Here is a 144,179-nt window from a genome sequence, read left to right on the forward strand (position 1 = left end):
GTACCAAGGGAAATTGTCTCAGACCAGGGACCTCAATTTACTTCAACATTGATAAAAGCTTTGGTCAATGAATACAATATAAGGCACAAAAAATCTACTCCATATCATCCACAGGCTAATGGACAAGTAGAAGTTACAAATAGAGAGCTTGAGGCTATTCTTACAAAAACAATGTCTATTCACAAGAAAGATTGGTTTCACCGGCTTTCAGAAGCAATTTGGGCACATAGAACAACTTGGAAAACACCAATTGGTTTCACACCTTTTGAGATGGTTTATGGCAAAACAACAATGATGCCTATTGAATTTGAGCATAAAACCCTAAGGACAACTTTGCAATTAAATATGACATTGTCTGAAGCACAAAAAGAACGCATTCAACAATTAAATGCTCTAGATAAATGGAGAAAGATAGCTGTTCAACAAACATAATTGATTCAAAATCAAAAAGCAAAATGGCATGATAAATATATTAGGGAAAAGAAATTCAAAGTTGGTGACTGGGCACTACTGTATGATTCCAGATATAAAGATGCTATGGGAAAGCTTCAAACCAGGTGGTTAGGTCCATATGAGATAGAAGAAGTTTTCCAGAATGGAGTTGTTCGTTTGTCCATAATTGATACTGTTCGATTTAAACTCTTAGTAAATGGTCACCGACTACGTCTATATCATAAGCCAACTACTAAAGAAGAGTTCCTGCAACAGTTTACTCCACAAAGTGACATAGAGGTTCCTACAGCAACTGACAAGGTTCTTGCAGCAATTGACAATGAGCCTGCAACAACTCATGAGCTTCTTATTGCACTTGAGAAAGGTAGTAACGGTAAAGTTCCTGCAGCCTCTGCAATGAACATATTTGCCACTTCATAATACAATATTTCCATATTATATGGGAATATTCTTCTCCGTACGTAAAATCCCATCCATGACATTCCATCCCACGTTCTTACCTATCATTTCATTTCATTTTGCCATCATTTTCGTATAATTGTAGGTACGTGTATATTGTGTTTTATTTTAATTATGCATTTATAAATTCATTATGATTATATCTTGTTTAAATCCACTCCACTACCCAAAATATTGTTAGCTTGTGCGGACACGTGCTAGGTTAAGTTGGGGGGGGTGCTTTATGGTTCGGTTTCCAAAGTGATTAATTATCAGTCCTTTTTGGTACCCTGAATTGATTTTTTTCCCCATCATTGCTTATTATGTTATTATTTCACGCAAGTGAATAATAAACTCTGCCGCCAGAATTGAGATATGTAAGGGAATTTCAATTTAGCAAGACTGTCAGATATTTTGGTTCAGCTGCAGAGATAGAAAAATAGCAGAGTAAGAGATGGGTGGTGATCCAATTCATCATGAGCCGATGGTTCATGAAGTGTTGCTGCAGGATGCTCTTTGTGAGCATTATTTCAGACACCACGGCTGGTTGGATTACTTCTTGAAAATCAGAGATTATAACAAAGAAATTGCTACAGAATTTATGCATTCCTTTAATGAAGGAGAGGCTATAGTTAAATGTTTGAGGGTTTTGCTACGGAGCAATGAATAGAAGAAGTAATGAGGTTGCCGCAGGAAGGAGAATTCTTTCCAGAATCAAAAGATGCAAGGAGTGTTAGGGCAAAGTTCACAATTCCCACGGATGAACCCTTAATGGTGGACAAACAAGGAACTAGAAGGGTTTCTCTACCAACACATTGGCCTCAAGTAGCTTTGTATGTTATGAAATACATTACATGTGAAGGGCGATATTCAAATCTGCATTCACCGCATTTTAAATTACTTAGTCATCTGTGGCATGGTCAGCGAGTGAATATTCCTAATTTCTTATACCACCTCATTTCTACAAGTGCTAAGGAGACGCGGAAAAATGGAAATCGCTCCGTTAGCCATCATGGATTGGTTAAGCTACTTGTACAATGGTCCCTGAGAGATGTTTCACAAATGGAATGGGGTGTATTTGAGGATATACGACAATTTAGGGTTGAAGATGCCCTTGTTGCAGATAACCCGCCAGTTGAGGAAGAAAATGTTGCAGAACCCTCTTCCCCTGTAGTTGCTATAGATGAGGATTTGCTTGTTGCTGAAGAAGTCACGGTTATTATGGAAGAAAAGACAACAAAATCAAGTGAAGAACAACCCTCTACTTCTCTTCGAAGAGATTTTCCAGTTCTGCAAAGGAAAGGAAAAGAGTTGGAAAGGGATGAAACATATGAAGAACTTATGACCCAACCGTAGGTAACTCAAATTCCTCCTGCAACCAAGAGGCGTAGGACAAAAATAAAAACTCCTGCAGCAACTGAAGCAACTCCTATAGCCATTCCAAAAGTTTATGTAAGAAGAACACATAACAAGACACAGAAGATTCATCCTGGGGGTAATCCGACAGAGGTTATTATAGTGGAAACTTTAGAAGAAGGAAGCCCTGCAGAGGATGAAATCCAAGAAAATGTTGCTGAGGATAAACTAGCAAATCTTACTTCTGTGGCACAACAATTTGAAGAAACTATTGAAGATATTCTACAACAGCCTGATGAAAATATTGGAGAGATGCCAGCTCAGATTGAGGAGTTTATTGAGGAAATCTCGCGGTCTAAGGTAGTACTTATTAGACCTCCTTCATCCCTAAGTAGTTTATCTATTGCTTTAACATTTTATAGACAATGGGAAATAGAGAAGGCTAGGTTGCAGGGGATTATTGATAAACATCAAAAATAAATTGAAAAGAGAGATAACATAATTGAGGAATTAGAGGCTAAGGTAGAAATAATTTATGGCATGGTTCCTGAGTTGATGCAGTGTAGGGCACCTCCGAGAGTTTATGAAGTACATTTGAAAGAGTGGTATCTAAACTTCAAACTAAACCGCATTGTTAGGGACCTTAACCCCTCTTTGGAAACACCTGAAGAATTCTTTTATGCTTACCAAACCTCTCCACCTACTGTGAAGAATTTGCTATGTGAATTATACTTACATAACTATGTTGTACCCTCAGACAGCGAGTGGAACCCTTTATTGTATATTGGGGATATCCATATCAAAGCTTTAATGTCATGGATCCAAAATGAGATTATCATGGGGGCACAAGCTAAGGAGTATGAAAAATTAGAGCTTGACTGTCCATTACCATTAAGAAGGGAATTAGAAGCACCGAGAGTTCTTTATTATGATTAGCAGAAGTTACTGGTAAGAGATGATGTTAGAAAATTAGTGCTTCCAATGAGAGAAGAAGTCTATCAAGCATATGAGTATTTGATTCAGACTGACAGGACAACTACAATATAAGGGTTAACTCAGCGCTGGAATAATCTACCGGAATAGTTAAAACAGGGAGAACCTTATTCACTACAAAATTTTCATGCAGCCATGTAAAGAGCCCCCAGATACATACAGTTAGGCAGGGAGAAAGTCAACAACTGGCTACCATTGATCTTTCAACCCCCAATCCTTATGTGGCCGCTTTCGGCATGTCAGCCTACAGAGCAGAACTATAATGCAGTCACAAAAGAAACAACTAGATGGTCTAGGCTAGAAAAAATGAAAGGATTTTATTGGAACTTGGCTTCAGGGGGGACAGGTCAGGGCACCGTTAGTGATTTAAGAGTTATAGCAAGAGTCAGAAATTTTCCTTTTGTTGTAGGATCAACAAACTCTTAAAGTTGGGGGGCATGATAAGTTGAAACTTTGTCATATTTTTATCATCAAAACCCTTAGGTTTTTGACATCTTTTGGTTTGCATAGTAGTAGTGAAGTATTGTAAATTGACTATATGTATTCCATGTGTTAAACTTGAACTTATGAAATCATGTTTGAACTTTGTCGGTCTATTCCTACAGCCATGCCATTTATTTCTGCAGCCAAGTGATTTGTTCCTGTTGCTATGAGGATTATTTAGGGTAATATCATATGTGAATTAATGAATGTATTAATTAAATAAAATATGTATGCATGTCCTTGTATGCTATTTTTGTTGTAGTGCAGATAATAAATGATGCTGCAGTGGATATTCTCCTTTCTCGTCTGAAGAAGGAAGAATCACATAAGAAATAACTAGAGATCAAACTGAAGAGGAGTCGAGCGAGCGCAAGGTATGACATGAGCAGAGCAGCTAGGTAGCACTACGAAAGTTTAACTCTAGTGGGCATTGAATTCGCAAAATATCGCTACGACATGCAAAGACTGTGGTTCGGTCTAGATCCACGTTTCCTGCAACCAAGCTTTAGTTATCTTCTTCATCAGTCAATCATCTGCCTCTTCTTCTGGGCGTGATTTGAGTTATGCATTGTAGTTGATCTTTGCTTTTTAATAAGCTCTTCCTTTTTTCTTAGAGGTTAGACAGAATAGAAAGGAATAGAGCAAAGAATTTTGATAAGCATTTCTAGAGTTTTTCTTTTAAAACATGTAATCATTTTCAGGAAGCAATGAATAAAAGATATGTTGTTCTGATCTACTAAAAGTATTTTTCTAGAAGCTTGATATCACTCATCCAAGGGGGCCCACTTGGTAAGTGATCCTATGTTTATGCTCATTGAAATTAGTTCTTCTTTAGTTGCAATAGAAGTTCATGCCTTGACTGTTCCTGCAGCCATTGGAAATAGATCCACTGACTGTTCCTGCAGCCAAGCCAGAACATAGTGATTTTATTTATTTATATTAGATCATTCCAACATCATTTTTATAAGTTTTCTTGTAGCCTTCTATAATTTCCATTCTTTCCTTTCCTTTCCACATAATGTTAGTTACTGCAGCAATGCAAAATAGCCATTGAAGGAGCTTAGTGCATATATAGTGCAGACCCATTTCAAGTTTTGCGTCCCTGGGTTGATAACTAAATGAACACTAGCCATGAAAATAGTAACTTTACCAGATGAATGTCCAAACTTCGGGTTGCGATTTCAATTAGAGTTATTATTATTATAGTTGGAGTAGACAGCATGGTGGACCCAAAATAAGTTTGGTACCTATCTAGGTTATGGACCGGTATCATGTTAACGTGTTCTCTACACGTTACCGAGATGTTTTATGGATTGGTTAAAGTTGTTTTGGTCTAAGCCGACATGGCATATCATTGTAATATGGATGTATGTAATGATATTATTGTAATATCTTTTAGATGGATGACCTAATTGGTTTAGGCCTTAGAGTTTGTATAAATGATGTAAGATCTCATTATAGATTGTATGCAAGGATATGGAATGAAATGCAATATCATATGCAAAGGAGTTTTGGTCGAATATAGGTGATCAAATTGGGTTTAAGGAAGAGGTCAAAGGCCTCTGATATTGAGCTTAACCAGGATTGTAATCAGTCATGGTAGATGTTATCTCTAGTAGTTCACTTTACTAGATTGTTGTCCAAGTATCTTGAGGTGGTTATAACCTCTCTTAAGTCAGTGAGACTCTTTTGTTATGAGTAGTACGCTCTAAGCAGTGTGCCTTCCTGCATGTGGAGGCTCCTTATTGTATCACATACTTTATGCAAAAGTATCATTTGACTGTGGGTAGGCTTCCCACCATGGTTTTTCCCTTTACTGGGTTTTCCACATACAAATCATGGTGTTATGTGGTATGTTTGCATTGCGTTAGTTCTTTGTTTTATTCTTTAGTTTTATTTCTTACTGGTATTTGTTTTTGCTATTCTAGTACTTAATATTTATGTGCACCGGTTTGAGGTTGTGAAGTGGATTAATTGATATAATCTGTCAACAATGGATTCACCACCCCCCCCCCCCCCCCCCCTCTCAGTTGTTCATCATTTATCCTAACATGTTTGATTATGGATGATGAGTAAGATTTTAAGATCAGATTGCATAGATTAAGACTAATTATATTGGATTTGGGATTTTTGGATTTGAGGGGTGAAGGGTTTGGATAGGATGGGATTCGATGGTGGATTATGGAGGATAAAGGGATTAAATATGATAGGATTGCATGGAGTATAAATGTATTGAATAGGATAGGATGGAAGGAGGATAAGTGAATTGGATAGGATTGGATTGGATGGTGGATAAAGGATAAATGGATTGGGACCAATGAAAAGGGAGAACCAAGGCTTGGTAAAAGGATGGATCGATGGAGAGATTGAGGGGATGGGTAGTTATAGGATATGGAGGGCTAAAGGATGGGAGATAGGTGGATGAGGATACAAGGACTATGTTGCAAAGGAGAGAAATGCCCCACTAAAGGAAGTGTAAAAAAGGATGGAAGGATTGTGGATAAAGGTCTATGAGATGGAAGGATAGTGAATAAGTGATATAAATGGAGAATAAATTGAGGCTTGTATTTTCCAAAGCATGCATATAATTTTTTTTCTATTTTTTCATTAAGTTCAAAGATAGGAAGAAAGGATGGGTTTGGATAGGGTAAGGAATATGAGATGGAGAATATATATAGTATAGTCAAGATCAAAGATGAGAAAGGAGAATGGACTTAGATAGGATGATGGATAGAGGATAAGGGATATGGATGAGGTAGCATACCATGGATGAATCTTTCCCCCAAATGTAGAGTGCAATGAGATGGTGGATTACACATAAAACTTGTTTACCAAGTTTTCATCATGGTACTTACCCAGGGTGGCACAAGAAGTGGTTTTCACTGTTGGATGGATTTCTTTTCTTTTCTTTTCTTTTCCATTTTTTCATTTTTTTGGGGAATAGTTTGGATTAATAGCAACGAGGATAAGTGGATGCATATAAGTGGATTTGGAGGATGCTAGATGTGTGAAAGGAATATGGAGGAAAGACTCAAGCATCTAGTTTCATGGATAGTATCCCTTGAGATTGTGTTATAATGAACCCATAACACATAGAAGTATGCTCATAGAACATGGTAGAAGTGGATGGAGAGATGGAATGGATGGGAAAATGAATGAGGACAAGGATTTATACAAAAGTTTGGATGAAAGGGATGGTATTATGGATAATGGATGTTTGATAATGGATGGGGTTTTTAAAGACTTGTGGGTAAGTGGATGGGGGTATTGGCAAGCTCAAATTGGCACACACCTTGAAGGGTGGTGGAGTTGTGGAGGTGAGGACTTTAAATTAGATGAAGAATCAAGTGTGGATTTTGGGACATGAGGACCCAAAATAGATAAAGGAGATGATGAGCTTAGGATAGTGGAATTTGGGACATAAGGGCCCATAATAGATTTGGAAGGTGAGATACTTTTAGATAGAGGCTTGGAGGACTTATCAGTGGATGAAGCTTTTGCATTAGAAATTTTGGATGCCAATTTGAATTTCATTTTGAGGTACATTGCTTCTATGAGTAGTTTGGGTATCCACATGGTTTTTTATTTTTTCTTTTTGGACCTTTGTGGCCTTTGGAATTTTGCTTGCTTTTGGATCACATTTTTCTTTTCTTTAGCATTTCTTTTTTATGAGACATGTTGATCCTTGGATTTTTGTGGATTTTTGGTTTTATGCATTTTAGATTTGGCATCCAAATTGCTTCCACTAGCAATGATATGGGTGCATGAGAATGTATGACTTGGATATTTTATGGATGGGATGATGGGGGGAGAATGTTGGAAGGAATTCAAGGATGTGTGACTTATTTTATCTTCCTTGGGATTTGAGGTGATGGGGTGGTGGATGGAGGGATGTAAGGACCCAAGATGGATGGAAGAGATCGAGAAGGATCTAAAATAGATGAAGATGAGGAAGGAATAAGCCTTTGGACACAAGGATCTAAAATGGATTTTGAATATGGGAGATGATGGGATTTGGATTTAGATGGAGGGATTCTAAATTTAAAAGAGATGGGAGTACCAACATATTAAGCATGAGATTGGCATCCAAGACCATATGAACTTTGATTTGCTTTGACTGGAAAGGGTTCCAATATGCCTTGTTCATGGAGGCTTGCCTTGATATTTCATGTTTTTACAAATCGTTTTTCTAATAGGATACCTAATTTTTTGAAAACAAGATGTGAGTATCTCTTGAGGGGATTAGGAGGTGGAAGGAATAGTAAGTTCTTGGTGGAAAATATAGTGGATGAAGGTGGAAGAGACAAGTTGATAGTTATGGGATTCATGGGTAGCTTGGATGGGGGGGATGGGATCTTGTGGAAGATTAAGATCATGTGGGGGATTAAGAAGAATATTAGGATCTTGAGATGGATTGGGATCATGAGATGGAGATGAAGGAATAGGTTGTAGGACATAATAACCCAACCAAAATAACTCTGGACAGAATAACCTAGTCATAATAACCCAAGGACAAAATAACCTAGGGTCATAATAACCCAAGCCAAAATAACCCATGGACATAATATCCTTGTAAGAAAATAGAGAAAGGAAAATAAAATTTATAAATTAGATGTATGTTGCCAAGAAATTTATTATTCAAATTTTCAATTAAAGTGTCAAATTATGAGTGACGCCTCTTATATAATCTAAAATGTTATGGTTGTCATAACCATCAACCAGTCTTTTTAGTCTTTCTTTGAGTTCACGATATTTTTTATTGCTTGGTTGCCCAGTGTATCCAACTATATATTTCTCTATTTTATTCTCTTGGAGACCCTGTTCTTTTTTCACTACTTTGATGAATTTCTAGACTTAGTTGTGCAATGCTTGAAGAAATTCACTAAATCTTCTATGCCATCCCTCAATAGTATTATTGGTTTTGGGAAGACCATCTTGAATAGTTGAATAGCAATTCCACATTGTGATTGGAAACTTGGGTGATCGTCTATTGCCTCTTTTGGTTAATCTGTCAATCCATGTGTCTTCAAAATAATCAATTATGGGTTGCAGAGTCTCCTCATGTTCTATATAATAAGGAGATTGTAGAAGTGTTTCAAATGCATCAATTACATCTATCTGAGGCACACAAACTAATGCAATAAGTTTCTTGATCACAAATACAAATACTTCATTGGCACTATAACATGTTTGTAGACCTTCTTCTTGAACTTTCCTCCACAAGCATTGAGAGAAATGGAAAAAACATCCTCGAATAGTGACATTTGGAAAATTTTCAGAAATAGTTGCTATGAAACCTAATTCAAAATCAAAAAGTATATTTTTGGGGTTTAGACCAGGTTGAAGTTGTTTTAATTATGCAATTACTTATGTATAAGTGGTTCTTGTTTTGTTGGTCATAAGAATATAAATGAGTGAAAATATTTTCAAGTCATGAATCATGTACAACCGTTGAAAAATACTTGGAACTATTTTAAATGTACTGTCACTAAACCAATTTTAAGATTCTTTCAGTAATTGCAAATTTTGTGTGGTGGTGAATATTAAAATATGATTCTCATCATTATTGTCATGAAAAATAAATGTTTCCCCTCTATTGGTAATTGTATATTCAACTGGTAAGATAAGATTTGTTGATGTCTAAGGATTTGGTGACAACGCTTCAAATCTTAGTCTTTTTCTTTCGAATCATTTTGAATAATGCATTGGTTGATGGTATTGCTCCTACTACAGGTAATGAAATATTAGAACGTGAAGAAACAATGATATTTCTTGTAGAATCTTGAGTCGAGCATGCCTTCATTCACTTTGCATTTGACAGTGATCATCTTAGGTTTCAGAGCATGATTATATTTTGTACTTCTAATCACATCACCAGATTTTGTTTGTGTTGTAGTATAGCATCAACTTGAACATTTATTTGTAAAATATTCTTGGCAATGCCAGATCATTTTATTGATGCCTTGTCAATGAAACAAAAATGTGTAACCATTTAAAATAAGTAATTTCTTGTTTTTTTGACTTGTTAAAAACTAAAGAGGCATTGCATATATTAAAAATTATGAAGAATGTGTTGGTTCCCTAAAAGCATATTGATTTTTGTATACTCTTTTAGAAAACCCTAGGAAATTTTTAAATAATGTTAAAAAAAATATATTACAAAATGTCTTCTCTTATGAATTTGGATTTCTCCTCTTCTTATCACTCTACACACTCTTACTTCTTCTCCCCTTCTTCCTTTCTTTACTTCTCTTAATTCTACCACTTTGTGTATCTTCTTAAAGCCTCTTCATAATGCCTTTCCACTTATTTGTTTTCATAATAACTCTTAATTAGCTTATTCCCACGAAATTGCCTTTATTTTTGTAATTATTTACCATTTTACAGGTTATTTAATCATATTAAAGGTGTTTTAAGGCTATTTTAGGGGTATATAATGAATATATGGTCTAAAAATGACCTAAATAGCCTCTATGATGCCGCACAATCCCTTTTTTAATCTCAAAGATTAATGTTACTTAATCTTTTGTCATTCGTGTTTATGTTCCTTGTAATCATATTTATAATTTAGTTTAATAAATAGTTTTTGTGACTATCTATGGTCATTTGGGCACATGAACAGATAGCCGTACAAGTTGGAGCAAAAATTTGGCATAAGAATTGGAAAAATATCCACACTTCAAATATTGGGGATGCAATCATTCACAGTACTCCCTTCTAGATAGAACCATATGCATGATATGCATGCTAGCTTTTAATATTGTTTCACTTTTGCAGTTTCCATGGCCTCCATTTAAAATATTCTCTCAACTTGGTTTAATTCCTTCTACATGATCTAAATTCTAATGTTCTAATTGATTTTATGTCATTTCTAGTTTACTAGCTTGATCTAAAATGACCATAGGTTATTCCATCCATGGATTATTTTGACCATGGGTTGTTCTGTCCATGGGTTATTATGACCCTAGGTTATTTTGTCCTTGGGTTATGATGATGGGGTTATTTTGTCCTTGGGTTATGATGACGGGGTTATTGTGTCCAGGGTTATTTTGGTCGAGTTATTATGTCCGGATACCGAATACTTTGATATTGACTTGGGAGGGGGTAGTGTGAGGTATTAGGGTGGATTCCTTGGCCTTGATTAGGAATAATATCATTGGATGGAGGGATGTTTTGTTCTTGAGATGGAGTGGAGGGTGTAGACACTAAAAACGTCTTTTTTATCATCACTAATTATTCATCCTAATTAATTAAGTAATTCTTTAATTATTTAATTAAGCTAATTATTCTTCTAAACCAACTCAATCATCACCCTTCAACATTACTAATTAATCTATTTCTATTCTTTAATTAATTAATTAATTAACCCTTTCTTACATATTAATTATTTAATTAATTACAATTATTTTTATAATTAAATAATCTTTAATATTTAATTAAATCCATTTCTAATGTTTAAATAATTTTATTTAAATTAATTAACTTATTCCTCCAAATCCCCAAATTCGAATTTCAAACAATTCCATCTAATTTCATTTCTCTCAAATTCACAATTCCCCAAATGTGGATTTCAATTAATTTCATCTAATTTCAAGTTATCAAATTCACATTTCACCAAATTTGAATTTCAATTAATTTCATGTGCATTTTAGCATTCGAAAAACCAAATTCAAATCCAAATTGAAAATGAAAGTCAAATTCAACTTCAAAATCCTACATCACATGTTGAAAATCTTAACTGATTGATAAAATCAATTAACTCAGTTAACTCTTCAATCACCCCTTTTCACTCTCAATCACCTTTTCTGACTGATCAATCAATCCACTTATCTCTCTAATCCATTCAGTCATCTCTTCAATCAATTTAGTCAACTGACTAATCTATTCAGTCCATTATTCAATCTATCTAGTTGACTACTCAATCAATATAAGTTAACAAATCAATCAACTCTGTTAATGATCAATCTAAATTAGTTCACTCCCAATCAGGACTTGAGTTCAAAATCTCTCTCCATCTCTCATGAAAATCTATATAAACAACACCAATTTCTCAAATCAAGCTAGATCACACTCTTCAAAACAATTGCCATCTTATGCAAGAATTTTCAATGCAATACTTGAGAGCCACCTATTGGAACCCTAAATTTGGCAAAATTTAGGGTCCCCTCAATGAGAAAATTCAATGGACACCCCTAAAAATGCACTCATAGATCTTGATCTTGGTAAGAAATTTGACTTTGCAGTTAGGTTTACCACTTATCAATAAACATGATTATCCATATCGAGCTCCCCACTATCAAATTTAATACCTCTCTCAAACAACAAAAATTATGGTTCACACCAGTTGGAGTCACACAACCCTTCTGAGTAGCCATTTTCAAGGATTAATATCTTTCATGAGTCTTCATACTAATATGTTTGTCCCAATCAATTCCCCTATCAAAAAAGTATTCATATACAAATTTGCAGATCCTCACTACCTAATTTACTATTTTTCCTACACCCATATCATTTGCAATTTATTTCATTTCTCATTAAAAACAATTACAAGTGGCTCTTTGTTTGAGTCCATATTTTGCAGCCTGGCGATCCCAATATCGAACCAGTTGTTCCCTGCAATTCTCCATACCATTATGAACCCCTGTGCAAGTTTTGGGAGTCCTAACAATCCATTTGATTTTTTTTCTAAGCTTAAACCAAATGCAATTTATGCAAATATGATACTTGTACAAAGTGAAAATTAATTGCGGAGCCTACTTTTGAAATTAATATCTTTCACCTTAGAAGGAATTTATCAGAGTTGTCAGTTGCATTTCAATCTCTGCCTAAATGTCTACATGATTGCCAACTTTTGTGATCTCATGATATGATTTGGATAGTTTTGAACATTGATTCTGGATGCAAAAATCATGATTGGACACTTTTTACAAAATGTTAGAGTGCACAATTTGATAATGTTTAATCAGTTCATGACCACAAATTTACTCTGAATTGTTCTTGTCACTTGTTCAAATGAATTATTTGGAAAAATAAGTCAGAGCAAGGTATGGTGCGTTGGTTCGAGAAGAATGGTTTATTTGATCATCAGATAAGGTGAGTATTGTTACAAGTTCATTAATGAAAGACATCTTCTTTATGAAAGTTGATAATTCAAATTAATATATTTGATATTATTGAAACCAAATGTTTACTATATGTGGGGATAAATGCGGCTCCCATAAGGGTAGAGCCCAACATATAGTTTTAAAAGGGGATCGACTTTCATCTATGCAAACCCATAATAGCTTGTTATTCGAATTCCAATAATAATATTTCAAATGGCCACATTATATTTTTGAAGAGGAATAACACTCAAGAGAAATCAAAATTTAAATCAATAAAAAATGATTTAAATTAATCATTATGGAGCATTATAAGAAATGATCTTATATATATAAACTATATATGTGATGGTAAAATGAAAACCATTAAGTTGGTTAATATGAGCCAAAGTGGTGCACCCAACAAAGAGAAGAGTTTGCTCAATTGTGTTATCTGCATAACAAAAAATAGCTTCTCTGAAATGGTATGTTACAACGAAATAATGTTGCAAATTTAAAAAAAAAACATAACATAGAAACCCATCATATTGTGATCAAATCTGTTCATTCATGAAGATAAATTTGTCAAAATGGTTTTCTCGGTTAGTCGCTCCTTGGCACTAGCTTTCTAGAACATTTTGAAATTCTTAATTTCGTTAAGAAATGAAAAAGTTATGGACATTTTATCAAAACTAGTTTTCAGCAGAAAAAATTATTAAATAATAATTTGATAAAACCTCTTAATTGAAGATGGACAAAAATATTAAAGATGGAAGAGGTAATAGTTTTCAAATATTTGAGAAGGATAGAATTATTCTACCCAAGGTATTTGCTTCAACATTTTACAAGACTTGAAGGGAAATAATAATGAATCATCTTTAATTAGTTTGACAAGTTAAGTAAAAACTGAATATGGGAAGGTGAAATCTTCACGAGAAATTACCCTAACGAAATAAGAATTATGTTCTCCTAGGTAAAGATGTCTTTGGAATATTTGGGAGAATTAACCTCTAAATTGGTGAGATGATTCAATGAGATTATGAAGGCCAACATTAAGTAAAAGCATTATTTTTAAGGAATAAAAAATGTGGCGAGTGAAATAAGTTCATAATTACAAATGAAAGAATATGAGGGAAATATTTTACCAAAGGGTCTTGTTTCACTTATAAGAGTAAAATGCAAAGTTAAAGGGGATTTTATTTTTACTTGTACTCTTCCACAAAAGGAATGGATGGTAGAAAGTTTTATTCATAGGTGAGGAAATTTTACATAAATGCCATATGAGTAAATATAAGAATACAAATGTGAAGATGTTTTGCCGAAGAGGAGTGATAGTCATTACCAAAGATTAATGTATTATGAAATACTTTAGTCATGAAGTATTATTCACAAAAAATATGAATTAAAGAGTGCTTAAAGAAGTATCCAAATCTTGGAGCCAATCTCCCTAAAAAATACAAACACGAAGATTGCTAGTGCAGGAAGAGTGTTGTTATTTTGAAGTGTGAAGATTAAAGTGATTAAAATTAAATATTTTAATCATAGTTAATTAAATGTAAAGTTGCACTGAACAAATTGAAGGGTTACAACCCTAAAATGTAATATATATATGTAACATTAGAGAGGAGAAATATTCAAGAAATAGATGTACAATATGCTCGGGCAGTTTTTTGTAACTTTCAAAACTATATCAATATAATCACTTGTCTTTTCCTTTACATATGTGCTCTGAGTTGTTTATTTCAATTGGCATTTGTTATGTGATATTGTCTCATAGAAGATAAGGTTGGTTGTATCTTCCCAGTGAAGTTTTATTTTTGCTGCTATTAATTTGAATAAAAGGCCTACTTGTGGATTGTAATTGTTGCTTGTAAGTCTTACTTGAATGGTCTCTTAAAGTAAGGGTTAAATTCATTCGAGCAAATTATAGCATAAGACTATTAAAACATATCTTTTTGAGGAAAGGTCACTGACAGATCTACTTGGGGGGTGATTTAAAAATTCTCTCATAGAAGCATACATTAAGTCATGTTGAAGTAATGGAGTATGTGGCCCAAACAAGAGGAAAGACACTGATCATTCATAAACAACAAATTTTTGCCATATCAATTACCTTTACTTTAAAGCAATAGGAATAGTTGAGTAGGATATATAAAATCAATTAGCAATAGTTCATACATATAAATTTCAAGCACAAAGATCTAATTGCTTTCACAACAACAATCTTGAACTCGTCTAAAAAGCCACCTATCCTAGGAACATATGTCATTCTGAGATAGGGAAATATTTTCATCAAGACACTCAATTTGCTATAAAAAGCATTAGTCATTAGAAGCGACTAGTGAATAGGTATACCCGCCTAGGTCTTGCAAAGTCTAGAGTGAGGGAGTTAGTAACCAAATAGGTTCACTCTATAAGTTGGCCAAGTCAATTGGAGGGTTTGATCATAGGAGTTGGCATCTCCTTAGAACCTATCCAATCTATTGATTTGAGATCCAACAGCACCTACACCAACAATTTGGAGAAGAACAATGGAAGCACAAAGCTTTCAATTCTAGCATTTATTCTATTGCTTTGTGTTTTAAATCATGCTAGATTAGTTAAGGATCTGTGATTGTCCTTATTCCCTAATTATCTATTTAATAATTTAAATGATTTCAAGCATGGAAACAATGGTGAACCTAAGGTTGCTGTCCTTTTCTCTGCTGCTAGTTTTTTTGTTGGTCTTTTGTAGCTATCTTGTTTTGTTTCCTTCTTGAATATCTTTTGAATGTAATCGGGTTTCGGGTCCCTTAAAACCTATTTTTACTTAATAAAAAACAATGGTGAACCTAACGTTAACCTACAACAATTGATTTATCTTTTCTAGTTTTTGTGATTTGCAGGGCCATACATAACAAAAAAAATGGAATGTGCAATTGCCTACATAGAAATTCGCAATTGCACATATTAATGCGCAATTTATGTTATATTGATTCACATTTTTAGTTAGATTAATTCACAATTGCTTTAACTAATGCGCACTTGTAGGCTCAACCCATAATTTTATTTTTTATTGTCACTTTGCCTTTAAATATATTTGCGAGATTAACCCATCAAGCTTGTTCAATTATGGAAAAGTTGATTTTTTGTGCATGAAATGTCTCTAATACCATGGAAGGCAAGGTAACGTTTAAGATTTTAGGTGATAAAAGGAGGAAACAACATAGAAGACAACTAAAAACCTATCAAAGACTTGTAAAATCAGAAAAAAACAACTTGGAGAATTTGAAGAGAAAGAGGATATGGCTTTATACCATCAAATTGTAAACAAAATCCTAGACAAATTCAACATTTACGATAATGTTGAAGTAATGGGTAGCCTTATCTGGAATGAGTTCATTGAAAGAGAAAACTTCTCCCTTCCATCTTTTTCTATTGTTTAATAATTTTTCAAAGTTACAAGTTTAAGTGATGCACAATTGATTTGATAGTAATTCACAATTGCTCATACAATAATTCACAATTGTTGTTGCAATAATTCACATTTGATCATATGTTAATTCGCAATTGCCAGAGTAGATTAAATTGATTTTGTTTCTATTTTTCTGTCATTTTTGTCAAGCTTCCATTATGTTTCTACAAACAAAAAGTTGTAACCGAGAAGAAAGTTAGGTTGGAGAGCTCACCATGTGTCACCTAACTTTTTCTGATGTTCTTGTCAGGGTAGCTTACAAACTTTCAATTTGGTGCATTTAAAATAAACCACAAACAATTTGCTTTTTGCTTCAGAATTGCTATGAAGGATACAAAGAATACCATGTTTTCATGGAGCAACATCTCCATTTAGACTAGAAAAATTTGCAATTGAGGTTAAAAATAATATTATTTTGCGTGTTTGTGAGGTGATAGGCATATTCTCTCCCCTTAACTGGGTGACCAAAAAGGCAGACCCATCTCTTTCACGTTTTTAGTCAATTTCATGCAAATAGGACAACATCTTTAGCAAGCCTGCCCTCCTAAGAAGTCCATAAGGTCGGTGAGAAGGGAATGACCTAAGTGGCAATGACTAACTCCAAGTAATCCAAGCCACTCTAAATAAATATGTATTTGATGAAAATCATATGCGACGAGTGTTACATGCTATCACAACGATGTTATGCCTCCCTCAATGTCTATACAATATGTTAAAATATGTAGACCGTAACCTCTACAGACTGGGAGACCTCCTTTAATGAAGTGTAAAACACTGCTGATTGTGACCACTCAAACGAAACCCTTTCTAAATACCTTGGAAATTAGAAGCCCGACTGAGTCAGTAGCCAAACACTTTTATTATCATAGTGCAAGGGTGGGGAAGAATCTACCCCCAAGACACTCACCATATATCTCCCAGGATAACGAGCCAATTGAGGAGTGATCTTCTTTAGTTTAAATTCCAGACAAAGGCAAAATAACGAGCGCACCTTAGGGTGTGATAGGACTATTTGAGCTAACAGAGTATCAAGATGTGGGTTGTGGTAATATTTGTGACCTTTTGACCTTAGGAGAGTCTGCTTGATATGCTATCGAATAACCAAAAAAAATTCGAAAACAAAATGGGGTCTTGAAAAAGATTCCAACATTCATGGAAATTTGAAAAAGCTCCTTAGAAGTGTTCTTTCTATGTCATTTTGTTTCTTGATGTGTCTGCTATGTCTTCACTACATGATCAAACATTTCAAAGTGGAATATCAACCAAGTTTTTCAAATAAAAAATCAACCAAAGTTTCTCAACTCAACAATCAAGAACCAAAAATTCAAGAGAACACCCAAGTGTTTATATCCAACAAGTTCAACAAATTTTTCCAACATTCAAGAGTATGGAAGAAAATGGTACTTCATGTGATCATAGGTCTTCACACACATATAGGGGATACATAATCTAAGTCTTTCATCCACATCTTGCATAAGTCTTCACAATTAGGAGAGGAAAGTTTGTCATTTGTATTCAATTTAGGATAGAGTCCACCATTCACACTCCTCATAAAATAGAGTCCTTACTTTGAGCATCTCATCTTAATACCCAAATCATCTTTGTATAGTCTTAATTAACATTCATCATAGTCCTTTTCATTATAGAGGTCTTAATAGCATATCCTTTGCATGGGTCTAAAAGGAGATGGTGAATTTCCATTTGAACAACCCAATCTTGGACCAAACAATGATCAATTAGAAATATTTGATGGTTTGGACAATCTTGCTTGGGAAGTAAGAATTGATCTTCCACAATATGAGGAATTTGAGACTGTCATAGATAATGAAATTCAAAAATCTGTCTGTCTTGATACAAAACTAGTAAAATAAATCAAGGAGTGAAGAGAACAAGAAGAATTTTGATAATTTGTCCAAAAACTTATGGCAGATAGTCCAATTTCTCATCAGAAACCTTAGTAAAGTGTTTCCATTCATAGATTTCATACATACATAGTTAGTCATTAGCATAAATCTTGCATCCATCTTAATCTTCCATTTTCATTTAGAAGGTCATAGTGAGTCATAGAGTGTCAAGATCACATGACAATAACAAGGTCACAAAAGGCAAAAAATCAGATGGATCCGAATAGTGACCCATACTATAACCCAACTTGGAACATGAACACAATCGGAAGCCCAAGCTCTCAAACAAGAAATAGAGCTTTGATACCAATATATTCCAATAGATTGCCAATAACAGAGGAGATGCAAACAATGTTAAGACAAGAGGAAATATAGGCAACTCAACAAGACCCTCAAGTCTTAATGGTAATCAATGCCCTTATCAACAACAATAAAGACAATTATTTGTCTCTCTTGATTCAAAATGGAGCAAAGCTACCTCCTAATTTCGACATCTCCACAATAACACCACCAAGAGTGACATTGAATCTAAATGCAGCACAGATGCCCAATGCATCTACAATAATAACTCCTACACTAAGTTTTTCTCCAAGCACACAAACGGTTCCAACTCAGTTAAACACAATGCAAGCAACTATAAATTCCGCATAAATGTCAGGGGATACTTCTTCGACAAGGTTCCAATCAATGCCCATGTTTAACTCACAAACTATTAATACTCCACAAGTAACTACAACAATATCACTTGGATTTGCAACTAGTAGCCAAGGGATACAACATGGACATACCAATCCCTTTGGGTTTACTCAAGCTAACACAATGCCTTAGTTTACGTACTTCACAAAACCTAGTGGTGGTTTCAATATAATGCAAAGTCAAGCATCTTCAACAACATCAGTATACACCACCACTTCACCATATGTTGCAAACATGTATGCATCAGGCATACCTTTGACAATAACAAAAGTTTTGACTCGGCAAGTCCAAAACTTATAAAAGCAAATGGTGAGCATGCAAGCAAGAAAGGACAAGAAAAGCTACACAATAGAATATCTCAGACCTTATCCCTATGATAGGTCTCTATAAATGTCACCCTTTCCTCCATACTTTAAGACACCTAAGTTTGATAAATACAAAGGAAATGGTGATCCAAGGGATCATATAAGGGAGTTTTTCACTTCTTGCATAGAAGTGGCACATGAAGACACTTATCTACTACGACTATTTCCCAAAAGTCTTGGAGGGCCCGCATTAGAATGGTTCTCACATCTACCTCCTAAAATTACTTCATGGGGAGAGTTAGGAGAGTTGTTTATCTCAAACTTCTCTCATAATATAGAAAATCCAGTGAGCCTGATAGATTTGTGTACCACAAAGCAGAAATAAACAGAGACCTTTGGTACATTTTTTCAAAGATGATGGTCATTGTATAGAAGGTATCCAAGCAATATACCAGAGGTAGAACAAGTGGACATATTCAATGAAAATCTCATTCCACCAGTCAAATATCCTTTGCAAATGCAATGTTTAAATACATTCAAGGATATCACATAAAAAAGGTCTCAAATGTGAGAAGGGATTGTTGGAGCAAGGTGTCATTAAAAAAAGAAAAGATTCAGGAGCACCCAACAATACAAATACAGATAAACCCAAGTTTTGGTCAAGGAAAAAGAATGTTACAAATGATGGAGTGGTTGATGCAAGAGTGGTCAATATAGGTCATCTCGTAATATCATGACAAGTACAAAACCATTTTCCTACAACAAATGTGAATCAATCACAAGCAAATAATGCAACTTCGGCCAACACCAATGCAGTCCAATCTAATGCAGTTAGACCTCTAAGAAATATAGCACCAAAAAGAAATTTCACGCCTTTGGGGGGAACCTATTGATTATGCTTTAAATAAGTTGATACAAACAAACATGATCACCTTGCCAAATTCAAGACCATATGAACCAGGCCCATTCAAATTGTCTTGATGGAATGACAATGATTTTGTGACTATCATCGTTCCAAAGGACACAAAACATCTAGTTGTTACAAACTTAAGAATCCCATCCAGGACCTCATAGATCAAGGTGATGTAACAGTAGATACAGATAAAGGATCAACAAACCAGACACATGTCATATACAAATATCATTTTGTGAAGCATAATCAAGGACAAGCCTCTACATCAAAAGGACAGGACAATACGAACAACTACACCAAGGTTGCATACGATTATACAATCAATACAATTAGTGAAGGGGACGCAATGGTAGCAACCATCTCCATCAACCCTAGAAACAAAGATTATGCAGTGGTAACCTGCAGATCCAAAGACACATTGCAAGGAGTACCTCCTTAGGCACCTCATCAAGCAAGCAACTTTAATGTTGTGGATCAGCTGAAGAAGACTCCCACTCAAATCTCACTCTTTGAGTCACTCACAATTTCATTGACTCATAGAGAAATTCTGGACAAAGCATTGCAAGATTTAATTTTATCCAGAGACATGGATGAAAGTGTATTACAAGCAATGGTGGGTACTATAACCGCTTCATCCAGGGTGGCCTTCATAGAGAAAGACACACCCATAGATAGGATCAGGCACAATTATCCTTTACATCTAGAAGCCTATTTTCATAACAAGAGAATAAGAAGAGTGCTTATAGATGGAGGAGCATGAGTGAATATCGATACCCTTAAGATGATCAAGGAATTAGGTTACTCCCAATTTCACATAGACTTAACCAAGAAAATCAACATCAAGGCCTACGATGATGAGGAATGTCCTTCCGAAGGATTGGTCACATTACTAGTACAAATTGGACCAGTTACTATAGATATCAAATTCCAAGTGTTGGACAAATAATTGGGATACAACATGCTATTAGGACACCCATGGATACATGCCATGCAGTCAGTGCCTTCTACTTTTCATCAATGCATCAAATTCCCAATCAATGGAGTAGAAACAATTGTGCATGGGGATTCTAACCCCTTTCAACATTACAATACTTTAAGAGAAAGCATAGACAATCAAGTTTCAATTAATCAAGGAGCACTGCTTACCACACAAATGGACTCATTAACAATTACAGAAGCACAAAAAGATACACCTGTGACACCTTCTTTACAAATTAAAGATGTTGGGTGTGGGGAATATTCTATCTCCGGTACATCAAATATCAAACAATTATCTCTTTCTCCTAGATATTTTGGGAAGCCTTAGACTACTTCAATAAAACAAGACAAAGGAAAGGAGATAGGAAAATACTCATATTCATGCTCATTCATTAGATGGGGAGACTTACATGAAGAATCCCTAGAGGGAGATGTCAATCACTGGTTATATAAAGAAGAAGATGACATGGCAATAGCCCGATTATCCTTAGATTATTATGACAATGGTTTCAAAATGCTACAGAAACATGGGTATGATGGTACCACAAGCTTGGGACTACAACAACAGGGAATAATAGAACCTGTTTTACCTCAGGAGAACCCAAAGAATCAAGGGTTTGGGTATAAACATGCCACAAAGATAACAAAGGCAAGACAATGGACACTGGACATATTGAATAAGCCAAGACTAGCATCAGAGTATATACCTCAGAATCAGTTATCAACACGTGTATTTGCTCCTTCATCTCATAGAAGAAATGAAGCAACAACATACCCTAGTACAAAATTAGATGGTGAAGATCTCAGACATCTTTTATAAGAAACTAATGTGACATCACCTAATAGTATGGTACCTGAAACAATTTCATAAGCAAATGTGGTAACACAAACTGGATCACCACCTGCAAATGAGCCTAATCCTTGGATTTTGTCAATACTTTTACCAAGGGAAACAAAGTTAGCTTTACCAAATGAGTTAGGTGAAGAAAGACTGCAACGTCTTATATTAAGCTTGAGAAGGGTCTCCACCACACAAAGGAGATCCACAAGTTAGGAACAAATTATGTTACAAGAACAAGATGAGATAAGTGACATAGCCTCAGACAGTGGAACATATATAGAAAGTGTGATAGATTCTCACAACTATGAATTTCTATCTATTCAAGATAGTAGCCCACAAACAATAGACATGATATATGACAATCAACCACTCATTTATGATGAAATTGTCTACAAATATGTTCAAAATAACTAGGTTTGCATGATGTCGAACACTTCTCCAGCAGATGGAAGCAAAGATCTACCCCTTATACATCCACATCTAATTGACTGGGGGCAAGAGGACTCACCAAATTTGGACTGGTTTGAGAATGATGAAGCTATTGTAGATTTCCTTGGTGTCAGAGAAGGGTTTCCCTATGGTGATCATTTCCTTGGTGTTTATCAAGGGCTAGGCTACATGCATCAATAAATGGTAACAAAAGTCAGACAACAAACTTTGGATATTTTGAATAAGTCCACACCCAAGTTTGAATCTAGATTTCAGAGTGACTCGTCAACAAGAGAATTGACATCATCAACTCAAATAATTAAACCATGTGGACAAGAACTCCAACTCCTTTTCCAAGGAGATATTGAAGAACCAACACATGATGATATGATGATAGAACAAGATCTCGCAACAAAAGAAAATCCAAGTGCTAAGAGAGTAAAAATCCCCAATCCAGATATGAGAGGATGTGTCATTACAGAACATTACCATAATCAAGTATGTATGATGCAAGAAACTCTTCACCCAAAGCAAATTGATTAGCATCCAATTGACTGGGAATCACAAGTGCTACCACAACTAGAATGGACCAATAATGACAATAGCATAGTAGAATTTTTGGGTGAGGAGGTTGAACTTCCCCATAATATCTATACAGTGGGATTCACTCTAGAGTTGGATAAGATAACATCTATTGAAGAAAGAAGCACAAAATATCAACATGTTTAGGAAACATTTCTCCAAGACATGATACCTAATAATGAGGAAGATTATGTGGACAACATAAAGCAATGGGAAGAAGAGGTAAGTTCAAAAAAATCTATGCTTGGTGACATAACTCAACAACTTTCACTCTCTAGTGCTAAGATCAATGTTGCAGAGACAAACGACATCTGCAAAATACTATTACCAACTACACCTCAACGGTTGGAAAATATGTGAGGGGAACTACCATTTGCAAAATATTGCAAAATCAAGAAGGAGATCAACTCCCAGATCCCATGAACAACATGCACCTAAAAAATATTACATCTAAGGGCTGAGTTAATTAAGCATTTACTTTTCGCATTTGTATGTCATTTTCCTTAAACACATAGTATCTCATTTAGTTTCATTCCTAAATGCATTGCATTCACAATATTCATAGCATATAATCTTTTATTGCACATATAGTTGCATCAATAAAATAACGAGACTGTCTAAGTCATTCACCTGTTTGCACTAAAGGGAGAGAAGGTGGTCTCATTTCCTAGATACTAATTCATGAAGTCTTTAGGAGGTCTTTAATCATTTATCTTCAATGTCACATTGTGATTGTGCTTTATCCATGGTTGTGTAGAGGTTTCACTATTGAGCCTTGTTACCCAAAGTCTATCAATTGCTATATCTCACACATTAATCACATGCTCTAAGTTATTACAAATACCTAGTTGGTCATGTGGCTAGTGAAAAATCCAAAATTCTACTTCAGCACCCCTGTAATTGTCATACCCAAGTAGGTTTCATTACTTACAAGTCAATGCAAGAAAATAAAAGAAGAAATGTTATGCCAATATCCATCTCAAGGCAAAATAAAATAGATATATCACTGAAATATCATGCAAAAATGTGCAATTAAAGATTGACTACAGGAACATGAGAATAACTCTATCGGGGCCTATGGATGCCTGCTGGCAATAGAACAATATTCGAGAGATTATAGTATATAACCTCGTCGGAGCCCTTAAAGCTTACTGGCAGTGAGGCTCTATCCAGGTTGCTTTTGAAGTTAGAATAACTCATGTAGCTAGCCACATAGGATTCCAAGGGTCTATAATGATTATAAGGGTAGGAATAAATTCAATTGCATGCACATGGGAAAATGGAGATCAAAGTTTCAAGAATTGATGGAGAAGTTTTTCGTGCCTCCATTCATAAATCTTGGTTACATAGTGTGTTAGGTTGGATGGTCTAAGGTCTTCTGAGAACATATTGGACTCCTATCTCTGAAACATTTCACACCTTTAACCAAATTAGTGCATTTCAGAATGAAAGATGCACACAATCGTCCTTGTTCGAATAAGAATTGCATCTTCATCTTGCATATTGCATTACCATAGGTCATGTCTAGATTCATTGTTACCACATGCATCGCCTAGATCATCACATCATAAAGGTCTATACACTGGGGGCAATGTTGAAAAAATCCTAAAAAATTAGATAAAGTCATTAAAAAATCTTAAAAATCAGGTAAAGTCATGAAAAAATCTTAAAAATCAGATAAAGTCATGAAAAAAATCCTAAAAAATTAGATAAAGTCGTGAAAAAATCCTAAAAATCAGATAAAGTCATGAAAAAAATCCTAAAAATCAGATAAAGTAATGAAAAAATCCTAAAAATCAAATAGTCATGAAAAAATCCTAAAAATCTGAAAAAGATCCTGAGCAAATACCAAAAACAATCGAAAAGCAACAAAATCAACCAAAAACATTAAAAAATGATGCACAAAACCCTAAACATAGAAAAACTCAAAAACAAACTCAAAATTGAAAACAATAAAAAACTTGCAATAAAATGTCTCGTGAGAAACAAATACCCTAGCAGATATCCATCAAACATTTCGCACGAAGTTAAACAAAGGATATAACTATCTTATCAGAAATCTGCAACCAAACTGATCAAGTCTTATCAATCGTCGATATCCACATCAATGTGATCATTATCATGTCTTAGACATAATTGGATACACTCGAAACCAGACATATCAGTTTTAAATAGGGTCCAAAACTTTTGAAACCAAACATTATCAACCATCACATCAAACAAATCAAAGCAAAGGCATAGTCAGTCTAGCTGTTGAGTTTTATCTAATTTGGTTTTTATCTTTTATCAATTGGTGAAGATCATGTTTTTATGCTACTCAAGGATGTCCAAAAGTGACTAGAGGAGCCATGATGGGCATGATCCTTTACTTTGTTTGTTGTTTTGTGGTGTGAACCAATGAATAGCTGGGTCAATCGCTCTAGTGGGTGTCTGTGATAGGAGCATTCAGCTTGTGAATACCACACATACCTCAACTCCTAGCATAATTCCCAGAATAGAGGGTTCATTCCTTGTCTGCTACATGTTTGTTTCTTGTAGTGAAATATCTATACATCCTAGTTCCTTATACCCTGGTGCACTAAGCTTCATTGTTACATAATAAGGCTCAATGATGATAATGTATTGCACTATGAATAAAGGCAAAGAAGAGTACCCATCACTATCATATCATATCAATTTTTCTATCAAGTTAACACAATTGATTCTTCATTGTTAACCTATCTCTTCATCATCTTTTCCAAATCTATCTTTATTACTAACACTTCTTCTAATTGAAGAGGGACAATCAACAATGTATTCAGGCATTACAAAAACACTCACATAAGTTTCATTCATTTTAAGTACATTTTATGTTAGTTAGATTACATTATCACTTAATTACATGTTACTTAGATTCACTTCCATTATTACTTAGCTTAAGTGCATCTTCATGTAGATTTAATTGCATTAGATTCATATCATGTAAAATTTATTTTAGATTCATTATCACATTAATCTGTGTCAAAGGCATTAGTTGCACAACCATATCATCACATTACATAAAATAGAATGCACATAAAATCATAGAATGCATCACATAAAACATCAAATAGACACATCACATAGAATCATACATCATAGAAATAACATAAGGCATGTAAGACGCTGCCAAAATGCATATCATATATATCTCAAAAAGAGTTAGAATACATCAAATCAAGTACAACATAGAGTGTCTCAACTAGCACTACCCATATCTCCAGGTGATCCTACCCCAAGATACTCCGATGATGCCCTAGGTGGACCCATGATCCTAGTTGTACTAGTTGACTAGTAGACCTACCAGAGCTCCTATCTGAGATATATCTCCTATAACTTGGAGCTCGTTGTCCCTCCGACATGACATCCTCATACTTGCGACACTAGTTCTCACACTCCTAAGCTATCTGAATCAGTATGTCATCTCTTGACCCTGTAGCAGGATCAAGGTACTGCTCATGTGCATCCTGGATCAATCTAGACCTTTGCATGGGTGCATCTCTCTCCTGCTAGAGATGACCCCTCTCCTCCTAAAGATGATCCCTCTCTCCCACAATCTGATCTCTCTCTGCCTCCAAGGCACCATATGCTATGCGGAAGTGCTCCTATCATCCATCTACCATTGTCTCAAAGTGACAGCTAGATCCTCCAAACTCCTAATCCGAGCTCTCAAAACTTGCTCATCCTCACCCTCCTCGTCGCCACCTTCCTTTGTGGCTGGCACATCTCCAACCTGGGGCATCTCAATGTCCCACCTGCCACCATCCCCACCATCACTCCCTCCACTGCTAGATGATCCTGTCCTAAAATCATCACTCTCATCCCGATCAGCGCTGCTCATAGACTCAGTTTCTCCACCAATGTCTACATCCTCCTCATTATCTTCCTTCTCTACCTCTGTTATCGCTGCTACTGCAATCAATCCAATTTGACCACCATCTCGACCTCCACCATCCCACCCTCCGCCATCTCTCCCTCTACCTCTCCCTCTCCCTCTCCACACCCTCCTATGCTGGATATGTTGAGGAGAAATAGGAATCATAGGATCAATCAATGGTACTGGTATATGATGCACCCACCACGCATCATATTGAGGTGTAGCACTATGATCTGCAACCCTAGTGGACCAACCCCACTGTAACGACCGAAGATAATCAAACTTTGTAATAGCAACATGAGGTTGTACACAAGCCCCCCAATCCCCGAGTTCTCATGTAATCTGAGCAAAATAAGTTGTTACATTTGGCACACCCTGTACCTCCCCAAACTGATGAAGTACCCGACCAAGAAGATGGACGTCAATAACCCTCTACCTGCCAACATCTCGACCAATAAGATATCATTGTTGTCTGCAATAAGGTAAATGTTGCACATCATCAGCCCAACCGTGGCAATCAAGATACAATCTCCAAGATAAATACTGTAATATATCAATATGATGTCTCCTGTAAAGGGTGTTCCATGACGCCCTATGTCTAATGCCAGATGTGTATCTATAGGCATATGGCTGCTCATCAATAGGATCAACATGAATCATCGACCGAAAGATAGCCATATGCTCCCAAGCCCACACCTGAATCAAAGTGATGCCACAACCAATAGATTTTTGCTCTAAGTATACAATGTCATGCATCCAATGATATAAAGTAGATAATGAGCATGAACCCCACACAAAAACACGTCTGTCAATAGTCATGTCTCGGATGACTCTACCCCATCCGATAGGGAACCCATGTGTCTATCTATCAGGAATCAGTAGGCCAACAAAAAAAAAGCATAGAATGACAGTTTGGTCATCATAATAAAGATCATCCCATGGGATCTCATATCGACCTCGTATAGGTAATTCCTCCTTTGAGTGTTAGGATTCCCACAGATACTGGGAGTGGGGGGGGGGGTGAATTAGTATCTAACTGGTTATTAGCTTTTCTTAACTTAAAACATGTAGAACATATTAATATTGAATACCGGTAAACCAGAAATAATGCAATAAACAAAGATAACAACAACCACATGAAAAACACACCATAACATAGTAGTTTAACGAGGAAACTCGATGTGGGAAAAATCTCGGTGGGATTTGTGACCCACAATATTCACTTACTAGCCAATAAGAGAATATTACTGCTACAAGAGGGGCCTGCACATGCAGGAAGGCAAGTGCCTAGAGCTCACTACTCAATTACAAAATGGGAAGTCTCACTGACTTACAAAATGAATTATATAAATCCAATGACTTGTACTGCTTCAAAATAGCATCTACTATGCCAAATCCAGTACCGGTTTATAGCTCTGCTTCATACATAAACCCTTAACCTATAATTCGCATAATAGGTCTGCCTTATTTCGCCTATATATTTTCTTTCTTATATTTACAAAATGTTCTACAATGATCTCTTATATATATGAGTCATTTTACAACTTGCCAAGTCGTCTTACAATGATTATACAATAATAAACAAAATATGTTACAAACAAAATTCTTGTCGGCTTTTGTGCCAGTATGCTTCCTTTTGCTGTCGGTGGTCTCTGTGCTGGTGTAGAGTCTGTCTTTGCCGGTGCCGGTGAATTGTCTTTGCCAGTGTCATAGGATTGTAAGGTTGCCATCAATGACAAAACCTTCAATCACCTACAATGTCTCATTGGAGTGTGCATTTGCCAACAATCTCCCCCTTTGGCATTGATGGCAACACTCATGAGAAAAATTCAAAAGTGTATCCAAGAATTGTTACCAAAAATGTGTGCTCCCCCTGAGCAGATGACCCCTAAGTTATTGGATTTTTCTCATACCACTACTCCCCCTTTGGCATTAATGACAAAGGTTGTCAAAGTGTCAATAGAGTGTGGTTTCCTACTTCATCCTTGTAACCGGTTGGTTACAATCTGAAAAAGATCTGCCAAAACCAGATTCAAGCTCTCAATGAACTTTTTGCTGTCTTTTATTGCGGCTTCTGTCCTCTGAACTATACCGGTGAGGTGTTGCATTTGCTCTGTCGGCGTTTTCTATCCTTGAACCAAGGCATCAGATATTTCTTTCCTTAAGGAGGCGAGATAGTCCAAGTTTGGACTAAGTCTCCATTTAAGATCTTTAGCCTTTCCTTTTATTCTTTCTTTGTCTCTTTCCAACTTTAGTAGTTCTTCCTCAAAACCTGTTATTTTCTGCTAAAAAACTGATAATGAATCAGATGAATTGATGAAATTTTCAGCTAGTTGATTTATTTCTTCCTGTATCTTGCTAATTTTCTTGTCTATATCAACTGTTAGAAAGTTAGCTTTACATGTATCCCTGTACAAAGTTTTGAATTCCTTCAATGTGCTACATAGTTCTGGTAGAAGTGTGTCAAATTTCCTTGTACACTTCTTTATTTCTTCCTCAAAGAATTTGTGTTTTTCCTTCTCTAACCTCTCCTTGAATGCTTCCTCTTTTATTTGTTCAACTGTCATAGTGTTTTTAGTAATATACTTAGACAAAGTGTCAAGTTGACTCAAAGAATCTTTATTATCTACATTACATTTTGGTGCTGTAATTTTCAAAATTGGAATGGTGTCATCTATTGCCTTGTAAGCCTGTGAGCTACAATCTGTTGTCTTCTTTATGGAATCCAAAAGAACTTCTGTTACATTAGTTGGTTTGAATTCTGTACTTGAAGAGCCAACACTTTGTATTCCACCAATGGGAGCAATATCCTTGCTTGTGGTGACCTCTGGTACGTCAGTTTGTGTTTCCATTTCTTTAAGCAAAGGTTTGGTTTGGTCAACTAATGCCGGTGGCACTGTCTCTGTATGAACCTGTTGCGGTGATGGAGCTTATTGCTCTGTGTTATCATCTGTAGGTTTACCTTATGTACCATCAGTTACCGGTTGCTCATTAGCCATATTTGTCTTCTTAGTTGTATCCTTGTCTACCACAATATTGACCTTTTGAGTATCAATGTCCACTGTGTATAATACCTCAGAGTTAGGATCGGTGTCCTCTTGTGGTATGTCCATGCTCTCACTATCCGGTTGATTATCAGTAGTCACTATCGGTGGAGTATTCAGAGGCGATGGGGATAAGTTATCTTTTATTTTGATGCTAGGTGGTCCACCAACCTTGCCTTTTCCCTTATCCTTATCCTTCTAATATACTTTGATGGGTTTGGGGTTTCTATATTCTTCCTACTTTTCCTTCTCTACAAGGAATATGTCCCATGCATTGGCAGTTTCCTCTGCAACCTCATTTACTCTACCAACCATAAGGCTACATGTCGGTGTGTAGTTGAAAATACTGACCAGTTAGCCTCAAAGATCAGATCATCTATCTCTTTTGGTGAGTTGACAGGATAAACAACAAGTAGTTTTTCAATTTTCATTTTCTTATCAAGTTCTACAACAACTTGCCTTCTAGCTTCAAGTCTTTTAAACAGTTCTGCTGGTAATTCATCTACAACTTGCATTAGAAATTTCTTGTAAATGTCCAAGTGTAGAATTACACTATTTTCAACTTTCTCCTTGTCATCAACTGATAATGAATCATATAATTTATTGATGTTTTTTAGCTGTCCATCCTTTGTTATTTCATCTAGTAGTTTGTCAATTGGAGCAATGTTTTGTTGAGTCTTCTTTTTGGGTGTTAACTTCTTCTTCTTAGGAGTTATCTTCTTAGCCAGGGGCCTTACTGCCTATTGTTTCTGTCTAGTTCTTCTAGGAGAAGGTGTAGATATTAGTGAAGGTTCTCTTTTCCTCACAACTCTTTTAAATGCAGCTGGCATGTCACTTTCTGAAGAAGTTGCTATCGGTGAAAGGTGACTTTTTGGCTATAGTGTTTCTAACTCATCTTCAGTGATACTGATTTGTTTAAGTACATCTTCTTTGATAGCCTTTGCTTGCCTAGATCCTCTTCTTACTGTTGCTTCTACCTTCTTTACCCTTTTCTTAGATTGAATTTGATTCTCAATAGTCTCAACACTGCCAAATACCTCTTCTTTAGGTTCCTTGGGTGCTTCTAGAAGGGCTTTTGCATATGTTTCAATTATGTTGTCATCAGTTTCATAACCCATTTCAGTAACCCAAATGGTTCTTGGGACAACTGCCTCCATCCAAATCTCATCTTTCTTAACAACAAAGCATATTTCATCCTTATACTTATTTACAATTGCTTGTGAAAGTCTGACTCTAGTATTCAACCGGGCCTTCAATGCCTGAAAGTACTCATTTATATTCTTTTCTCTATTTTCACCCATGTTATTTAGTAAATCAAACAATTGTTTGCCTACCGGTATATCAAAACCAATATTCTTATTACCGATACCGGGCACCTGTTTTGTTATATGTAGCATTAAACAGACAAGTAGGTTTCCAAATCTAAATGTCCCCTTTTTGTCTTTCTTAATTTTTCCAAGATTATCAATAAGCTCATCTTTCAACCATTCACACACATCTATTTTTGCATTATCCTTGATCATATCATAGGCACTCTTTATGCATAGGCTAGAGACTGAGTTTAACCTATTTGCATGTGTGGTTTTGTAGCCTAAAATCATGCTAATGAATCTGACATTTATGTCGGTTACATCATTTACTCTTAAAGATTTCTTGTTAGATGTTGCACCTGTTAGGTTAGTCACTGGGTCATTTGAGACCTTCTTTGTTTTATCAGGCCTGTTACCAGTGGAGGGTAACCCTGTCACAGACTTTACTGCCTCTTTAGTAATTTTGTGAACTGAGTCTAACCAGAAGAATTCACCATGAACCCTGCTTAAAACTATCCTTATAACATCCTTAGGAAAATCCGAAATACTGAGAATTTCAGTGAATCCTAGGGTTTCAACTATTTTGTGTCCAGGTTTCACATTACCAGAATCATCACAAATTACAGTCTTATACACGCTCTTGATTTCCTCATCACCTAATTCTAGGGTCTTTTGCAAAAACTACTTCTTTGGAGATTTGTGAAAATGCACCAACATTATCATCCTTCTTAGCGATTTCAGGAACTCACTAAAATACGAGTCTAGGGTGTTTAATCACTTTGACTACAGTAGGGTTTGCTATGAATTCAGGAACAAATGAAGAAGCCATGGATATAAATACCTTTATCTGCCTTAGGAAAGATTGCTTGCTGAATTGCTTTGCTTCTTTACTCAAAATGTCTTTGCTCAGGAATTTTCACGCTCTTTGATTGTTTGAATGCTTGGTGAAATGAAATTGGAGCCAAAAACACTGATTTATAATGTTATTTTTGCCAACTACCACATTTAATGCTTGCCAGTTAAGTAATGACTTAACTTATTTGCTAGTATAGAAGTAATTTTAACTTCTCACCATCAACCGAGGGAATAATAACATGTTTCACATTGATTGCTAAACCCTCAAGGAAATTTCTTCAGTTAGATGAAGAGTCTCTTGCCGGTGGAGTGTTACTCTCATCTGTCGATGGAGTGTTACTCTATTCTGCCGGTGGAGGAGTATTCCTATCAACATTTAGTTCTGATTTCCTAATCCATTGTTTTGAGAATTCCTGCTTTACTTCTTCAACTTTTTCTTTGCCTTTCAAACTAGGACCTTTGTTATTTACTGGTGACGACTTGCTTCTACAAAATTTTGCAATATGTCCAATCTTGTTACAGGCATAACAAGTCACATTATTTTTCTGAATAGCTTTTCCATATCCTATGCCAGTTTGTGTTTTGCATTGATTAGATAAGTGTAGAAATCTTCCACAAACATAACATCTTACATTCATTTTGCAATTCTCAGAGTTATGACCAACTTTGTTGCATTTTGAACATTGACTGGTGGGTGTATTGGTATTCTGATAATTTCTAGATCTACATTGATTTTCTCTATGACCATACTTGTTACAGTTAAAGCATTTGCCATTAAATTTATAAGCAGTAGGTTGTCTTACCAGTTTGCCATGATCCTGTGTGTTTGCAGTACCAGAGCTTTCACTAGCTTCAAAGCCAAGACCATTAGTGTCACCATTAGGTTTCTGATTCTTCAACAAGTCACCAAGTTCTTCTGAGCTTTTCTTGAATTTTTCTTTATGTTGATTTGTAGCAGCCAGTTCTCCTTCCAAGATACCTTTTTGTCTCATGAGTTCATTTGAGTCATTCTGTGCATGCATCAGATCTATCTTCAACATATCATTTTCATAACTAAGTCTTGTGTTTTCATTTGCAACATCATTTAGTCTTCTAGTCAAGTCTTCTTCATTCTTCTTTCTATCTTCAATTTCTTTACAAAATCTCATAGTCATATCTTGCATCTCATTCTTTGTTGTCATGTTTTCTTGTTTCAGCTTATTCATCAGATCACTAAGAGTTTCCTTTTCATCATTCTCATTTTGCATCTTTTCACAAATTTCTCTTCTCTTGTTTCTTGAAATGGTAAGATTTTCTTGAAGTGCTTGAATAATATCCTGTGCAGCTTTTAGATCATCTTCAAGTTTGATATTTTTCAATTTTTCTGCATCATAGTCTGAGAGAGCTGCTTCTAATTGCTTCATCAAGTTTTCCATCTCTACCGGTGTCAAGATCTTCCTCAAGCTGTTAGGCTTCTGAAAATAGAGGACCAAGCTCTGATACCAGTTGTTAGGATTCCCATAGATACTGAGAGGGGGGGGGGGGGGTGAATAAGTATCTAATCGGTTATTAGCTTTTCTTAACTTAAAACATGTAGAACATATTAATACTGAATACCGGTAAACTAGAAATAATGCAATAAACAAAGATAACAAAAACCACATGAAAAACACACCATAACACAGTAGTTTAACAAGGAAAATCAGTGTGGGAAAAACCTCGGTGGGATTTGTGACCCACAATATTCACTTACTGGCCAATAAGAGAATATTACTGCTACAAGAGGGGCCTACACATGCAGGAAGGCCAAGTGCCTAGAGCTCACTGCTCAATTACAAAATGAGAAGTCTCACTGACTTACAAAATGGATTATATAAATCCAATGTCTTGTACTGCTTCAAAATAACATCTACTATGCCAGATCCAGTACTGGTTTACAGCTCTGCTTCATACATAAACCCTTAACCTATAATTTGCATAATAGGTCTGCCTTATTTCACCTATATATTTTCTTTCTTATATTTACAAATGTTCTACAATGATCTCTTATATATATGAGTTATTTTACAACTTGCCAAGTCGGCTTACAATGATTTTATAATAATAAACAAAATATGTTACAAACAAAATTCCTGTCGGCTTCTGTGCTGATATGCTTCCTTTTGTTGTCAGTGGTCTCTGTGCCGATGTAGAGTCTGTCTTTGCCTGTGCTAGTGAATTGTCTTTTCCGGTGTCATAGGATTGTAAGGTTGCCATCAATGACAAAACCTTCAATCACCTACAATGTCTCATTGGAGTGTGCATTTGCCAACACTGAGCACTCAAACAAATCACATAGTCCAATAACACAATCATCACGATCGAATGTAACTTGATCACCATGAATGAGAATATGCAGAATGCATCACACATCTTCCAGTGTGACTGATGCCTCACCAGTAGGTAAATGGAATGAACAAGTCTCGGAATGCCACTGCTCGACTAAAGTAGTGATCATGGCCCTGTTGGTTGTAACCTCTGGCAAGTGCAATATGTGATACAAGCCCAAATGTCTAATCAAAGTAGTCTCCTCATCAAGAAGTTCATAACAATGCTCGAGACCATTTGGCCTTGTCTGCCTACCAACCAGGAAAGGGTAATGTGCCTACAAGATGAAATACATAAAAATATCAGATACTATATTCGCATGACAAAAATCAACTCATATATTTTGGAAAAATCACAAAAACAACAAGGACGAATCAAAAGAAATGGAGACAATCAAGTGCGAATTAGTTAAATCAAATGAGCATCACTAAAGTCAATTGCACATCATTAAATCATTTGCGCACTACTTAAAGCAAATGTGAATTAATAATATCAATTGCACATCACTCAACTCAATTGTGCACTATATAAATCAATTGCGAATTAATAAAAGCAATTGCACACAAATATAATCAATTGTGAACAGATCGAAAGGCAATTGTGCATTAATTAAAAAAATTGGCTCCAACATCAATGTGATTTTTTTTGGAAAAACAAGCAAAAATTAGCAAAGTTTTTGGAAAACTTACCAGGCCTCCAGTGTCGAGCGGTCTCTGGTATGAACACACTTGATCAGACAGGTGCAATCTCACTTCGTGGCCCACCATAACGCTCCAAAGTCGTAGGAAAGCACTAAAATCAAGAAGAGCTTCACAAAATCAAATGAATGCAAATAACCAAATGAAAGAGCTAATTCACTATTTAAAGCTCAAAATTAAGGTTTTTACCACTGCGACGGTCGTGGTCCCCCTGAACTTCAACACACTTGTAGCATAGTCAAATGGACTCAAAATCGCACGAAACTTCACACGGTTGCTCACTAGCATGGTATCGAAAAAATGGTCTCAATTTCAAAAATTCGACCACTTTTTCCGAGGGGGCATATTTACACTATAAGCATCACTGGGACCTAATTTTTTTTGTTTTCTTTGAAACAACATTGTCTAGACATTTTGTCAAAGAGGGGCAAATGTAGACACTGAAAAATATCTTTTTCATCATCACTAATTATTTGCCCTATTAGTTAAGGAATTATTTAATTATTTAATTAAGCTAATTATTCTTCTAAACTAACTCAATCATCACCCTTCAACATTACTAATCAGTCTATTTCTATTCTTTAATTAATTAATCAACTAACTCTTTCTTAAATATTAATTATTTAATTAATTACAATTATTTCCATAATTAAATATTTTTTTATTATTTAATTAAATCCATTTCTAATGTTTAAATAATTTCATTTAAATTAATTAACTTATTCCTCCAAATCCCCAAATTCGAATTTTAAATAATTCCATCTAATTTCATTTCTCTCAAATTCACAATTCCCCAAATATGGATTTCAATTAATTTCATCTAATTCCAAGTCATCAAATTCACATTTCACCAAATCTGAATTTCAGTTAATTTCATGTGCATTTCAACATCCGAAAACCCAAATTGAAAATGAAAGTCAAATTCATCTTCAAAATCATACAACACATGTTGAAAATCTTAATTGATTGATCAAATCAGTTAACTAATCAATTAACTCGGTTAACTCTTCAATCACCCATTTTCACTCTCAATCACCTTTTCTGACTGATCAATCAATCCTCTTATCTCTCTAATCCATTCAATCATCTCTTTAATCAATTCAGTCAACTGGATAATCTATTCAGTCCACTATTCAATCTATCTAGTTGACTACTCAATCAATCTAAGTTAACAAATCAATCAACTTTGTTAATTGATCAATCTAAATCAGTTCACTCCCAATCAGGACTTGAGTTCAAAATCCCTCTCCATCTCTCATGAAAATCTATATATAAACAACACCAATTTATCAAATCAAGCTACATCACACTCTTCAAAACAATTGTCATCTTATGCAGGAATTTTTCAGTGCAATACCTGAGAGCCACCTACACCAGCAATTTGGAGAAGAACAATGGAAGCACAAATCTAGAATAGGGAGTTTGAATTTGTTTAAAGCTTTCAATTCTAGAATTTATTCTATTGCTTTGTGTTTTAAATAATACTATATAGTTAAAGCTCTGTGATCATCTTTATTCCCTAATTAGCTAATTAATAATTTAAATGATTTCAAGCATGGAAACAGAGGGGATATGATCATGATATGGAAGGGGATCTTGTGAAGGATTAGGAGGGATAGTTGGATCTTGATATGGAAGGGGATCATAAGATGGATTATAGGGGATGCTTTGATACTTATTTGGGAGGGGATGAGTAAGGATGTCTTGAGCTTGATTAGGGAGGGGACCATGAGGGAGATTAGGAGGAATATTTGGATCTTAAGATGGATGGGGATAATTGGATGGAGTGGAGGGTAGACTTGGATTTTCAGATGGAGAGGTGTCATGAGATGAGGGGATGCTTTGATCTTGAGATTGAAGTTGAGAGGAATATATGATAGTATGCTTTGGAACAATCACTTGGCATGTTTGGATTGGTGAGGATAGTGTGATGGAGGATGAGATGGTTTCTTCAAGTTGGGTGGATGAAGGGAGGGGAGTTTCATGAAGCTTAGAGGATTAAGATTTTTCTTGATTTAGAGAGGATGAAGGTGGATGTATGACTTAGGGAGATTACACAACTTTGTTTAGGGGTAGGGATTTAGTCTTCTTTTTTAATAGTCCTTAGATAATAGCATCCATAATAGGTGTGGAGGATGGAGATGATGTGGATTTCGATGCTGTGATTTATGATTCATTAGGATTCAGACTATATGGATAATTAGGATTAGATGGAAGATTAGTATTAAAAAATGGAAGAATAAGTGGAGGATTAGGGCAATGAGGGGGATTTGGTTTAAATGGAGGATAAGGATTATAGTATATAGGAATTCTATTATGAGTGAAGGTGATGAAGGGGTTATACAAATATGGGGATTGGGATGTGGATGGGTGAGAAGATGGAGGTATAGATGTTGGATGGGAGGTATATGCAAGTGAGGGATAATATGGATACATGGATGAGGAATCATTTGAATTTCCCTTATCAAAGGTGGAGGAAGGATAAGGAATGGGAGACGGATTGGGATTAGATATAATGTGTTGAGGTGGAATGAATGGATAAATGGTATATTTATGTGAGGCTATGGGATCAAATTGGTAAGTGGGTTGGGATGGGAGATATGAATAGGTGTAGATTGGATAGCTTCAAGGTATGGATAAGTTGGATGGGTATGATTGATAGGTTGGTTGGATTGGAGGTCTAGTTTGAGGAATTGGGTTTGACATAGATCATTGAACTTCCATAACTATTTTTTCAAACCAACCCATGATGTTTGGATGTGAGTTTTGGATTTGTAATAGATGATGTTTTGGATTAGGATTGAGATTATAAGTTCATATTAAATGGAGAAAAGGTTGGTAGGAGAGTTGGATTTTAATTTAGAGGATGGATGAGGTTTGGAAGATGAAAGATTAATTTTTTTAAATTATGGATTGAGAATTGGAGGCTCGATTGAGATAAATGAATGACTAATGGATGATTAATTTTGGATGGATGGATAGATGAATTAGACTTGGATTTGGTTGGAATGGTATTAACTTGACAAGGGGATTGGATTAAGATGATTTTTAATAATGGGGATTATGGATGATAATGATTAAAATATTATTAGGGAAAACTTAAATCATGGGATTGGATTAAGAGAATTGGATTTTGATATGGATTATGGAGGATTATTAGGATAATAATTATGAAATTGATTGGATTAAGAAAATTTATGAGGATTAGGTTCCCAATGGATGGATTATGAATAGATTAAGGATGATTATGATAGGAGGAATGATTAGGAAGATGGTTAGGAGATGATGATTGAGATTATTAGGGATTATTAAAATTTGATGGGTGATTAGGATGACTAAGGAGGTGATTAGGATGAGAGAATTAAGATGAGAGATTATGATGAGAGGTATGATTAAGAGGAGGTTGATTTATGGAATATTTGAATTGAGATGATGTAGAAAGCTTGACTTATAAGACACATAGACTTGAAGAAAGGATTTGTTTATTTTGAAATGTTTTTTATTTTTTTGAAATTTTGAGTTTTATGATTTTTTTGGATTTTTGTTAATTTAAGATGAAAACACACAATGAAATGATGCAAAATACAAAATCCTATGGCTTTATTTATATGAGTGTGTCCCCTTTTGGTTTCAAGTGGGGAGGGTAATCTAAACATTCAAACACATAAGACACACCAACAAGATTATTAAAGTGGGATAAAATCTTTGTATGCACAAGGCACCAAAAGAAAAGATGGAAAAAAGGTCTTAACTAGGCTTCACAAGGTCAACTAGGGGTGTCCTCTAAATACGCAAGGTATGTGAGGCCCAAATTCATAGATGAAAGAGAATAATGCCAAATATTTAGGAGGAGACAGTAACCCAATCTCCAACTGTACTTCCCAAAGGTATAAAGTTCTTTGGGGCTTAGCCAAGATATACAATATTCTACTTCCAAGAAGGGTGTCTTTCAATTCACCGCCCACTCTCTATAGCCCACTGAAACATAGGAGTTGAGGTCATCCCTTGGGGTGATCAAATATGCAAGTAGACCTCCTCAAAAAGAAAACAAGACTACTTGTAGACATCTAAAAATGGTCAACGCTTGCGGAGTCATACTTTAACATTTGCGCATTGCCTTATTTTAGGGTTTTTGGATCGCATTAACATTTCTTCTATGTTTCACACTTGGTCTTTATCATTTGTGAGCATCGAGTCCTTCTTCTGCATTCCTCATTTTTCTCACTTTCAAATTTGGTCTTGTCGATAACAATCTTCAGTTATGATTTTGGTCGATCTTATCCTGTCGCATCAATGTGTGTGCTCATTTATCATCATTTTGGACATTGTCAATCCTAATCGATGATAGAATTAGGGTTTTGTCCTCTTGTCAATCTTGTCATTTTGCGATCGATTCGTCATCGATCCTCATTCTTGTCAATCTTGTCATTTTGCGATCGATTCATCATTGATCCTCGTCCTTGTCAATCTTGTCATCTTGCGATTGATTCATCATCGATCCTTGTCCTCTTGTCAATCTTGTCATTTTGTGATCAATTTGTCATCGATCCTTGTCCTTTTCAATCATGTCAGTTTGGATCAATTAGTCATTTTTCCTTGTCAATTGGCACCTATCAATTTGATCTCCTTGTCAATCTTGGTCAATTTGTCATTGATTTTTATCAATCAATCTTAATCAGTTATCAGCATTGGTCCTTTGTCAATCAAAATTAGAATCATGATCGACCCTACATCAATTATCTTTTGTCAAGACCTAATTGTCGTCCTTGCATTTCTAATTTATCTTCTAGGGTTTTATGATTTATTCATTTAATCTTGTTTGTCATTTTCCCTCTAGGTTAAATAATTTATTTATTTATCCTAAGTCTTCTTGTCACAATTAAATATTTATTTAATTGGCTAATTAATTCCCCCTCTTTTTGTGAATTAATTAATGAATGAAAAATTATTAATTAATTTACCTGATTTTCTAATTTCTAATTTCCTAATTTCCAATTCATCATTTCTAACCTAATTTTCTATTTTCTCCTATTTTTCTAATATTTCCCCTAATTTCATGGGAATGGCATTTCAATCTTGTCATAATTTGTCAATCAATCAATTTTGCATAGCAATCTTGTCAATTTGGTCATAATTTGTCAATCAATCAATTTTGCATAGCAATCTTGTCATAATTTGTCATATTTGTCATTCTTGATTTAAAATTTCCTTTCAAATCTTTTCATGCCAATCTTGTCATCTCTCCAATTTGTCTATAAATTGGATGAGTTTCTTCAATCAAAGGATCAATTAATCACTTTATCGAATCTAATCACATTTTCAGAGAAATCAATCACGCTTCTAGTATCCTTACGCTGCCACTTCATCTTGACAATCTTGCTTTAATGCTATGCCTTTGCATTTGTAGGTGAGATCCACAAACAAAGAAATTTGAAGGAGAAAGAAGGACAATGGAGAATTATGGAGGAGATATTCGCGTTTGTAATGGTTTGCATTTGGTTTGATTATCTTGTCTTCATATCTCTTTTGGATGTTTTTAGGATTTCTTATCATTGCAATCTAGTTTTTGTGATTGAGCTAGTCTAATTTTCTATTTGCTTTGATGAATTCCAAATTCCTATCTACATTTCTTGGTGAACCTGACGTGAACTAACCATTTAACCATGTTTTGAGTGCCTTTTGAGCTGTTTGCAGGTGAAAAACTCAAGAAACAGGGCAACTCAGGGCTTTTTGGACACTTTTGTGCCTGTGTAGGAGGGATCTGTGCCTGTGTTAAGGAGATATGCACCTATGTAAAAGAGATCTGCGCCTGTGTCAAGGCATTTTATGCCTGTGTTGAGACATTCTGCGCCTGTGTAATGCCAGAAACAGAGGTGAAACCAATGTTTTTACTTGTAAATTACTTTGTTTTCATTCTGTTCTTATATTCTGCTTTTCTTTGGCACTGATTCTCTATGCAACACCTTGGCGTTACGTGTGACGAAGAGAAAAAAAAATGAAACTACTAACAAATCTTATGCAGGATGCGGTCAAAGACTTTTATTAAAACATCTTGCATGTGATTTTTAGAGTAGTTGCACATTTAGTTTCTTAAAGGTTAATGAACACCATGCATGATTTGTTTGCTTTTAGTTTGATTGCATGCTTTGACCATTAGAATTGGGCCTACCTCCTGATTTTCTTGGCACTTCACACAAGCATTGGTGAGAGAGAACGACCCTAAGTGGTGACGGGCTGAAGCCAAGCTCTTTCGAACCACTCTAAATAACTGTGGATGCAACGAAAGTTGTAGACAACGGGTGCTGGAATGGTATTGCGATGATTTATTCACCAGATCAATACCCACCTGAATGGATGCCCTTACTAGACTCTCTTGTTTTTAGAGGCCGAAGTCCTTCTATCTGTTGGCTCAGGCATTGTGATACGTGCATGCCGAAGACACCTCTCATGTACTCCTTAGTTAGAGATAGCAAGTTCTTGGGAAGTGATGCCCCTTGAACTCGAAGCTTGGTATGCCCGAGAAGTGAGTGCACTGTAAGGGGGAGCCAGTGCTACCAAGCGTCTAGCTATCCGGCTAAGTGTTGTATTTTATGGTTAGAGGATTCAACAGATATTGCCCTTGCCAACCATAGGATTTGTTGTAAATGTGCTTGATTGTCTTGAGTCAAAGTCAAAAAAACATTTTGTCTTCTGTGATTGTCAAAGGTTAAATTAAAAACAAACTTTCAAAAAGTGCTCATAATCAACTTGGATTTTCAAAATCAACATTCAACTCAAAACACAATCCAAACAAAAGTCCAAATTTGTCCAAGTATTCATCCAACATTTGAACATGGCTTGTCAAAACATTGAATGTCTTTGTTTCAAAATTCATGTCACTTTAGGCTAGGTTTTGTGTAGTCCAACTTAGGTCCTAGGACATATTGTCATCTCCCTTCATTTTAGTCCTTTTCATTGCAAGCGTCCTCATTTTGCACTTAGGTTCAAAAATCATTTCCCTAGGTTTTCATTTCATTGTCATACCCAAGCTAGATTTCCATTTTGTTTTGATAATCATTGCCTTCTTGCATTTAGTCTCAAAATTTGTTTTGTCAAACTTGGAAAATCAAAACTTTGGATAATACCCTAAGTTGTTGTTAGGGAGTCTTGACCTGGTCTAAAAAATTTGTCCTTTTATTAATATCATTTTTGTCAAACCTAGCTTAGTATCCAAGCATATAGGTGAGACATTGTCATTTTGTCCTATTGTCCTTTGGTCTTTTGTCCTTTAAGGTCTTGGATTCATTTCAACTTCCCAAGGTTGAGTCTTTAGGTTTGCATTTCAAAAAGTTTGTCCAAATCTTGAAAAACAACAAAAACATAGGTTGCATTCTTGCCATAGATTGCATTTTTGTCTATTTAGGTTGCATTTAGTTGCATATCATACATCATCCTTCTAAAATAAAAAAATTCCAAAAAATATTGCATTTGCATAGGGACATGCCTGTTGAAACAAGGTCAAAATCTAAGAAGATGGGCGAACCAACATATCAACCCATTGACAATGTATCAAACTCATAGTTTCAATCTAGTCAATCATTACAAATTGAAGGTTCGTCAAACACATCATTACCACCATATGGAATGGTTCAACTTGGACCACCTCCATTATATGAACCAGTGCTTGTACCCATGAAACCAAGATATGGGAGTGTTCCACCAACACCAAGAGAAAATGCACCTTTCGACTGGAATCAACCAAACCTGCAACATGAAATTCAAACATTACATGAGGAACAAACTCTTTCACAAGGATTTGGTTCAGATCAAGGTGTTCAACAAGAAATAAATCCAAATGTTTTACCAAATTCTTCATCAGATTTCGATGCTTCCGATGATGTTGATATGTTCCTTAAAGATCCGAAGTTGACAAAAAAGATGGATAAATTCTTGAACAAGGTCTTTAAGATGTTCCCACAAAAATATCTTGACATGATGAGTAATGTGACCTCCTCAAGTGAGCAAATTAATGTGCAAAAACAACAAGGTGGTGAGCTGTTAAGTTTCTCTCCACATCCAAATGAAGAAAATGTGCAACAAGAAACTCAACACACCTTGACGAGTAAACGTGCTTCAAAAACATTGACAGTGACTATTCCTCAAAAGTCATCATTTGAAACAATAAACAATCTGTTATTTAATACAACACCTTTAACACAAGATCAAATGAGGGCCACACAAATATTGACAGCTGTCCCTCAACAAGAAATGATTCCTTGAATAATTACAAATGGATCAAAATCTAAGATGCAAGAAAGCTTTACGACTGGAATGCCTGATCTTACCAATGTCCAAAACAATTCCACAATGCAACAAAGTTCCTATGTCCCATTAAGTTCAATATATTTGCCAAATACTCAAGTACCTGTTATGCAAAATATTGTGACAGATCCTTTGATAATGGCAACACAAAGAGCCACAAATAGTGGTTTGCACCAACCCCAAATGTTACAACAATTGAGGAATGCACAAAAGGCACAATCGAATGTGCAAACAAGCAATGCACAACAACAACAATATCGCATTCAACAACATGTTGCAGTGTCTTCCGCACCATTACAAGTCAATTCAAACTTGCAACCACCATGAGGGATTGGACAAACAACACAGCAAGTCAATGCAAGTGCCATACCCCATCTCAAGGAGAAACAACAAAAACCTCCCAAACAAAGTTTTTTGCAAATGATGGGATTTACATCAAGACAACAACAATCTGCACAAAGTCAGCAAATTCTAATTCGTCGGCATCAACAACAACATGTGCCTCAATATGTGCCAAGACAAACAAATTATCATACTTCACAACCACAACTGATGTCCATGCAATATCAACAACACCCTCAAGAGCAATTTACACCATTGCCTCCAAATGATGTATCAAATAATGCATCCTCCCAAGGATTGTTTGCCATAGAAATATATGCTAATCAATTCATTTATACAAATCCCTTGTACTATTTGGAAATGCAAGATTTAATGCCATCAAATGCTTCTCATTTAGAGAGTCCCATTCAAATTCCATCCCCTTCGTGCCAAATCATTGATTCCTTGTCAGAATCCTCCATGCATATCCAAAGTCCAACCCCATGTCAAGAGGATAATTTAGAGCATGAAGAAACGTGTCTTGAAATAGATGAAGATGAAGATCCTGAAACCTTATCATCCCATCCAATTGTAGACCAGGACCCCATCTTCCCAGACACTCATGATGATTCCCCTATTCTTGTCCATCCTATCCAAAGTCCTATTGGCACTCCATTCCTTGAGCAAGATCAAGATATCCCAGTCCATCCAATCCCAAATGATCCCCTTCCATTTCATGAAAACAATATCCTTTCAAATCCCATTGACATTCCACTTCCTAAGAAAGATCAAGATATCCCTTCCATCCTTTCCGATGATCCCATTAAAAGTCAAGAGCAAAGCACCTTTAAAGAGGATTCCAATGATCTTCCTCCTTGTCAAGATCAAATTATTCCTTTAAATCCTCCACAAGATCTTTTTGTTCCTCCATCTCCTTGTCTTAATGCTCCATATACACTCCAAGATCGCATTTCTTTTGATGATCGCATTATTTCTCCCATTCCATCTCTTGAAGAGCCTGTCATTGAACCATGTCCACCACACAATCCTAGTTTCCCTCATGATCCTGATCCCCCTAGTGATCCTGATTCCCTTCATGATTCTAATGTGTCAGTTCAAGATGTTCATGAACCCTTGACATGCATAATGGGTTCTTCCACTTTGGTGCAATCCGATCCACTTCAAGATCTCATTATTTCTCTCATATCATATCCACCTCATAATGGACTCGCGTCTTCTTCCCAAAGAAAAGAGTATCCTACAAGTCAAGATATTCATAAAGGCAAAGGAGTAGACCTCCATAAGCAAGAATCCCTTCATGTTAAATAAAATATTAAGGGTCATGGCCTCAGTGAAATTCCTCAAGACGTTGATATCCCTCCATCAAAATCAAAATGTATACCTTCCCTATCATACTTTCCATCCATCTTAGGTCCTTATATCCCTTCGTCCTCTATGCAAGGTCAGCAAAGGCACACATCTTTGAGAACCTTCTAGTTATCCAAAAGAACTCCACTTCATTCTTATCCATCCATGCATTCCTTTCCCCCTCCAAACAATTTGGATGCCAAGCATAAAAGTCATAAGTCTAGAAATCCACATGTATTCAAGGATCAACATGTCCAGTATAATCGACATGTCAAAACAAAGAACAATATGATCTATAAAGAAAAAGAAATATCCAAAAGGCCACAAAGGCCCACTGATCAAAATAAAGCAAAGTCAAAATATATATGGGTTCCTATATCCCTTGTACAAGCAATGCACTCCAAGGAACCACAAAAGCATGAAAAATCAAAAACCATGTGGATCCCTAAGCGGCTCCTTGAAGCACAAAAGCTTAAAGAAACATCAAAATTGGCATCTAAAATTGCTATTCCTCCATCCAAACCTTCCAAGTCTATTCCTCCATCACCTTCTTCATCCATTTTGGGCCCTTATGCCCCAAAATCCCTAGCTCTTCCTTCATCAAAATCTCCATATCCAAAACCCACTCTTCCTCCATCAGTCCATCACCCCTCAAGGTGTGTGCCAATGTTGATCTTGCCTTCATTCTATCCACTGAAGCCCAATTCTTCCAATACCCTATCCATTATCCAATGCATATTTTCCATCCTTCCATCCCTCTGGTCCCATCCTTTGCATAAATCCTTGCCTTAGTTTCATCTTATTTTCCATGTCCTTATCCTACCAACGTCTTTGAGCATACTTTTAAAGGTCATGGTCCATTTTTTTTCAAGGCTACTATCCAAACAAAAAGATGCTTGAGTCCTTCTTCCATCCCCTATCATGTGTCCATCTTCTATTGAAAAAGTAAAAAATACAAAAAAATCAAAAAAGTAAAAAAAAAAAAAAAGACAAAAGAAAAAAGTAAAGCAAAAATAATTCATCCACTGGTGAAAACCTGGCAAACAGGCACCTTGGGCAAGTACCGTGATGAAAACTTAGCAAACAGGCATCATGCGTAATCTATGAACTTCTTGCATACCATACTTGGGGACAGGTTTTATCTGATCATATCCTTTTGTCCTTCATTGTTCCATTATCCTATCGAACCCCTGTCATTACCCTTCATATCCTATTGTCCCTCATGTCCATTTCCTCTTTCCACCTTTGATCTTGACAAGGTTGAGGGTCGTCATGAGCATCATGCATCTTGTTTGCAGCTTTTAGTCTATCATAGCTTTTGGTATTTATCCATTTGATTATTACAACCTTTCATCCATATTCCCTATCTTATTGCAACTTTCTGCCACTATCCCTTAGCCAATCTCGACCTTCAGTCCATGTCCCTTATCCATTCTTGGTCTTGCTTATCATATCCATATCTTATCACTATCCATACACTCTTTTTCATTCCTTGATCTTGATCTGACATAAGGACACAAAATTTAAACATGGTTTCAAAAATCTCTTGACATGTCCCTCATGCCATGTCACTGCTTTACATTGTCATATCCAGTCTCTTGTCCCATCATGCAATAGCCCTTGAAAATTGCATTCATATTGTCTCCATGATAAAAGGCCTTTGTCTTCCCTCTATCCACCATCATTTCAAAAAGCCTATTTATTCACCTATCATATTTCTTGCCTTGCTAGACACTGGGGGCAAAATCATAAAAAATCCCTAAAAATAAAAAAAATGTCCTGAAATAATCAAAAAAATAAAATCAAATAATGTCCTAAAATAATCCAAAAAAAATCAAATAGTGTTCTGAAAGAATCCAAAAAAATCAAATAATGTCCTGAAAATATCCCTAAAAATCAAATAATGTCCTGAAAAAATCCCTAAAAAATCAAATAAAGTCCTAAAAAACGAACAATTTTTTTTTCAAAACATCAAAAATCCAAAAACAATTCCTTTGGCATTTTTGCATTCTGTCAATAAATGGTACCCTCTGTGCATAGACTGATTGCTGAGCATACATCCAATGACAATTGATCAAACATTTGTGTAGACAACAAACAAATAACATGTTACAACACTACGCTTTATTGAAATCATGCATTAACAGATGAACTTTTCAATCAAACCAGACATTCAAACTGATCAAAATTGTCATATCAATCAATCAACATCAATCTCATTTATCCTTGTCATTATTATCATGGGTCTTATATAGGGTGTGGTATACTCGAAACCAGACTGTGTCCTATCTTAGACGGGGTATCGCATTCCCTGGAACCAAACAACATGATCATTCTTGTGTTCCACTTTTGACATGACGATCAGACTGTTTGTTTGACTTGGTTGCATTTGTGAGTCTTATATTTTTACTGATTTATCTTTGGCTTCACTCATGTTCCTATGTTGCTCGATGATGTCACTGAGTGATTTAGAGTGACCGGGATGGTTCATGGTCCCTTTTTCTTTTCTTTGTTGTGTTTGCTGTTTGTCGAATGTTTGTCACAAACTGGGGCAACTATATCATTGGGTGTCTGTGATAAGTACGTTCACTTTGTGAATGCCTCACATACCTCGACCCTTGATGTATACACCCTAGGATGCTTCACTCATTCCTTGTGTGCGATGTGTCTGTCTTTTGCAAGAGGGGTTGCGTTTCAGCTCTGGCCTTCAATGCCATGATGCTCTGCATCCGCTTTGCTACATTAAATAAAATTTCTCACCTACTTCTGTGCATTGGTGAAAGCAAGTTTTTTCTTCATCTCTAACCGTCCTCTATCTAATTTCTTCTTACTAACATTTCTTCCGTCAGTTTGGGTAGTCAGTTCAGTCTAGTTCTCCGATCTCCAACATACATAAGCTACATCCTGCATTCATTGATTAGTACATTTGCATTATATCAAGTCCATACAAAAGAATTTTATCCATTTCATCTTATAAATGCATCCAAAAACATAAACATCATTAGTACAAACACAATGCATAAGCCATCCATACATGGAAAGTAAACATAAGCCATAACACATTGCATCCCATCATATAGATGCATATCATATCATATATCAAAACAATATCGGAGTAAAAAATTGGACTATCTGTCCTAAGTATGGCCTGCAGGCTGAATACATAATGTCACACTATATATGTCTCTATCATAAGGAGCACATGCCTCTGTCACTGGGTGCTCCCTCTGTCCTCCTCATCCCTGCCATGTCTCAAGGATGATGTCCCTCCTACCCTGGGTCCTGGCTGTGGTGGTCTCCTAGGTCCACTCACCCCCATGCTACTCGCTGACCTCCACGAATGTGGCCTACTCTCTGTCCTTGACCATGATTGATATGTCATTGCCCTCTGCTCTGGTGGAACTGCACTCTCATATAGTATCCTCCAATGGCGTATCTCATCTCCGGTCTCTACCAACATCTATGCCATCTCATGTGCACTGGCATCCCTAATTGATCCAATATACTCGGTCACTCTCTGCTCTGCTTGCTATGCCTACGCTATCGCTGTATCTCGAGCCGCTGTAAGTCTGGCTATCTCTGCTTTGAATTGATCCTGCTCTATCCTCAAGATCACGTTCTATCTCTCTAATGTCGCAATGTGATCATGCTGACTCACTATGGTGGCCTTACATATCTCCATCTCCTCTATGCTAGCTGTCTCCGACTCTATGGGTATATCCTGCAATGACTCTTGATCAGCTGGATCTGGCCCATCCTCCTCATCCTCATCATCCCCTCCGTCCTCATCATCCCCTCCATCCTTGTCATCCTCCTCATCCTCATCATCTCCATCCTCCTCATCACCTCTGTCCTCGTCATCCTCGTCATCCTCATCATCTCCCTCCTCCTCTCCAGCGAGTGGGAAGTCCTCCTGTCTCCTAGGTACCAGAATATCAGGATCTGTCAATGGCACAGGCCGTCGTCATGCAAACCATCGCTCATACTCCTCTGTCATCCCGACCTTCACCACATCTAATCTCCAATCCCACTATCTCTGCTGTAGCTGTGTGAAGTTGGTATATGCTATGTGTGGCTGAATCATCCTCCTCCACTGACTCGTCTCTCTGTGAGATCGGGCAAAGTGTGCAGTCCCTCTTGGTACATCCCGCCTCTCTCCAAATTGTCACCTGACTCTCTCTGGTAGATACATCTCAATCACTCTCTGGCGATTCACTAGTCGCCCAATCAAGTATCTCTCTTGTTTGCAATACGGTAGCTCCTCACTATCATTTGACCATCCAGGGCAATCAAGATATGGCCTCCATGTGAACTCTCTCAATCTGTCTAGCTCATGTCACCAATACAATATGTATCCAAATGGACCCTGTCTCAGTGCTCCCCCATAGCAATACACATATGGTCGATGTGGTACTACCTGTCCCTCTGCAATCGGTCGACATATGGCTATGTGCTCAAATGCCCATACCTGTAATAGTGTGACCCCATAGCTCAAAGTCTGCACCCTCTGATATGCTATCTGATGCAGCTGAAAATATAGCATAGCAAGCACACATGGTCCACATGCGTATACAGTCCCCTTTGTCGCCATCTGCTCTAGCACTCTTCCCCATCCAATAGGGAATCCATGTCCTCGTCTGTCCCCTGCTAATAGGCATGCTATAACCACTGCTATCACCACATATCGCGGATCATACTCTGTTGCCATGGTCTCCCAATGGATCTCCCTCTCTACGATATCCAGATCATCTGCATCACACTCAAATAATCTGCACAAAGCATCTCTCCCTGTCGCTAGGTCATATACTATCATCTCCCCATGAATTAGAATGCGGAGGATACGCCACACATCCTCTAGTGTCACCGTCACCTCTCCAGTCGGTAGATGGAACGAGGAAGTCTCTGAATGCCATCGCTCTCCCAATGCGGTAAGCAGTCTTGTGTTTTTCCTAATCTCAGGCATGAATGTAATATAGTATAATCCAAGTCCTACTAATGTATCTTTGTCCGTGCTCTTGAGTCTATGTCGCAACATGAAGCAGTCGGGTCTGTTCTCCCGCGTAATCAATGGATACTGTCGACTCTGCATCACAATTGGGGCACACTTTGTCAGTTTTAGGGTTTTCTCCTAAGGGCTTCATTTCATTATTTCATGCACAAATCAGGGTGTTTCTTATCTATTTTGACCTATCCTACCCTTATCCCCCTTTTCGGGATCATCCGCGCGCTATTTTCGGTCAAATTAGGGTCCTAAGTGCACAACTGTGCCTGTGTACCCTATCTTGCACTTGTGCAGCATCAAGCTATGCCTGTGTACCCTACATAGGCACAAAACATCCTCACACAAGCATAGAATGCACCCACACAGGCACAGGTGTCCATTTTTCCATTCCCTGTGGGCCCTGCAATGTTCCACAATCAAGCAAAATTCATGAAATTGACAATATGGGTTTTTGAGATACATATCGCTGCTCCCGCGTCATCTGGTCATCTGTAGGTGTGTACATGTTCCCCGAGGTGATCTGCCATTGGAATGTTCGCCATCTCTATACAAGGGTCCTTTTCCAGAGCAACAATTCCTCCACTTTGGCTAGTGCAAATGAGCTCTTTTCATTCTCTTTGTCTCCTATATAGCTCTTTGTCAGTACCTAGATGGATGTGCATCCTCTCCATCTTATGCTGGTCATGGTCTTTTGCGCCTTCTATTGCTTGTAATTCGTGCATCCGACCTTCAATTCTTGATTTGTTCAAACCTATCATTTTCTATTATTCTTATCGATCAATTGACCTCTTTTCTGGATGTTTCTGGCCAATTCCTCGAGGTGGCATGCATATGTCATTGTCATTGTTTGGGGCATTTTCATTATTGTTCTTTGAAACAACGCTTAAAATCGCATTGTCTCAAAGAGGGGCAAAATGTAGACATTTAAAAATGGTCAACGCTTGTGGAGTCATACTTTAACATTTGCGCATTGCCTTATTTTAGGGTTTTTGCGTCGCATTAACATTTCTTCTATGTTGCACACTTGGTCTTTATCATTTGCAAGCATCGAGTCCTTCTTCTACATTCCTCATTTTTCTTGCTTTCAAATTTGGTCTTGTCGATAACAATCTTTAGTTATGATTTTGGTCGATCTTATCCTGTCGCATCAATGTGCGTGCTCATTTATCATCATTTTGGACATTGTCAATCCTAATCAATGATTGAATTAGGGTTTTGACCTCTTGTCAATCTTGTCATTTTGCGATCGATTCATCATTGATCCTCAATCTTGTCAATCTTGTCATTTTGCGATCGATTCGTCATTGATCCTCATCCTTGTCAATCTTGTCATCTTGCGATCAATTCATCATCGATCATTGTCCTCTTGTCAATCTTGTCATTTTGCGATCGATTTGTCATCAATCATTGTCCTTTTCAGTTGTGTCAGTTTGGATCAATTAGTCATTGTTCCTCGTCAATTGGCGCCTATCAATTTGATCTCCTTGTCAATCTTGGTCAATTTGTCATTGATTTTTATCAATCAATCTCAATCATTTATCAGCATTGGTCCTTTGTCAATCAAAATTAGAATCATGATCGACCCTACATCAATTATCTTTTGTCAAGACCTAATTGTCATCCTTGCATTTCTAATTCATCTTCTAGGGTTTTATGATTTATTCATTTAATCTTGTTTGTCATTTTCCCTCTAGGTTAAATAATTTATTTATTTATCCTAAGTCTTCTTGTCACAATTAAATATTTATTTAATTGGCTAATTAATTCCCCCTCTTTTTGTGAATTAATTAATGAATGAAAAATTATTAATTAATTTACCTGATTTTCTAATTTCTAATTTCCTAATTTCCAATTCATCATTTCTAACCTAATTTTCTATTTTCTCCTATTTTTCTAATATTTCCCCTAATTTCATGGGAATGACATTTCAATCTTGTCATAATTTGTCATAATTTTTCAATCAATCAATTTTGCATAGCAATCTTGTCAATTTGGTCATAATTTGCAATCAATCAATTTTGCATAGCAATCTTGTCATAATTTGTCATATTTGTCATTCTTGATTTGAAATTTCCTTTCAAATCTCTTCATGCTAATCTTGTCATCTCTCCAATTTGTCTATAAATTGGATGAGTTTCTTCAATCAAAGGATCAATTAATCACATTATCGAATCTAATCACATTTTCAGAGAAATCAATCACGCTTCTAGTATCCTTACACTACCATTTCATCTTGACAATCTTGCTTTCATGCTATGCCTTTGCATTTGTAGGTGAGATCCACAAACAAAGAAATTTGAAGGAGAAAGAAGGACAATGGAGAATTATGGAGGAGATATTCGTGTTTGTAATGGTTTGCATTTGGTTTGATTATCTTGTCTTCATATCTCTTTTGGATGTTTTTAGGATTTCTTATCATTGCAATCTAGTTTTTGTGATTGAGCTAGTCTAATTTGCTATTTGCTTTGATGAATTCCAAATTCCTATCTACACTACTTATTTTTGGTGCACTCAATGTCACACTAAGGTGTGACAAGAGAGCATATGTAAGTGGGTCTTGGGTTAAAATACACTTGTTTGTTTTAGATCGAAATCCAAACACGAGTGGTTAATTTTAAGCCTAATTTTTAAATTCAAGGAGAAAATGCCAAAAATATTGTGTAAAGAAAAAACTAATTGCAAAAATTGATTTCTTATGTCTTTCTAATAAGTTTAAAAAGAAAGTTTACAAAAAATGATCGCATATGACAAAGTTATGTGCATTTTAAGATTGTAAAAAAAGGGTTAACATTGAATGCATTCACCTTATTTTTCAAGAAAGATATGGGAAAATGGCTTAAAATCCACCGTATCCCTCTTATTCCTCTTTGCAACACATTTTAAATTTTAAAAATTTGACAACCTAGCGAAAAGTTATGCTTGTTTCTATAAAATTTCTTTTTTAAGAAGTGCAAGCATAGATTTACAAGCACATGTGTCGAAAAGTGCATGCGCTGATCCATATTCAGTTGTCAATTTCTATAATATAACTTGTTATTTTGATCAAATATCAAGTTATATGCACAAAAAATAGGCAAACATTCAACAAAGTTAGTCCTACAAGTTGATTAGATACCAAAATATCAAAAAATCTTGCAACAAAAAATGTTCAAATTCAATTAAAGAGGAGGCATTGATCCACTTCGTGGAATGTGAAATCTTCACAAAATCTCAAATTCAAGACTATATTCAAAGGGACATGTGTCTAATTGGGCATGCTAAAATGAAGAGGATGAAAATATGATCGATAAATTCATAAAAGAATAAGATCTAAAGCACAATAACCATTATACCTTCTCCTCTTACTTGTGCCAAAGTAGAGGCAACCTCTCCACTTAATTTTCTCTATTGATATTGATGGGAGGAATATGGTTGTTCAAACCAAAATAATGATAGTATGATAAGGGTGATTGAGTGATTAAATGGACAACATAAGGATAGCATATGAAGAGATGGCTAAAATGAGAGAAGAGGCCTCAACTTATAGAATTTTTATGAGGAAGACCAATGGCCAAGAGTCAATGTTAAATGGATGGTTACGATTGGATGGGAGTGTGGTCTTATATTTGGAAGCTTATCCATGTGATGAGTGTCATAAGGATAAGTGATGTGTAAGGGCTAAGTATGCTCACACATGTGTGAGCACATATTGGGAAGACAATGAAAGAGATATGTCTATGGCATGTGTAACAAATAGATTGACTTGTGAAAGTGACATGTGTAAGAGGTAGGAATATTGGGAAAGTGACATGTCTATGACATGTGTAAAAGGTAGGGTAGTTATGTGTTGGAATCCAAGAACATTGAGAGGGGAGGGTGAACCAGTGTTCTCCCGGTATGACTAATTTAAAACTTATTAGCACAACAACTTAGTAACTGGTATGCATAAAAGCTAATAACAAGAAGTAATAATGAAACTAAAAAGATAAACACCATAACACATAGATTTATACGTAGGAAAACTCAAAGAGGAAAAAATACGGTGGGATTAGTGACCCATAATATCTATCCACTGATTAGATGAATAAATATTACATATAAGGGGCTTGCACATGCAAGAAGGCACACCGCCTAGAGCGCACTTCTCATTACAAAAGGAGCCTCACTGACTACAATAAATCTTCAGACTACAATCCATAAAGAAGATTGAACTGCAAGAATAGTATCTCTTATGCCTAAGTACAGTTCTGATTAAGCTCAATACTAGAGGTCTTAAACCTCTTACACAAACCCCATTCAATCACCTATGATCGACCAAATCCTCTACATATGATTACAAATTTATTCACACATAGATAATCCCATAACCATAACCATCCTATTATCTAGAAAGAGATCTTACATCATATATATACAAGCCCTAAACCTAAACAATTAGGTCGGCCACCTAAAAGATAATACAATAAATCCATTACATAAATCCGCAACCCAAGTCGGCCTAAGGCCGAAACAACATTATCCAATCAATAAATCCAATTAGTAATGCATCGAGAGCATCCACCAACACGTTACACAAACTGGTCCATAACCTAGAAGTCAATAACACATAATAGCACTGGACCTAAAATAGGTCGCCATAAGCAAAATGAAACACCACCGATCAACTGGAACATGAACAAGATAACCATTAACAACATGGAGAACCTTCTAGAAGTCGCACCAACACTACTTATTGAATCCATCATAATATTTTCAATGAAGCTCTACTGATAAAACCCTTACTGGTAATCAAGAGGCTTACTAGAGTATATGATAGCTTCTAGATCACCAAATCCTAAACCAAGTGAATGTGACACGCATCTGAACCACATGAATGATAGAACCAAACCAATACCACCAATAAAAACATACCGAAGATGGTCTCCAGATCAACATCACAATCCAACCACCCTACTAGAACCCAATAGACAACCAAACAAGCTAGTGTTGACATCAATGACAAACATCAATGCAACACATAATCAATTCCTCCATATTGCCAACAATCTCCTCCTTTGGCATTGATGACAACACTAGATGTGAAAAACATCCAAATACCAAGAAATGCCAAACAAGTCTCCCCCAATGGAAGACATCCAACAATCTCACACAAATGATATATCAATGAAGCTTTGAACCAATTATCCATCCATAGACCTGAACCAAACTCCCCCCTTTGACCGATATCTCTGTTAAACTATGTTTTTCACATGTATATCTCTCCCCCTTTGATATCAGTGCCACAAATCTGACATAAACATAAAAGAAAAACCATAAATCCTCTGAACCACACAGCTGACTACTCCCCTAGAGTAGGAGAACCATCTCATCAATCTAGAATGAATAATAGCTCTGATAATGCATACCGGGCTGATGCCAATCAACATCACTTAAGTCTCTATCGGAGGGGTAGAGACCCCTAATCTATCTCTAAAGTACTCAAATGATTCCCTAGGCAAAGGTTTAGTGAAGATGCCTACAATTTGCTCTTTAGTGTTCACATAAACCAATCTGACTTCATTTGCTTCCACCTTTTCCTTCAAAAAGTTATACTTGGCTGATATGTGCTTTGTCTTAGAATGAAATACCGGATTCTTTGATATGTTAATAGCAATAGAGTTATCTCAATGAATAACTATTGGTTCATCACAGTCTACCCTTATATCTTCCAACATTTACTTCATCCATAGAATTTGTGTACAATTAGTAGAAGCAACAACATACTCAACTTCAATAGTAGATAAAGAAGTACATTATTGTTTCTTGTTGATCCATGAAACAAGTTTCTTTCCAAGAAAGAAAAATCCACTAGATGTGCTTTTCCAGTCATCTATATCTCCAATCGAATCTGCATCTATATATGCACATGGTGTAAAGTCATCATCTTTAGGATACCATGAACCATATTCAATTGTTCCTTGTAAATATTTGAAAATCCTAGCTATCGGAGAAATGTTTTTCATCATAATCAATTCCTTCCTTATGAGAATATCCTTTGAAGACCAATCTAGCCTTGTTTCTCACAACTTATCCATCTTCATTCAATTTATTCCTAAAAACCCATTTAGTTCCAATAACATCTTATTTTTAGGCCAGGGAACTAAAGTCTATGTGTTGTTCTTTTCTATCTGATCCAATTTCTCTTTCATAGCTTTCATCCAACATTCATCCTTACATGCCTCAACTACTGATGTCGGTTCAATTAGAGAAATTAAGCATACCTCTTTAGTTGCCAACCTTCTTCTTGTCATCACTCCTTTGCTCTTGTCTCCAATGATATGATCTTATTAATGATTCAACCTTACATACCTGGGAGTCTCCTAACTTTCTGTGTCTCTGCTATGATCTTTAGTTACTTGATGGATTTTCTTATATTGCCCAGGTAACTCGTTCAACATTCTATTCTAGTGCAGGCACTATCGGACTAGTTATGATCATTTCCACTTTTGGTTCTCTTTCATAAGTTCTGATTTGACCTCTGTACTACTCATCCACCTTGACATTAGCGATTTCCATAATTCTCTTCAATATTTTATTATAACATCTATATGCTTTTCTTTCAGTTGAATAACTAAGAAATATCCATTCATCACATCTAGGATCAAACTTTTCAATTCACTACCAAAGTTTTTGAAATACTTAACTGTAGGTGTATGACCAAACCATAACTCATAAGGTGTCTTACTAGTAAACCAAACTGGATCCAAGATCTAACAAATCTTTGTCGGTTAACCTTCAAACAAACTTTTCCAATTTCTAAAACAGGTTTTCAGACCACTACCAGGGGTAATGCAAGATTTGTCATCAATTTGCCTCCCCCTAAGGCTAATGCCTTAGTTACCTGATGAGTTTCCTGCTAGTGTAGGAACATTCTGTTCTACCGGTTGAGTAACTAGAGTATTTTCATCTGTCGGTTGATCCTCAGACTTTCTAATCCACTTCTTCTCATGCTCCTTCAGAATATCATCAACTTTATGCTTTCCCTTTTGATTGGATTTGTCATTTCCTCTTGGTAGGTTCTTGCTTTTGCAAAATTTAGCAATGTGTCCTACTTTGTTGCATGCATAACAAGTGACATTGTTCTTTTGAATTGCATTGTTGTAACCTTGATCATTTCTTGACCTACATTGATTAGCCATATGTCCAAACTTTCTACATGCATGACATTTTACATTCATTTTACAATCTATTCTCCTATGACCATACTTCTTGCAATTGAAACAATGACTGGTAAATGAATTATTGTTTTGATTGACTCTATTTCTGCATTGAATTGCCATATGACCAAACTTATTGCAAACAAAGCATCTACCATTAAATTTATGTGCATTGAGTTGTCTTATCGGTGACCTCTGATTTCGATTGACTAGTGGATTCTCCTAATTGTTCTTTTGACCGGATGCATCACCCTGATTTGCAATACCAGAGCTTTCTCCATGCTCAAATCCAAGACCTATAGTGTCTCCACTGTCCCTTTGATTCTTCAATAACTCATCAAGTTTTGCAGAACTGGCCTTGAACTTGTCTTTGTACTCATTTGTAGTATCTAGATCACTTCTTAGGACTGCCATCATTCTTTCCAACTCTTGCTCATTGTTTTGAGTTTGCACCAATTCAGTTTTCAACATATCATCCTCATGTGCCAACCTAATGCATTCTTCAGATTTGTCTTTAAGAGATTTGGCAATATTTTCTTCATTCTTCTTTCGGTCTTCAATCTCCTTGGACATCCTCATGGTTAGGGTTTGCATTTCATTCTTCATCACACCATTTTCCTGACTCAACTTCTGGCATAGTTCCTTAAGAGAATTCTTTTCTTCATCATCCTGATTTTGTAATTGATCACAAAGTTCTTTCCTTTTGGCTTGAGCAGATGACAACCTCTCTTGCAGAGTAAGGATGAATTCCTTTGCAGATCTCAACTCATCTTTTGTAGAATACAACCCATCTTGTAGCTTCATGTTTTTAAATCTTTCAACATCAAAGTCTTCAAGTGCTAATTTAAGTTCTTTCCTCAAACTCATCTCCATGGATTCTAGATTCAGGATCTTCCTCAAGTTGTTAGACTTATTTTGAGGCACCAGGCTCTGATATCAATTGTTGGAATCCAATAACATTGAGAGAGGGGGGGGGGGGTGAATCAATGTTCTCCTGGTATGATTAATTTTAACCTTATTAGCACAACAACTTAGTAAACAGTATGCATAAAATCTAATAACAACAATTAATAATGCAACTACAAAGATTAACACCATAACATAGAGATTTATACGTGGAAAACCTCAAAGAGGAAAAACTATGGTGGGATTGGTGACCCACAATATCTATCCACTGATCAGATGAATAAATATTACATATAAGGGGCCTAAACATGCAGAAAGACACACTGCTCATCCCAAAAGGAGCCTCATTGACTACAATAAATATTCAGACTACAATCCAGAAAGAAGATTGAACTACAAGAATAACATCTCTTATGCCTAAGTACAGTTCCAATTAAGCTCAATATCGGAGGTCTTAAACCTCTTACACAAACCCAATTCGATCACCTATGATTGACCAAATCCTCTACATATGATTACAACTTTATTCACACACAGATAGTCCCATAACCATAATCATCCTATGATCTAGAAAGAGATCTTACATCATATATATACAAACCCTGGACCTAAACAATTAGGTCGGCCACCTAAAAGATAATACAATAAATCTATTACATAAATCTGCAACCCAAGTCGACCTAAGGTCGAAACAACATTATCCAATTAATAAATCCAACTGGTAATGCGTCAGGAGCATTCACCAACACGTTACACAAACCATTCCATAACCTAGAAGTCAAAAACACAGAATAGCACTAGACCTAAAATAGGTCGCCATAAGCCAAATGCAACACCATCGATCAACTAGAACATGAACAAGATAACCATCAACATCCTGAGAACCTTTTAGAATCCACACCAACACCACTTATCGAATCCATCAAAAGATCTTCAACGAAGCTCTGTCTGTAAAACCCTTACCGATAACCAAGAGGCTTACTAAAATATATGATAGCTTTTAGATCACCAAATCCTGAACCAACAATATGTGACACGCATCTGAACCACATGAATGACCAAACCAAGCCAATACCACAAATTGGAACATACTGGAGATGGTCTCTAGATCAACATCACAATCCAACCACTCTACCAGAACCTGGTAGACAACCAAACACGCTAGTGTTGACATCAATGACAAACATCAATGCAACACATAATCAATTCCTCCATATTGCCAGCACTATGATGTGACATTACATGCTCACACATGTGTGAGAAAGAGGAGGGTAGGGAAACTTGTCACATGATGACAAGTTTAGATCTTGATCCATGTATATAGATTCAAGGGCTAGGATTGAGTGGACAAGGATTGAGGTGAGGTGGAATTTAATAATATAAAAAATAGTAGTGAGGTTTAGTTGGCTCAAATCAATTAATTGAGTATGAATTAATTAATTGATTTAGTGGGATAAGGTTAGATACAATTAAATAAATATAAATTTATTTAATTAATGGTGAAGGATGAAGATAAAGGTTAAAATTAATTAAATAAATTTGGCGAGGGATAAAGCTAATAGATTAATTATTAAATAAATAATGTTTAATTAATTGGCTAGAAAGGGACAAGGTCAAGTCTGGTTAAGTATGGACAAATTTAGGTGTCTACAATATCACTTCATAATTTAGACATAAAAACCTATTGGATATTATTTTATGTGATAGAAGTTTTGAGCTTTCAATAAGTATTAAGTGCTTATTGTAGACACCTAAAATTGTCCTGTTTAATTAATAAATATTTTTATTTATTTAGTTACTTTATCCTAAGTCATCTATTAATTAAATAAATCTTTATTTATTTAATTAATTCATTTATCCTCTTCTATCCCTTTTCTCATTTAAATAAATATTTTTATTTATTTAAATTATCTTTCTCCCTAAATCAAATAAATATTTTTATTTATTTAATTCGTCCCACTTACTCTATTAATTAAATAAATCTTTATTTATTTAATTAATTCATTAGCTTTTTCCTCTATGACACATGTCATTTATCTCTTAATCCTCCTTTACCTCCCCCTTCATTACTTTATTATTTCTTCTACCTATCTTTTAATCCTAGCCGACCATTTATCTTTTCACATCTTAATCTTATCCCTCCATTTTCTAGAGCATCTTCTGTATAAGAGGACACTCTCATCATTATCAACCCTAATGCACCTAATCAATCCTTCAAGCGTAATCAATACTTATGCAATCAAGCCTTCTTGTGATCAAGTGACTTCACAACCACAATGCATTCTTTGTTGAGCTCTTGTGCATATACAAAATCTGAGAGCAAATATATCAAACAAGATCAATGGAGATAAGAGACGATGGAGATTGAAACCCTACTTGGCATGTGAATGGTAATATTGTTTCATTTGTCGATTTGAATGTTCTTAGGTATCTTCATTGGTGTATGGTGGATGTTTGGTTGTAGAACTAGGGTTTGTTGTGGTTGGATCTCTGTGGTTTTACAATAGTTTATCATCATTGTTTTTCACTGTATACACTTATAATTCTTGTATAAATGTTTTTGTATGTAAAATGATTATTTATGTGAATTATTCATTATTTCAATATGCATTTTAATAATGTATAACATAAATGCTACTAAAGTGTATTTAAGTTTATGATGTCTTGTGTATAGGTTAAATGGGAAGTTGGAAATAGGTTTGAATTATGATATGGACAAACATTATCCTAATTATGAAGTAATGCCTTTTTCTTTTAATTAATTATAATAAGCCACACCTTTTATGCTTAGGGACATGATATTATAATGTATTTAGGTGGGAGATTCATGCACCCCTTAAATTAGTTGTATTGGTTCCATGTGGACAATTAGGTGTAATTAATTATATTAGGTAATGAGTAGGCCTACATTGGATTTAATGGTTTAATTCTCTTTTATCAATTAGGTATATATCTATTTATAGAAAGTTGATATTATTATAAGGATATGTGAACAATATGTTGTGCAATTTGGGATCTATTAGAGATATAGTGTTCCATGGCTTCTTCCATAATGAGTATTATATAGTGTTTTCCCATCTTAAGGGTTTATTCTATTTATAAATATATAGCATCTTGGTCCATGAAGATATTGCATGTTTTATGTGATATATCTTCTACATTGTCTTTTTGTGAATATTATACGTGTAAATCTTATTAAGTGCTATCAGAGCTATGATTTGGGAAATGTAAGGATGAAACTCTATTTTTTAAAGATTCACGTATATCCTCCAACTAATTGTGGATTTTTTTACCTTTTTTTTATTGAAGTTGGACGATTATCCAAGGAGGAAACAATTACAAAAATTCCTTTGATCATCAACGTTGAGTGAATTATTATCATTTTAGATTTGTTCATATTTCACTCTATGAGCTATAAATTGGAACTTTTTTTAAAAAATATATTTACCTTTCAAGAAAGCTCACCAAAAATTATTTTGTGTCTATTAATTATATTTTTAGTTTTAAGTTCAAATACATTATGAAATGAGCTGATTAAAGTTAGGACAATAGTATGGATAAAAAATGATGTATTTCCATAAAAATCATAATTTTAATAAAGCTTCCTAGGTATGATGGAGGTGGAGATGCATTAAAATGGTGGTAACAATATAAAAGAGCTTATGGTAAAAACATAGCATGTAAATAATAGATTTCTACATACTTAGAATATGAAGCTAAAATTGGTTTATGCCATTGTAGAAAGGCATTAATCCATTGAATGATTAGGAACAAGTTTTCTCAGATAGATAGGCATAAAAATAAATAACAGGATTAGAGACGGATGAGAGAATGATGAACATAAGACAATGGATAAAATCACATGCATTTTAGCTTCAATTTCATGGTTGTATTCAAAAGGAAAAGGTTATCATTTCTATAAACCCTAGCGACAAGTATACTTTCATCAACATGAAATTTGCCACGAAACTATAGATAAAAGAAAAAAAAATTAAGGAAATAAAAATTGTGGATAAGGATTCTCAATTTTTTAAAGATTAAAGCTCTCCATTGATAAATATGTTTTGTATTCAAACTTTAATACCTTGGATATTTTTCTTGGCTATAATATTTGAGAATAGTAAAATTTAATGTGTAGAAGAAGTTCATGAAGTTTTGGTGTAGGAGGGAAAAATTTACATTACATTATACCAAACACGATGAATACAAAAGAGAAGTCAAGTTAGAGCAAGTTAAACAAGCTATTGTAGATTGCACCGAATAATTAAAGGGAAAAAAAGAGAAGCAAGATATAGAGAAAAAAGAGGAAAATATCATTTCTCTTCATAAGCCAATGAAACAAGTGCTAATAAATGTTGAAGAACAAAAGAATTTCCATAGATAGAAAAGTGTGAAATACATAAGCATCCACATCATTGTGAGAGACAAGAATCATGGAGGAAACCATAATAAAGATATGATACAACATGTTGTCCTCATTTTTTGTTATGTCAAAAAAAAATTGACCCCTACAAATTTTTGTCCAAATTTGTAATCTACCTCTCTAAGCTCATTTTTCGATGCAAATTTTCGCTTCCTTATTCTATTCTAGGATTCCTCTCAATCCTAGTTTAAGTAATTAATTTGCAAAATTAACAAAAAATCTTCTTTTGAAGAGTTTTATAAATCTGGTGCAAAATCAGAGTTTAAATCCAATTCTACACTTGTTTAATGTTTCTAGGTGCAATTCGGACATAACTCTGAATTACACCTGTAGACACATAAAATTGATTAAATTAATATTTAATTAATTTTACCTTTATTCCTTGATTAATTTAATTAATCATATTAACCTATTATTCCCCTAAATTAATTAAAGCACATTTAATTGGTTTTCCCCTTCCACATATATAATTATTTAATTAATTAATTATACATGTCTCTTTTATCCTAAAGTTGATTTATTTCAATAAATCAAGCCCACCTTTAAGGAATATTCCAACTTTATTCCTAATCCTAATAAGCTAAATTAATTCATAATTAATTAAGCTAATTTTGTAATTCCTACAAACCCACATCTTAATCCCCCATTAAATTAATTAACCCAAATCCTAATCCATGTTAGTATTTATTCTAATTTAAAATACTACACACCTGTTGGGTATTGGTTGATGTGTTGTCATTGGTGTTGTTGGTTCCCAAAACCACAGATTGGAAATCAAAGGGACTTGCCAAATCCCTAACTGATCCAATCAGCCTAGGCCAATGAATAGGAATGGTCAAAGACCAACTTCCTCTACACTTTAGGCTCCACTAGACCTAGGCGGGTACACCTCAATCTCCAAAGCATAGAGAGAATTATTTATAGTGAATTTAAACTTACCCGATTAGCTGTTTACAAAAATGGCAAAATGTTTCCTGCAACTATGCTTTATTATGTGCTTTTAACTTGCTTTGATCTAAAAGCCTGAATATGATTGATAATGAATAAAAGCTTATAAAAGAATATTGTTGGAAACTTGAGTGAGTATGGAAGAAAAATACTAGTAGAAGTATGAAGTGTCTCTCTAGTGAGGACCTTGTGCACACCAAATTTACTCATGAAAAACTAATAAAAGACCAGTGCCTTATCTGACAATTTACATATTACTTTAATGGACATGTATTTGTAATCTCTGGAGATAGTTTGAAAAAACTCACAAGTATGTAAGACTATCACTACAATGGTTTCAATGTATGTCACTAGAACAACATAAACAATTCTATTTCCTACATAACAACAAGTGATGGCACACTGCAACAAACCTTATTTAGATTTATCCAAAGAACTTTAAGTCATCAACATCATATAACATAAAATGATCTAAAGATAAAGACAACAAATCTTGTATATTAATTTTTGGAATAAAGGGTATACAAAAGCTTCAGACTCACAGGTACTTTATGATATACTTGCCTGCACAAAATGACTTTTCATTTCTACAGACTTGTTTTACATAACACTACTAGTCCCAACAAACAATCTGAAAGATAACAATTTTTTCTATATTATTATTTTGTCTCTTCCTCTTTAGAATACAAAGTGACTCAAAAGACACAAATGGAAGGACACAACCTTTCATTAGTACGAACTAAAACTAACAAAAACCTAACTAATCCCCCTAATTGCTATAACCAAATCACATTACAATGACATAAACTAATTCTTCCCATCCAGCCTTTGACCACAGTTCTAGATGTGCCAAAGATATCCTTCATCTTTATATGTGCAGGCATTGAAGATGATGTCTCTGACTGCTACTTCCGCTGTAACAAAATTCTCAACCTGTTCCCCTATTTCATCACATCCAAAGTATCCGCACGGGCAATGCTAAGGGATGAACTGAGTAGTGATCTACAATCGGAAATCCACTGGTCTTTATCCTTTATTACCCCTATATCATCCACCACACTTGGGAATCCATGATTAACAATCTCTCGACACTCCTCATATTCAATCTTCAACTCTGTTGTGAATTTCTCATGAGTATCAATCAGTTTTTTGATCTTGTTGATCTTTTTGTCACTCTGTGTCTTGTCCTGAAGTAACATATTTAGCCGATCAAAAATCCTCTAGTGTGATACTATATTATCCATGTTTCTCTGGTAGACAGTCTAGAATTCCTCTAGTATTTTCTGCAGATTCTTAAATCTTTTAGATAGTAAGACACATGATTTGTCTTTCCTTATGTTCTGCATTCTCTCCTTCAACTTCTTGTTTTCTTTGTGCAATTCTTCGCATGTCTTTTTCAGTTTTGATTCATCTACTATCCGAGGTACAGGCTGGCCCCTGCTTCTTAAGAGTTCCTCATACAATAATTTATATTTTCCTATTTCTCTTACCAACATCTTCATCTATGATTTATTTAATTTTGAAATATCAATTCCCATATCTGTTGTGACCATGGGATCCACTTCACTGACCTTTAACTTCATCATGTGATTGAAAGCCTTATCCACATCTATAATCTTCAACCTCTTATTTGGAGGATAAAGGGCCCATAAAAGCATCCCCTCATCATCTAGATCATATCTTGATCCAATAAAAATGTCATTTACACCTTGAATATCTAACTTGAAATCCTTTTTATCTAAATGTAATAGGCTATTAAAAATGAAAGACGCACTAAGGTCCCGGCCTAGGAAAATAATTATTCCTACCTTTATAAGAAGTTGCCTTCCCCTTTGAGGGGTCATGCCTTCTAACTCTGAATTGATACCAGCCTTCAGTTTTTGAAGCATCTCTACCTCATTTTCTGGTGTTACATCAGGCATTGCTTCTCTTAGCCTCTTTCCTTTGAAATGATACAAGAAGGACTTAAACTCCTTCGATTTAATGAATTGATCATCAAACACAAAAGAAGTATTCTCTTCTAACCTAACATCCACATCAAAATTCATCCTCACAATAATTTGGTCTTTTACTTCAGGTTCCTCCTCCCTTTCAGGCATTCTGAATCTCGTGACAACCTCATTCTCACCCGATTCACTTTCAGCTTCTTCTTCTTCTTCCATCTCCTACAGTCTTTGTCTCTTTTCTTCCAATCTCTGGTTCAAATCCCGAAAGATTTGCATAGCTTCTTCAAAATCCTTATTTCTGAAGATGTCCAAGGCTTCAACATGCTCATGAAAATAGTCACCCAGATTCTGCCCTTTTCTGCTTTGGTGTATGTAGCTCTCCAGGTCATAATTTTTTGGCTTGTGTGCTCATAGAGGTTATAATCTTCTATTAACCTCCTGTCAATAATTTCATACGCCTTTGTGGATACAATGGTGAAGTCACCAAAATGTAGAGTCTCGGGTAGAAAAACTTGCTTGTGGGTACCCCCAAAATGTTGTGCATTAGAGACATTCATTTGTCTCACAATCTCCAGGTAAGCAATTCTATCAGGTGCAGGCTTTGGTAGCACATAAGGAGCACCTTTGAATCCAAAAACTCTAACATATGTGAAGTCCCGATATATATACCAATCACCCCAATTATGATTGACCTTGGTATCCCCATGCTCATGGGGTCTAAGAAATATTTTGATTTCTTCTAAAAATGATCCATCAAAAGAAACCCCAAAAACTCTGTATAATGGTTGTACAAAAAAATCTTCAAATTTGACATAATGAGATCTCATGAACCGAGAATCCCATAGTGATACCCACAATTGAACTGGCTTCTCCTGCCCATCTTTACCATGAACATTTAATTTCAAATCTTTAGGCCACAACCCCCCGTGTCGTCCATAAAACATGATAATATGCATTAACAATGAATAAAACTTACAAGATTTGTCGAGGTTATTATGAAGACTTAAGAAACCCTCATGCATCTTCTCGACAATGTAAGCAACATAATCAAATTGTCTCGGCTCATGCATTTGTGTGTCTGCAACAAGTACCAATGGTCCTATTCAAGCCACATCTGGAACCTCAACTCCTCCCACTTGTCCACATGCCATATACGTATATTGCAGATACTATTTGAAAATGTTGATATCAAATGGGGGCCCGTCTTCATTTGTCAACTTTCATTTCTTAGCCTTATGTATGGCCAAATTCCACCCATTTTATATAGTGTCCATCTTCGTATATTCTTCTTGTAGTTTCTCAAAAGACAGAGGCACATCAGATTCAAAACCAAGACCAAAAAACTCATGAATGCTGGCCACTGAGAGATGGATGAATGCATCACCATTTGGTAATTGGATACATCTTTTCATGGCGTTATAAGCCCTAGCTAGTGTTTTCGTCAATTGAATATTTACGAAGACATTAGGGACCACAAGTTTACCCAATCCAGTTGTCCATGGGTTTGAGATTGGGGTCGGCTTGCTCCTTCGTGAATAATGATACAAGAACAATTTGTGGTCTCTAACCCTGGTCTAGACATCCCCAATATCCTTAAAATCATCTTCTAGCTGGTCATGGATAAGCAAATTAGCCTTAGATCTTCGAGACTTGGCTCTTGGTGATCTCATTTGGTCAATCATATCTTGATTTAACTTTCACCTCTGTGTAACTTCTCCACCCTTAGACTTCTTTGAGGTGCTCTCAGAAACTTTAGTGACCTTCCTCTTGACTTTGGAACTAGAACCCTCCATATTTGAATCCTTCAAGCTTTCTGAAATTCCAATTTTTGTAGTTTAGTTCCGCTTCAATCTCTTTGTTTGCTTTAGTCTTCTATGCAAATTCCTTATACCAGCTTCTATATATATAGATTTAATACATCAGGAGCATTTACTCAATTGAAATGGTGTTGTGATTTGTCTCATGTAAGCACAAACTTGTCCATTGCTTGTGTTTAATAATGGCAGGTGGATTTTTTAAGATCAGATTTTGCAATGGTTGGTCATCATAACTCCCCTCGATAATTCAATTAGTTGGCACCACCCATCCTTATGATCAGCATAGGTTTCCCCGATCACTACATCGAGCATCGACGTAGCTCAATTGCTCTCATTCCGATGGTTATAACTTCCCCAATGGCTCCGCCTTCTAGCTAGGCTTTACTTTTACCTTTATATCACATCGACATAGGTTATTCTGATGTACCTTTCTTCTATTCTTCCATGGCATTCTGCCCATCGAGTATCACCATAACTCTAAACATGCTTCACCGATGGTTTAAGCTACCCCGATGACAATATTTTTGTTTTTTTGGTATTGCCTCATCGGATTATGTTGTGCCGATAACACCGCCCTCGCCACCTATCCCATCGAGTATCGGGGTAGCATAAGATGACACTTTTTGATGACCCGATGACAGTGCCAATGTCTACTTCACATTATCTTTCTTCGTTGTAGGTTATACCGATAGCCTCATCGGCTATCGACACAATAATTTTCTCATGCCCTCGATAGTGAATGTTATGCTAATGAAACCCTCCTTTTGAACTTCCCTTTGGTTCTCCTTCAAAGTGGTCGATCTGGGTCATGCCAATAGGTTCTATCATTGTTTTAGCTAGTCGGTCTTGTTAGGGTAACTTATGCCGATAGATCAAATTTGATAATTATGCTAGTTAAGCTTCTCTTCATATATTGTTTACACTTCCAGCCTTCCATGGAAACTTCATATGTGCTAATAAGTGACAGAGTCTATCACATAGGCCCAAAGAATGTCCTTATAAAGATCCCAATACTGTCATGATGAAATATCCTTATGTAGTCCCTATTCAGTGCCAACCCTTAACATGCCCCAACGGTACTTGTCCAATTTGAAAACAGGTTTCAGTAGGATCTTTTTGATGTTGCAACATATCTCCTGCACATGCAATCTAGCAATAAATGCTCTTATGATGAAAATATACATATAAAACATCAAACAAATAGCACAAAATATATTGCAAAAATATGTGCTAATAGGTGTGTTGTCATTGATGCCAACATATTCCTCTGTGTATTCCGGTGTTGCAGTTTGGTTGGATGAGTTGGTTTAGCCTGTTTGTGTTATAGATGAGGTGGTGCAGATTAAAGGGTTTCTGGTATGTTGTCTATAGATCGTTCATTCCCATTTTCAGAGGTCTGCATGATGTTTTGATCGAGTTTTGAGATCTGGTATCGAGGATGTTATTCAGTTGTTCATGTTATTCGGTATTCTGGTTTATGCTCCATATTGTTCTGGAATTGCTATATCTTTTGTTGTGGATGTATGGAATGTATTATGGACATTTATGTGTGTCCTCAGTTTGATTGGTTCATGATTTGGATATCCACAAGCAAATATTTCAAGTTGACAGTTAGTTATGATGGTATTCTTGAGCTCCAATAGAGAGATAATGTTGATTCTTGTAAGCCAATTCATGTTTCTTATGAATGTCTCTAGATCGTTTTCTATGCGTATTGATGGTCCGCATTGATTTTTGTGTGCAAAATTAAAGATTTTCTTTGTTCGGTAGTGTTCTTCATGTTATGCAACATTCTTGGTGGTTGTAGTGTGTTGTAGAAGATTGAGGCGTAATTGTTGGAGCTGTTGTGTGTTTGCGATATTGATTTGTGTCCAAACTATGTCTTAGCCAACATCATTTTGGTCTGCATATATTGTTGTATCATATGAGGTTATTATTTTGTAATTTATATTGAGGGTTTAGATGACCTATATTTCAGAGGTTGAGAGTTTGTATAAATAAATGTAATAATGACGTAAGATGTATATTTGTGTTGTATCTGCGAGTGTGTGATCAAGTAGTGTGCAAACAAGTGATTTGATCTTTTAGAAGTGTGAAGGAGAAGAGAAGTGTGTTGTAGAGCAGATTGGGAACTATACTTAGGCATATGGAGATATTATTTTCACAGTTCATATAATCTGGATTGTTGTCCAAATGTTTTTGTAAGTCAATGAGACTTCCTATAAGGTAGTGAGCCTTCCCTTAAGGTTTTAGCCTTTTTGTGTTTCTTATTTTGAGTAGTGATCTCTAGGTAGTGTGCCTAAATGCATGTGCATTCCCCATTGTAATATTACATTTACTCCTAACAGGGTATTATCTCATTGTGAGTAGGTTCCCACTATGGTTTTTCCCTTAATAGAGATTTCCACGTCAAAAATCTTGGTGTTATGTGTGTTGTTGTTGTGGAGTTGTTTCAAACTTTAACTGTTAATTATCAGATATGTTTTGTGGTCTAAGTTGCAGTAAGTTTTTTTGTGCAAACTAATTCACTCCCCCCCTCTCAGTTTGTTGCATTGTCACCAACAACACCTACCCATATCATCTCACCCATCCACATCATCTTTGACCAAAGGGTGCTCACACATGTGTTAAAACTGCTCCTCCCCATGGAGCCACCCTACACTTTCCCCTTTTGGCATGTATGTCATAAACCCCCTTTTTTGAAGTCCCTACTCCTTTCCACAAGTATTTCACTTGTCAACTCTTTGGACTTCCCATGGTTGCTCACACATTTGTGAGCACACCTTCCCATTTTACCTAGGATAGTTGGACTTCCCAAGGTTGCTCACACATGTGTGAGCACATCTTCCCCTTTTCCCTATGACAATTGCTCTTCCCAAGATGTGCTCACACATGTGTGAGCACACTTACCCTTCCCCACCTCTTCCCCTTGTGACACTTGTCACAAGGCTACACCTTCCAATATGGGACCACATTCCATTTCAATATGAGCCCTTCATCCCACTTTTGATCTTGACCATCAATTTCTAAACCCCAAACTTGATAAATTGAGCCCTTATCTCTCACCAAATAATCCACTTTCATAACATCATTATGCTGGCCATTTATCCACTCATGTTTGCATTATCATGATGCCATTTTACTCTAAATCATTATCATTAGCAAGTTTATAATCTTAAGTTTTCTATCCCATCTATTACCCACACATCCACACAAAATTTTTGTGTAAGTGTGAGCAATCCACACTCAACTCCACCTATCTCTCCTACTCCCCATTAGTCAAATTTGGAGCTAGCAAAGTTTGTGGAGACGAGGAGGAAAAGAAAGAGCTATGATAAATGGGTGCTTCATGAGTATATTTCATTTATGTTGTTTTGTTTTCATAATTCTCTTGTTTAATATTTCTTGATATCTCGTTAAAATGGTTGTGATTATGTTTATTGCTAATCCTACTAACTGTTTTATGTGAGACTCAACACCTCTTTTAGGTTCTAGGTGCAAATCACACTTGTAAGTCTGAATTGCACCTATTTTTGGAGTTGGCACAAGATGTGCATTTCAGAATTGTAAACTCAAAATACACATCTTAGTGCATTTCAGGTTTACAACTCCAAAATGCACTATTTATTTTGCACGATTTTATATTTATTGCTAAGTGTTTGAAACCTTTTCGGTTTCTTCTTTCCTTTTTATTTTATTTTTGTTATGTTGTATTTTTTATCCCTTATTGTGTGTATCTCCCAAACACCCTATCCTTTCCGTTTCAAGCTTTCATCCGAGTTTATTGAGAAGATTTGGAAGCCGGATCTTCAACTTCTACCATTTTCGTGGTAAGTTTTTCTTTTATTTTTTCTTTGTTTTCACTTTTGAGTTTTGTTCTTTTCTATTGGGGTTTTGCTTTAAGTGTTGTTCATATTTATATGCCCAAAAAATATCAGGTTTCATTCCACCATAAACTTTGAACAAATGCTCATTGAAAGATGTTGTTCAGACTCATGAACCCGAACAACATGATTTTAAACCTACATTGTATCGGTGTATGTCGAGGTTGCAACCTCAAATTAAACTAGGTTACTTCTTTTGTGGTGTAATCCAAGGTTACAAACTCGACATACACAAAGATCAACCAAAATCAAACATTGTTCATATTAGTGTAAAACGGGGTTACAACCCCTACTTACAACAGGCTATTCCCTTTTGGTGTAAGTCGAGGTTGCAACCCCGACTTACATTGCACACACATCACGTCCTTTGTGATCTTCCTTCATTTGGTGTGTTTCAGGTTTATATCTCCAAATGATTCCAAACTATCATGACAATGGTGTGGTTCAATGATATAACTCCAAATCACACCCAAGATTGTTGTCTTCCCAATACATGTTGTAGATCAGGTTTGTAAACTTGAACTACACCACATTTTGTATGTAACTCCCAGGTGTAGTTCAGGTTTACAAACTTGATTTACACCATTTTGATATGTCAAACCTAGCTAAATGTAAATTAGACTTGTAAGTTTGAAATGCACTTTATAAGACACATGCTTGTGTTAAGTGTAAATCAGGTTTGTAAACTCGATTTACACCAAATTCACACACATGTAAATCGGGGTTACAAACCGGATTTACACCCAAAGGAAACTTTGTACTACCAAATGAATTAGAGTTTTTGAAACCCTAATGATGTGAATCTAACATGTTGTTCAATGATCTTCCTTATAATCAAGTACATGGTGATGATCGTTTTTCCAATGTTGTAGTTTTAGTTATAGAGAAATGACAGAGCCATCTCCAAGTAAAAGAACTATAACTTTTAAGAAGTAGGACCCTTATCTGGTCTTTCCACCTTCTTTGGTGTCATCTAATATTGACAACATGATAGACACATAAATTAGTCATGTGGATTTAGAAGAATTTATTAAGAGGGTCAAATAGACGTTTGAATATTACAAGATTGAGGCAATTATCAATAGTAGCATTCACTTAATCTCATCTTTCCAAATGTCTACACAAAAGCCCGAATTTGTGTTAGTATTAGCTAAAAAGTTTAGTCCAGTGAGAAGTACTATCAAGGATGCAGATGGAAAGAAAACTATCATAAAATTGGATGAAGATTTCTTTGATACAATTTTCAAGTGCCCAAATATTGATCAATATGTTAATATAAATACATGTAGCTAGTTCAAATATATTATAACAATAATTCAAACAAGTGCAAAAGGAACATCAATGACAATTGGTTAAAGTCTCCAAGTCACACTATTGCAATATGGCTCAAGACCATTCACCGTAGTGATTTTATTGAGGAGGTAAATGATCTAATTACTCTTCTCAGTAGACTAAAAGGGCTTCCTATTTCAGACACCTATCATGAATGGATGTATAAGTACATCCATATCATTTGGAAAAATAAGAAAATGATCTATTGGGGGAAGTAGATAAGTGATGCCTTGTGTGATCAACTTACCAAGGTACTTATATGACTTTGTATCTAGTATAGGCAACAACCTCAATGAGACACTTCCCAGGGTTGTCCACAATAGGGGACAAAAGTCAAATTCCAGTGTATTAGTATTACTTCCAATTGTTTCTAAGGAACAATTTACATAATTTTAGGAGGTAAATTATGCTTTCTTCTATCACTATATGTGCATGTTTGACAAGGATATACAAAAGAAGAGGGTGTTAGATGAAACCTAGAATATAGTGAATCAATATGGATGCATGTTCTTACAATTCCCTATCTTCACTTACCTTAGAGTAGGATGCTATGATGATGATCCTTTTATGCTCCTAAGGTACTCATTATATAAGATTGTTCTCATGGAGTTGGCTCATTAGATGGTCGCAGTGCATGAGTGTCAATCAGGTTCACATAAGCCTGGATTCAAGTTTTTTCTCTCCATTAGGAGATAATCAATTCTATTTACAGGGATAGAGAAATAGATGAAGAAATGAGGAGTGTTACAGTGAAACTTTTAAAGGCTAGAAAACATTTTGACTATAGGGGCATGAAGAGAAAATTAAAGAAAAGATACACTCATGTTCATCGCGTAGAAGACATCTGGATAGATTGTAGAATGAAAGAGGATATTAGAAAGCTTTATTATTATCATCTCATTATTGAACAAATTGAAAACCTAAATCTTGCTGATATTCCCGAGGATCTTGAAGAAGATGGAAATATCCTAGATCTAGTGTACATGGAGAATAAGATTGTAGATACACCACTTCCTCTCATCTAGTGGTCACATAAGGAAATGACTTCAATAAGGTTTGTGTTCTAGAGTATTCTCACAAATATTAATTTACACAAAAAGATTCAATTGAAGCTATTCCAAATTGAATTAGAAGATGATACTATAGGACCTAGTGGAAAGACTTTTGAGTTGAGGACCAAGAACAAGCAAGATTCAGTGGCTCAAAAGGCTTCCAAATTCAAGTTTACTGTTGGGAAAGGAAAAGAAAGGAGTCAAGGGGATTCATCAGCTCAAGATACTCAAACAAAAGAAGAAGTTTAAGATGAGTTGGTTGAGGAGGAGCTGCAACAACAAGAAGAACAACTAGAGAAAGAACTTCCCAGTCCGAAAAGGGCATAAGAATTCATTCCTCATACATTTGATAATGCTCCAGGTACAACTCCTCTGAAAGTTTCTATTTCTAATCCTATTCCTTTTGGTTCTACTATTTCCTATACTTCATATGTTCCCCATGTAGTGATCCACTCTATTCCCTCCACAACAACCAATGAGTCAGCCCTAGATACTCCATAGGACAATAGTGAAAATGTGTTTCTCCCAAATTTGTCTGAAGTGCCTTCTTCTATGCTGGAATATTTTGATAAATTCTTTTCAGAGATTGAACTTGCACTGAAAATGTTAGTCATAGATAGTCCACCTATGATTGTGACTTCCACTCCTCCCATTGTGACCACTAATGCACAAGAGAAAGAACCTTCATCTTAGATATTGGCCACAGGAGTTGAAGATGACACACCTCTACCACCTTCATTGGTCTCTAATGCTCCTAAGAGGAAGAAACAAGCCATCTCCCCAGATGACTTTGACTTCAGCCAACTAGTTCCTGTTAAGCCATAGGTTACAAAGAAGGCTAAGAATTTGTCTAGAGTCAAGGTGGATAAGTCAAAGAACACGTATGGCGAACATGCAGTGCCTCCTCTAGATACAAACATTGATAAAATACAACCTACAAACTATGTTATTAATAGGATTAGGATTTCATTGTCTAAGTCTGATGGCAAAGAAAGACCAAGATTACAAGTCAATAAGATAATACCAAAGGACTTTATATTTGTTATATATGTTAGAGTAAACATGGATGCACATTGAATTCAGTTGTCATTGGGTCATTAGCTATCTTTCCCGCCCCTAGTGTTTGTTAAATGCACATCATTATTAGTGTATAGTAGTGAGTGGTTGTAAGAGGAACATACCATACTACTAAATCCACTTCCGCCCTAGACTGGATCAACTCAATTAGCATCTGGGTCAACCTGTGCCTTTGGGTCGTAAGCTTGGTCAACTGAAACTCTTCTATTGGCCTTTATCTATCACTGCCTCACCTAGCACCCCTTCCACCACTTCGAGAGCCTATAGACCCAATAGAGCTAGTAATAGAGGTAGCAGAAGCATTGCAAGAGAATTAAAAAATCCCCTGAGGAAAGAGAATTAAAAAATCCTTCTCATGCATGAAAATTTTCCCAAATGTTGAAGAAATTTCAAGGTGGTGACAAAATTGGATAGGGAAGAGAATTTTCTCTCTCTTGGACCCAAGAGCTCAAATAAGAAAAATTCCTAAAAAGTAGGAAATGTGACAAATTGATGAAAAATCTTCATGCATGAAGGAGCTATGGAAGATGCTCAAACATCTTTTGATAATCTTGTGGCAAGATACAATAAAGAAAAGGTCAAGAAAGATAAGATTAAGAAACAAGTGGAACAACTCACCACTGTGTTGATTAAGATAACACTATCTTTAGAGGTAATTGAGCCGATGACTTTGTTAGTTGATGAGAAATTCATAAAATAGGCTTAGCAAGTCACCTCACGTGGATGGTTAGTGGATGAATGGATAGATAGAATGTTAAGTCAAGTAGGACATCTTCAGAGCTTTGCAGTTACATTGATCAACAATTTGGAAAGTGTTAGGTTTGAAGTAGATAAAACACTAAACCTACTTTCATAGGAGCTGGAAATACAAGAGAAAGACTTCAACTCTTGGTTAAAGTTAGAAGATTTTGAATTAGATGTTCTTATTGATAATGGAGTACTTTATTTAAGATACATGTATATTGAACAAAGGGAAGCATTAGAACATTAGATGAACACTCTAGAGATGCTCATCAAAGACATGCAAAAGGAACAAAAAGAATGTATTGGTAAAAGAAAGGAAATCATTGAAAAGATATAAAAAATTCCTTGTACATTCCTTGATGAGAACCAAATAATTTATCTTGCTAATAGGAGAAGAGGTTGATAAAGAAGTTTTCCTAATATCTTCAATTGACAAGTTGATAGATATTCAGGTTAATTTGGACAACTTGGCCTCCCTTTTGAAGAAGCACAAGAGATGTTATGTTGGCCTAGGAGATTCTATCACTTGGATCAAGGTTGTCATGAGTCATACTCAAGGCCCCGATGAAGTCCAAATGAAGATTGTTCTACAAAAGTTTGAAGAATTCATGAAACAAGATCATAATAGAGTGTTTAGTGACACTAGTTTTATTTTTTTAAGTTATAGGTGCATTTTTGTAGTAAGCATTCAACACTTCAAGTGCCATTTTTTACATATGTTTTCGCATCTAGAATATGCACAGGTTAAGTCAAGTACGACTCAATTTTGAGTTAGTCATAGTTAGTTGTAACTTTTCCTAGATTTACTCATAGGCTCTCCTCTATATATATGAGGGAGATATTTGTAATGAGGAATTTCAATTTTTTTATGCATCGAAACTCTACCAAAGTGAAACTTTGAGTTCATATTGTTATTTTGAATACTTGATCAAACAAGAGAACATCTTTGGCATTCAGAATTTGTGTTGAATTCATTATGTCTATGGTGAGAGTGTTCTTACATCATTCTTATTGTAGAATCTTGTTTTGATTAAGCAAAAGAATTATGAAGAAGTGTTGTTAAAGAGTAGAGAGAACATTGAGCTTTACTTTTTTTTTGTTAGTGAAAGTTTATGAATTTGTATGTGGATATCAATACAGAGATTTTAAGCTTTGTCTTGTTATCTTGGAGAAATTTCATTTTAGGCTATAGAAGTTATTGGTTAAAGGTTGATAGGATTATAGTGTTTTTAAGACTTTGAGCTTCAATGCCATTTTCTCATCCCGAGGAAGCAACAAAAGACTTTGCACTTTCATGGAAACTTTGCTTCTTGTTATTTGTATATTTCATTTGTACTCTTTTAGGTTGTTAATATTGCTCTCAATTGTAATATCCTTTATGAAAAGAGAAAAGGATAAATGTCCATTCTGAAGAAAGAGAAAGAGATGAAGTGACACCCAAGCTTAAAATAAGATTAATAATTAGAATTTTGGTTTAAGAAAGTTGGAGTAATAACAATAGGGGGAGCCTTCCCTTATAATTAGGATATATTCAATCTCATGTTTTGTGGCTAAAACCATCATTTTGTAAACCTCACAAGTTTACAATTTTTTAACCAACACAAGAACAAGATAGTCACTATGTATCTACATGGAATAAAAGAAGAAATTATAATAATTATTGGTATAATGCAAGTAATGGTTGTGCATAGTTAACATAGAGGAATTACTATGATAGGGAGTGAAATAAAAATGTAAAAAAATATGGATTAAGGATGGGATCTAGGTATTATCAATCTAAAACCACTATAGGTATCATGTGGATGATTGGATGATAGGACATGGTATCATATTTTTAATTACTTTCAATAGTCTTGTTCCTTGGATTCTTCTCATGTTTCAAGAATGAAACATGTCAAGGAGGGAGAACATGTTGTGTTCCTAGGGACATGATATTATAATGCATTTATAATGAGAAACATGCTAACATGTGGCACATGTCCATCTATTTATTTATATTAGGTCATGTGGAAAACTCAAGTGTAATTAATTATATAAGGTAGTGAGCAAGTCTACATTGGATTTTAATGGTTTAACCCTCCATTGCATAATTAAGAGGGGATTTATATAAAAAAGGTGAATATAATTTTAAGGATGTGTAAGAAGTGTGTGATATGATTTTGGATCTTGTATCAATATACCAGGGTGCAACTTCTTCCATAAGGAGTATTGTATGGTAATACTCTACCTTAAACGGTTTATTCAATTTTCACCTATATATCGAATATTAGGGCATCTTGGCCCACAAACATCTCTTGTGTTGTGTGTGAGCTATCTTCTACATTATCTAATTTGGATTATTGTATGTGAGTATATTATCAAATTAGAATAATAAATATTAAAATATAATATCTTGTTAGTGATGAATCTCATGTTAAACTTACAAGAGTTCTACAAAATGAGGCAAAATCAAGTCCTCCTTTAAAGGTGGTTGTCAAAATTAATTTTGATAAAGTTTCAAGAGGTTCCCTTGGGAGATTAGAACCATAATATGTTGTTACAAATAATATCAAGAATCCCATCATCACTACCTCAAATAAGTTCACTATTAGAACTAATAATGAAGTTGAGGCTAAAGTGGTTGTCACAAGCCTTCAAATAATTGGAAAAAAAAGGGATCTATCAAATTTTGTAGAAAAGGGATTCATTGATCATCATAAATGTCATCATAAGTAGTATTATTCTAACTAAAATATCAATAATATTCTCAAACAATACTAAAGTGTTTTGGATTGGATGGAAGAACTTTTAACTTGGTGTGCATATTAAGAAGTGAAATTTGTTATCATTTTTATTGCTTACTTTGGAGTTAGTTTAAATGGGAAATTGATTATCGGGGAATCTTGGAGTATTAGGGATTGTCTTTGATTCATGTGGAAAATGGAATATCCTAAAAAATGTTAAAAATTGCTAATAATCTAAAAACATGTCTCCTCATGCCCATTTGAGCGATTGAATCATAATCACGATTCCTTCAAAGCTTACTTTTTAAAACCCTTTAATATCTATCTATGTCATTGTATTGTTATTTAGGGATGGTTGGAGGGTCACAAAGCCTTGTGTGTTGTTTAGACTTTCATTCACCATGCCCTTTTGGGGAGTTGGTTTTTATTTTCTCTTGGCCTAAGCTTTAAGTTCTGCATCCTTGCATCTTACACGTGGCAACATGACTCACGTTGTTCGAGCTTCTCTTTTCCCTTAGTCAGGAAGCCGCGAGAGGTTGACGCATGGAAGGTTGCCTTTTCGCTCTCTTTTGATGGGTCTGCATTTTAAAAGTGTTTTTAGCTTGTGCTGTGTGATGGTTCCTCGCGAGGCACCTTGTGCAGTTTTGTTAAGTTCCCATGCCACTCTGTTCTGCTGCCATGTTTTGTTTGTAGCAACCATCGAGCGACTTTGGCATGCGTATTGAGATAATGGGGTGTTTGTCACCAACAACATACAATTCAACAACGGTCGTGGGCTCTTCCATTTTGATCCTGTCGTCAGAAGATTTGGTAGCCATTATGCTAAAGGCCAAAGTTGTTTTACCCAGTTTCTCATCAAGTTGTTTCATAGTTACTAACAATCCTGCCAGTGGTGAATGTGGTTATTTTTGCTCTCTTTGTTTTCTCCGCTAGGCCGTTGGTTCCAAATTATATAAGTGTTTCTTTTTGCTTTTGCTGGCGTTCATATTTTGGAGGAGAAATATAAACAATTTTTATGTGAATTACACCTTTAACTTGTGTTGTACTCCTAGAACTGTGATAATCAAATTGTGCTTGTGGCCTTTATGATCACTATTTTCAGTGTGCATGAATATTTTTCTGTGCATTTTGTGATTCCATATAACTTCTGGAATATATGCTGTAAGACTTTACAGATTAAACTATGTCTCTTGAACTTGTTATCTGATAGATGAATTGAATTTGTTGCATTATGTTAAGTGGGTTCTTGTTTATATTTTAATATTAATTTTCTGGGCATATAGATTTTTGAATGGCCCTTAGAACTGCACGTATGTGAAGTTTCTCTGTGCTAATAAAGCACTAAAAACATTTCAGTGCATCGCTATAGAGTAGCTTTGTTTTAAGTTTTCCTCCTTCCCCTTTTCTTCTCCCATATATGAAGAGTCGACTTCTAAAATCCTGGAGGTCACTTAATGAACACGCGCAAGTTCCCCATCGCCGAGTTTTCCATAAGGCTGTTTTCATAGAAGTAATTTTATTGATCAAAAGTTCTTTTTCTGGCATGCCCAGTGGGACCATTTTTGCTTATTTTGTCCAAAGAAGGTGTATGAGCCATAGACCAGACCGCAACAAATCCGAGTTTATTTTTACCATCCCTAGTTGTGGTCCAAGCAGTATCAGAAGTTGGAGTGCAAATCCTTGTCTAGGCAACCCATGTACCGATGTCAGTCCAACCTCTAAAAAATTTCATCCGACTTTCTGGCAAATATTGCACTTAAGAAAAATGACATGATGTTTGAATGGGATATCAGAAGTAGAGATAAAAGTCAGACCTTCTATCCCTGATAATCTGTACAACTGGCAAATTTTTCAAGATGATGCCGACTTGCTAAACTTCTTGCAGTGTGTGAATCACTATCAGGCAGAGGCTATTAACTTTAATGACTTTGTGGAAAAGGCTGAGGGGAAAGAAACCTTGTTTGGATAGGAAATCATACAGTTGAAATCAAACAAACTACCAAGAGGTTTGGTTGTGTTGGAGAGGACTTTCAATGCACAAGACATGATAGAAACTAAAGTAACTACAACTAAAGAAAGTGATATTGAACAGGTCAATTTGGGAAGCGAGGAGTCACCAAGGCATGTGTTTGTAGGAAAGAAATTAACTCCTAAAATGAAGCAACAACTGACAATATTTCTCAAAAAATATAGGCATGTGTTTGCATGGTCATATGATGACCTCAAAGCTTATAGAGAAGATCTTTTCCAATATGAATTACCCCTCAAACTTGATGCCAAACCATTTAGACAAAAACAAAGACCTATAAATCCAACTTTGCTACCCAAGATGAAAGAAGAAATAATAAAAATGAAAGATGTAGGGATAATCAAACCTTGTAGGTATTCATCTTGGGTTTCAAACCTAGTGCCTATCAGGAAGAAGAATGGAGACATAAGACTCTATGTAGACTTCATGAACCTGAATATATCATCCTTGAAAGATAATTACCCATTACCAAATATGGATATCATGTTGCAGAAAGTAACTAGATTTGAACTATTAGCTATGATGGATGGATTCTCAGGATATAACCAGGTGAAAGTCAGGGAAGCTGAGCAATATAAGAAAACCTTTACAACACCATGGGGTACCTATGTCTATGCAAGGATTCCATTTGGCCTAACTAATATTGGGGTAAATTTCCAAAGAGAAATGGATGTGGCATTTATGGAGCTAATAGATGTGATAATGGTGGTATACTAGGATGATCTAACTGCCTACTCAAAAAAGGCTCAAGACCACTGCAATTACCTTGAAAGGATATTCTCGAAATCTTTAGAATATGTGATTTCTCTAAACCCAAAGAAATGTCATTTTGGAGTCAAGGAAGGAAAACTTCTAGGACACATAGTATCTAAAGAGGGAGTAAAAATTGATCCTAAAAGAGTGGCTGCAATCAATGAAGTCCCCATTCCCAAAATTGTTAAAGCCATTCAGTCATTTTTGGGACAAATCAACTTTGTCAAGAGATTCATCTTAAACTTTGCAAATATTGTAAAACCTATAGTGCAGATGTTGAAGAAAGGAGCCAAGATAGATTGGGATGTAGAAGCATTAGAGTCCTTTATAGAAATCAAGAGGGAAATATCCGAGGAATTAGTACTGATATCACCAGATTTTAGTAAACCATTTCTGATATTTTCTTTTGCCTCTTGTCACATGGTGGCAATGATATTACTACAAAAGCACCAAAATGGTTGTGAGCAACCCATCGCACATTTCAGCAAATCATTGAGCCCATCCGAGATCAAGTATGATATAAATGAGAAACATGCCTATGCCTTGGTTAAAGCGGTAAGACATTTTAGACCATACTTGGTAGGGGTAGAGATTACAACTTATGTTCCTAATGCAGTAGTGAAAGATATTTTCAGGCAAATAGAAGTAACAGGAAAAAGGTGCAAATGGATCAATCAGATCCAAGAGTTTAACATTGAGCTCAAAATCTCACAAGTCATTAAGGGCAAGGGATTAGCTAACTTATGGCAGGAGCATATTCTGAAGAATTTGAAATAAATGAAGTTGGGTTTGAAGAAGCCAATTTCAGCATCGAGCACACTGCCTGGTACATAGATGTTGTGTATTACCTTAAACATATGAAGTGTCTAGACAATATGACTGATAATCAAAGGAGGACCTTGAAGTTGAAATCATTGAAATATGTGATCATTAATGGTGACTTGTATTGGAAAAATAGAGATGGGATCTTGTTACTTTGTCTGGATGAGCATCAAGCAAAAGGAATCTTGCAGGAGATGCATGATGGGGTGTGTGGTGGTCATTTTTCTGCTAAAACCATAACTCATAAGATACTGAGGACTGGATATTATTGGCCGCATGTATTCAATGATGCCTATGCATATATTAGGAAGTGTGAGGTGTGCCAGAAGTTCTAAGGAAAATTGAAGTATCAGGGGGCCTCCCATTAAGACCTATGCAAGTTGAAGAACCTTTTCAGCAATGGGGGTTGGATTTCATTAGGGAGATGTTAGACAAATCTAGTGGAGGGCACAGGTGGATATTGGTAGCCACTGACTATTTAACCAAATGGGTAGAGGCAATTCCTACCAAGCAGGCTACTAGTAAAGTGGTAAACAAATTCTTGATGGAAAATATCATTGTCAGTTTTGGTGTCCCTGCAAGAATTATCACTGACAATGGTATGTGTTTTAGATCTGAAGAATTCAACACCTTATGTGAGGAGTATGGCATCATAATATCCCATTCATTCCCGTATCATCCCCAAGGTAATGGGCAGGCTGAATCCAGCAATAAAAATATCCTCAAGATTATCAAGAAGATGTTAGGACAAAATAAGAGGGCATGGGATTCAAAATTGAGTCTAACACTTTGGTCTGATAGAATAACAATCAAAAAGTCCATAGGAAGGTCTTCGTTTGAATTGGTTTATGGCAAGAAAGCTAGACTTCTGTTGGATAATCTTCTGCCTGTCCACATATTTATGATACAAGAAGATATTGATGTGAAATATCCTTTGCAGGAGAGGTTTGTTCAGTCAGTAGAGCTTGATGAGGTCAAGACAGAGGTCCAGAGGCAAAATGTTAAGGTACATAATCAAATGAAAGAGTTATATGACAAAAAGACAACAAATAGGATGTTTGAGATAGGAGATTGGGTCCTAATGTGGGATGCTGGAAACTAGGACAAAGGTAGGCACAAAAAGTTTGAAGCCCTTTGGCTTGGGCCATATATGATTATGGAGAAAGCATGGGAGGATTCTTATTACCTACAAAGTGTGATAGGAGACAATCAGGAATTGTCAGTACATGGATAGTTCCTGAAGAGATTTTTCTCTTAAAAATTCTATTCCATGTATAGTAGATTAGGGTTCATTTTCTCATTGTATATACTACCAACCACCATTAGTAGGTCCCTGTTCACCAGAGATTGTAGATTCTTGAAGGCATTCACAGTATACCTCCATCCCTAGTCAAAGCCACTGTTGAGAATTAATTTTAAAATCAATAGAATTCCATGGTTCCAACTGAAGCTACAAAAGTTTTCTTAAAAAAGTATGAAAATCAACCATGCCCTTAAGAAGCTCGATAGAACCCTTAACATTTTCATCGACATCAGAATAAAAAAAAACTATCGCTCAAACCAAAGCCATTAAATATGCATATTAATCCATTACCGAAGTATCTAATCTGACCTAAATGATACATCCATTGTATCAAAGAAACCTATCATTATTTCATCGACAAATGACTTATCGAACAGACTGGAGCTTCGATGAGTTCAAAAAGTGGCTCATCGAAAATATTATTTTCATCGACAAAATGTATGTCAAGCAAACTACAGGAAGACTTCATCGATAGGACCTTTTCGAGGAAAAGAGCGTATCGAAGAATCACGAAAGATGCTGACTGAAAATGTCTTTCCCATCGAAGAGTAAGACATCAATGAAACATGAAAGATCACCATAGAAGACCTGTTATCAGCCAAACATAAAGAGTTGAAGGAGACTATTTGTCTTTCATCGAAAGAGGAGATTTCATCGACGCTAGTGCAAATGTAACACGTGAGATAAAGTCTTTCGATGAAAATGAAGAGGTTGATGAAATTACAAATCTCCTTGACGATGATGGTAGTTTCATTGAAACTAAGGCAACATCGATGAAACATGATATTTGAAGGGAAGGAAAGATTAAGGTACTAAAGTGCATAATTCCATCGAAAAAGGGTATGGCCATAAAATTGATGAGCATCGACGACCAGTATGAAGTGTTGCAAAATGAATAATTACTTCCTGCCGCGAGAATCAATATGAGTCTTAATAAAGTCACTCCATCATGAATTCAAATAAATGCCTCTGTGACCATTGTGCAACTGGTAATGGTAACCAATAAAAACACCATGAATGCTCGATAAATTAGCAAGAGAAGGAACACTTCTGGGCAACACTTGAAGAATTCATAGTGAGTTTCAGAAAGCCGAGATGATTCGAGAACAAATTCACGAGTAATCTACCTTGAATTCAAGTAAGTCACTCACTCTCAAAGCTCTGTAGTCATAATGGAGGGGTCATCTTCTAAAAAGAGTAGGGCTAGGAAAGCTAAAGAGACCCAGCCCTCGGAAGACAAACCTAAGAGGCAGAAAAAGGAAGGGCGCTCTTTAGCCCAAGACTTAATTGACCAAAGTCTTGCGTCTAGCCTTAGGTCTACAAAAATTAAAATGGATGAGGAAGGACTGGAAGATAGATTTGAAGGCCTAGGGGATACATGGACAAAAACAAGGTGTCATGAATTGTTTATTTTTGGGTATATACGAAGGAGTGCACCTGAGCCTGTGAATAACTTGTGGAGGTTAAATTTGGGGAAATTGGTAGTGGCTAATGTCTTTGTGAATGTTGAACTCATGAAGTCCCTAGCCAACAATTATGAACCCATGACCAAGATGATATGTGATTATAAGGGGAGACCAATATTGTCAATTACCAAGGAAATTATTCACACTGTGTTTGATTTGGATTGGGGGTTCGAAGAGAAAATTGATACTAAAAAATTGACACAAGAGTACTTCAATTTAGAGGAAGTCTACAAGAGGTGGAGACTCCCTATCCACAGACCCAAGGTTGTAGGATTGATAGTGCCATTTGATAAAGATAACAAGGCTCCATATGAAGTTAATTTGTTTCATCCCTACTTTAAGTATATATATTACTGCTCTGCTCAAGTTTTGGGAATAGGGGCTCATCCATTGATGGATATCATGGCTATGGTCATCTATGTAGATCTACAATCTAAAGATCCTCGGTTATTCAATTTTCTACCTATCTTACTGATGCCATCAATCATGGATTGGAGAAGTTGAAAGGAGATGTGATTAATGTCCATTTTAAGTATTATTCTGTTCTAATGCATATGCTATTGTATGCTGGGCAAGACAAAGGGCTATGGCCAAACGAGTTGTGCATTAGGGCATATGATAAAGCTAGGGTAAGGAAGCCTGTGCAATTATGGGTATCTTCATGGGACCAAAGATACAACAACAACCAATACTAGCACTTTGAGGAATATTTTGTTAAGACATTACATAGATTATTGGGGTACCTGTGTGATCATGCATTGTCCTCAAATTCAGAGATTCTTAAGGCCAAAGGATTGTGGTGAAGATACTGCAATTGAGCACAATTGGGGAGATTTTTGTTGCTATTCGAATTGCACTCAGATAAGAGTTTATGGATTTGAGGGAAAACCATATGTATTGCCTATCATTGTGCCTAACAGAGTGGCCTGCCTAGAGATTGTTAGGCAATTATGAATTGTAAGTGCCCAACATCTAACCGATCATGGAAAACAATCCATCGTGCCTGGATTACTTGTCTTTTCAAACTTTGTTGTCAAAAGTTCAAATTGTTATGGTTTGCTGCAGAATAAATTGGATTAATACAAGATGGTAGAAGGAGACCCTAGGGAAAAATTTGATCTAGAAGGATACATAGGGGCCGCAAGGTCATCCTAGAAAGTCAAGGCTGGAGAGCATGTGTCACTCATGCTTGATGATTTCATCAAAAATATAAAAAGGGAAGAAGCTAATGAAAAAAGAGCCAAGTATGAGCGAGTGTTCGAATCCTACAAATGGAAGATCTTCTGAGGGAGAATAAACGAGGACATGCTTCAACACATCAAAGATCCCTTAGATCAAGCAAATAAACTTATGGAGCATGAGCTAGAATTGCTTGAGGGAGTGCTCACTTATGTCTATGGCAAGCATACCAAAACGGTCAGGGATATAGAGCCCTTGGCCCAATTGTCTCCTCAATCTATTTCTAATGTTTTTCCAATTGACTCTCCCAGAGAAGAATATCCTCCTGGATCTGAGGATGATATACATATGGATATGACCACAGGGAAATATAATGTCCAAGATGTTGGAGATATAAGGATTTTTGAACATGAGGGTTTCATTGTTGATGATGATTTCATTTCCTCCAAAGAATTTGACACATTTCTGTACTAGCATAAAGGAATACAGGTTAGGGCTACTATGAAAGACAAGACAGAGGATGAACAAGCCCAAAAATTACAAGAGGAAGTGGACCTTGCTAAAAGGGAGATGACACCTGAGAAAGGAAGACAATTACTTAAGGATGCTGGTATGCTGATCTATTCAGGGTGGGATATGAGATCTGCATTACTATTTGACGGTTTCCTCAAGAAGCAAGACCCTAACAAGCATTTCATACTAGAAGAGATAGACAAGATCTTTGTGGGCTCAGGATATGATCCGGATCAAAAGGATATTATAATATGGGCCTTGTATCCGAAGGAGAAGAGACCTATTCTTGTTGATATGGATCAGGTTTTTGGCCACTTGATGGTCCAACAAGTTGGGAAAACTGATCCCAGAATCACGACCAAGTTGAATCTAGATGTAGCAAAATTGAACCACGAGCAAACAAAGTTTTTGGTCAAAGGTAACAACATTTACAAGGGCTTGTATGAAAAAACTACTGAACAAGTCCAGATGTGACAAGGGCAGTTGTCACAAAAGGCTCCTATTATGGGAGAACATGAACCAAATTTGGGTTATCAACTTGACTTCAGGGTCTTAGATGCTATATTTGATGCTACCTACTGGAGGATAAAGACCAAAAAGTTAGCCAAGCAATTAACTAGTGCCCAGAAAAAGATGAACAAATTGGTGAATGATATCATTGAGCACAGGTTCAAAGCTATGTTGCCATATGCTAACCGATATTGGAAAGAATACACAAGAACTATAAAAGCTCTTAAGGAGCATGAGAGATTAAGGGAGAGGTTGCAAGATGTACTGAAGGACAATAAGGACATGACTGCATAAGAGAGAGCTCAAGGGGACCAATATCTGGTGGAGCATGACAAGTACACAAACATATTGAATAAAGATCTCTAGATGTTGGACGAAGACTGTGTTGCAATGATACCGACTATCTACAAAGATGGTGAATTGACCCCATTAGAGCAATGACGAAATGAATTTGCATAAATCAAAGAGAAGGCAGTCACTAAATTCAACCAGAATGAAGATATAGCTCCACATATCAACCAGGTGGTGTTTGATCTCTTCTCACTGGAAATAGATATGAAGAAAAGGAGCACAACTGTTAGATGCCACAAGAGTGATGGTTATATTAATTATCTTGGCATGCTTAATCTTTTCATCTTTCACTTTGTTAAACAATTGTAATTGCGTTGTTAATGATGAAGGGACATAACTCTTCATAGAATAGGTATTGCTCACTTATTTATATGAGCAAGTTTTGTAATAAGAAGGACATTATTAGAAGAGAGGATATCGAATAGATACTACAACCTCTAGCATACTATTGTACTATTTTAAAATAATAGAATCAGTTGTTTTTCTCTGCATATGTGTTGTGAATTATTCCATTTCTTATAGGCAGTTGTTTGTGATATTATCTAAAGGAGATAAGGTTGCTTGTATTCTTGCAGTGAAGTTTATGTTTCTATATTATAAACTTGGATTAATAAGATCTACTTGTGAATTTTAATTGTTCCTCGCAGTTCTTCCTTGAATGGTCCTTTAAGGTTAAGGTTAAATTCATTCAAGCAGTTTTATGATATAAACATTTAGCAGATCTCATAAGAAACAGTAATTGACAGACTTGCCAAAGGGGGTAGGTTTAAAAACTATCTCACAAATCATACATTTAGTCCTAGGGAAATATAAGACTATCTAGCCCAAATAACAGGAAAGACATTGGTCACTCACGAATCACAACTTTTACCATACCAATCACTTTTACTTTAAAGCAATAGGAGTAGTTGAGTAGGATATATAAAATTAATTAGCAATAGTGTATACATATAAATTTCAAGCACAAAGATCGAATAGCTTCCATAACAACAATCTTGAACTCATCTAAAAGACATCTATTCCAAAAACCTTTTCCATTCTGAGATAAGGGTCAATTAGATCAAAATAATCAATCTGCTATTAAAAATATTAGTTATCAAAAACCACTAGTGAATAGGTACACCCACCTAGGTCTTGTAGAGCCTAAAGTGAGAGAGTTAATAACCAAATAGGTTCACTCTATAAGTTGGCCAAGTCAAATTGGAGGGTTTGATCATAGGAGTTGGCATTTCCTTAGAACCTATCCAATCTGTGTATTTGAGATCCAACAGGCAGTTTGTAAAATGTGTACCTTATTGAACTTGTGTGAACCTAGTTGAACCAGCATGGACTGCCTTGTACTTTTTGTTTTCGTTCAAGTTGGTTATTTCTCCTTTCTTTTCAATAAAGTCGGGAGTCTTGCTTGATAAATACATAAACATGGTTGAACATGTGTGAACTGAATTGAACCTTTGTGTTCAATGGGTTTGTGGGGTTCAATAAGGGAATGTTATGATTCATTTTGTACGCTCATGACTCTTCTTTCAAAGACAACAACTGGCACCAAATTTTTCAAGGCACATGATTAGATGTTTGTAATCATGGAAAGTTAAGTTAATGACACACGTCAAAATAGTTGCAATGAGTGGAATGAGTGAGGTGACGAAAGTTAAGAGATTGCATTTAATGCGTGTCATATCAAAATCTTCGGCATGTGTGAGGTAGATTTGTTTCTCAATGAATTTAAATTTGATATATGGCACCACTATAAGCGATGATTTTAGCAACAACTCAGTCAGTTTTTGATAAGGCGCTGGAGGTGGCGAAAGGTAAACTTTTTCTGCAAGCATAGGGATTTTAGGAATTTGTTGACACAAGGTGAGTTTAGTTCTTCCATTTTCCTATTGGCTTTTACTTCTGGTTTTTTCTTGCTTGAGGAATTATATTTTAATGGTCGAGTTAGTAAAAGTGAAGTCTGCATTTTATTTATTCAAAAATGCTGCTAGTCTAGAATGTGTGCATCCTGAATTCAGTGACACTGCCCTAAGAGATTTTGACATGGGTGACCTCTTAGAGAGGTTAAAGAGTCAAATGTCAAAACCATTCATGATTGAGATAGCAAATAGTGGTTTGGTGGAAGCTGCAGCCTTTCCTTTAGTGATCATTTATCCAGAATTGGTGAGGGAATGAATCAATAGGTTTGATATTAGACATCAATGTATAAGGAAAGATGATGGTTAGGTCTTGTTAACAGTGAACCGAGAAACAATCATCTTAGTATTTAGAATTCCTGAGAGGGATGCATACTCTGAGTTTACCCCTTCTCTCTCTGTTACAAGATTTCATGAGAAGGCAAACACGCATAGAAATGTCACTGCTAGAAGTTAGTTGATTAAACCTCATAGAGGTGGTTCTCACTTACCGAAATCCTTGAACAGAGATCATGTGAAACCCTACATTAGGGATTTGATAGTTTTGTTGCATAAGGTTAAGGGAGCGGCTGATTCTTATTTGTTCACGGAATGGATGTATCATTTCATCCAAGTCATCTTAGAAGGAGCCTGCTACATTGATTGGGGAGAGGTTATTGCAGAAGCGCTCCAAGATCAATTGAAACAAGAGCGGTTTAGGGATAAGGATTTCTACATGTCTTCATATCTTATATATTGTCTCGCATGCACAAAAGAATGGCAAGGAGTACCTTGAGCCCCAGTGTTTGAAGGAATTCAGGTTTTTGAATTCTATCCCTATTTTTAGAGTGAAAAGGCTTTGGAAAACTATAGGCAGGTTCATGATGTTTTTACTGGAAGAATGTTTGCAGAATTGACAAGAAATCTGGAAAGAAGGATTTTTAAAGAGGCTCAACAATTAATAAGAGTATACGGGAGCTACTATATTCAATATCCCCACTTCACTTACCTTAGGGTGGGTGGTTTTGAGGAGGAACCCATGAAATTGCCTTGGTATGCTTTCGATAGTTTTGTGCTAGCAAAGCTTTGTAGACAATTGGCCCATGTGATTAAAAAGTGTGTAGATTTAAGTGAACGTGAAGCCCTCTTTCCCCTTGAATTAGGTTCTTTTTCTTGCAAGTCATTTGCAGATGCATTCAGTGTTGGAGTTGACTTAAAGAATTTCAATTTTGGTTTCTATCAAGCTAGAAATAGTTTTGATAATAAACTCTTTGTTGTTCAGAACTTTAAATTAGGAAAAAGTTATGCTCCTTCTGCCCATTTGGAAGATTTTTTGGAGGACTGTAAAGATGAGTTTGAAGTCCAGTTAAGAGACTATAATAGATTAAGGATCCAACAAATTATTGATTGGAAGCTCAAGGTGAATGTTGAGGGGGTTACAGATCATGATGAAGATGTCCTTGATCCTGAATTTGATAGAATCAAATCAAAGCCTTTAGATGAGATAAGTTGGTTTGAGTATGAAAGGGATGACATCGATGTCAGGAAAATAATCGTGATTCAAAGAACCATACATTAGCTTTCTAGAATGAGACGATTGGATGCTCAAAGTTCAAAATCACAAATGATTAAGCACGCTGTTTTTAGGGCTCCTGATGCTAACATTTCTAAAAATATTTGTCTTGCAGGAACATAAACAAAAACAAGGAAATCTTCTCACCATAAGAAACCCACCTCTACAGCTAAAGAGGCTATCAGATCACCTGTTTCTGTTCGTGTGACTAGATCAAGGGCCAAAACTGGTAGGAGCAAACTGCAGGTTGCAGAACACTTTATTGATCTAGACCCGAGCAAAGAAGGTGAGAAGGAGAAGTTGCCAGAAGAAAGTAATTTGTCAAAGATGGATCACTTCGAGGATAATATTGATCTATATTTTGCTAAAAACCTTGACACTTCTCTTGGTTTTAAAGAACAGACTCAGGAGAAGTCTTTAATCCTAAAGGATTCTGTTGTTAGTTCTCCCCAATGGCTAGTGTCTTTTGTAAACAAAAGGAAAAATATTGTTCCCATCGCCTTGCCAATTGACGATGTTGTGAGTAAGTATGTGACAAAAACACCTCAGCCAAAAAGGGAAAAGGCAATGACAAGGTTAGGGATTGATGATAAAATAGGTAAATGGATGGCGGAGGTTGTGAAGCCAAAGGTTGATGGAGAAGCGTCTGAGCTTTCTGCCGATAGTTACCATGTGGAAAAAGCTAAGCTTGGAGTTGCTGATAAGGATATAGATAACCATCACTTTGAGGTTTCTGCAAAACACACGCTAACCCGATCTCAAAAGGATAGGAAGGATAAGAAGGAGCTAAAACAGACAATCAGAGTGCTGGCGGATTATATTGATGCGATCAGTGGTGTATCTTCTTCTCCTAAGCTATTAGCTCAAGCTTCCCAATCTTTTGATCCCACATCACCTGCCAGTCAAAAGTTATTGAATCAGATCCAAAGGGGAAAGGCCATCGTAGCTGTTTTTGACGATTGGGAGAATGGAGTCACTAATGACGGTTGCAAATTTATTCGAGAATCCATAAAATTGTTTGATGAAACCTCACTGTTAATAGCAAACATTCAGTCACAGGTTAAAATGTGGGAGAGTGAAGAAACCAAATGGACGTCTGCCTCTTTACAGATTTATTAAATTCAAAGGTATGGAGTGGCTAAGTTTCTGACTGAAAACCAACTTAAAACAGTTGATGAATCACTCATGTTCACTGGTAAGCGCAATATTGATTGGAGGAATGCAACACTCAAGACATGATGTGTGGAATTCTTCAAGTGGGAGAAAGAATTAAAGGGAATATGTCATAATTTGGTAGCTGAATTAAGACATATTCATACCACTTATGTCTGGGGTGATGGTCAAGTAGAAAAGAGCATGAATGTGGTTGTAAAACTTTTCTGTGATGCTATGAACGAAGTTAAGAAGAATGCAGAACCCACGACAACTGATTTCACAAAGGTTGCCAGAGTTGAAGTTGTATTATACATTTATGCAGATCAGTTACCTAACTATGTGGATAAAATCAAGAAGATCCGGCTAGAGATAGAGGCGTGGAAACAGAGGATGACATCTGTTAAAATTCCCAGTGTTCCATCTTTACAGGAGTTCATCGCGGAGTATAAGGAATGGAAGGCAGTGCTGAATGTGATTGCCGAGGATGGCGCAACTCAAAGATCCCCAATGCCTAGTTAGGATTTGTTTTCATTTCTGAGGACGTGTCCTCTTTTATCTCACTCAAAAGACTTTTTCTGTTATTTACAGTTATATTTTCAGACTGTTTTTGCTGGTAATTGTTTACCATAGAAAATTACTTCGTAAGGGTAAAAAAACAATTGATGTTATTTAAGGAATGTTTTGAAATTGAAGAGGGGTTTGGATTTTTGGAGAAATCCAGAAGGTTTTGAGTTTATTACTATTTGTTGTATGTTCTTTCAAAAAGATAATCATGTTGAATCGTTATTTATCTTTGAATGAATGAAGAAAACACATATTGGTTGAAAGACTTGAATTTGTGTGTTCAATCTTGAGAATTTGCCTCTTTGTGGGTTTAATTATCACTGAATCATATCTGTTTATGTGAATGATTTATCTAAGAAAGAACATTATCTAGCAATACTGATTTGCTGATTCCTTGTTTATGTGAAGTCTGAAATCTGTGAAATTGTGTTTTCATGATCAACGAAAATATTTATGTATGTTATGTTCATTGCATGTTTATGAATGAATGTATTGCCTTACTGCTTTCTGGTTAAAAGTGGGCACAAATTTATATTGAATAATTCATTGAATATTATATAAGGGAGTTGTACTTGTTTTAAAATTCAGGGGAAAAAAAACAACTATGTTTTTCCCAATTTGTTAGTTTACAATTGTGACTTCGTGAGGACATGGAGTTTAATTGAATAAAAATTAAAGAAGCATTATATGTTAACTAACACCGGGTTTCCACATAAAAATCTTGGTGTTATGGTTGTGTGGTTGTTCATTTTATATTTCTGCACTTTGATTACTTTCTCATGCATCTGGTGGTTTAAGAATCAACTTGATAAGTTTGTTAATTATAAAACACTGATTCACCCCCCCCTTAGTGTTCATTGATTCCAACACCAACTCTATGAATTGAGCCCTTCTCTCATCTCCAAACATCCACTTATCATTGCACTATCATAATGCCATTTTGACTTCAAATCCACTCCATTAGCAAGCTTATGCATCTAGTTTGCTATCACATCCATATCCATATCCACATCCACACTATGTTGTTATGCTAGTTTGAGAGCATTCCACACTTCACCCCATCTCTCTCTCCCACTCTCCATTAGTTAACTTTGGCACTAGCAAAGTTCATGGAGATGAGGAGGACAAGAAAGATTTATTAGTGATGGGAGCATCTTGAGTATATTTCATTTATATTTGTTTTCTTCTCATTATGCTTTTTATTTTATCTTTCTTGATATCTTGTTTTAAATGGTTTTAATTTGCTTGACTAATCCTACTAACCATTTTATATGAGACAATATGCATGTAAAAAAGGTCAAGAACTCATATACCCTGTTAACATAAGCTTTGACAATGATTATATTCCTTGTAGCATCAAAAGTGATAAATTTATGGATGTTCTTCTTTCTACACCTGAACCGATTGATGTACAAAATAATAAATATTATGAAAGCATGGTGTTTCTTGAATGCAACCATAATGTGTATTCTGATATTGAGAGTGTGCATGTTGTTGTGAACTCAGATTTTCATTTTGATGATATGTGGGCAGCTGATAATAGTGGCATTCATTACAAAAATGACCTTAATGAGGAAGTTTCAAGTGTAGATTTGTATGGGTACACATCCTTTGATGTGGATGAGAACTATGTTGAATATTTTCACATGGAAATGAAATTAGATATGGATGTAAAATCACACCGTAATAGTGAACCAGATGTGTATGCTTATGTGGAACCATGGGAAGGTGATGATACTAGTTTGCCATATGAGCAAGATGCTGAGATAAGAAGTGTTGAAAAGGACCCAAAATGTCAAGATGATAATTCTTGTCAACGATTAGAGTTGCAGTTACCTAAGAGACTTATGTATGATTCCTTTTCTTTTCAACCACTAAATGATGGCTTGCATGATGTGTTTGATTTGAAGAGTTCTTTTAAAAGCTTGATTCTTGACATGCAAACTATTGATCATAATGAAGTTTATGATACCAGCTATGTAGTAGAGCATGGGTTTTTTCTTTTTCAGCTAGGAGAGATTTTTATGAAATGTGACAATGATCTGAACCATGATGAATGTTATGTTCAACATGAAGGTGTTTGGTTTAATGAGCATAACATGTTTATGTCACACAATAATCAGTATTTTCAAATTGTGCATGAGTTTCAAATATTTAATGATGGTGAATGCACTTATAATGTTCAACACAATGGATGGATGGGAAATGTCAATGTGTATGATCAATTAGATTCTAGTGCTATCTTCAAATTGGCCTTAGTGAGATTAGATGAAAATCATGTTTATGACAGAGGAAATAATAGGCCATTCCTTTTTGATGGCCTTGGGGCCATCATATTTATTTTGATGCTCAAGCCACAAGAGTAGGGGGCAAAGATGACCTTTTTGACTCTGTCCCCCAATGGAGTAGGCACCCGGTCTGCTCCCCAAAGATCTGAATTCTTGCCATGCTTGTAGGGGAAATGCATCCCCAGGAAAGAGCCATTATTGGGACCTTCAAAATTTTGCAAAATTTGAAGGGCTCAAGTTGGAAATTTTGCTCGTGACACTCATAAACACTCTTGCAAAATCAATCCAAGTAGCCCACTTTGAGGGTGAATATTTTGACATCCCTTGATTGTCATGAATTTTTTTTTTTGTGATCTTGTTACACTCTTATCAGAGATGGCGTATGTCCGTTTGTAGCCTCCTTGGATCAAAATTGATGAGTTTTTGAAGTCCTTGTTTTAGGGTACTAAGGAAGGTTGTTGATTACAACTGATTAAATTTTCTGAGTAGCCATCTTTGGAGAGTTTCATTTTTGTGCCAATTGAATTTCATGTCAAAGAAATATTTTTTGGTGATTTTATTCATCTTAATGAACTCCCATGTCAGTTTGCATAGCCCCATGAATCCATTTGACATGTTTTCCAGCTTGAATCCGTTTGCAATTTGTTCAAATTTGCAGGATGAACTGTGTCAAATTTGCTAAAATAGCCCTGCATTTGAATTTTTATTTCATCACCTATTGACCTGCATGCAAAGGTGAATGTTCCCCATGATTCTTTGTATATTAATCTACCATTTTGCCAATTTGTAGTTGTGGTACTTCATTTGAAATTTTCAGAGAAGGTAAGTTTGGGTGTGAATATTTTGCACATGTGATGGAATTGAGACAAACCCCCTTGCACACATGCTCATGGTATCTAGATGCATTGGTTTGCTAGGTGGCCGCCCCTAAAACCAAAGTTTGATATTTTTTCAAATCAGTGTTTGGATGGGTTCCATAATGGTTTGAAAAGTGCACTTTCAAAAAATGCCCGAGTAGGTGACTTTCAGGATTAAATTTTTTCACCTCGGGCATCATCATGAGCAACCATTTGACATTCCGGATCCCCTGTATAACATTCTACAAGTGTGTTAGTTTCCAAGGTTGGAGGAGGTGATTTAGTCATTTTTTGAAGCTAGTCTTGGAGGCTACTCAGGTTGTTTTGATCAAAACTCAGAAGTGTCAAACATTAAGAGAAAATGATCACCCGGTCAAATTTTCAAATTCAAAACACATCCAATTGATTTTCTAGAGCATTTTCCAAGGCCAGTTGTGCATAAATGATATTTTTTTTAGCCGGGCCGACCAGGGGCCCGACTAATGAAGAAGCCTGGTAAGACAAATTGAAGCCCATCAAGAGAAATTTATATTATTTGAATCAATTTGATTTAAATAATATTATATTTGAATTAACTTGGATGATAAAGGTAGAAAAAATTATTCAAACCATCAAAATGATTTGGGCATCAGGTAATGTAAAAGGAAAACTAAATAAATCATTTTACAATGATTTAGTCAAAAACTATGTGAAGAATATTTAAATCTTTTTAGAAATGATTTAATTCCTAATGTTGATAATTTCATTACCTTCAAACTATGGTGGGTCCGTAAAGAACATAGTGAAGCAATAAAAACAAATTTTCTAATACTTCCTATGAAAGTATATTGGAGAGATAAATTTTAAAAACTTTTCAAAAGCGCCTTTAAAATGTCCTCATCCCGCAAGACACAAATGAATGGACAAAATGCTGTGAGGGGTAGCAGGAGGGGGAGTAATTTCCCCCGCAAGGCACTCAATGCATGGAAAATGAGCATGGGGGCTCGCGGGAAGGAGACAAAAACTTCCTACCACCCCATGAGGTGGATTAGGTCACGCGAAGGATAATGCGGGGTTGCGGGATGTATGCTTGTCTAGGACAAAAGATGAGCCTGGGAAAAGAAAACAAAAAATTAGAGCAGGATGAGCACAGGGAGAGGCAATGTTTTGGGGCTTCCTTGTCTGAGTGATACAACATGGATTCTGCACTAAAGTTTTAGTGGAAAGAATAATCTAAATCCAAGGTCAAGAATATAAGACAGATGGAATAAGCCAATGGATGTAACAATTTGGTGCTATAGAAAGGAGAGCATAGTTGAACACAAATGTGGGTATTAAGCATTTTGATTTCTTCTCCACACAGGTAGATGAAAAATCTGGACGCACAGTCAATCTTGGAAAAGGGCGATGCACTGGTAGCCATGAATTAGATTCATACTGATATGTGCACTAGAATGGGTTTCCATTTTGTCCAAATGGGTGATACTGTGCAAGGATCATTTAGTTTAGGTTTCATCTCTTGATGAGTTTATTGTTTGAATGAGAGGTTTGGCTCAAGGAGGAATGATTTGTAAAAGGGATGGTGAGAATTTGTGTAGTTATGAAGGCACCATCTTGGTTCTGTATGAAAGCGCCTGTGTGGATGAGGCCATATTCTTTTGGGTGCATTGCTTGATGCATGAAATGAGCTATGGATTGCGAGCAGGAGGAGATGACCGGTGCTTTGATATTGTTGTTGTTATACATAGAAAATAGTTTTTACAAGATTGTTAATGTTTTCTTGATGCAGATAACTAATTCAACAAATGGGACATGATAATATTACTGTGACAGGGGGTTCAAATGGCACAATTCAATGCCTTCATGATCATTATGTTCCTTCTTGACCTGTGTAATGAGGGATTGATTTAAATAGTGCTGAAGCTGGTGCAGTTTTGAATAATACAAAACATCCATTCCAGATGGGTTCAAGTCACAAATGCTCTTGTGGATATAAATGCATAACACTAGGGTCAGTGCAAGTAAAAATAATATGAATCTGATCACCAACTTAAACACCTTAAAATTTAATAAGCATAAGAGGAATATCACCACATAAGCTAATGTCCGATAAAATAAATTTCACATAACACAAGAGATTTATATGTGGAAACCCAAAAGGGAAGAACCACGATGGGAGTTAATATTCACAAGATTCACTATCTGCAGAATAGATGTCTTGACTGGTTAAGGTCTTACAAATATGCCTTGTTAGGAGCAGACCTGATTAGGAGTCACTCGGTTAAGGTATTTAAATGATGAGCACTGTTAGGAGCTTTGACCTGTTAGGATCAACCTCACAAGAGGATTTAACACTCTGATATAGAGCTACCCTATTAGGGGATTTACAAATTAGTCATGTTAGGACCTACCCAGTTAAGGTATTTTACTGTTGCAAACTATTAGGAAAATAACAGTTCAAATGATCTTCATATAACACCTCTTTGTTTGATAAGATCCACTTCAGATCCTCAAAACTTCAACAACACATCAATACATACCTTCACTAATCACTGCACAATCAAAATCACAATATTCACCTTCGATATCATCAACATACTCATGTCTATCTCATAACTCATCACACTTTTTATAGACATCAACTTAGTCGACTACAATCTTGGAATAATTGCCTAGGTTTAATGAATCTAAACTAACATTGCACGCTGAACTTATGTCAGCCACCGACATAACAAACTAAAATTAAAACAAAACTTGTGTTGTTTTATTGATTTAAGTGACTTTATCACTATCAGTTAAGTGTACATCAGAATGCCTGCTCTGTACATCAAATCTTGCTTGTCCAGTTGAATCCGCCAATGCGGTTATGAACATAGCTCCAAATACCTATCTCCATCATTTTTGTAAAACCGCATCATCCAACTCTTTATGAATCGCCTGTACCGGTTGTCAAAATGCAACTCTATTCATAGTTTACTAGTTGAGATCCTAATTACCGGTTCTCTGCTAAAATGACTTATGTACCGGTTGGCTTCCAAGACTTAGATGACCATAAAAACATTGTTGCCATCAATAAAAACACAAGACTTAGTCATCAAACATAAATCTCAATCTCTTCATCACATTCACCAATCAACCATTTACTAGTTGTATATCACCAACAGTCTGTACCAGTTCAGTCAAATGCCAACATTAAGATGTTGTAATAATATTTTGAATGATAGCAAGCAAAATAGTATAAAGCATAAATGTTTAAACATGTTGTAATGTCTCCTAGAAATATTTAGTTTTCTTTTGAATCAGAAAAATCAAGGATTTGTATGGTTCTTATCACACATTTGCTATGATAAGTGTTTGGTTTGGAGGCTCACGCTCAAGGAGCATGTTAAAGTTTTCTTTCAAGTAAATACTGGAGATTGTTGTAATATTTTCAAGAGCAGTATTAATTTCATCAATATGTTCATTAGAGGTCTCATTATTGTAATGCAATAATGGTTTGAAGACCAATGGTCTTGCATTTATTCTAGTATCATAAATGGTTACTTTATTTTCTAAATCTTTAAATGGATAAGGGGTTGGTCAAGGGTTTATTCTCTTGCAAAATATGAAAATCACTTCTTTGTTTTCCTTTGTTGTTTGTTGTTTGTTTTTCTTTTCTTTCCACTTCATACCAGTGATAAATGGAGACTAAAGGGATGTATTAGTCAAAGAGGCATTTATGTAAAGACCCTTATTGTATTGTATGAAGTGTATCTGCAGTAGTATCATTGTTGTCATAGTGAAATATCTAAAAATGATGTGAATAGAGGTATACCATCTTGGTCCTTTAGATCCTAAGTGCAGAAGGCTTCCAAAGCCTTGTTCATTGGTCAATGAGTCCAATTATTTGTGGATAGAAATAGGGTCATTCTTAGGATTTTATGGAGCATCAATTGGAACAACCAACATGTGGAAATCACCAAAATAAGGGGTTTGACTAATGCAAAACCCTATATAGTCACAAACACACCATTTTTAGCTTGCATGTATAGTTACAGTTTTCCATCGAAGTAGGAAATTTTTGCGAGATCTTAGCTAATAGGTGTAGGATCTCTATCAAAAAATTGGTCCTAGACTTTAGGGACTAGGGCACCCCACACCCTAGTCCTCCAAGACCAAGGTGCTCTACACCTTATTCCCCCTTGTTTGGCTTTAGATTTTATAGGCATCTCTTAGGTAGCCTTAGTGTTCAAAATCCAAGGTTACAGATCAACATAGTCTCTGAGACCAGAGCGTACAATGCCCTGGTTTTGTCAAATCAAGCTCAGTTATTTTTCTTAGGTGCACGTTAGGTCCTTATTCTCAGATCTATACTTGTTGTTTTAGTTCTGTTACTTTATCATTTTGTTATTGTTATTTCTATTCATCCTGTTAGTATAGCCTTGCATTCTCCCATATTTAGTACATTCCCTTTCATAGTAGTGAAGGAATAGAAACCCTAAAAGTGTCCCTTGACTCTCTTTCACAAAAGTTAGTTAGAGAGGATCACTCCTTTAAGTGCTTTCATATTCCAATGTTTGGATGAAAGTGGGATTAGGTCCTAAAATTACCTAATTCCATTTTTACCCTAAACATTTTGTTGAACCCAACCTTCTTGCATTGCATTTTTTGATTAGACCCTATTGTTGCATTTTTCTTTTACATCAAAAACATAAAAATCTCAAGAATATTGTTATATGCATTGTGTGTCTTTAAGTTTTATATGCACTTGTTAGTTTTTCAATCATGTCTGATATTTATTTACAAGATTTGCATTCATATGATAATACATTTGCTTATGATGATTACACTTTTAGTAGTCAAAAACTCATCAACATAGTTACTATGCCATTTTGTAGTGATGATGTAGATAAGTTGGACGAGTCTCCTCATGAAGTCATCCCTATCAAATCATCCTCCAAATCTAGTAACATGATTGTGTATGACAATCCTCTTTATGATGATTTACCTCCCATAATCAACCATTTAGTAGTCATGACTATGCTATGCTAGATGATGCTCTTGATAATTTCATTTTTACTAAAACATCTTTGAACAACCTTAAAACATCGAAGAGATTGAATAACATGATAATTGTGATTGGTTATGAACATAATCTTCAAACACCCAATAAACCTCTTTTTGTGGTTCAAGGTGCTAGTTCTCCTCAAACTTCTCAACCTCTTAACAAGCCTCTTTGTTGGAGTAAATTATATTTACTCACATGATTAAATTAACTTAGGTAGTATTATTTCTTAGGTTGCATGATTATTTGTGCATACATAGTTTTTAGGTGGTTGAATTCTAATTGCTCCTACCTACCCTTGCATTTCATTGAGCCATATGTCATCATTGTGTGCTCTCATCTCTTTTTCTCTTTCCCTTATAAGTAGAGCCCATGTACATTTTCAATTATCTCAATTCATCATGATTTTTGGTGAAATATTTGTCTTCTCTTGGTGAAGGTTATTGTGCAAGTTGCAGGTCCTAGAGTGGAATGGATATTCCAGCCTGGTATCAGAGATTCCTCCTTACAACTCCTTCCATGTGTGAGAGGCCTTCATCAGTGTTTGATTGAGGTCAAATTTTTATGCATAGATCATCTATTTATCGATTAAATTTCCATTATCATTTGGCAAAAACTATTTTTCTATTTATTGTTAATTGCTCAAATTTTAAATTGGCAAGTTTTGTATGGCAATCACATTTTCATTGGAGCCTGTGATTTGCATAATTCATTGGTTGTAGCGATTTTATGTCTTGGCCTCTTTATTTATCTTTGGCCATTTTCTTTGGTGGATTGAAACATTCTCTTTTTTTTTTTTTCAAATCGCACATATATGGGAGGAGAGCACAGTGTTTTTAGATCTGGGAGATAATTTTCTTGCATTTCAAGCATTTGCAAATTGATCAAAGGGTGTTTTGGTAGGCAGATTTTGTTTGTCCAACACATTTTGTTTTGGTTGATTTTAATGTTAATTGGCCACATGTTTATACACAACACCTCTCCTTGCTTTGTTTTAGTAGATCATGTGGTTTGGCTTTGTGTTTATGTTTAAGCTGACTTTTGATCTCTTCTAGTAGCGATTTTGACAACCTGCCATGCAAATTTTTGTAATTGGATCAGGTAGATTGATGGCAGGTTCTATGTGCTTTCTATTTGAGCCAACAAATTGTATTATTTAGAGGTCCTCTTCTTCCAATTGTAGAAGTTGGCTTTCCTATGTTTTCTTTCTTTGATTGGGAGTTTTGATAAGTGTTTTTTCATCATCAGTTCACAATTTATGATTGGCAAGGCTTTGTACCCTCTACCAATGTTTTGGGACTATGGTTATATTTCTTGTTGCAAATCTGGTCCAAGATCTATTTCTGGGTGTTCTTGCTAGCCGTGGGGTTCATTGTAATTGTAGTCACATAAATCTGTCCATTTTAATTAAATGAATATTTAGTATTTATTTGATTAAAAATCCACTAGCCATCAGTTAATTAAATTAATATTTAATTAATTCATCTTCAAACATTCTCCTATTAATTAAATAAATTATTCAGTTTATTTTAATTAATTCATTCAACCAAATTCACACTCAATTAAATGAATAAATCCTATTTATTCAATTTAATCCCCTTTCCTCTTTTTAATAATTTAAATAAAACATTTATTTAAGATCATTTATCCCCCCCACTTACATTTTCCTACAAATGCAACTTGCAACCACAAGTTGAAATAAATTAATTTTATTTTAATTAAAATCCTATTTTCCCTCACCCACCAAATCCACTTGCACTCCTAAACCCCCTTCTAGATTCTTCTAAACCCTTTCTAATTAACCTAAGCCATCCCCTAATTATTTTCACACTCCTAAGCAACTTAGAGTCACTTCTCAAATACTTCAAAGTCTTTGAAAATCATTTAATGCTTTGTGTGTTCAACAATCTAACCTCTAAAGTCTTCCAAACCACTTATGGCTCTTACATGACCATTAATGGCTCTTACATAACCATTTATGGTTAATTCAACTTGCACTCATGTGTCTCCTCAAGCATTTATTGCTTTGACCATGGTTATCCCTTTTACCTTTGCACAAGAGTTTATCCATTGGATAAAAGCTTTATTATTTGAATAAATAATTTATTCATTCAATCTAACCTTGACTTTAACTCCCAAGTTAACTCTCAGGTCATGTCAAGCATTTAATGCTTATTCCCTCTCCTCTCAACCTATCTCACATTGACACTTGTCATCCTGGGATTGGGTTGAAAGCCATCACATAGATTGAATATCATTCAATCTTGACCCTTGTTGAGATTACTCAATCTCAACCATCCATTGCTCCATTTTCCCTATAAATAGAGCCCATTTCTTCATAATCCAAATCTTGAAAATTTGTATGCATCTAAGTTATAGAGAATTTTAGAAAACATTTAGCATAAATCATTAATATCTTGTTATTTTGGCCTAAAATAAATCATTTTAGCATCATAGCATCTAATATTAGCTTTTATTCACATTTGCATAGCATTTTAGAGTAAACATTTCAATCTTGAACCTCCATAAACATCCATAGTGCAAAAAGCTGCTGAGAGCTACACTAGTTTGGAACTTGGAGAGGAGAGGAACAAAGGAGAAGGAGCTAAGAGCATGTTAGGAGGTATTTGGAGATGTCTCATTATATTTACTTTCCTAGTTAAATATTTCTTCATGTTTTTGGTGTCTCTTTTGATATGCCTGCTTAGATTAGTTTTTGGTTGATTAACACTAAGAATTTCTTGTGTTTTTGTGTGTTATTCCACCACAGGCTTTTGTCTAACCATTGTCCTTTTTGCAGAGCATCCGTAATATATTGGCAGTATCTTTTCAGAGGCCCACAAACTATGTAAGTTCATGATTTGTAGATCTCTGTGGACCCAACAAGATATATTTTGTAGAGCCCATGTTGGTTATTGGTGTTGGCCAAAACCTCCATTTTCAATTGTAACATTTGGCCTAAGATCCAAATTACCAATGTTTGATCTTTGGTTTGAGACTGGTTATTCTCTCTCAAGCCAAGTAATTTAATTGATCGTTGGCTCTTTTCATTGATATTCATTTCAAGCTATTTGTCTTAGTCTTATCGATCACTTTGTTGTTGTGGACGAGTGATTTCCTATTTTTTCTAACTTATTGCTTGCATCGGATGGTCTGATCATTGCATTAAGATGTGGGTCATATGTTGTCTTTTAGGCGAATATCCAATGGTTGGATCGATAACTTCTTTGGCATTTCATTTTTGCTAGCTATTAGCATGTCCATGATTGCATTATTGTTCACTCCTTCACGTGATCAACTGCATTATTGGGCATAGTGTGATATTCTTGTGAGGATCGATGACACCTTCTCCTTTCTAAAGTCTAGGGTTGCTTCATTTTCCATGCGATCTCATTCTATAGGGTTTATATTTCCATGGAGGTAGTGATTTGAATTTATTGGCATTTTTTCCTACACAATATCTAGTTAGTACTAGTTTGTACTTGACTAGAGGTGGGTCAAGTCTTGCTCAATCAGCCTGAATCTTTGACTCTAAAGGTTTCATTTTTAGAATGATTTTCAGATTTGGATTTTGGTGACACTTTGGTTTGATCAAAAAGTTGCTTTCGTCACCTACATAGTGATTGAGGTATTTTTCTCATATTTTGGTGTTTGGTGGTGCTATTACTCCATGGAAGGTGCGTGTTAGTTTTGATCCATTTCTTGGACACATAAGGAGTTGATTGGCTATATTGTGAAGAATATATGATACATTCTCTTTCATTGTATCATGGATTTGTCAAAATTTGTACTCCTAATGTTGGCAACAACAATGCAGGAAAACTGAGGGGAGGGGGCTGAATCAGTTTTCACCAAACTTAAACAAATTAACCTCAACTTTAAATATGATCAATAACAACAATAAAAAAGATAAACACCACATCAATAACACACATAGCACATAGATTTTTTATCTAGAAAATCCGGTTAAGGGAAAAACCACAATGGGAGCCTACCCACAATAAGATAATACTTTGTAGTAGTATGTGTAAATATTAAAATGAGGAATGCACATGCATTCAAGAACACTGCCTAAAGCTCATATCTCAGAAACAACAAAGGGCTGCAACCTAGGGAAGGCTCATTGCCTTACAAAGGTCAGACATCAATCTAGATTACATGAACTAAAAGAGTAACATCTCCAAATGCCTAATCACAGTTCTAGTTAAGCACATTGTCTACTCAGCAACACTTCTCTGCTCTTCTTCACACTTCCAAAATATCAATTCACTTGTTCGCACATACAACACTCCCAAAGAATGCAGACACACATCTTACATTATTATCACTCTGATTTATACAAATCATTAACCTTAATTTCAAGGTCAATTCAACTCATAAGACCTAATTACAAAATTACATCACACAATACATAAATAAATACATGCAGACCGGTACAATGTCAGCAAGGACATAGCATGGACCTAAATCAAATCCTTGAACATGCAACATGACCGAATATCTTGCCAAGATCATCTGCAACACGCAAGAACCATCGAGTTAGCCAGAAAGTCGTATAACACAAAGAATACCACCGGACCAATAAAATCTTCAATAATGCACACAATGATCAATGCAGACCAACAACATGGATAGAACATGATCTGGAAACACCAACAAGCAATTTGAATTTCACCACAATAACCACAACTCTGATTACTAGAATTATCATTATCTCCCTTCCGGAGATCAAGAACACCAACATAACTTATTGACAAACTGAAAGATATGCTTGTGAAGTTTCAAATCATGAACCAATCAAACTGAGGACACACCGGAACATCCCAAACATTCTCCAAAATACGCTCAACATAATGAATCAATTATGGAGCAATACAAACCGGAAATCACAACTCTGCAATACAGAACGAACTGAATAACCAGTCATCACACCGAACCTCATAACTAGATCAAATCACCTTCTGGAACACTGAAACTCATGTTGAATAAACTAAAGATACTATCTCTGAATCCTTAAATACACATCAGCATATCTGCAATACCAACCAAACCAAATATTTGCAACATCGAAGCACATGAAAGTAGGAATATGTTGACATCAATGACAACAACACATTCCAACACCTAACTCCATATAATTATCATGAGTGGAAAAATAAAATGAAGTTATTATTACTAACAAATAAGTTGTATAGAATCACTCTTGGTAATGATATCAAAGCCACAAGTGCTACAAAAAAGAGGAAATGGTTTGATTAAAGGGACGAAGCTCTTGGTACTCTCACTATGTGTATTTCTCCCGATTTGTGATATCATATTGCATCTTGTAAAACTCCTAATGGTATTTGGACTATCTTAGAGGATCTCTTTGGTATTTAAGATAAGATGAGAAAATTTAAGTTGGAGAATAAACTAATGAGTCTAAATCATTGTGATTTTGACAATGTCCAAGACTTCTTATCTAAAATCAATTCTCTTAGATTGGAGTTATCTAATTGTGGGGTCACAAAAGAGGATGAACCGTTGATTCTCTCTATTCTCTCTAAGCTAGGGCCTGATTATTTAGTTTTTGTTTCTACATTATATGCTACTATGGATGCTCTTGGTAGTGCACACAAAATTCCTTCTCTTGATGGTATTACAACTTAAATCACAAGGGAATAAGAAAAGTTGGCACACATGGGTACATTAAAGAATTCAAAGCATCAAACACCTCTTGAAAATGACTCCACTCCAAAGGCTTCAAGTGGCAAAGGAAATAAACAACATAGGGATCTTAAGTCTAATGAGGAAGATAAAGATTCTCCTTCCAAGCATAATCCTACATCCAAAACCTCTTCTAAAGAGGAATCATCAAACAAGAAGATGATAAAATGTGCTTATTGAAAAAGACAAGGACACAATGAGAATAAGTGTTATACTAAGAAGATTGATTAGCTTACACACATTCTTCAAAAGAACAACATCAATATTCCCTAATCAGTGTCTCCTCCTTCTTCTTCATCATAATCAGTAGCTTCTACATCTACGTAGTCATAAATCATAAGACTTTCACATAACATTGATAAGATGAAAGGTAAAGCACTCATGGCTACTATACATCATGAAAATGGGAGATGGTTTCTTTATTTAGGTGCCTCTCATCATATGGAATATTCTATGGATATGTTCTCTTCTTTTGAGCCTTATAATTCTCCTAACATATTTATGGGTAACAACACATACATGAAGGTTTGTGGGAAAGGTTCTATTGATGTGGGAGAGGGGACATTTAATGATGTTCTTTGTGTACCATCCTTGACCACTAACCTCTATTCAAATTATCAAATTACTGATGGGCCATAAGGTAAGATAGTGGAGTTCACTCCTTATTATGTCTATATTAGGGACATGGAGACTAGAGATGTCATAGCTATAGGAGTTGTGGATCATGCTTCTAAATTGTATTCATTTCCTCACTTTGTTGAGGATGATGATATTTCTTTGGCTGATGTTCACACCCTTCCATGAAGGGTGAATCATGTTTGTGAGGAGAAGCTTAGACACTTGAATTATTGTGTTCTTGAGATGAGTTTTGATCTTCCTACTCCATCTCCTACTTCTTTGAACTTGAGTTATACTATTCAATAGTTTGATCATAGTATTTTAGATCTTACAATGTGGGATGAGTACTTAGATGGATTTTTAGATATGTTTTTTGATTCTCATATTGTAGATTTGGGAGACATAATTGAGGGGGTTTCTTTTCTCTTCAATGACAGTCTCATCATAGTTGGAGATTCCTCTTTACCTTCTTTGGATATTTACATTCATGAGTCCCCTCCTTCACTTTATTTGTCACATTTCATGGTTCGGTTTGATCATGCTTGTGTGATGGGTTCTTTGACCTTGGAGACTCCTATTCAGTTTTTAAACATTCACATTTGGAGACTTACATCCTCCTTTTTGTAAGGAAAGCCATGCGCGGAATACACTCTCCTATCATCAATTCTAAGGGGATTAGTAAGCAAGGAAGTATTTCAATTTTTCAATTTCAGTTTGCAGTACATTAAAATTAACACAGACAAAAGATTAAGATGAACTAGATAGAGTAGTACCAGAGAAAGACACCAGATATATGTGGGAAAACCCTTACGGGTAAAAAACCCACCACCAAAGAGAGATCACTTTATTTAGTAAATAACACGATTATAATAAAGTTATCAGATCCTCTTTTACGGACTCTGATCTCATAACTCTGTTCTCACTTAATGCAGACACATCAACTTGGCTACTTCAACTTACGTTACTCCATCACTTCGGCTACCCACCACAGTATTTATGCACACCCATCTACTCATCGGTTACATCTCTGGCAACCGCCATCTGCCAAACCAAAATGACCTTGGAGCATAACCATCTAGTAACAACCTATCCATTCATGAATTCATGGAAAACATATTATCCCACATTCATCCAGAAGACAGGTCGGTTCATATTCAAAATACACCGACAAAATTTTTTCAAGTGTCCAACTATTGGTCTTTTGGACTTTGGTCTGGGTGACCATCCGCAGTCAGATACTTCCCATCAGTCATTGGAAAAACCATAAATGCACAACTCCAATACCCTGATCGTCGAAGGTGACCTCATCGAGCATCGGCTAAGAAAACAACCAGTTCTTCTGATCTTTCGATGACACTTTAATCTCTCTCTCCGTTCCACCATGTGGCACCCCCTGATTGGTTCTGGGGTCCCTGCCTTGGCATCTTAGCACGACTTCACTAACTGCCCAGAATGCATTTGGGCCGCTCACTTGCTGGGCCCCACCACTTGGTCACCAAGTCTTGACAATAAACCGGTGAGCTATATACCATTGCGATATAGTGACTACCGTCAGTTCATTCTTGATCACCATCCGATCATATTAAACTATTCACTTGTTAACAGATCTCAGGATGGAGGTTCCATTGGTCATCGACATAACACTTCACAAGTCATTCTGATCTCTAATGACTTTGAGATGATCCCATCGGGACATCAACAACCTTCTTGATCTCTCCCCGATCCTCGATCACTCTAAGGATGTCTACATCAAACCATCAGGTCATCGGCTAAACTATGAACAAGTAATCCTGATCCTTGATACAATAGTAGATGACTCCATCAGACTTCAGCATAGCGTTGAACAAGTAACCCCGATAGCTGATGCTACCCAATCGCCGAAGGTGACTTCTTCAGGTATCAACATAGCTCCGAACAAGTGATCTCGATAGGCGATGTTAACTCGATGACCGAAGTCGACTACGTCGGGTCATCAGGATGACTTATAAACAACTATTTTGATATGCGAATCATTCCAACCAGAAGACAGCTAACACATCGGGACTTCAGTGTAGCAAATAAAAACCACTCTGAGAAGTCAAGTTCATCGGCCAAGATTACTTCGATAGGAAGAGTCCATCGGGCAAGCACAACCCGATACCTTCCAGCAAGTTGTTGCATCGGGATAAGTTACCTCGATCAACTCAAACATTGGTCAGGATAAATCGAGGCATATTTCCAACAATCTCCCACTTGCTGAGGAATTTACTGGACTTGTCTATCATGCCGAACACTTATAGATTTTACTGAGAACCATGGAATATAAAGCCCATTAATGCTGATATACCACTTGATCAAAAACAAAATTTAACATGTGCACCAATGCAGAGTAGTCTCATCTCATTCATGAACACTTCCACCTTTTACCATGCCACTACCATTGGACATACATATAAGCTATCCACTGAGAAAATTACAATTCTATCTCCCGAGCACACAAAACTCATGATCCAAAACTAACTGAATGTACCAACATTAAAAACATAGCTAGAATAGCACCCACAACAAGTGCTAGCACATCCAACTACACATATCCTTAAGATATCATTAACATGTACAACCTATTACTCACATACTCACAGTATCAAGATTCACATACCAATGAGCTCCCACTGCACAAGTAATGTCAAAGTTAAAAATAACCATTTACAACATCACATAGAAGTGGATAAATCTTTGTACCAAGAGATTTCCCAATACTGATTGAAAAACAAAGAACCCACAAACAAGTCTTCACAACACCCTATATCAAGCCCTTCTACATCCACCTCTAAAGTGTTAACTATGTTATAATAGATGAATGGATCTCAGTTGGACCTATTAATCATTCCAACACATACATCTCTAGCCACAAGAGAAAGATAGCATCATCTATGTTTCCATATATCTATGAGCACCTGTAACTGATCAACCCATGCCAACCTTCAAATGAATAACCACATTATCACAAAGTATCAAACAATATGATCAATATACTCAAAATTACAGAAACAAAAACTAGATCATTGTCAAACTTCCAACTGCAGAATCATGAATCTAAACATGACAAACATGATCTAAAACATCTCTTCCAAAGAGATTACATGCTCTGTATGAACATAACCATATTATGTCACAACTCTAAATGCATCTCAGGAGTGTACCCAGCTATAATATAACACATCCTAACTAAGGAAAACAACATCTCTACCAAGGACTTATGAATCCTCAAGATGTTAACATCTTCAGTCACATGAAGATCATCCACCATCAAATGATGAACCTGCATCACTACCAAAGACCCATGGTACCCAGTATCACAAGGCATCGTGATTGAACCAGACACCACCATATGTCTGACTTGCCAAAGCAACTCAGAAGGCATCTCCATCCTCATTCTGTGAGGACCTAGAATCTGAAGAACTCTTTTTTCCTTTCTTCTTCTTTAGTTTGCAATCCTTTCAAATGTGATTATAATACCCTAAAATTGGTCACCTAAACCATGGGACCCTAATCTCGACAACATCAACAAGGTCCTAACCAAAGGCAATTTAATCAACTTTGAGCACACAATTAATTAATTCTTTAATCATCAAATATTACATGGCAAATCAATTATTCAATATTAATTAAATATTTATTTAATTAATTGAATCATTCCAAGAAAATCATTTTGATCAATTATCCTATTTTAATTTATTAAATATCCTAGCATATTTAATTAATTAATAAATTTGCCATTAATCATAAAAAAGGAATTAATTTATTACAAAAGAGGAATTAATCACAAAGCAAGAGTTAAATTGAAAATAAAATAAAAGTATTGAATTAAGATAAATCAAACTTGAGATATTATTTCTTTTTTCTAAATTGAGATTAACTTGAAATCAGAAAAGCAATTAAATTGAATTATTAATTATTCTCTAAAATTGGAACTCAAAGCTTTTGAGAAAAATAAGTTTAGTTGCATTGAAAAGACTCTTTTCTCGAATAAATCAAAGAATTATCTATTTTTATCACAAATGCATGGAATTAATTAAATCTTATTTCTAATGCAACTTGAACTTATAATTTAAATGCATTTCAATTAAACTATAATTGGAATCTATCTCAAGGTTAACTGAATCTGATTTCTCAATTATTTCAATTAATCCTAAATTGTGCTTTTTCCTCGATCTCTTTTGTAATTATTTATAAATTCAGCCTTCATCTCTCATTCAAATCACCCCAAAGATATTTGATAAATACCTTGGAGATTTATTATTATGCTGATTTTTGTTTTGGAGTCATTGAATATATTATGTTTTCTTTTTGAGATTATTTGCATCTTAGTTTAATTTCTTTTTGCATACTTCATGATTGCTTGAATCCATATTGCTTGAATTATTCATCCATCTTGCATCCATTTTAGCTTAATATGATGCTCATATAGATTAAATCCTTCATCTTTGTGTAGTTTAGTCACTGGTATTGCTTATAAAAATCTAAGAGCAATCTTATACTCGCATCTTTTAGAAGACAATTAGTCGATTTGTTATGGTTTTATTATTCATGATTATATTTGTCTAACCATACATGTAATGACTTAATTGAAGTGTTGTGCATGCAGCTATTAGACTTATTTCACTTTTTCACACACAAATTTTTGGTGCCCACCGTGGGGCAAAAAACAACATCTTTTCGGCCTCCAAAACTAACTTTTTTATTTTTTATTTATTTATTTTTTCAGATTTTTGACTTTTCAGATTTTTTGTCTGTATAGTTTCTGCTAATTATTGTACAAGTTTTCCCATAGTGTCAGATGACAAATTGCAGGTATTGTATGATCTGGTATGATTTATCATACGAGTCGGTCAGAATTGTTGTACGAAATTCTATATTTTTGGCAAAAAAAAAAAGAGCAGATTTCATTCTTTAGGCTCTTTATTCGATTTTGATTATACTGACACTGACCTGGGCTTGTTGTCTGTGTATCTGAGAAATTTTCACAGCCTAATTAGTTTTTTGTAGAACACTCGTTGAAGAATATGCTTGTTGCACAAAGACAATATGACTATTGATTTGTTGTCTTTGCAGGTTGCCTGAGGAGAATCGATCAAACATCGTGTATTCTTTAAATTCATTTTTAGGCACCTATATTGCTATATGGTTAAAGAAAAAATCTGTATTTTGTGTTTTAAGAAAATTCTAAGAGGTAGGAGAGTATGATCTTGTCTGTATAGACAATCAGAAATCTAGACCCTTGAGGTGTTTTCTTTAAGTTTGAGATTTGTATATCTTTAGAGGGCCTGCCCTCCCGAGGAGATAATAACTCTTTAGCCATTACAGTCAGTGAGAGGGGAACAACCCAAGTGGGAATGGCTAAATGCCAAGTACTCTCCAACCCACTATAAAATAAACATGATTTGATGAAAATCAAGTCAACGACAATGCTCGGGAATAGCTCTCCTCAGCACCTTTGGGTATATTAAACCTTGGTTTTCAAGGCTGTGAGACCTCTTAATTGAGTTTATACCTCGACGTGTCGAATGGACCCCTTACTAGTTCCAATTGAAATTAGAAGCTACCCGGTTCACCTTTGAAAGGGGGGATAATATTTGTGCAAGAGAGATAGTAACTCTCCCAAGATACTTGTCATTTCGTGCCTCCATTAGCATTTGGAGTCGGCTAATACGGTGTTGAGAATCCATTGCGTGAGACTCAATGACCATATTCTGATTAGCTATTGAGTGTGTACCTGAGTCTACAAGCAAAGATTTTCTTCTTTCACAAATTTCCATAGGGTTTGCATGCTGTGATTGGACTTATTATTTATACTACATGTTTTTTGTGTTTTCATCCCTGAAACTAAAACTGGAATACCAAAATTGGAGAAAACAAGAGACAACTCAGTGATCAAAACTTTGTCCGTGTTAGAACTAGTCTATCCTAAATCGAAACTCTGTCAAAACTAGTCTATCCTAGTCAAAAAACTCAATCCATCTCAAAATTGGTCATACTTAGTTGCCATACTCAACCATCTAAAACTCAGAATTTAGTCTCTATCCAGTGAACAATCGTACGAGTTTGATTGTTTATCGTCCTACTACATATCTTCTGTCATGCAAAATTTCATTAGGTCTAACAGTTTTTCATCTGAGCCTCAGTTGTGTGTTGTATGAAACCTCATAAACTGTCATCCTATTTAGGGAACTATTGTGTGAGCCTCCATCTTGTGTCGTACGAGCCCTGATTGTCCATCGTCCGGTTCTGAGAATTGTCATTTTATCCTTAATCCTGTGTCCTACGATAAAAAAAATTCACTGATCATTCTGTCATTCGATACATACCCATCTGTCATACGGTACCAGGCAACAACTCGTATGAAATACTATTGTTGTCATCCTGAAGCTATTGAATTATCGTCCAGCTTATTAATACTGGTATGAATCTCTGATTTTGTCAGTACAGAACAGTCAAACTTGCGTAAAACAGTCTACAATGAGCATAATACTGGTTATCATCATCTTGAGCATAAACAGATCAAGACAGTGTACCTCTGCCATTTGTGTTGCACGATTTGGTCGATCATCTTTCAGCTAGTTCAATCAACTACTTATCAAACTTAAGTCACTTAGATAACGTCATATACATGATAGATTGTTCCTGAAACCAGACTGAATCTTAGTCACTTCTCTCGAATCAACTTAGATAAACGTCTTATATAGGATAGATCTTTCCTAAAACCAAACTAAATCTTAGTTGCTTCTCTCAAACAATACGTTAACCGAACAACTAGCTCTGAATTTGATCTTGACCTCTGCATCACAAACAACTTTAGGTCACACCAATTCATAAAAATGCCTATTCAAACCAGGAGTTCTCATAAGAAAGAGGCCAAAGGCAAAGGACAACCCTTTTCATATAAAGATAATCCATTTTATGAAGAGGATCCTCTTACTAATAAACCATCATCATCAGAGGTGCCAGTATTTTATCAACCTTTATCTCCCACTATACATGGACTAGAACAAAATGGTGAAGACAACTTCAGTATTCATGAAACCGATAATGATTCCTCATCAAATGAAGCTGAATACTCTAAACCTCCAGAAAAAGATTCATAAATGTCAAAAGGATAAAGATTTCTGAAAAATGATGAAGGCTATTATGGCTAGAGAGAAAGAAGACTATTTCCTAGAACTAGCAAAACAAGGCGCTAAACTTCCTACTAGTTATGACGTTCAAACTCTCATCACTAAAAAGAAAGAATCGCCTATAATAATGTTACACAGACAATTACAAGCCTTATAGATTGAGATCACAGAACTGAAAAACAAAGATAAATCCCCAAAACAATATTCTCTGGATACAATATGCCTATTTCTATTTGACAAAAACCTAAATATGCCTCTGTTTCCTTCACGAGTAGAGATCCCAAAATTTGACAAATACGATGGTACCTCAGATCCTCAAGATCATGTTAGAGAATTTTGTGCCTCATGTATGGAGTTCATGCATGAACAAACATATCTCATGCGCCTTTTCCCGAGGAGTTTAGGGTGTCAAGCAATGGAATGGTTCTCAAGTCTACCTATTGGGATTAAAACTTTTCAAGAATTAATCCAACTATTTTTTATAATAATACTCCTATAACATCTAATATCTCATGACTATGATTGAGCTTTGCAATACCAAATAGAAAATAGGGGAGCCTTTTCTTACTTTCCTCCAACATTGGAGAAAGATGTTCTCTAGGTATTCATGACCTATCCCAGATTCTAAGAAAATGGATATATTCGTCAACAACTTGATCCTTGAATTGAAATATAGTATCCAAATGCAAGTACACCCATCATTTAACAAAATGGTAGATAATGTTATTCGAATGGAAGATGTGCTTATAAAGAAAGGGGATATCTCACCTTGGAAAGAAACACAACTAGGATCTACCTCTAAAGAAAAGAACAAGTATTAGAAATATGGCAAAGACAACAACAAGAATGTTGTTAATGACGGGGTAGTAGACACTATTAAAACCAACTCAAAGCCCATGATATTCAACTTGGCTAGGGGAACACAAGCACTCAAAGCAGCTGAAACTGCAGCAAAAAATCCTCCAAAGAAATGTGACTTTACTCCTCTCGAAGAATCATATGAATCCGCTTTCAAGACTCTATTGGAAAACAACCTGATAACGTTACCAGATAATTATAGGCCATATGATCCGGAAGTCAAACCAAAATGGTGGAGAGAAAATGAATACTGTGACTACCATCGAAATAAAGGTCATAACACAAACAACTGCATGAAGCTCAAGCATGAGATTGAAGATCTCATAGACACTAGTAAAATTGTTGTCGGGAATCACCCAACCAATACTGATCACAAAGCATTTAAGGACCCTTTACCTGTTTACGAACAAGGTGAATCCTCAAAGACCAAAGGAGGTGCCAAAGTAAATTATACTTATACCAGCAATGACAATGTCATCAACATGATTGAGTCTTCCCAATCTGAATATTGTAATGTGATTATAATCCAAGATAAACAAAATGAATCACGATATGCAAGGGCTATGACCCGTTCTCAAAAGAAAGTCACTCTCCAAGGAGATAGTTATTCAACTCCGGTTCAAGTAACACCAAACCTACCAGCCTCGTCAAACAAACAAAAAGAATCAATATTTGATAAATTTAAAAGGCTAACTTCAACATTATCCTCTAGATATAGCGTTGTTGAACAGTTGAAAAGGACAAATGATCAAATCTCAATCTTTGAATTGCTAAAAAATTCTTCTTCTCACAAAGATATCCTGGACAAAGCGTTGCTCACCACTAATGTTCCAAAGGATTTAGATATTGATCGGTTTCAGTCTATGGTGGATCATCTAACTTCACCTCACTATTTGACCTTCTCTGAAGAAGATGACAACTCGCTAAATCATCCACACAACTAGCCATTGCATATTGAAGCCATGATCCATAAACATAGAGTTAAACGTGTTTTGATAGATGGAGGCGCAGGGTTGAATATCTGTACTTACAGTCTGCTTACACAACTAGGATTTTCTGAAAATGTTATTGATCCGGCCAAGAAAATAACAATTAAAGCCTATGATGAAGAAGAAAGGACCTCTAAAGGTCTTGTATCATTACCAATAAGGTTGGGACCTGTAGAAAGAGATGTCATTTTTAGGTACTTGATCTTCCTCTGTCATACAATATCTTACTGGGCAGGTAGTGGATTCATGAAATGAAGGCAGTTCCATCAACATACCATCAATGCTTAAAATTTGCTTATAACGGAGTTGAAGTCAGTATTCCTGCGGATACAAATCTCCACTGTAATGCATTAACAAAAGGTGTTGCTACTTTTGTATCTCATAATAGGGCAGCCTCTACAAATGGAAGTCCAGAAGCTCTGATGAAGGACTTAGAAAAGAAATTGAAGATTACAAATACTAGCATGGATGGCTATAGGATAGAACTGATACTTTCATTAGTCTCTCTCCCTCCATCACCAAAACAGTTGGGCAAACCATCAAAGGCTAGGAGAACACAGACTTCAACTCCGCATATCATATATGATGGTCTTTTTGTACAGTCTTCTACTTCCTTGGCAGATGAAATAGAAGAGGATGTTGTTCTTAACTGGATTTTCAAGGAAGATAGTCAAAACGAGGAAGTACGACATTGTGAGATTTCCCCAACCCAATATGGTCCTGGCTACAAAATGATTCAACGCATGGGATATTCAGGTACCGGTCCTCTAGGAAAACATCAAGAGGGTATTATTGAACTGATTCAGCTACAAACAAATTCTATAAATGATAAAGCTGGACTGGGATACAATCCACGAAAAACATCAGACCAAAAAAATGCTTTTAAGACTAAGTGGAAGAAAAGGAGACCGCATTTAACATTACAGGAAGTAAACACTCAACAAATTCAAGAAGGCTATGAAAAACAACAAGAGGAACTAGCAATCAAGAGAGAAGAGATAGTTAGTACTCAATTATGATGGTATCAGTTACAATTCTACAAGAAGTAGAAGTCCTGGAAGATATGAAAGAGGAAGTAGAAAGATTCAGGGAATTGTTTACACCAGTGAAAAATTCTAGTCACATACACTGGTAGGCAATAAGTAGAAGATTAAGAAACTGACTCAAATGAGTATGAATGGGGTTTAGATCACCTCTGAGATATATCCATTATAGAAACTCCAGAAGAGTCTACTGGTTTCACAGATGATACTCAAGAGTTGATGCACATAAAACTAGAAAAGGAGATACAGAAAATCAGAATAAAAAGACAAGAAAACTATGAACAAGGGCTAAAGGAAGGAAGAATACCAGAAAATTTTTCATCTATTATATACCCCTCTACTAAGACAAAACAAATCAGGTATGACACTACACAAGAAGAATTGGAAGCTACAGAAATAGAACCAGTCATTAGTCTAGAGGAAGCTGAATAGAGTAGACGACAGGGAGTCACAGAAACATCAAGATCATGTCAACAGGTGTGTCAGATACAAATGATAAATGAGCCAAATCTTGAAGGAACTTGCAGCATTAAAGATGTTGGTGTTGACACCATACATATATTCACTAAATCACTTGAAGAAGACTCGGAAACTTCATCTAATGATTCTGTTGACTTTGACAACAGTCCTATTTATGACAATATCTACTCAACATCAAACTCTGAATCATTTGATGTAAATGATGAAAATCTGTCTACTAATCTTATTGTTGTCGAACCACGATATGAAGTCTAGTTTGGTGTAGAGAAGGACACTACAAGTAGGTTTATTGGATTAGGTCAACTAAATATTAACTTGCACTTTAATAATCATATTTTGACCCTTCCTGGTCTCGAGACATTTACGCAAGGTATCCTTCTGGAACTCAATTTTTTGATCCGTGATTGTGATGACAATATGTGGACTCCCTCGAACCTATCCAACATCTATCCTTACTACATCCAGAACTAATTGACTGTACTTTACAAAACTAGCCCATGAATATACCTACTTTTGCTAATGACTATACGTTAGCCTATTACCTCAATGCACTTGAACTTATGGACTCTTCCACCAGTGAACAGAGTGAAAACATGACTGAAACATGTATCAAGTATCTTAGTCACAAAAATAGAAAAAATAAAAATAAAAGATCTGATGGCGAAAACCACATTGTGGTGGTGTCAGAATCTAAAAAAGAGAAAATAAAGGACGTACCTAAGGGTGAAAACCTCTCTGAGGCACCTGAAGGTGAGATACTTGATATACTGCCAAGTCATTTTCAGGAAAGGTCTTCTATATTGATTGAGCCAACTCAACCAGTGAGCATTGGGAGTCAAGAGACACCACACATCATTCATGTAGCTCAATCACTATCAGCAGAAGAATTGAAAGATTTCACTCATCTATTTTCAGAAAAGAAGATCAATTTTGCATGGACGTACTCTGATATGCCAATCTTGGAGCTTGATCTTATCATGCACCATCTTTCTATCACACCAGGAGTTAAACCAGTCAAGAAAAAACTACGTAAGATGCATCCTCATGTGGCACTGCTAGTCAAGGTTGAGCTAGAAAAACTGCTAAAAGATGGGTTTATCAGAGCTATAGACTATGTCGAATGGATTTCAAACATAGTACCTATGTCAAAGGTAGATAAATATATTAGGGTTTGCACAGACTTCAGAGATCTCAACAAAGCTTGTCCAATGACTTTCCATTACAAATATTGATATGATAGTCGACATGACTGCTGGGTATGAGATGTACTCACTAATGGAGAGATTCGCTGGCTATAATCAGATCAAAATAGCCCCTGGAGATTAAGAAAAGATAGCTTTCACCTATTCATGGGGAACCTTTTGCTAGAATGTCATGCCATTTGGGCTAAAGAACGCAGGAGCAACCTACCAAAGAGCAGTAACTACTATCTTTCATGACATGATGCATAAGAATATGGAAGATTATGTTGATGACATTTTAGTGAAGACTATGAAGATATCCACACATATTCAAGAGCTAGGCCCTATACTAGATAGAATGGAAAAATTCAAACTCTGATTAAATCCAAAAAAGTGTGCATTCAGAGTGACATCTGGGAAATTACTTGGGTATATAATTTCAAAGAATGAAATCGAGGTTGATCCTGAGAAGGTCCAAGCTATAATGGAAATGCCACCTCTGAAGAACATCAGTCAAATGTGAAGTTTACAGGGACGTCTCCAATCAATCAGACGCTTTATTTCTAAGCTAGTAGACAAAGCTTAGCCTTTCACAAAGGTATTGAGGAAAGGAGTAATATACAACTGGGGTTAGGAATGTGAACAACACCTTCATAAAATCAAAGAGTACCTATCCAATCCACCAATATTGATGCCACCAATTTAGGGTAAACCATTGATATTGTACATATCAGTAACTAATTCATCACTGGGGGTACTTCTGGCACAACAAGATGAGAATAAAAAGGAACGAGCTATATATTGCATCAGTGAAACTTTGGTGTCTTATGAAATGAACTAAACTATAATAGAAAAAGAATGCTTGGCATTAGTCTTTGCATAACAAAAATTGAGAGACTACATGTTAGCACATTTAGTCAAGCTGGTGGCTAAAATTGATCCGCTCAAATATCTTCTTAGCAAAGCAACACTTACAAGAAGATTGGAAAAATGGGTCATGGTCCTTACAAAGTTTGATATTGAATATGTGGAATGCAAAGCCATAAAAGGATAGGTAATTGTAGATCAACTTATTGAAGCTCCACTTGAAGACACTCAACCGCTGCATATAGAGTTCCTAGATGAACCAATAATTCACCTTACTCAGCAATCCAGGAAGATGTTCTTTAATGTGTCTTTCACTCAAAATGGTTCTGGTGCCGGAATACTGTTTATTACTCCTCAGAAGTATTCAATCTCGAAGGCTTATAAGATTATTTTCCCTTGTACAAACAACATTGCAAAATATGAAGCTTTGGTAAACGGCATAAAGGTAGCTATTGAATGGAAGGTTGCAGAATTACACATCTATGGAGATTCTCAGCTAATCAACAATCAAATCAATGATACATATCAGAATCAAGATGAGAAACTGATTCCTTATAAGAGGATGGTGGATGATCTTAAGAAATATTTTTCTTTTGTATCATTCCAACAGATTCCCAGATCAACAAATAGAGCAGCAGATGCTATGGCCACCTTGGCATCTATACCTGAGTTACAAGAACCCAATTTTTGCTTTGAATTCCTGGTGGAAGAGTTACATTACCCTACCTATAATTCTCCCAAGACCCAAATAGTCTATTCTATTATTGGACACGACTCATCTCGATATAGCCACATTTACTCTTATCTACGAGACCAAATTATCCTTGAAAATCTTACCCGTAATAAGAAAAGGAACCTAACCTAAAATGCTTCACGGTATGTTATCATTGCTAACGATCTATTTAGATGAGGTTTGGATAGTACATTGCTTAGGTGTCTAGAAACTGAAGAATCTAAACGTGCATTATCAGAAGTCCATGAAGGTATTTGTGGATCTCATTCAAATGGTCTTACTTTAGCTCAGAAACTACTATGGTTTGGCTACTACTAGCCAAACATGGAGAAAGATGCTATTAAATTTGCTAAGACTTGTGAGAAGTGTCGGCTACATGGGAACCTCATACATGTTCCAGCAAGGGATCTCATACCCTTCATTACACATTGGCCTTTTCAGCAATGGGCCTTTGATCTCATTGGTCAGATATATTCTGCATCATCTAACAGACACAAATTTATTATAACTGCCACAAAGTATTTCACTAAGTGGGTAGAAGCGGTTTCACTTATCAAAGCAACCGGTAAACAAGTATCTCTGTTCATCCTAAATCATATCATCTATAGGTATGGGATACCTTCGTCCATCATGATTGACAATGGAGGATAGTTCAAAAATAAAGATCTAGAAGAGCTCTGTGAGAAATTCAAAATTAAACAACATTGGTCATCAATTTATTACCCTCAAGGTAATGGACAAGCTGAGGCATCCAACAAAAACCTATTGACTATTTTACACAGAACAGTGAACAAGTCTGGGAAGGATTGACATCTGCAGCTCAATCCTGCATTATGAGATTATAGAACAAGTATTAGAACACCTACTGGGGCTACACCTTTTTCTTTGGTGTATGGGTCTGAAGCAGTATTACCTATTCAAGTGGAAATACCATCTCTAAGATTTTCTTTGCAAGGTCTTGTTATTGATGAAGACTATAGAATGTCTAGATTGCAACAACTCGAATTGCTGGATGAGCATCGACAAGTGGTGTTTGATCATCTAAGTTTGTATCAAAAGAGAATGTCCAAAGGATATAACAAGAAGGTTCGACAATGAGAATTTCAGGTTGGTGACCTAGTTCTGAGAGAAAATCCTAAAAATCAATAGTTTCGAGACAACAAAGGGAAGTTTGAACCCAACTGGCTGGGTCCCTACATCGTTACTGTAGTCTTTGGCTCTAGTGCCTATCAACTTTCAACATCAGAAGGAGAAAAGCTCCGTAAACCGATCAACACCATCCACTTGAAGAAATTCTTCACTTAGAATTCTCTACTCCAGCAACCTGTACAGCTGAAAATGTCCTTAAGAAAAAAATCATAAAAATTAGAAAATGTCAAAAAAAAAAAAGAGAAAAAAAAGCCCTGGTGAAAACTTGGTAAACAGGCACCTTGGTAAAAAAACAAAATGACTCTTTGCCAAGCAGGTGAAAACCTGATAAAGGTGCCTCTTGTACTCAAGCGCTCCATCTATCAACGCACTATTGTCATTCTTGCTTTCTTGCATCTTTGCTTTCGCTTGTACATATATTATAGTCGCTTTTGTGACACCTTGGTTCATTGGAACCCTCATGGCTTGAAACTGATCAATGTCCTCGTCTTAGGTTAATCGACAAAGCACATTACATGTCCTAAGTAGTATCAACTAAGTCATCTTTCCATTAGTGAAACCTGGTCATCCACTCTGAGTCAGTTACCTATCTCTCAACTACAGAAGAGTTTTACCACTGAGTAACAAGCAAAACAACATAACGAAAAACAATTACTAAACAGTTTGAGCTATTCATGAAAATTTTCTTTGTGTGCTATCTTTTATATTGGTTTTCGATTATTATTGCCTCTGAGTAACTCAAGGAAGTCTATCTTGACTAAGAGGAGAAAGGATTGGGGGCATAATATTTTCTTTTTTTTTGCTTGTAGAAATGATCCCAATGATCTAGAAACATCTAATCAACTGGGTGTCTGTGATAAGAGCCTTCACATCAAGATGAAATTGCCACACATACCTCGACTCTGCTTATTTGTATACTACAAGGAGGTTCCACATCATTTCTTTGTCTGTTTTGAGGGAATTTCTTTATCATGCAATCTGGGTCCCTACGACATTTGTCCAAGGATATGAACGAAAAAGGGTCATTGCGGACAAGATAATTAATATTGCACATGAAAAGAAAGGAACTCTAATCTGCCTGTTATGTTTGTTAACGCCCAGTGATGAAACTTAATCATTTCAAATCTAGTGACTAGGTTTAGGTTGCATTTCATTTTGCATCTCATTTTGCATTTCATTCTGTATTTTGTGAATTTAGAGTGATTTCGGTATGATAATAATAATCTCTTTATTTTCTGAATGAGAGTTGGAAGCATCATCATTTCTCAGCTAAGTGGTCTCTTTTTCATCATATCTTTGATCAAGTACTTGTGTTTTGAGATGCCAGCTGCATACATAAACATCTTATACAGATTCATATATTCATTTGAATTCATATTATTGCATAGAAAAATAAAAATTTGCATTACTCATTACTCATTTTCATCATATATTTGCATATGAAAAGAAACAAAAAATAAACATCCATATTAATTTGCATGATATACATCCATACTGAAAAATATATGCATACATATAGAATAAAGCATATAGAAAGCATCTCATAATCAAATCAACACAAGTACAATGATGTCAAATCAGATCTCATATATATATATATATATATATATATATCGTATAAACTCTTAGAGTACAAAACAATGTCAACTGACATATACAAACTCCCATTGGAGCAAGAATCATAAGGGCTACAAAAAAATGGGTGTGCCTACAAAATCTAAGAGCTACAAAAAGAATATCTAGCTCTCTACCTCACCCTCATTGCCAAGTGGTGGTGGAGGAGCTTGTTGACTGGGATTCTGATGAGGTGCCCATGCTTCCTCTGATCGTGCCATGTACTGTGAGTATGAAACAACCTCCTTTGTTACTGGGACTACTACACTATATGCTGCAACATAGTAGGCTGCCCGACTTGTCTGATGGAGAACCTTTTGCCAAAAAAGTTTCGCTCTTCTCTCATCTCTGCTAGCTATCGGTCTCGCTCTGCCAGTTAAGTTTGTGCCACTATCAGCTATGACTGTAAACCCGCTAGGCGTGCTCTCATCGAACACACTACATCAGCCCCCTTCTCCCTCGCAGGCTCTCCACCCCCATCTCCTCCTCCATCTCCACCTTCGACTCTACCCTGCTCCTCTCGTCTCTACCTTACCTATCTCAGAGCTACTCGCTCCTCCACACCTCCACCCTCAGGCACCCTTGCTCTGCTCAGTCTCACACCCACAGCCCCTAGGGATCCACCCTCTCCTCTCTGTTGCCTACCTCCAGCTGGAACCCTGTTGATGCTAGCACTAGGATCGCCACCTGTCTACCTAGGATCATTTTCTCTCTGTCCTTGCCTCTTCCCATTTCCATATCCTTGTGTGGGGGCATCATCCTCTACCTCCTCTATGTGAGGTGCCTACTCAGTCGGATCTATAAATCTCGAGAATGGATGTTGCTAAAACCAATCCCTGTACTGGGTCAATACCCCCGCATTTGCGACATCATCAATATAATCCCACCTCAGTCACTGTAACCTAGTCAACTCTTGCATACCTAGGGCATAAGATAATCTTGGTTCCCATCCCAGTCTCTCCTCATCTGCATAACGCGCGTATGCAGTGAAATCCTGCGAAATCGCCCGAGCTCTACCATACTGCCTCATCACTCAGGAAACAATGAATCGCTCAACTATAGTCTATGATTTATCATTGAGTGGTCGAGTAACAAACAAATCCCTGTGAACAATCCTCCAATCATCCCATGACTCTAGATCCCTGTACAGTCTCCATATCACGACTATCAAATCATCCAACTGCTGTCTCCCAAAATTTGTCTTGCCCAGATGGGGTTGAGTGACATATCCTTAATATCTATATACAATGGGCTGACCAGGATCCCTGTCGTCATCTACAATCGACCTACATATAGGGAGGTGCTCCCAAGCCCATACCTGTAAAATCAAAACTCCTGCATCCATACTCTTCCCCTCCCTGTATGCAATCTCATGCATCTTGTGATACATGTGTGCCAATATACAAGAACCCCAACCCAATCTCTGAGGGGTCTCAATAAGCCTCTCTAACATCCTCCCCCATCCAAACAAAAATCCCTGTTGTCCCTTGTCCGGCATCAGAAAACAACCAATAAAACTTGCCAAGATGCAAGCCAGTGGAAAGTCCTCACTGTACCTCCTCATCATCATGTCCCTACTGATGGAACGTGTTATGCTCTGAGTGGAATCTCTCAACTAATGCGGTCAGCATACCGTGATTCACACGAATATCAGGTAAATCAAGAAGGTGGGGCAATCCGCACAAATCAATATGTGCCCGATCAACATCTGACAACTGACACACTAATGTCATCATCGATGGATATACACATCTGAATAGAACATGAGGCAATCAAACTTGCAAAAATCAAACAACAAAGCATCAGAAAACATTTCAAATACGCCTAAGAGAAGTAAAACATCATGCAAATTCAACTATGTCAATTGCAAAATCAAAATTTTAAGTTTGCACGTTCAAAAATGCTCTATTTTCCAAATGACAAAACATCACAAAGGTTGAAACTCATACGAGTCAGAAACTCGTACGAGTCAGAAATAGACCTTGTATGACAAAAGACTGATACGACACAAGACTAGCCCTAGGACGACAAAAGGGGCTCTTTTGAAGGTATTCGTACGGCATAAGGGTAGACTTAGTATGACAAAACTAATGACCTTAAACGATAAAAAAAACTTAATTAGTTTGTCGTATGAGATAGGATCCTGTCTCACACGACAAAATGAAAATGACCAACTTCAAACATGCCAAAACTTGAAAAAATCAACAAAAAAATTCAAAATTGAAATGAATAACAGGCTTAAGAGAGATCACTTACCGCTGGCTCATAGTTCCAAGGTCGATTATGTCATCTCTAGCATTTGAATTGATGCTCATAAGTGGGAACCACCAATTTTCTTCACAGAAATCTTTTTGAATTTTCAAACTTGGAGGGTTAAAATGAATTGAAAATGACACTTTTACCCCATATATAGCCAAAACCCTAATTTTTCAACTTGCTTCGATGGACATGAAAATTGTATCCTTAGCTAATTCGCCCATCCTAACTCCATTTTCGGGATCAAAATCGAAATTCGAGATCATTTTGTAGGTCAATTTCCAAAATTTGGACCACTTATCACTTTTCATCAAAAGCTCATTCTTTCTTCAAATTGAACTCAATTTCTCATGAATCAACACTGAATCTCAATTTATTCTACAAATCAACTTTGCGCTCAATTTCTCATTAATCAACGCCAAATTTTCAAAAATTCCTCTAAATCATTTGTGCTCAAATAACTTATTATTGCCAATAATTGCCTAATCATCATGTACCCTCGCTATCTTTCTATTTTGCTCTCGAGGGGGCATACTCATGAACTCATGACCTTAAATCTTCAATGTCGAGAAAATTTTCAAATCTTCATCAAAAGTCGAGCAAAAATCTTTTCAACTAAAGAAAATCAAACAAAATTCTTATTGCTAAGGGGCATCTCAACTTCATCGCTTCATATCAGGTTGAGATTTCTCGTTCATTTGAATCAAATCAATCGCTAGGGGCGTATCAGTTTCATCGCTTCAAATCAAGCTAATATTTGCCTTCATCTAAATCAATCTCTTAATGTTAATCAGTTTCATCGCTTTTCATCAAGCTGATTATTCGTTTAAACTCAATCAAAAGTTTAAAGAGTATCTTTGATCACATGCTCAATCTAAGCAGGTGTTCAGTTTCATCGCATCAAATCAAGCTAGACAGTTTATCTTCGCTCATCATATCTTGATCAATCAAGTTCAAGATCGATTTTATCTTCGCTCACTACATCTAGTTCAATCAAGTTCTAGACCAGTAAGATCTGCTTCTTGATCAATCAAGTTCAAGTTCGGTATCTTTTCTCTATTGGTCCTAGTTCAATCAAGTTCAGGATCGGTTTCGCTTTAATCAACTCTATTAAGCTTCATCACTTCAAATCAAGCTAAACACCTCACTTTTCATTTAGTTCGTGATCAATCAAGTTCAGAACTGGTATCTCCTAGACATCAACTATTCTTTGAACCAACACGCTGCTCGCACCTTAATTCAAAGAGGGGAAAATTTAATACCCTAAAATTGGTCACCTAAACCATGGGCCCCTAATCTCGACAACATCACCAAGGTCCTAACCAAAGGCAATTTAATCAACTTTGAGCACACAATTAATTAATTCTTTAATCATCAAATATTACATGGCAAATCAATTATTCAATATTAATTAAATATTTATTTAATTAATTGAATCATTCCAAAAAAAACATTTTGATCAATTATCCTATTTTAATTTATTAAATATCCTAGCATATTTAATTAATTAATAAATTTGTCATTAATCATAAAAAAGGAATTAATTTATTACAAAAGAGGAATTAATCACAAAGCAAGAGTTAAATTGAAAATAAAATAAAAGAATTGAATTAAGAGAAATCAAACTTGAGATATTATTTCTTTTTCTAAATTGAGATTAACTTGAAATCAGAAAAGCAATTAAATTGAATTATTAATCATTCTCTAAAATTAGAACTCAAAGCTTTTGAGAAAAATAAGTTCAATTGCATTGAAAAGACTCTTTTCTTGAATAGATCAAAGAATTATCTATTTTTATCACAAATGTACAAAATTAATTAAATCTTATTTCTAATGCAACTTGAACTTATAATTTAAATGCATTTTAATTAAACTATAATTGGAATCTATCTCAAGGTTAACTGAATCTGATTTCTCAATTATTTCAATTAATCCTAAATTGTGCTTTTTCCTTGATCTCTCTTGTAATTCTCTATAAATTCAGCCTTCATCTCTCATTAAAATCACCCCATATATATTTGAGAAACACCTTGGAGATTTATTATTATGCTGATTTTTGCTCTGGAGTCATTGAATATATTGTGTTTGCTTTTTGAGATTATTTGCATCTTAGTTTAATTTCTTTTTGCATACTTCATGATTGCTTGAATCCATATTGCATTCATTTTAGCTTAATATCATGCTCATATAGATTAAATCCTTCGTCTTGGTGTAGTCTAGTCACTGGTATTGCATATAAAAATCTGAGAGCAATCTTATACTCACATCTTTTAGAAGGCAATTAGTCGATTTGTTATGGTTTTATTATTCATGATTATTTTTGTCTAACCATACATGTAATGACTTAATTGAAGTGTTGTTCCTGCAGCTATCAGGCTTATTTCACTTTTTCACACACACAGTGACCAACCTGCCCACAGTTCCAACACTTTGCTTTGGACTTCTTTCCAGGAGCAGAATTTTCCTCTGACTTGGATTTAGACTTCTTGTCCTCTGTCTTGCCACAAATAGCAAGGGCCTCCTTGACCATCTTAGAAGATTTCCTTCGTGTTTCTTCTGATAGCAATGAAGCAACCACTTCTTCCATCTTGAAAGTGGTTGTTGTGCTCCCAATGGCCATTACCAGATGATCCCACGTGTCAGGCAGAGAACATAACAAAAGCATACATCGATCCTCATCATCAATCTTGACTCCTATGGAGGTTACTTGAGCAACCATCATGTTGAAAACATTCAGATGATCTGCAACAGATGTACCTTTGTCCATCTTCAAGGAATACAACTTCTTCCTCAGGAACAACTTGTTTACTAGAGACTTCCCCTCATAAATATCTCCAAGTTTCTTCCACAAAAGATGTGCAGTCTTTTCCTCATAAATGTTTAACATAGGAGAATCTGCCAAACAAAGTCTAATCAATCCTCTGGCTTTTCTATCTACAGGATCCCAGTCTTCTTGCCTCATGCCTGAAGGTTTTTGTCCAGACACAACAAACCACAGATCTTGATCAACTAGCAAATCTTCTATCTTGAGTTTCCACAACTCAAAGTTGGAAACATTGAATTTATCAATCCCCACTTGTCCAGAATTGTGTGATATCTCAATCTGCAAACAAAATACTCTGCTAGACTCCCATTGAAAATATAATTGACACCAAACAACCCTACCCATTAAGGATAACACAACTAAATGGACCTGATACCACTTGTAAGGAAATCCATGTGCGGAAAACGCTCTCCTATCGTCAATTCTAAGGAGATTAGTAAGAAAGGAAGTATTTCAATTTTTCAATTTCAGTTTGCAATACATTAAAATAAATACAGACAGAAGATTAAGATAAACCAGATAGAATAGCACTAGAGAAAGACACTAGATATACGTGGGAAAACCCTTACGGGTAAAAAATCCCACCACCAAAGAGAGATCACTTTATTCAGTAAACAACACGATTACAATAAAGTTATCAGATCCTCTTTTTTAGACTCTGATCTCAGAACTCTATTCTCACTTAGTGCAGACACATCGACTTGGCTAATTCAACTGTCGTTACTCCATCACTTCGGCTACCACCACAGTATTTATGCACACCCTCCTGGTCATTGGTTACATCTCTGGAACCGACATCTACCAAACCAAAACAGCCTTGGAGCATAACCGTCCAGTAACAACCTATCCATTCATGAATTCATGGAAAACATATTATCCCACATTCATCTGGAAGATGTGTTAGTTCGTATTCAAAATATATCGACATAAACATTTCAAGTGTCCAACTATTGGTCTTTTGGACTTCAGTCCGGGCGACCATCCACAGTTGGATACTTCCCATCGGCCATCGGAAAAACCATAAATACACTGCTCCGATCTCCCGATCGCTGAAGGTGACTTCATCAGGCATCAACTTAACAAACAGCCAGTTCTTCCGATCTTCCAATGACACTTCCATCTCTCTGCGTTCTTCCATGTGGCACGCCTTGATTGGTTCTGGGGTCCCTGCCTTGACATCTTAGCATGACCTCACTAACTGCCCGGAATGCATCTAGGACTCTCACTTGCTGGGCCCCACCACTTGGTCACCAAGTCGTGGCAATAAACCAGTGAGCTATTTCCCATTGCGGTATAGCGATTGTCGTTAGATCATTCTTGATCACCATCCGATCATCTGAAACTGTTCACCTGTTAACCAATCTCAGGAAGGAGGTTCCATCGGTCATCGACATAACACTTCGCGAGTCATTCCAATCTCTGATGACTCTGAGATGATCCCATCGAGACATCAACAAAACCTTCTTGTTGTCCCTCGATCCTCTATCACTCTAAGGATGTCTACATCAAACCATCGGGTCATCGGCTAAACTATGAACAAGTAATCCCAATCCCTGATATAACAGTATACGGCTCCATCGGACTTCGACATAGCATCGAACAAGTAATCTCGATAGTTCATGCTACCCGATCTCTGAAGGCAACTTCATCGAGTATTAGCATAACTCCCGAACAAGTGATACTTATAGGTGATGTTAACCCGGTGACTGAAGTCGACTACGTCGGGTCATTAGGATGACTTATAAACAACTATTCTAATATACGAAGCATTCCAACCAAAAGATAGCTAACACATCGTGACTTTGCTGTAGAAAATAAAAACCACTCCGAGAAGTCAAGTTCATCAGCCAAGGTTACTCCAATAGGAAGAGTCCACTGAGAAAGCACAACCTGATACCTTCCCACAAGTTGTTCCATCGAGATAAGTTACCCCGATCAACTCAAACACTGGTCAGTAGAAATCGAGGCATATTTCCAACACTTTTAGTTGGACATGGCATGAATTTTTCATCATTTAATAGACTTGTTTCTTTCTAAGGGAAGTTGTGTTGCTTGTAGACATTGGGTCATCTTTTGTTTCCAAGGATACTGCATCGATATTGGATCTTCTTTATTATGGGGAGGATATTATGTCCCTCTTCTTCCTTCCTATGGGGCGATACTTGATTGTATATATAATTGTTGTATGTAGTCCTTGGGGGGTCTTTATTCCTTCGTGCATCATGCTTTACTTGTTTTCTCTCTTTTGGAGAGGATTTTTTTCCCATGTGGTTTTCTCCTTTTCTCTACTTTATGAGAGATTGATTTTCATTGCATTTCCATTTGTACATCGGTACCTAAAATGACCTAGTTGTCAGGACCCATATTGCTTGAATATTGCACAATAATATTCTACCTAAGTTTAACTTAAGGAGGGGTGTTGGAGTAAATTATATTTACTCATATTCTTAAGTTAACTTAGGTAGCATTATTTCCTAGGTTACATGATTATTTGTGCATGCATAGTTGTTGATTGGTTGAGTTCTAACTAGTACCTACACTTCCATTTCATTGAGCCACATTTCATCATTGTGTTCCCTCATCTCTTTTACTCTCGCCCTTATAAGAAGAGCCCATTTTTATTTTTAATCATCTCAATTCATCATTATTTGTGGTGAAATATTTGTCTTCTCTTGGTGAAGGTTATTGTGCAAGTTGCAGGTCCTGGAGTGGAATTAATATTTCAACACTCTCTTTGTGGTTCAATTTGGTTATACTAGTAATGCCCTTTGCACTCCTAACAAACCAATTATTAATGTGAAAGGATGTTATCCCACCAAGAGTCCTTATGAGTATATTACCAGAGAGTTATAATTCAATTGCCCATACCTATAATACAAGGAATAATAGTCAACCTAATCCTCCTTCGACAATTCCTTCTTCTCAACCTATTCTTCCACCAACACCTCGTATATCACAATATCTTGGTAAAGAGTATGATTTTATAGAGAAAATTAAATATACTCCCTCCAAGATATCCCTTTGGGATTTAATTCAAACTTCATCCACACATCATGGAATGTTACAAGATTCTTTAAAGAATCTAGATGTCCCAGCCATAGTGACACTTGATAACATGGCTTCTTTGATTGACTCTATGACACCATCTAAGGCTCAAATTATGGCATATTTACAACACTTTTAGTTGGACATGGAATGACTTTTTCATCATTTAATAGACTTGTTTCTTCCTAAGGGAAGTTGTGTTGCTTGTAGACATTGGGTCATCTTTTGGTTCCAAGAATACTTCATCGATATTGGATCTTCTTTATTATGGGGGGGATATTATGTCCCTCTTCTTCCTTCCTATGGAGGATACTTGATTGTATATAATTGTTGTATGTAGTTCTTGGGGGGTCTTTATTCCTTAATGCATCATGCTTTACTTGTTTTCTCTCTTTTGGAGAGGATTTTTTTCCCATGTGGTTTTCTCCTTTTCTCTACTTTATGAGAGAATGATTTTCATTGTATTTCCATTTGTAGGTAAAGAGTATGATCTTATTGAGCAAATTAAAAATACTCCCTCCAAGATATCCCTTTGGGATTTAATTTAAACTTCATCCACACATCATGGAATGTTACAAGATTCTTTAAAGAATTTAGATGTCCCAGCCATAGTGACACTTGATAACATGGCTTCTTTGATTGACTCTATGACACCATCTAAGGCTCAAATTATGACATATTTCCAACACTTTTAGTTGGACATGGCATGACTTTTTCATCATTTAATAGACTTGTTTCTTCCTAAGGGAAGTTGTGTTGCTTGTAGACATTGGGTCATCTTTTGTTTCCAAGAATACTTCATCGATATTGGATCTTCTTTATTATGGGGGGGATATTATGTCCCTCTTCTTCCTTCCTATGGGGGGATACTTGATTGTATATAATTGTTGTATGTAGTCCTTGGGGGGTCTTTATTCCTTCATGCATCATGCTTTACTTGTTTTCTCTTTTGGAGAGGATTTTTTCCCCATGTGGTTTTCTCCTTTTCTCTACTTTATGAGAGATTGATTTTCATTTCATTTCCATTTGTACATGGGTACCTAAAATGACCTAGTTGTCAAGACCCATCTTGCTCATATTGCATAATAATATTCTCCCTAAGTTGCACTTAAGGATGGGTGTTGGAGTAAATTATATTTACTCATATTCTTAAGTTAACTTAGGTAGCATTATTTCCTAGGTTACATGATTATTTGTGCATGCATAGTTGTTGATTGGTTGAGTTCTAACTACTACCTACACTTACATTTCATTGAGCCACATTTCATCGTTGTGTTCTCTTATCTCTTTTACTCTTGCCCTTATAAGAAGAGCCCATTTTCATTTTCAATCATCTCAATTCATCATTATTTGTTGTGAAATATTTGTCTTCTCTCGGTGAAGGTTATTGTGCAAGTTGCAGGTCCTGGAGTGGAATTAATATTCCAACACTCTCTTTGTTGTTCAATTTGGTTATACTAGTAATTCCCTTTGCACTCCTAACAAACCAATTATTAATGTGCAAGGATGTTATCCCACCAAGAGTCCTTATGAGTATATTAATAGAGAGTTATAATTCAGTTGCTCATACCTATAATACAAGGAATAATAGTCAACCTAATCCTCCTTCGACAATTCCTTCTTCTCAACCTATTCTTCCACCAACACCTCGTATATCACAATATCTTGGTAAAGAGTATGATCTTATTGAGAAAATTAAATATACTCCCTCCAAGATATCCCTTTGGGATTTAATTCAAACTTCATCCACACATCATGGAATGTTACAAGATTCTTTAAAGAATTTAGATGTCCCAACCATAGTGACACTTGATAACATGGCTTCTTTGATTGACTCTATGACACCATCTAAGGCTCAAATTATGTACACACAAGATGAGTTACCCTCTCAAGAGATTCAAAATCATTATGATCCTCTTATGATTGTTGTCCTTATTTATTATTCTAATTTAAGCTTGTGTCTTAATTGTACTCACGAAGTCCTTGGTCTCATTTCATTTTTAAGTGGTTTTGTTGGTAAGATGGTCAAATGACAGTCCTTATCCAGAGGTTTTGGGTTTAAATAATGTTTCAAGAGGTCAATTAAAGTTTTAAGTCTAAATGGTTCATTTAAGTGCAAGTTCAATCTTTCTTGGTGAACATTTTTGTTTGTTCCTTATAGTTTTGAGTTTTATTCTGCACTCATGTTTAAAAATAAATATGTTCAGAGGGAGTTTCTGGTCAAAAAATTACCCACGTATACTCCAACCAAGTTTTTCAAACTTTGTTTTGAACTCATTATCAAAGAGAAAAGATTGAGTGAAACAATGAATGAACTCCAGTCATCATTAATGAAGCCCTAGTTTTATGCCTCACACAACAATGGCAGCCAAGGATAAATTTTTTCAGTTTTGACAATAGATCTGTTGATGATAACAACAAGAAGATTAGCCAGGTCCTGAATTTTTAGAGGCAAGTAACAAGGAGTTTTTATAAAAGAGAGGTGGGGTTTTGAGTTAAGCTCATAAGTCTCCATTGTATTGACCACTTCCTTTTTTTCTTCCTTTTTTTCTTGATATTTCTTTCTGAAGAAATACCTCCACTCATCTAGAAGAGCATTTCTTTGTTCATAGAAAATAGATCTATATTTTTGAAAGGAAATCTTATATCATTAGAATTAAAATATTTTCTTTTCAAAAATTGATGACTTATTCTCAAGATATAATGACTATGTAAAGGTTATAAAAGCTGGTGTAGAATGGATGGTAGTTATTTTTTCTCAATTTTTTTGGGTCTTCTATTATGCTTCTCTTTGAGAGATATGGTGGTCCTTCATGAATATCATCATTGTTTCAAAGGGAGTTATGAGAACATGAGTTTATAGTCACAAGGTGAAGAAAACGCAAGGCATGAGAGGATCGCTACCATACATTCCCAAAGACAGTCACTGTTAGAATACCATGAAGTATAGAGAACAGTTCTTAAAATTACAGAGAAGGCACAAACCATGAAGCATATCCCAAGGCATCAGAAGAAGACATTTGAAGAGTAGAATTTAACCCTATTTTTGACAAGAGAGTAAGGTTTATATAACAGTCATTAGAAGCACTAGGGATGATGGTCGTCTTTCAGTCATGGCAAGCATGAAGGGAGAAGATATCAACAATCATATCACAGTCCCCAAATTTACAAAGAATGCATTCAAGAACCATTGGACAATATAGATCTATATGATATTTCTTGTACAATGAAATTCCAAAAGAATAGTGATTTCATATTGAAGCAGACAATACAGTGTAGGGTAATGACGCACACAGAGCCACATCATCTACAAGAGCAGTGAATGTGTGTTTATTATTGCAGAAATGATAAATAATAGAGTAGTAAAGGTCTTAGTTGCAGCTCACAATGAGAATGGTCCCAATAATGATGACTATTATAGATGAGAATGACAACCTAAGCATGTGACAGAGAAGCTATGATAAGTTCAAAGGAAGTCCTTAAGTATTGTCACAGTTCCTAAACACATAGCACAAAGCAACAAATCACAATAGACATGACAGTGCCTATAGGTTGTGTATAGGCATGGCATAGATGGAGAACAATGAGTACATTTCAATCACAAAAGGAAAATATCTTTGTGCATATGTGATGTGATTAGATCGTTATGTAGTAAGATGAGACCATAGTAATCTTAGAACAATAAAAGACAACAATCAAAAGAAATGTACTTGAAAAGAAGAACAAAGAATAAAGGAAAAAGGGCATCCTTGTTATAGACGACTACCAGATAAGATGCATACTCATGTCAAGTCATGGAAAAGAGACTTAAGAGCCATCCATAGTAGCATTATTAAGGATACAACCACAATTCTTTTTGCAATCCAAACACAGTAAGGACAGTGAGCTCTTGCAAGGATGTGCAAGAGTATGAAGGATATAATCAATCCTCACAACATCAAATGGCATTCTATATTCATGAAGATAGTGAGATGAAAAAAACTTTCAAAAATTAGTGACAAAGAAAAATAAGGCAACATTATACATAGTCAATAACCCTAGTAGAAATCAAGATCCATCACACACAAGCAAGAGAAACACTGATGAAGATTGCTATCATAATAAGGATGGTTAAATAAGACACGGTTTGTTTGTGATAGTCTTCAATCAAGAAGAAATCTAAAAGACAGTGATAATAAATGACTATCATAAAGTCACAGAGGACTGTTATGTAATAAGTAAAAACATTTCCAAAACCACATGGAAATAAAAGACACTTCATAGAGATTGTAGTGCTGATCATGTACAATGAGGAGATAGTGCATGAAGAAACACCATGTCTTTAAAGTGGCCATAATGTTGCAGTCACAAGGCAAATAAGAGTACAGTAGGAGAATACAATAATAGTGAGAGTCCATTGAATACCCTAGATTGTGATAGAGAGATGTCACACTCCAGTAAAGAATCTGTCTCCAAGAACAAGAGAAAAGAGTAATAAAGGCATTATGCAATGTAATAGTGCAGTCTTCTTGACCAAAATAGTAAATCTTCATTCACTGCCAAAAGGACAGTAATAGCAGCAGTTCTGACACCCAGATTAGTTGCAACACAATTAGTCATAATGCCAAGAAATGACAAGGTCAAAGACACCATCCTCATGATGAAGAAAGGAGCTTATAAAAGAATAGTGAGCAAATTTCACAATCAAATAGAGATGGTGTAGTCACAATAGTGTAGTCACATTCATGAATCACAGTCTTGGTAATGGATCAAAGGTGTACCAAAAGATAATGAACTTCATCCTGCCCGATGGATAATGTGGGCAGATGATATTCATAAGAAAAAAGGTATGAGTGCATTTAATTGAGTTGAATGCATTGATTTTAAATTCTCAAGTTTGAATTTCAAAAATTAAAACCAATCATCAATTCATCTAAGTTGAAATTTCAAAATTCAGTCAAGGGGAGTTGGCCAAAACAAAATCCTACAATTTGAGGAGGTTGTTGGGGCCAAAAAAGTAGTCCAATCCCTGATTTGAAGGCCCTCATGAAAAGCATTAGTCAAGGGTAGTTTTGGGAGTCAAATCAACTTCTTATCCTTAGTCCCAATCCTCTTTTTGAGGAATTTTACAATGAGCTCGCCCAACAAGTTGTATTTTCAAATTTATCATCAGTCAAATGCTTGATTTTGAGGGAAAGGAGCAGCTAGCACACCCTACAAGTCAGCCGAGTCATCAAGCCAAAGTGCGCCAAATATTTCAAAATTTAAATTATAGGAGCAACTTCAATAAAAGGAAAATTGAATTCAATTTCTAAGTTAGCTCTTTCCTTCTTGGTTTTATGTACAATAGTAAAATCGGTATTGTAACTCAAACATTTTAAATTATTTGAAGTATTTTTCTTGCATTGTAATAAAATTAAATTATTCAAAATCAATAAGAAGGTTGTTGTTCCTATCATTTCTTTTGTAATTTACATGATGTTGTATGAGATTCTATGAAAAATATTGTAAAAATTTAATTCCTTTAGTTTCAGTTCATCTATATCATGTTATTTGGAAAATAGTTTATGTGTTGACTAGGTTGTATGTTGTGTGAAAACTTCCTCCCAACAAAAAGTATTGTATGAATTCATGTCATCTTTATGTAAATAGGAAAAAATTACCTTCATATGAAATGTTTATAGTCCACATGAACATGAATAGGTTGTGAACATAGCTATTTTCTTAGTTGATTAAGTTGTAATCAGTTATTTCCAAAACATCAAAACAAAATATCTCAGTGCATCACCTCAAGTAAGTGTAAATTTTCAATTACAACATCATTCTATCCCTTTTCCTAGTAAAAAATCTGTTGTTGTAGGAAGTTCAAAGGGAGCCCACCCTTCATTTGGATGTCTACTTTCTTTATAGGGTACCCACAACCTGAAAGTAGTCCCATGTGTCACAGGTTAGCTGAGTCTAGGCTTAGCTAGGGTGCAAACCTTAGTGATAATATTATTAATGGCAATTCTATAAGACGAACCCGTGTGGACAATGGATCTGGCCCTAATGTTTGTAGCATTTATCTATTGTGCAAGATAAATGTGGATACTTCTCTTATTAAAATTCAATATCTTTCTATTTGTGGTTTTGATAATGTTGCTAGAACTTCTTTAGGTACTATAACCTTGCCTATTAAGGTAGTACCTGTTATTTTACCTACACCTACTCAAGTCATGCTCGATAGCCTAACTTATAATATTTTGTTAGGATAACCATGGATTCATAGTATGCAAGTTGTTCCTTCTACGCTTCATTGTCAAGCTAAATTCATTTATAACAACAAGATGTATACTTTGCATGTTGATACCAATTTACAAGCTTGTTTGCAAACCTCATCTCCTGAATCTTCTCCAATTACTCCTACTTCTTCTTTGAGTACTCCTACTTCTTCTTCTATTCAAAATGAATCACCATCATCTCCTGAAGATACTTCTTTATTTGAGGAGGTACTCTTAGGTGATGATTGGGGTCCTTATATTTTACACCTTCTTTTATAGGAGAATATAAAATCCCCCCAATATAACATGTGATTAAAAAGAAGGATGTAATGGTTGAACCTAAAAAGAAACCCACTTTGTCTAAAAAACTTAGTAAAAACTTTGTGGTTTCTTCAAAATAAGAAACTACTTCTACTTCAACTGCTTAAGGAATTGGGACTTATGAGGCCCCTCCTCCCCTTATAGAAATGGGTGCTCTTTTTGGTCTTGGTTTTCACATCTTAGCCAAGAGTGGATATAATGATAATGTTTGTGGTTCTAATGAACAAGGGACAAAAGTTCCTTTAGAGAATAATGTTTCTGAAACATCTTTTGGACTTGGATATAATCCCTTTTAACCCACCAAAGCTCTAAGAGACCATCCCTTAATGTCAATGCCATTTTCTCTTCTAATTCTCTTTCTTTAATACATCCTCAATTAACTTATTTTGAATCTCATCCACCTTCCCTCAATATATTTTCTACTGATGATTCCTTAGTTGATTTCTTAGGAGTTTATGAAAATCTTCCTTGCTATCACCACAATCATGGATTTTCTTATTGTTTAAATGTTGAGGCATACTTTGGGAAAGACACTGAATTAGGTAATGATAATGAAGAGATGATTCATGAATTTCCTCAACCAATGGATGTTCCCCAAAAAAGTAACCTTCTTGTGAGTGATATCATTGATGTTAAAATGGATCCTTACAATGATGAGAAAATCATAAAGATTGGGAAGTGTCTAAGTGATGATGAACAAAATGAATTCCTCTCTATTACGTGAATTCCCTAAGATCTTTTCTTGGATTTATTTCGATATGCCTAACATTGATCCTAAGATTGTAACTCATAACATTTTGTTAATTAATGATGCCAAACCCATGAAGCATGAGATTAAAAAAATGAATCCCAAAATAGTCTTGCTTGTTAAGGCTGAATTAGAAAAACTTCTAGAAGCTGGCTTTATTCGCTATATTGATTACTCCCCCCGGATTTTAAATATTGTCGTTGTTGCTAGACCTAATAACAAAATCAGAATGTGTAGTGATTTTTGAGATCTCAATATAGCTTCTTTGAAGGATGATTTTCCTCTTTCGAACATTGATAGTATAGTAGGTTCTATTGCTAGTCATGCTTTGTTATCCTTTATGGATGGTTTCTCTCGATACAATCAAATATTTATTAATCTTAAAATATTAATTTAAAATTTCTTTTACCACTCCTTGGGGTACGTTTTGTTGGGTTGTGATGCCTTTCAGATTGAAAAATATTGCGCCACCTATCAATGTGCTATGACTCTTATATTTTAGGATTACATGCATAAAGTTTTGGAAGATTATGTTGATGATATCCTAGCTAAGACTATCTCTCATCAAGACCATGTTAGGATCCTTCACCAAATTTTTAAATGAATTCAGAAAAACAACATGCACTTGAATCCCCAAAAATATGTTTTGGTGTGTATAATGGAAAACTATTAGGATTTATAGTGTTGCATCGTGTTATTGAGGTGGATACGAAGAAAATAAATGCCATTGTGAGCATGCCACCTCCTCTAAATATTTCTCAATTGTGAAGTTTACAAGGAAAAATTAAAGCTATTCGTAGGTTTGTTTCATAACTTGCGGATCAAACTTTCTGTTTTACTCAATTGCTTAATAAAGATACTAACTTTTGATGGAATATGGATTTTCAAAAAGCTTTTGAAGATTTGAAACTTTATATGGCCAATCCTCCTATTTTACAACCCATTATTCCTAGTCAACCTTTCCTTCTTTATATTGCCACTTCTTCTCATTCTCTCTAGCTTTATTGACACAACATAATAGTGATGATAAAGAATGTGTGATTTATTACATAAGCCGCACTTTACTTGATTATGAGGTACAATATACTACGATAGAAAGGTAATGTCTTGCTCTTGCTTTCACAACTCAAAAGTTAAGACATTTTTTGAATGTTGAGACACATTTATCATCAAATTTTATCTCTTAAAATATCTCCTTTATAAAACTAATCTCTTGGGACACTTGGAAAAATGGGTTATGTTGTTAACTGAGTTTGACCTTAAATTTGTTTCCCCAAAAATAATTAAAGGGAAATCTTTAACCAACCATTTGGCTGATGATCCTTCTCGCCTCACTTTACCTAATCAGGATTCATTTCTTGATGACTTTGTTATTCCTTTGGATGTTGATAACAATTAGGAATCATATTTCAATGAATCTAAGTGTTGAATTGGTTTAGGCATTGGTGTTATTTTGACATTGCCTTCTAGAAAACCTATACCTTTATCCTATCATCTTAATTTTCTATGTACTAACAATATCACTGAGTATGAAGCCCTTATTGGTTTAAAAGTGACTTTTTCCTTCAATTTTCAACATTTGTGTATCTATGGTGATTCACATTTGATTATAAGACAAGTTATGGGAACTTATTGGGATAAACAAGATAAACTATCACAATATCGTAATTCGGCCTTATCACGGTTAGAGAAGTTTGCTTCCTACACCATAGATCCCATTCCTAGGAAATACAATTGACACATGGATGCTTTGGTGAGCGCAACCTCCCTTATATCTATTAACAATACTTTTATGGATTATGAATTCATCATTCATAATCTCAACTCACCTGCTATTACTAACAATCTTATTGAGGTAGCTTGTTGTTATGCTTTGGACTCTGATGAATGGTAGTCTCATATCTTTCGATACTTGATTGATAGAACCTTCTCGGATTCTACAAATAAAAACACTAGAGCTCAAATTCATAAGTTTTTTTGTGCGATACATTATTCTTTCTAATGTCGTTTATAGATGGGGCTATAATGACCTTCTTCTTCATTGTCTCAATAAAATCAAGATCCATATTACTCTTGAGGAGGCACATTTGGGTGTTTGCAAGGGGCATTTTGGTGGAAAATATTTTGGTTCATCAATTCCTCTGAATGGGATACTATTGGAAAATTGTGGAAGGAGATTCCTTTGATTTTGTCAAAATGTGTCATCAATGTCAGCAATATAACAATTTGATTCACGCTCCCGTCCATGAACTTAGGTCTCAAGTGGCTTCTTGGCCCTTTTTCATTATGGGGTTTGGATCTTATTGGTAAAATTTATCATCCTTCCTTACAAGGACATACTTTTATTCTCACTGCCACAAATTAATTAACAAAGTGGATAGAGGTTGTCCCTCTTCGCTCCACTACTGCTGATGTAATATGTTAGTTGATTCTAGATAATATCATTTTTAAATTTGGTATACCTTCCAATTTAATTTTTGATAATGGTACTTCATTTAAAAACAAATATGTGAAGAAGTTCCTTAAGAAATATCATATCCAACACAATTTTTCTACAAATGGTCAAGTTGAAGCTTCTAATAGGATAGTCAAACAAATTCTTAATAAGACTATAAATAAGCATGGTAAGGATTGGAATACTCAATTGAACTATGCTCTTTGGGCCTATTAGACAAGTGCTCACATAGATACAAGTACAAATCCTTATAATCTTGTTTATGGTGTTGATGCAATTATGACTTTAGAGTTGGAGATTCCTTCACTGAAGATTTCTCTTAAAGGGATAATCAATGATGATTCTTATAGAGAACAATGCCTTCAACAACTTAAAATGCTTGATGACCAGTGAATACACACTCTCGAGCATATTCAAGCCTATCAGAAGAATCTATAACAAAGCTATAATGACAAATTTATTTAATGTTTGTTATCAATGGGTGATTTGGTGCTTTATGATAATCAACGTAACGTGAATTCCTTGCCATGTGAGAAAGAGAAATTTAGTCCGAATTGGCTTGGACCATTTATCATACTAATGTTTACAGATTAGGTGCTTACAAGATAGAAGATATGGAAAGTGTGCCTCTTAAGGAACCCATAAGTGCTATAAATCTTTTTAGATACTATGCTTAATCTTTTTCTCTCTCTTCCTTTTCTTCTTTTATTATTTCTTTATTGTTGAGTGGTATGCTAGCATGTATTCATTAAATAAATGTGGTGTTAAGTAGTTATTAATATGTGTTGCTTAATTCTTGACAAAATTAGGTTGTCTTGAATTCATTATTACATTTCTTTATATTCACTTATCATTTCAATTTTTTCATGTGTTATGCCAGATTACATCATTTTGTGTTTAGTTAAGACATACTTTAATTAGATATAATTTGTTATGTACTTTAATATAATAACATTACATCATCAATAGTAGCATTTAATTAAACACTTAGGTTGTTTAGTTAAATCACACATGTATCAATTTAATCATGATGATATTGAGCAATCAATCACATGAGCATTAAATTAGACATAAATGTTAGTTACCACATTTGTTACTTGCAATCAAAGCAATATAACACATTACTTTTGCATTTCAAGATACAAATTTGAGATAAAGACAACCATCATATCATATATATAGCCATATTTTTTAATATAAAAATATACATATCATCAACATTAATACAAAATGTGGTGTCCAATATCACCAACTCTATGGATGGTAGCTAATTGATCCCTCTAGCCCCTAACGTGGTGGTCTCATGGAGGTGTGTCGATGGGTTGATGTGGAACATGAGTGACTCATATAGGAGCTCCTCCTATCCCTATCCACCATGATACCTCTATACACTGTTGATTCTACTTGTGCCTCCATAAGATCACATTGTAATCACTCACTCTCCTCTTGTCCAAGCTCTATCTCCACTATAACAACATAAAAAATATCCTCATGCTGCCTAACACACTGTTGAGATTTGCACATAATCTATGAGGACTATGGAATGTGCGATGATGTGATATTATCGCCAAGTACGTGACAAATAAAGTCACATCACCCCTATACGTTGGTTGTAGAGAAAGACACATAAACTTAATAATCAATCAAATTCAAAATTTAACTCTAATCACACTTCTTATGTAGATCTCATTCCTACCAAGTAGGATCAAATGAGATAGGACTTGCAGTCACTATAGTTTGGGGCATGGCCCTGCTACTCCCTCCCTACTCATATTGTCTTGGTTTCGTAGAGTGTAGAATAGGTGGAGATGACCTACATATCCTCTAGGTAGGTCTATCTAGAGTTGTCATTCCCCTCTCCTCCTGATACATCCTTTCCTCTATCCTCTACTGGTGGAGGGTTGACCTCCTGAATCTCATCCCGTGTATGATCAACAATGCCATCATCATCTTGTGCCTGATCTTCCTCCTACTCATGCACCTCCCCATATATCTCACTAGGTCTCTCTAAGGTCTCATCTCCTCCCACATGGTTGCATGAATTTGCTAGTCTCACACAATGATCAAGATTCCCTCTTGAGTAGTCTAGAGGAAATATGGGTCCTAGATAGGAACCCTCCTACCATCCTACATAACTGCATTGTACCCTTGCATCATCCTTGAATGGGGGCATGGGTCTATCCTATCTATCCTCCTCATCATCAGTAATCTCCACCTCCTACACTATAGGTCTAGCTCTAGCTCCTGGTCTCACGATACTACAAGAGTGTCATATGTAGATCGGTACTATTGTAGGGTCGCCTTTCTCTGGACTGAACTTCCTCATCACTCTATCAAAATATAATGGGATGATGGTGGAACTATGATGATCCTCTAGTAGATAGTCCCACTACATCTTTTGTAGTTATACATAGCTAGGTGTCCATTCATTTGTACAACCTCCATATAATATCATCTAGTTAGAGACAATCTATAACAACCCTCAAACATAACAAGTCACCTCTCTGCCAAGATCTCATATGTGGATATGCAGGTGCTTGGGGCTCATCAAAACCATCATCCACAAGAAATCCTACAAGTTGTGTACATGAAATATGCTTGAACATCTACACCTATAGGAGAGTGCATGTCATCAAACTCTTCCCCTCATATTAAAATAGTCTCCCAGGTCATGGTATAGATGTGATAACATGTTGCATCCCCATGAAAACATAGTAAAATGCTCCTCTGTCTCATGTATGGCATAGGTCAGTCCCCCATGCATGTGACTACCTCAACCATCTGGGCACAGGGCTAGCACCATTGTGAAAATCATTAATCTCCTAATCAATGGGATATCACTTATCGAATGCAATAGCCACTGGATGAATATATGACCTCTCATCTCTCTAGGCATGGCTCTATCAATGTAGTATATTTACTTTCTCTCCATATCTTCTTGTGATCAAGGTGACTGATATCTCATAGTCCTCCCTCTCACTGACAATCACAGGATATGATAAATATCCTCTAGTGTAACTGTCATCTCCTCGACATGTAGATAGAAGGTAGACATATCACAATACCATCTCTCCATCAAGGCCATCAACATTGGCCCATGAAATTTGATCATTGGCATGCAACATACCCACCATAAGACAGCTACCCAAAGAAGTCTCTACTCATCAAGTGTGAGGTGAGGGATGTGGCTCTAAAGATGGTTGTATATATGACCTGAGTCACATATACGGTAACTCCTACATGTATCAAACATCATGTATCAGTAACATGATCAAGATTAAACCTTCCTTAACCCCATGTGTGCCACTCGGTGCCCTTTCTAGTACCATGTCATCCATCTGGGACCATGGTGCTCAGGCTAGGTGGCCCATGTGAAAATTAGGGCTAAAATAGCTAATCAATCAATCAAAACATAACAAATAAATAAAGCACAAGTTCATGCGCCTACCTCATCAAGTGGGATGTCCTCTAGGACTGATTGCCTCAAATTATCAAGTCTAGTGCACACTTCTGGTCATCATTGCAAATTTCTCACTCCATGGGCTCCTCTTC

This window comes from Cryptomeria japonica, chromosome 1 (genome assembly GCF_030272615.1).
Source record: "Cryptomeria japonica chromosome 1, Sugi_1.0, whole genome shotgun sequence".
NCBI lineage: Eukaryota > Viridiplantae > Streptophyta > Pinopsida > Cupressales > Cupressaceae > Cryptomeria > Cryptomeria japonica.